At 44.4% G+C, this 144,179-nt stretch overlaps 5 protein-coding genes and 4 long non-coding RNA genes across 10 annotated transcripts in view; 6 read left to right on the top strand and 3 right to left on the bottom strand.

The window, feature by feature from the left end:
* The window catches only part of LOC138950294 (proline-serine-threonine phosphatase-interacting protein 2-like), a gene marked incomplete at its 3' end in the record, with an annotated part of 56,370 nt that extends 1,471 nt beyond the window's left edge, over nt 1-54,899 (bottom strand). Inside the window, 11 exon segments of the mRNA XM_070322041.1 lie at nt 1-34; nt 2,605-2,701; nt 10,587-10,685; nt 12,070-12,149; nt 13,779-13,824; nt 15,053-15,157; nt 16,715-16,777; nt 17,407-17,548; nt 18,458-18,535; nt 22,178-22,278; nt 54,451-54,899. The exon segment at nt 1-34 is cut by the window's left edge and continues 101 nt beyond it. Coding sequence (XP_070178142.1) covers nt 1-34; nt 2,605-2,701; nt 10,587-10,685; nt 12,070-12,149; nt 13,779-13,824; nt 15,053-15,157; nt 16,715-16,777; nt 17,407-17,548; nt 18,458-18,535; nt 22,178-22,278; nt 54,451-54,486 — 881 coding nt within the window.
* Nucleotides 54,900-57,663: 2,764 nt separating this feature from the next.
* LOC138950293 (uncharacterized) lies at nt 57,664-59,383 on the bottom strand. Its single transcript, XR_011450596.1, has 2 exons — nt 57,961-59,383; nt 57,664-57,928 (listed from the first exon to the last, which is right to left on the bottom strand). It is a non-coding gene; the product is annotated as an uncharacterized lncRNA (long non-coding RNA).
* Nucleotides 59,384-59,574: 191 nt separating this feature from the next.
* On the bottom strand, nt 59,575-66,465 carry LOC138949833 (uncharacterized). The gene is made up of 4 exons (XM_070321611.1): nt 65,227-66,465; nt 62,124-65,194; nt 59,948-60,764; nt 59,575-59,578 (listed from the first exon to the last, which is right to left on the bottom strand). The coding sequence occupies exons 2-4, from the start codon at nt 64,477-64,479 to the stop codon at nt 59,575-59,577; spliced, it is 3,177 nt and encodes a 1,058-aa protein (XP_070177712.1). The 5' UTR covers nt 64,480-65,194; nt 65,227-66,465.
* Nucleotides 66,466-76,779: 10,314 nt separating this feature from the next.
* Nucleotides 76,780-109,029, top strand: LOC138950291 (synaptic vesicle glycoprotein 2C-like). 2 transcript variants are annotated; one of them, XM_070322040.1, is made up of 12 exons: nt 76,780-76,891; nt 90,678-90,746; nt 90,981-91,142; nt 92,851-93,013; nt 93,950-94,071; nt 94,842-95,002; nt 96,981-97,055; nt 97,944-98,063; nt 100,596-100,684; nt 103,222-103,460; nt 104,663-104,822; nt 108,468-109,029. In XM_070322040.1, exons 1-12 carry the CDS (start codon nt 76,858-76,860, stop codon nt 108,649-108,651), a joined length of 1,578 nt encoding a protein of 525 aa, XP_070178141.1. In that variant the 5' UTR covers nt 76,780-76,857; the 3' UTR covers nt 108,652-109,029. The 2 variants fall into 2 exon arrangements, with proteins under 2 accessions (XP_070178141.1, XP_070178140.1); XM_070322039.1 differs by lacking the exon at nt 76,780-76,891 and adding an exon at nt 83,720-84,109.
* A 1,191-nt stretch (nt 109,030-110,220) lies between these two features.
* Nucleotides 110,221-115,301, top strand: LOC138950290 (uncharacterized). The gene has a single exon (XM_070322038.1). The coding sequence runs from the start codon at nt 111,005-111,007 to the stop codon at nt 114,293-114,295; it is 3,291 nt and encodes a 1,096-aa protein (XP_070178139.1). The 5' UTR covers nt 110,221-111,004; the 3' UTR covers nt 114,296-115,301.
* An 8,931-nt stretch (nt 115,302-124,232) lies between these two features.
* LOC138950289 (uncharacterized) lies at nt 124,233-124,868 on the top strand. Its single transcript, XR_011450595.1, has 2 exons — nt 124,233-124,662; nt 124,832-124,868. It is a non-coding gene; the product is annotated as an uncharacterized lncRNA (long non-coding RNA).
* Nucleotides 124,869-128,029: 3,161 nt separating this feature from the next.
* LOC138949832 (uncharacterized) lies at nt 128,030-132,903 on the top strand. Its single transcript, XM_070321610.1, has 2 exons — nt 128,030-131,146; nt 132,254-132,903. The coding sequence occupies exons 1-2, from the start codon at nt 128,078-128,080 to the stop codon at nt 132,677-132,679; spliced, it is 3,495 nt and encodes a 1,164-aa protein (XP_070177711.1). The 5' UTR covers nt 128,030-128,077; the 3' UTR covers nt 132,680-132,903.
* LOC138950288 (uncharacterized) lies at nt 131,198-131,993 on the top strand. The gene is made up of 2 exons (XR_011450594.1): nt 131,198-131,787; nt 131,957-131,993. It is a non-coding gene; the product is annotated as an uncharacterized lncRNA (long non-coding RNA).
* Nucleotides 132,904-133,205: 302 nt separating the features above from the next.
* On the top strand, nt 133,206-136,875 carry LOC138950287 (uncharacterized). Its single transcript, XR_011450593.1, has 4 exons — nt 133,206-133,616; nt 134,209-134,289; nt 136,131-136,220; nt 136,752-136,875. It is a non-coding gene; the product is annotated as an uncharacterized lncRNA (long non-coding RNA).
* The last annotated feature ends 7,304 nt before the right edge of the window (nt 136,876-144,179 follow it).

Raw genomic sequence — 144,179 nt, 5'->3', positions numbered from 1 at the left:
CCCGGATCATAGTAGTTCTGGTACGTCACCGCCTCTGAACACATAGACGTATGAAAAAAACATGATCAACTTTGGTATGTCACCGCCTCTGAACACACAGGCACATGAAAAACATATTACACTGTACTGACAATTCCATCTTCTCTAAACAAACAAGGACACGCAAAGCAGATAAGTAACCAATTCTACTGGCTCTGAACACACAGGCACAAGAAAAACACAGGGATAACTTTGGTACGTATTTGCCTCTGAACACACAGGCACGTGAATATAACATGATTTACTCCAGTACGTTACCGCCTCTGAACACACAGGCACATGAAAAACACATGACTAACTTTGGCTCTTTGTAACACACTGGTCTCACAGGGGGTCCGTGTCAATCTTGCTCTGTTTCCATTTCAATGTAAAACTGTGTGATGATAGATATGACACCCCCCCCCCCCCCCCCCCAAAAAAAGGAGTAAAAACAAATCATGCAAATGTTGGGGTAAATCTTATTACATGTACCAGACCTGTTTTGCACTTGGGGCATTCTCAAAGAAACTGGAACATGAATGTTACACTCTTCCCAGCATTGGAACATGAATGTTACACTCTTCCCAGCATTGGAACATGAATGTTACACTCTTCCCAGCATTGGAACATGAATGTTACACTCTTCCCAGCATTGGAACATGAATGTTACACTCTTCCCAGCATTGGAACATGAATGTTACACTCTTCCCAGCATTGGAACATGAATGTTACACTCTTCCCAGCATTGGAACATGAATGTTACACTCTTCCCAGCATTGGAACATGAATGTTACACTCTTCCCAGCATTGGAACATGAATGTTACACTCTTCCCAGCATTGGAACATGAATGTTACACTCTTCCCAGCATTGGAACATGAATGTTACACTCTTCCCAGCATTGGAACATGAATGTTACACTCTTCCCAGCATTGGAACATGAATGTTACACTCTTCCCAGCATTGGAACATGAATGTTACACTCTTCCCAGCATTGGAACATGAATGTTACACTCTTCCCAGCATTGGAACATGAATGTTACACTCTTCCCAGCATTGGAACATCCAAAATACTGGTAAGCTTGTGAGGAAAAGTAGTCTAGGAATTGTTTTGATCATACTTTTTTTTTCAAGGACCATGATACTGATACGTACAACATACGGTGAAATTATATGTACAACATACGGTGAAATTATATGTACAACATACGGTGAAATTATACGTACAACATACGGTGAAATTATACGTACAACATACGGTGAAATTATACGTACAACATACGGTGAAATTATACGTACAACATACGGTGAAATTATACGTACAACATACGGTGAAATTGTACGTACAACATACGGTGAAATTATACGTACAACATACGGTGAAATTGTCTGTATGACCTTGAATGGAAGTCTGTTCTCTTCATCTTAGCTCATGGGCTGCAACTCCCACGTTCACTCATGTTTCTGCATGATTGTTTTTTAACGTGTATGGCGGTTTTTACCCCGCCATCTAGGCAGCCGATTGCCACAACTGGTGTTGAAGACACAACTGACAGAGTTGTTTTCCCGCCCAAACACACAATGTTTCTGCCTGCATTGCTCAGATCAGAGGGCTTTACACAAGGGAGGAGGATCACTTACGCTGAAGGGGTCTATGTCGACCAAAAGAATGGATTCCCTGTGGGTGGAGTTCCTGTAGTGTTTATTTTTGCCTGTATACAGGGAATCCCACCGGGTGGAGTTCCTGAAGGAAAAAGTACGATATCGCTAAATCTCGCGTCAAGCGCGTGACTGCCATAAACCGATTTGAATTACCTTGGCGTTACTTCCCCTTCCACAATGGCGGTTCCACAGGGAAATCTGTTAGAATTCCTGAATTCGCGTGCGGCATTCAGCCAAGCAAACATGCTTCACTGAGAACGACGTATAATTCGAAAGGATTTGATTAAAGTAACTTCGCTCGTACTCTCCTCTGTTGAATTGCTTTCACTTTCATTCTTGTCAGCTTGAAGTAACTCCATGGTGTCAAATGGAAGTGAAATGATGATGGTGCGCTTTCCAGTATGTCCTTATTGCAAGTAATTTATTTTAGCTTTCATTTAGTTATCGATTCCAACTTTTTTTCAATACAAATTGAAAAACAGAATCAAATTTCTAAGAAATACCAAAAACGATTTTTTTCAAACATCAAATTCTACTGATGTCGCTAAGCATCGTGTGACTTTGAGCGACATCAGCGAATCACTACATGAACTGAATACAGGGAAAATGCCTGCAGGAACTCCTCCTACAGGGAATCCCCCTCTTTTGGTCGACATAGACCCCTTCAGCATCACCTACCTGGTCTCTGTGTGCCGGTAGCGTGCATAGCGATGAAGTTCTGAATGTCTTGGTCAACATAGACCCCTTCAGCATCACCTACCTGGTCTCTGTGTGCCGGTGGCGTGCATATGCGATGAAGTTCTGAATGTCTTGGTCAACATAGACCCCTTCAGCATCACCTACCTGGTCTCTGTGTGCCGGTGGCGTGCATAGCGATGAAGTTCTGAATGTCTTGGTCAACATAGACCCCTTCAGCATCACCTACCTGGTCTCTGTGTGCCGGTGGCGTGCATAGCGATGAAGTTCTGAATGTCTTGGTCCACGTTACACGTCTCCAGCACCTTGCGTACTCGCTCACAGCTCTGAAACCACACACAGTCAGCCGTTAACATGTGCAATTCTGAACAGAAAATACAAACAAATCGCGTTAAACAAATACACTGCATGTATCACACATCAAATTAACCTGTACGCCTTAAACTAATGATCGACTCTCAAAATCTCACAGCTCTGAATCCTCACACAGTCAACTTAAATATTTGGTATTCTCGACAGAAAATACAAACAAATCGCGTTAAACAGATACAGTATCACACATCAAACTAACTAGTAGTGTACGTCGCCTAAAACTAAAGATCGACTCTCAAAATCTCAAAGCTCTTTAAGTCACGTACAGTGTATATTAAATATTTTGTAATCTCGGCAGAAAATACAAACAAATTGCGTTAAAAAGATACAGTATCAAACATCAAGTTTACCTGTACGCCTAAAAATAAAGATTGACTCTGAAAACCTCACAGCTCTGAAACCACGCACAGTCTACGCTGTACATTAAACACTCGACGTTTTCAACACAACATTTGACAAAAGCAGGGTTTCCCAATGGGTGACCTCCCCTCCCCCCAAAATGCAAATAACGTCCAGTTCCAATGACCAAATGACTTGATATTGGTGTACATTAACTTGAGCCATGACCAGTCCACACACTGCTACGTTTATAGATCAAATGTGACCGGCTCCAACAAAAGGATAAAAAATTTTTATCCTACATACGTGAGAGAGACACTCGTGAGATAATAATCGTTCAAATCACACGTGTGTAAATCTTAATCATGTAAATGAGGTCATGCCAAGCAAGTCTGGCAGGGACCTGTTTTTCCACTACTTATGATGACAAAGTCACCGAGACAAACGTCATTATAGAAACAAAAATTGCACTCGTCAATTCCCCTTGATGAATTTTTAGAACTAACACGTCACGCCACACTCTCAGAGTGACTTTTCTTTGCTTTGACGTAATAGATTGCACGAGGCTTTAGAAGAGATCGAGGTTCCAAAACAAGCGTCTTCAATTTAGCTGCCTCGACTGCAGGACTTTGTTTAGTAAAATATACGTAAGTACAGTATGTAGGATAAACACATGCTGTTTCGTACCAGATTTACACTCGTTGCTTTTTCAAATAGTGAACAGCTCGCTTTCGCTCGCAGTTCAATATTTAAAAAAAAAACTTGTGTAAATCTCGTACGACACAGCAACAAAGCCATGTAGTATTCTCCATAAAGTCGCTGAGGCCGAACAGAGATAACAGCAATAAACATGAGCCATGGCCAACATTTTTGTTTCTGGGATTTTTGCAGCTCTGCACCCTACCAAACATGTTGTACAGGTATATCTATTCTGTAAATATCAATTTCAGATTCGCTTTGCAAACATAATAAAAATGAGGTTTTATTGCACTGCAGACGCGAAATATTAGCACCCTTTTAACCCCCAAATCATTGTTTCTTTCTTCACCTATTTTTGTACTTAAAACAAATTTCATTTTCATTTTTTGCGATGCATATTAAAAAAGAGTTTACATCTAACCATTATAGTCACTTTCAGCTTTAGAAGTTATAGTCACTTTCAGCTTTAGAAGTTATAGTCACTTTCAGCTTTAGAAGTTAAACTAAACACCCTTAAGCTAGGGATGTTTTGCAAATGTACTCCTGTCATCTTCACACCTGCTGTTCTCAAAATGACCCCTTGAGTTTGAGCAAACTTTAAATCGCTATATCTCATCAATGCTTAACGATATACACTTGCAGTAAAGACCATCTGAAAGCTGGTTATCTTCACTTCCAAGAGATACCATAAAGTCCAAATGTCAAAAATGACACTTTGTTATCCTTTTGTGTGAGTGGGTCACAAATGGTCTGACTTTTAGGCTCTTTCCTAACAAATATCCGATTCATCTATCTCTTTATCATCACCACTTCTGGTTGGTCCTCATAGGAAGGTTCCACTGCATCATTATCAGTATGAGTTATTTCTTAAGACGGGCGCTGCGGCAGAGTGGCAAGACATCGGCTTCTTAATCGGAAGGCCGAGGGTTCGAATCCCGGCCGCAGCCGCCTGGTGGGTTAAGTGTGGAGATTTTTCCGATCTCCCAGGTCAACTTATGTGCAGACCTGCTAGTGGCTTATCCCCCTTTGTGTGTACACGCAAGCACAAGACCAAGTGCGCACGGAAAAGATCCTGTAATCCGGCCCGCATGTCAGAGTTCGGTGGGTTATAGAAACACGAAAATACCCAGCATGCTTCCTAAAATTCCACTCGTCCAAAAACACGAGTGTACGTGGGAGTTTCAGCCCACAAACGCAGAAGAAGAAGAAGAAGATATTTCTTATATGCTGAATCTTAGCAAAGGATAAAAGACATGTCGAGAAAATGTATTTTCAGCATAAGCCAAATGTTGATATCAATCTTGAGACATGTCCCTTATCATTTGCTTGAAGGCAGCATATTAGAAATAACTGTTTTATTACCGACTATTTCAACCAACAGAAATTTCAAAGCAACCTCGCAAATTAGACGGAAAAGCCGCAATGGGAACTGGGTCTCTCTTACTTGATTATATGCCTGTCAGTCAAAGAATTCTCGTGACCTGGGTCAGCCAATCAGTCTGACGTGACGAAATATTCACAGGTCATATGTGTTTGACACACAAAAATCTCACAATTAGCGAAACCATTTTGAACATTATACATACGCTTCAATTGCTTCGATATGGCTTGTCAAGATGAGAGCGACAGATTTTGAAACAACGCCAAAAAGAAAGTAAATGACGTAAAGACATATGTGACCCTCCACCACGAAATGAGTCGCATGTCACCTCGCGCGGTTCTGCGCTAGGCTTAATGTAAGTCCAGGGAGTGTCTGGTAACAGTGTGAAGGTCACCTTAGTCACAGGCTTATAACTCAAACAGTTTTTGCTCTTTTCTAAAACGGGTTTCACCACCGGATAGAGCATAACAAACTCTTTATGAAAATGTAAAAACATGAAAATCATGCAAAGGTGACATGCGACTCATCCCGTGGTGGAGGGTCACATATTTGGCGTTAATTAAGTGATGCAATTTCACTTGAATCGTCAGAACTTTGAAAATGGCATTCTGAAGTGGGTGCATTGGCATTGCAAACGCAGAGGGTGGGTGGGCAGAGGGTGGGTGGGCAGAGGGTGGGTGGGCAGAGGGTGGGTGGGCAGAGGGTGGGTGGTGCTGTGCCGTTCTGTATTTCTTAGATAAAGAGTGGAGTATCTGAAAGCATTTGAAGTGTCTTTGTTTAGAATAAGTCACGCTGATATGTGACCCTCCACCACGATATGAGTCGCATGTCACCTCACGCGGTTCTGCGCTAGGCATAATTTAAGTCCGGGGGGTGTCTATAGTAACAGTGTGAGGGTCACCTTAGTCACAGGCTTATAACTCAAAAAGTGTTCACTCTTTTCTAAAACGGTTTTCACCACTGGATAGAGAATAAAAAACTCTTTAAGAAAATGTAAAAATATGAAAATCATGAAAAGGTGACATGCGACTCATTCCGTGGTGGAGGGTCACATAGTGTTAGTTCCAGTGTTCACTTTTTCTTGTTAATTTTTAGCGCGATAAACCTGGGACAGGCTGATCTTTCTTAACCCAGTGTGGGATTTTCAGTGGGGCGACCACCCCCAACCCAGCGCGTCCCCGGGTGGCGGATAGGGGAACGGTCTTCAGATATGGAGATCAGCCGCTTGCGGCCGCGGACCAAACTGGCTCCGGGTGGGATCCCGGCAAATCCTCCCCCCTGTGCTCTCAGGGTAGGACGTACGGGCCATGAGCTAAGGGTGAGGTAACCCCGACAGAAAACCCCGAATGCTGAAGACGGAGGACCCGGGCCGCACGGCGCATTCTAACAAACCACGGGTACACGCACTTACGCAAATGATGACACAATCAACCAGCACAGATGGAAATGGCGCTCGCCCATTGAGGACCCCCCAGGGTGGAGCAGCGTCGGGTCCCATGCCTCAAAGGGACCCAGCCCCAACTACTGGAGGTCCCTCCCGTCCGTCTTGTCACGCCAGGGGACGCGGGAGGAAAGTGACTGGCACCACCACAACCAGGAAGAAACCCAGTCAGCAGCGACCTTTTCAGGTCATGCACTGGAACGCAGAAAGTATCCTGAACAAGAAGACAGAGTTGGAGCATATCCTGCATGAGAAGAACATCAACATCTGCTGTATTCAGGAGACGCACCTGACACCACAAAAGTCCTTCAAAGTGAGAGGCTACCAATGCCTTAGGTCCGACAGAACAGACCGAAGCAAAGGAGGAATCCTGACCCTCATCAGGAACAACATCAATGCCTGTTTGATAGAAACGCACATGGAGGACTCCGAATATCAGGTGATTCGAATCCAGACGAAGACATCAGAATTCCATCTTGTCAACTTCTACTGCCCCAATGATAGACACCTCGCCCTTGACACGATCCCCGCAAAGGCCTCCAACTTCATCGTGGTGGGTGACTTCAACAGTCATTCACAGAGTTGGGGATATGACCACCTGGATCGGAGAGGAGAAGAGGTGGAGAACTGGCAGGACGACAAAGGTCTCATCCTTTTGAACAGTCCCTTTGACTGCCCTACATTCTACTCCAGAAGATGGCACACTACATCAACTCCTGACCTAGCCTTCTGCACGGAAGACATGCACCAGCTAACCAGCAGAGAGGTCGGAGAACAGCTAGGTGGAAGTGACCATCGGCCAGTCTTTTTGACCCTGGGCATGGAGTCCTGCACTGAAGCTTCCTTCCCACGGTGGAACTACAAAAGAGCGAACTGGTTCCTCTTTAGACACCGCACCAGCGAACTCACCAAAGACATCAGAGTCGAGGGTCGAGACATCAACATGGTGGCGAAGGACTTCAACATGAGCATCCTCAGAGCAGCGCGTGAGTCCATTCCCAGGGGTGCCAGGAGAGACTATAAGCCCTACTGGAGCAATGAATTGCAGGAACTGGATGATGATCTGGCAGACGCCAGAAGGGAAGCAGAAGTCAACCCGTCACAAAACAACAACATCCGCCTCCAGGAAGCCAAAGCCAAATTTCTCAAAAAGAAGCTACAGGCAAGACGGAGAAGCTGGCAAGAGAAAACAAGCTCTCTGAACCTTGAGAAGGATGGCAGAAAGCTCTGGAGGCTCACCAAGCAGTTGAATGATGAGAACACCAGCAGAGGAAAGATCACATTAGAAGAGAACGGGAAGGTGCTAACTGGAAAGCATGCTGCCAACCAATTTGCTGAAAGCTATGCAGCTGAGAGCAACCTCCATGTTAGCCCCGAGAAACAGAGAGAAGCAAGAAGAGAGAAAAGAGAGAGACCTGCCAGACAGTCGACAGTGGACGCCATGAGTCAACCACTCACACTCCACGAGCTGCACTCAGCTCTGAAAAAGTCAAAGGCAAAGAAGTCCCCTGGCCCAGACGGCATCACCAACGAGATGCTAACCCACCTTGGTAGTGCAGCAGAGAACAAGCTACTCGAGGTCTTCAACAGCAGCTGGCAAGAAGGATCGCTACCACAACTCTGGCGAGAAGCGATCATGATCCCCATCTTAAAAAAAGGGAAGGATCCAAAGAAGGCCACCAGCTATCGCCCAATCAGCCTCACCAGCTGTGTTGTGAAGACCTTGGAGAGAATTGTGAACGAGCGCCTCAGGTGGTACCTGGAATCCAGGAACCTCCTCGCCCCTGAACAAGCTGGATTCCGACAGTTCCGCAGCACTGAAGATCAGGTCACTTACCTAGCGCAAGAAGTTGAAGATGCCTTTCAGGAACAGAAGCTGGTCTTCGTCACCTGGATAGATCTTCAGAAGGCCTTTGACAAGGTCTGGAAAGATGGACTCCTTGTAAAACTGCTGAGGAAAGGCGTGTCCAGCAACATGTACCAGTGGATTCGCTCTTACCTCTATAACCGCAGGGCAAGAGTTAACGTCGACCAGACCAAAAGCAAGAAGTTCCTCCTTCGTCATGGCGTCCCTCAGGGCGGAGTCCTCTCCCCCACACTCTTCCTTCTCTTCATCGACGATCTGGTGTCTGAGATGCCCAAGGGGATCAAAGCTGCTCTCTACGCAGACGACCTTGTGATCTGGTGCAAGGAGGAGCACGCAAGTACTGCCACCTACAGAATGCAGCAAGCGGCAGATAGGCTGAACGCATGGGCAGAAGATTGGTGCGTCTCCATCAACAAGGAGAAATCCACACTGTCGCCAAAGCAGAAAGCCGGAACCATTAGGCTTGGTGGAACTCCTCTGAGAGAGGATGAAGAAGCAACGTACCTTGGTGTCACCTTTGATAGACGGCAGACCTGGAAACCACACATTGCACAGGCAGAGACGAAGGCCCGGCGCAAGCTAGCCATACTCAGGAAGCTGGCAGGTACCACCTGGGGAGCGAACGAGAAGATACTGAAGACAGTATACCAGGGAACAATCAGACCCCACCTCGAGTACGGCTCCACAGCGTGGTCAACCTCAGCCAAGACAAACCTGCAGACCCTTGACCGTGTGCAAAACCAGGCCCTCCGACTCATCACCGGTGCAATGAAATCCACGCCCATCAAGGAAATGGAGAAGCTTACCACCATCCAACCCCTCTGTCAGAGAAGAGAAGCCAAGACTATGGTACAGGCCGAGAAGCTCAAGTGCCTACCCGACCACCCCATGAAGCACAGACTGAGCAACCTCACCAAGAACCGGCTTAAACGGAGCAGTTTTGTACACGAGAGCAAGAGACTTTCTCGACAGTACAGGGAAGTCCTTCCACAGAACACTCTACCTCTGACTCAAGAAGAAGAGGAAACCCCCAAGGCAACAGAGAAACCAGGCATCCAGATCTGCACCAGTGTTCCACATGTTACCTCAGGAGAAGATCAGAATGACACAGCTCGACAGGCACTCACCTTAGCCCTGATCGACGAACAGTACCCAAAAGAGGCGTGGATCCATGTATACACCGATGGATCAGCAACTAACGCCGTGCTCAATGGAGGTGCAGGCATTCTCATCCAGTTCCCTGGGGGACATACAGCTACATCCAGCGTTGCCACTGGCAAACACTGCACAAACTATAAAGCAGAAGCAGAAGCTCTCATGCAGGCCGCCTCCTTCGTTCAGGACTCCGCAGACTCTTGCTACCAAGTTGTCTTCCTCTCGGACGCCCTTTCAGTCCTTCAGGCCCTAGAGAACGACAAACTCCCACAGCTGGCCAAAGCATTACAGATGGTCAGACAAACCAGAAGAGTTGTCCTCCAGTGGATACCAGCACACTGTGGGATACCAGGAAATGAAAGGGCAGATGAGCTGGCAAAAGAAGGAGCCGTGGAAGACCAACCTGAAAACAGTGTCAGCTTTAGTGAGCAGAAGACAATCATCAAGGCATTGATGAGGCCAAGGACAAACAGAGATGACTACCACACACTGTCCAGAGAGCAGCAAGTCAACCTCATCAGGCTGCGTACTGGCCACAACAGGCTCAATGCTCACATGAACCGAAAGTTCAAGCTGGCGCCATCACCAACCTGTGCCTGCGGTCAAGAGGACCAAACAGCGGAACACATCTTACAGCGATGTCCCTTACTAGATGAGGAACGAAAAGAAGTGTGGCCGTCACCAACTCCCTTGCAGACCAAACTATACGGCAGTCGACAGGAGTTGGAGAAAACGACAACATTTATCACCAGTGCTGGACTGATTGTGTAACCTCTGCGAACGCCAAGAAGAAGAAGAAGAAGCGCGATAAACAAAAAGGGTCTCTGTCTGAACGTTATAACATTTAGAGGGTCACCTAGGACCAGTCCTGATTGGTCAAAAAGCCATATGGTGCACTGGAATGGTAATAATATCACATTATGCTCATTATCATTATCACTAGATGTATGAACGTACGTCATCGACTTCCAAAGCGGTCTGAGACACCCGGTTGACACAGAGCCACATCTCCGACCTCAGGAACGTGATCTGCTCTTCGTCCGAACTCTGGAACTCCTGTACACACAGCGCTAACACCATTATAGTACTCTGTTACTTCACACACACACACACACACACACACACACACACACACACACACACACACACACACACACACACACACACACAAACCCATCTCTGACCTCATGAACGTGATCTGCTCTTCGTCGGAACTCTGAAACTCCTGTCCCACATTCCCACATACACCGTGACTCACCCCCCCCCCACACACACACACACACACACACACACACACACACACACACACACACACACACACACACACACACACAAACCCATCTCTGACCTCATGAACGTGATCTGCTCTTCGTCGGAACTCTGAAACTCCTGTCCCACATTCCCACATACACCGTGACTCACCCCCCCCCCCCCCACACACACACACACACACACACACACACACACACACACACACAAACCCATCTCTGACCTCATGAACGTGATCTGCTCTTCGTCGGAACTCTGAAACTCCTGTCCCACATACACCGTGACTCACCCCCCCCCACACACACACACACACACATACACACACAAACACACAGATACACACACACACCACACACACATACACACACACACATACACACACACACACTCATAATGATGTATGCATAGTATGACACTCACTCACACCATACACAACACAGTGAAGGCGTGTACAGTAATGATTACACTGTATTGTAGATAAGACAACAAGCTAAGGTGGAATAGAAAGTAGAGAGCACTGATAGTAATAGACTGGACGCTGTATTGTAGATAAGACAACAAGCTAAGGTGGAATAGAAAGTAGAGAGCACTGATAGTAATAGACTGGACACTGTATTGTAGATAAGACAACAAGCTAAGGTGGAATAGAAAGTAGAGAGCACTGATAGTAATAGACTGGACGCTGTATTGTAGATAAGACAACAAGCTAAGGTGGAATAGAAAGTAGAGAGCACTGATAGTAATAGACTGGACACTGTATTGTAGATAAGACAACAAGCTAAGGTGGAATAGAAAGTAGAGAGCACTGATAGTAATAGACTGGACGCTGTATTGTAGATAAGACAACAAGCTAAGGTGGAATAGAAAGTAGAGAGCACTGATAGTAATAGACTGGACACTGTATTGTAGATAAGACAACAAGCTAAGGTGGAATAGAAAGTAGAGAGCACTGATAGTAATAGACTGGACACTGTATTGTAGATAAGACTACAAGCTAAGGTGGAATAGAAAGTAGAGAGCACTGATAGTAATAGACTGGACGCTGTCAAATCTGAATGCAGACTGCTGCAGAGGCAGGGCTAAGCTGAGGCACCAAGCTGTGTGGCCAGGCACTATGAATATGCATGACCAGTGGGCAGATAACTCTACATTTGTGACCCAAGGATGTTACCTGGCAGGCCCCCTCCATCTCCTTCTCCCATTCCTGTCGCGTTTCCTCCAGCAATGTGACCGCCGTCTTGTAGGCGTTGTCTGCAAGTAGATGCTTGAGTATCAATATCAAAAGCAGAACAATGTGACCGCCGTCTTGTAGGCGTTGTCTGCAAGTAGATGCTTGAGTATCAATATCAAAAGCAGAACAATGTGACCGCCGTCATGTAGGCGTTGTCTGCAAGTAGACGCTTGAGTATCAATATCAAAAGCAGAACAATGTGACCGCCGTCATGTAGGCGTTGTCTGCAAGTAGATGCTAGAGTATCAATATCAAAAGCAGAACAGTGTGACCGCCATCTTGTAGGCGTTGTCTGCAAGTAGACGCTTGCGTATCAATATCAAAAGCAGAACAGTGTGACCGCCATCTTGTAGGCGTTGTCTGCAAGTAGACGCTTGAGTATCAATATCAAAAGCAGAACAATGTGACCGCCGTCTTGTAGGCGTTGTCTGCAAGTAGACGCTTGAGTATCAATATCAAAAGCAGAACAATGTGACCGCCGTCTTGTAGGCGTTGTCTGCAAGTAGACGCTTGAGTATCAATATCAAAAGCAGAACAATGTGACCGCCGTCTTGTAGGCGTTGTCTGCAAGTAGATGCTTGAGTATCAATATCAAAAGCAGAACAGTGTGACCGCCATCTTGTAGGCGTTGTCTGCAAGTAGACACTTGAGTATCAATATCTGCGGATCCAGACATGGCCTGACCCAACAAATCTGAGGACCAAAATGTGGGGAGCACTGGAGGACCTGGAAAGAACGTCCATGTTCATGGCATCCTCCGGATTCCGAGCCTGACACAACCGTCGTACGAAGAAGAAGAAGAAGAAGAAGAAGAAGAAGAAGAAGAAGAAGAAGAGTATCAATATCAAAACCAGAACAGTGGAACCCCCCTTTAAGACGGTAAACAAGTCTGAGAAAACATGGTCTTAAAAGGGAGGGAGTCTTACATTGGGGGTCTTAAAAGGGGGGTTAATTCCCCTGTATCAAAGTATGTTGGTCAATATGTAAGAATTAAACTGGGGGGGGGGGGGGGGGGGTGCGTGAGGTTTTAAATAGAGCCATGTACTTACACTAGTATGCTAGAGATGGGTAACAAATCTCAAATGCTTGTTGTAAGCATTTCGGTGCTACCGTTCGGCAGACTCCTGCAAGGAATTGTCATAATCACCTTATTTCTGACTGTTCTGTAAACAAATCACCTTCAATCTGCCGCACAGAAAGCCACACTTACCACAAGTATTATCTATCCCAGACTATACCAGATGGGGGGGGGGGGGGGGGGGAGGGGGGATGGGGGGGGATGGGGGGGGGGGGGTGATAGGCATTAACTGCCCAACTGAGTAGGGTCAAGGTACACGGTACATGCACCAGATGGCATGGTTGACACCTCAAACAAATCTCAATTTTAACCAGTCCTTAACTGATCAGCCCAGCGCCTAGGTCTAACCCAGTTGGACACTCAGTCGTGCACACCGCACCGCCCAGGGGAGCAGTGTAACGATACCAACAACAGTCGTGCATCACTCAGGGGAGACAACACGGTGCAGTGTAACGGTACTATCAACAGTCGTGCATCACTCAGGGGAGACAACACAGAGCAGTGTAACGGTACTATCAACAGTCGTGCATCACTCAGGGGAGACAACACAGAGCAGTGTAACGGTACCAACCTGCTTTACACGCTTCCTCCTCACTCTTCTCCATCTTGGACTTGCCCTGAAACATGGACACATTGTATAAAACATGGACACATTGCAGCATGAAACAATGACTTTCTTTCTTTCTTTATTTGGTGTTTAACGTCGTTTTCAACCATTCAAGGTTATATCGCGATGGGGAAAGGGGGGAGATGGGATAGGGGAAAGGGGGGAGATGGGATAGAGCCACTTGTTAATTGTTTCTTGTTCACAAAAGCACTAATCAAAAAATTGCTCCAGGGGCTTGCAACGTAGTACAATATATTACCTTACTGGGAGAATGCAAGTTTCCAGTACAAAGGACTCAACATTTCTTACATACTGCTTGACTAAAATCTTTACAAACATTGACTATATTCTATACAAGAAACATTTAACAAGGGTAAAAGGAGAAACAGAACCGTTAGTCGCCTCTTACGACATGCTGGGTAGCATCGGGTAAATTCTTTCTCGTCCCAACCAATATGGGACTCCCCCTAACCAGCGGGGGGTATGAAACAATGACACATGGCATGAACCATGGACACATTGCAGCATGAAACATGGACAATGGCATGAAACATGGACACATGGCATGAACCATGGACACATTGCAGCATGAAACATGGACACATTGCAGCATGAAACATGGACACATTGCCATGAAACATGGACACATTGCATGACACATAGAAACATGGCATGAAACATTGCATGAAACATTGCATGAAAGATAGAAACATTGCATGAAACATTGCATAAAACACTGCAAGAAACATGAAATACATAGCATAAGACATAGAAACAGCATAAAACACTGCATGAAACATTGCATGAAAAATAGCACACATGTACTGACATACAGCCACATCACACAGAAAGACACAGACAGACAGACCCACAGACAGACAGACCAACAGACAGACAGACAGACATACCCACAGACAGACAGACAGACCCACAGACAGACATACCCACAGACAGACAGACCGACAGACAGACATACCCACAGACAGACCCACAGACAGACAGACCCACAGACAGACAGACCCACAGACAGACAGACCCACAGACAGACCCACAGACAGACAGACAGCGACAGACAGATAGACAGCGACAGACAGACCCACAGACAGACAGACCCACAGACAGACAGCGACAGACAGATAGACAGCAACAGACAGACAGATCGCGATAGACAGACAGACCCACAGACAGACATACAGACAGCCAGCCAGCCAGCCAGCCAGCCAGCCAGCCAGACAGACCTTTTCCAGCTCCTTGATGGTAGAAGTGACTCCTCTCTTCAGACACTTGTAGGCCTCGCTGGTCTGGTCTTTCTCCCGGCACTTCTGACCGTACGTCTTGCTTAGCTGTGGACAGTCAACACAGTCAACACAGTCAACACAGTCAACACGGTCAACACAGTCAACACAGTCAACACAGTCAACACAGTCAACACGGTCAACACAGTCAACACAGTCAACACAGTCAACACAGTCAACACGGTCAACACGGTCAACACAGTCAACACAGTCAACACAGTCAACTCAGTCAACACGGTCAACACAGTCAACACAGTCAACACAGTCAACACAGTCAACACAGTCGACACGGTCGACACGGTCAACACGGTCAACACGGTCAACACGGTCAACACGGTCGACACGGTCGACACAGTCGACACAGTCGACACAGTCAACACAGTCAACACAGTCAACACAGTCAACACGGTCAACACGGTCAACACGGTCAACACGGTCAACACGGTCAACACAGTCAACACAGTCAACACAGTCAACACAGTCGACACAGTCGACACAGTCGACACAGTCGACACAGTCGACACAGTCGACACAGTCAACACAGTCAACACAGTCAACACAGTCAACACAGTCAACACAGTCAACACAGTCAACACGGTCAACACAGTCAACACAGTCAACACAGTCAACACAGTCAACACAGTCAACACAGTCAACACGGTCAACACAGACAACACGGTCACTTCTGACTGTACGTCTTGCTCAGCTGCAGACAGTCAACACGCACACTTGATGTGGTGAAATGGGGAATCTTAACCTTCACCGTGCATCCTGGGTCATCCGGGGCCCACAGCCTCACAAAAGTGTCTGTACAAAACGCCCATGTCAATCCGGATCAGTGACGGACCCGGACATGAACATAACAAAACAAATCCTCCATGTTACGACCCCTCCATATAACGACCGAATGTCAGTCATATTTTCAAAGTGGTTAGACTGTATCTCTCAACTATTGGGAGTTTTGGATTGAGACTTCATGTTATCCTCAAACACCATAGAGCCTTCCTATCGACCCAAAGGATTATCTTTTTAAACAAACAAAATAAACATTGACGCCATTTGAACTACACAGTCCGGATGTTGTGGGTGGTGGACGACCCATACTCTTCAAAGAGGCGGTAAAGAGGTTATCCCTAATTGGATGACGTGGGTCGTATACGACCCTTTACTTTTTTCGCCGAGTCCTTCTATAGAAAGGATGGGTCGTACACGACCTACCAGCTATCCATCTAAGAAGGACATTTCAGTGTTTTATGGACTTTAACATTTTCTACCCCACTTATGTTAACCAAGGTTTTTTTTAGCCGAGACCAGCTGAGCTGCAGCGCCTGTCACTCAGAATTGTGGTAACTGTGTAGTAACTGTGTATCAACATGTTGGAATGCAGGTGTTAGATCGACGTTACAGGAAGCGACTAAAGCTAACAGTCTGAGCGGATATATCTGTACCTGGTCAGATAGAGCCATATGAGTGGGTACGGATATATCTGTACCTGGGAGACAATTATTTAAAAACAGAAAGAAAAGTAGAGCAACGTCCCCCTATCGGGAAGGTCTCAAAATCAGAACCCAAAGAAAGACACGACACAAAAAAAAATTCACTTACTGAAACAGCACTTTTATGAAGAGACGCCTTTTGACTCTGAATCTTCTTCAGACGGTCTTCCATCTGAAAGCACACAGAAAATGACACAAAATAAAGTCATAATCATGCGTGAGGAACTCTACGTTCATGCACATGCATATCATCTTCAGGGGCGGTCTTCCACTGCACTTAACTTATATTCAAAAAGTCATCTTATAGTTATACAAAAGTGTCAGAAGGACAGACACACAGAAAGCTGACTGTAGCCACAAGACAAAGAAGACAGACAGACACACACAAAGCTGACTGTAGCCAGAAGACAAAGAAGACAGACAGACACACACAAAGCTGACTGTAGCCACAAGACAAAGAAGACAGACAGACACACACAAAGCTGACTGTAGCCACAAGACAAAGAAGAAAGACAGACACACACAAAGCTGACTGTAGCCACAAGACAAAGAAGACAGACAGACACACAGAAAGCTGACTGTAGCCACAAGACAAAGAAGAAGGACAGACACACACAAAGCTGACTGTAGCCACAAGACAAAGAAGAAGGACAGACACACACAAAGCTGACTGTAGCCACAAGACAAAGAAGAAAGACAGACACACACAAAGCTGACTGTAGCCACAAGACAAAGAAGAAAGACAGACACACACAAAGCTGACTGTAGCCACAAGACAAAGAAGAAAGACAGATAACTCACGTTGTCCCTCCTGGCAGTGACCTCCCTGCTGAATCGCTTGGTTTCCTCGGCATGCTGGGTAAAAAACATGCCCGCTTCATCGTGTGCCTGTTTGCAGTTCTCCAGCTCTCCGCGCAGTGTGTTCCACGCCACCTCTAGCACCCTGTAACCATGACAACAACATTAGTCACTGTTCTCTGGCAGTGTGTTCCACACCACCTCTAGCACCCTAAAACCATGGCAACAACATTAGTCACTGTTCCCCGCGCAGTGTGTTCCACGCCACCTCTAGCACCCTGTAACCATGACAACAACATTAGTCACTGTTCTCCGCGCAGTGTGTTCCACGCCACCTCTAGCACCCTGTAACCATGACAACAACATTAGTCACTGTTCTCCCCGCAGTGTGTTCCACGCCACCTCTAGCACCCTGTAACCATGACAACAACATTAGTCACTGTTCCCCGCGCAGTGTGTTCCACGCCACCTCTAGCACCCTGTAACCATGACAACAACATTAGTCACTGTTCTCTGCGCAGTGTGTTCCACGCCACCTCTAGCACCCTGTAACCATGACAACAACATTAGTCACTGTTCTCTGCGCAGTGTGTTCCACGCCACCTCTAGCACCCTGTAACCATGACAACAACATTAGTCACTGTTCTCTGCGCAGTGTGTTCCACGCCACCTCTAGCACCCTGTAACCATGACAACAACATTAATTAGTCACTGTTCTCCGCGCAGTGTGTTTAATGCCACCTTTAGTACCCTGAAACCATGGCAACAACATCATAAGATGGGTTGTTGACAGACCAGCTTTTTTGTCGGTCCGAGGGGGAGCATAATTATCCTCTTTTGTTTCATATTTGTTGACCAAGGCCGAAGGCCGCGGTCAATAAATATGAAACAAAAGTTGATATGCCCCCTGAGGCATCACATACACACACACACACACACACACACACACACACACACACACACACACACACACACACACACACACACACACACACACACACACACACACACACACACACACACACACACACACACACACACAGGTGACACTCACCCACAAGGGTTTGACCGTTCCTTCATGTTCTTTGTCAGACTGCCCAGCGCCTTGCCGTAGTCCATCTCGATCTTGGACCTGTCGGCACAACGCACTCGCATGTCACTCTCAACGTCTCTTCCACGTACATGTTACACTAACCATAGAACAACGTCAGTCAGCTGGCACAGCGTATGTCATCGTCGTTTACACCTACAGTGTATGTCATCGTCGTTTACACCTACAGTGTATGTCATCGTGGTTTACACCTACAGTGTATGTCATCGTGGTTTACACCTACAGTGTATGTCATCGTGGTTTACACCTACAGTGTATGTCATCGTGGTTTACACCTACAGTGTATGTCATCGTGGTTTACACCTACAGTGTATGTCATCGTGGTTTACACCTACAGTGTATGTCATCGTGGTTTACACCTACAGTGTATGTCATCGTGGTTTACACCTACAGTGTATGTCATCGTCGTTTACACCTACAGTGTATGTCATCGTGGTTTACACCTACAGTGCTGCCTCCCTTTAACCTTCTTCTTCTTCAGCGTTCCACGGTTGTGTCCCTCATAATGTTAGGCCTGCTGATCGTATCAACTCGCAAGTTCGGCGCAGGTCTTCCACAGTTCCCCAAAGTTTTGTGTCGGGAGTTGTCCTTTCTGGCCAGGCCAGGTGGCGCCGCCATTAATCACCTCCACAAATGTGAGAACATCAGGTCTTAACAAGGAGGGGGTCTTAACAAGGAGGGGGTCTTAACAAGGAGGGGGTCTTAACAAGGAGGGGGTCTTAACAAGGAGGGGGTCTTAACAAGGAGGGGGTCTTAACAAGGAGGGGGTCTTAACAAGGAGGGGGTCTTAACAAGGAGGGGGTCTTAAAATGCAGGTACATTTACAGAGGTTATATGAATCAAATATATAATGTGAAATGCAAGGTCATAAACGGGTGGCGGGTGGAGTCTTTAATTGAGGTGGGGTGGGGGGGGGGGGGGGGGGGACTTCTTAATAGGGTGCGCTCAGGTTCCACTGTAACAACTGAACAATCAATATCTTATTATATAGGGAAGATGGATGCTGAGATGTATGTTCTCCATTGAATGTACCCAAATGACCTATGACCTAGGCATTTTCAGCAGTGTTCAGACATTCTAGGCAGTCCACCGCTTTTGACCTTTTCCCTGCTGTGAAAAAGTGTGGTACACTGGGCACACCCCTTTGACAAAAAACACACACACACACAAACACACACAAACAAACACACACACAAACACACACACAAACACCCTTTAATGCCCTTGTTGATTCTTCTTCTTCTTCTTTGTTCATGGGCTGAAACTCCCACGTTCACTCATGTTTTTGCAAGAGTGGGTTTTTACGTGTATGACGGGTTTACCCCGCCATTCTAGCAGCATACGCCGATTTTGGGGGAAGCATGCTGGGTATTTTCGTGTTTCTATAACCCACCTAACTTAAGGGAGCACAACAAGATAAACTTATAACCTAACTCTGACATGGATTACAGGATCTGTTCCGTGCGCACTTGGTCTTGTGCTTGTGTGTATACACACAAAGGGGGATAAGCCACTATATAGCTATAGCAGGTCTGCACACAAGTTGACCTGGGAGATCTGAAAAATCTCCACCCTTAACCCACCAGGCAGTCGCGGCCGGGATTCGAACTCATGACCTTCCAATCAGGATGCCGATGTCTTACCACTGCGCCACTTGGCCCGTCTTACATCTCACTGATTCAACTGCTACAACAATGTGTATGCAAGTTAGCGTCCCAGCTTAGTGAATTCACGTTTAAACCCTCAAAGCTAGCTACCAACAAGTCGTTAACCTCTTGATACAGTTAGCTGTCGTTAACCTCTTGATACAGTTAGCTGTCGTTAACCTCTTGATACAGTTAGCTGTCGTTAACCTCTTGATACAGTTAGCTGTCGTTAACCTCTTGATACAGTAAGCTATTGTTTCTTATTGTTTCCTCATGAATTTACAGCAAGTTGTCTTGGTCATTTCCCAGAAAATGTTCACTGACAAAGCAATCTTTAGCTGCAGCTGACCTGTGTGTATGTGTGTGTGTGTGTGTGTGTGTGTGTGTGTGTGTGTGTGTGTGTGTGTGCGTGTGTGTGTGTAACAGTCACACAAAATCACTGTCCTAGCTTGTTCCTGATAGTGATAGTGATCTACACATTCAATGACTAACAATAGCTATCTTATGGCCATTCCAGTACACTCTGCACTCAACACACCAATCTGTGACCGATTGTGTTGCTATTGTGTTGCTATTGTGTTGCTATTGTGTTGCTATTGTTTGGGACAGTGGAACCTCCCTTTTAAGACCTCTACAAATCTAAAAAAAAATCAGGTCTCAAAAATGGAGTCTTAAAATGGGGGTATTACGGTATTCACAGAGGTTATGAACAGAAACTCTGAACAATCAGGGTCTAATGGCCCTGTCACACGACCGTTTTAACGCCTGCGTATGCCGACGTATGGGACATTTGAATAAGTATTTGAGTACGTCGAATACGTTATGGGTACGTTTTGTATACGTTAAGAGGACGCTGAAGCACGCTGGCATACGTCGCAGTACGCTGAGCACGCAGCAAAGTTTTGTGCATGCACAAAACTTTGCTGCGTGCTCAGCGTACTACGACGTATGCCAGCGTGCTTCAGCGTCCTCTTAACGTATACAAAACGTACCCATAACGTATTCGACGTACGCCAGCGTACTTATTCAAATACTTATTCAAATGTCCCATACGTCGGCATACACAGGCGTTAAAACGGTCGTGTGACAGGGCCATTACAAGACAGTCTTAAAAGGCGGTTCCACTGTACCCAGGTCGGACCTTGATACTGATATCTTGTCAATTTTCCAGTACTTTCACCAAGACTTCCCAGACCTTGAAAATATCGCTGACAAGAAACTCATTATTGTCCTAGTTCATTGTGTTAAAAGCATTAACGACAGAAGAATCTAGTGTCTCACACACAGCTATACAAATGAAAGTTAAAACTTTTTGAAATCAGGAAATCTTGTTTAGAGGCCACTTAGGGGCCTGAGATTTGTCACGAGGTTTCTCTGATTTTTACTGAGTGCATAATTGAACATCAGGAAATTGTTTCTTTCTTGAGGAAGCCCTGATTTCCTGATGTTAACTTTCATCCACACAGACAGAAATACACACTGTCACACACACACACACACACACACACACACACACACACATCACATCACACACACATCACACACACACACACTGCTCTCTCTCTCTCTCTCTCTCTGTAACTAATACATTGTTTTGCTGAGCAAATGTATTGTTGCAAAGTACGCTTACTTTGCGTTTATCTTTATTGCTTTACACCCAGTTTTGAACACTACCTTATGATCTACAATGCTTCTATATAATGCGCTTCATGTACATAAACTTATATATTCTACCATTAATGATGTTATTATGTAACCTTTTTTTCCCTAGTCATAGTTATAGTAAAATAGTTTAGTCCCTATTTAAGGCGAGGGCCAGATGCAAAAAAGCATATCAAAGCTTATTCTTCTCACCCTCCAACAATAAAGATTGGTCATTGTCTCACACACACACACACACACACACACACACACACACACACACACACACACACACACACACACACACACACACACACACACACACATACCTGGTCCCTATAAATCATATCAAAACTGAACTCAGTGGACTTCAAACCTTTTGCGCAGATATTCCTCACAGTCGTGCAGGAACTTCTTCTGCTCCGAGTTGTGCTTTGACAGTGCATCATAGCCTGCGGTGCTCGTGTACTCTAAACCCTGAAACCACACAAAGCACATGTCTTATAGAGCGATAGTGTACTCTGAACCCTGAAACCATACAAAGCACAATCTTATAGAGCCAGCGTTGCTCGTGTACTCTGAACCCTGAAACCATACAAAGCACATGTTGTCTTATAGACCTAGCGGTGCATGTGTACTCTGAACCCTGAAACTATACAAAGTACATATGTTGTCTTAATATAGCTAGCGGTGCTCGTGTACTCTGAACCCTGAAAGCACACAAAGCACATGTTGTCTTTTAGAGCTTGTATACTCTGAACCCTGAAACCACACAAAGCACATGTTGTCTTATAGTTGTTTATTCCCCCCTCTGCTTCTTTACCTCTGTAAACTTGTAGGGGTAGTTATTTTTCGATAATGACCCAGCAACCAAACAAATAACGACCCAGCAACAGCCTGAATCCTCAATAGTGCAATGGGTTGAGAGGTTGTTCTGTTTCGGAACTACTTTTTGCGACTGAAAAGTTCCGAACGCTCTAATGTACGAAGTATACATCTCTGGAGCAAACAATACAAACATACCGCATTTAAATTAACAACTACAGGCCTGAACACATGAATCTCCATATAAAATCCATGAGTTCGGTTGTTTTCTGAATCTCATCTGCCGGGCTCAAGCCGTTCATCACAAGCAATTTCCCAAGGCAAGTAACTCATACTTTGTCTAGCGACAAGAGTAGTTCCCCTTCTTTTCACTCAGTTCCTTCGACAACAGACTGCAATCCGACTGTCAGTTTTCAACAATATTTCATTTAATAAACAGATCACACGCAACCAAATGCACACATCTCATCAATTTAAACAACATAAAGGGGTTTCATACACTATTTTCCCCAGAAAACTGAACTTCATACAGTTTTTAACGTTGGAACACGGGTGCAAAAGTTCGTCTGCTAGTCCCATTTGACGAAAAAACATTATCCTTAGCGATACCAAAACATATACAGAACACACAATATCTGCCTTTGCCGCCACAGCAGAATAACAGCATATCTGTGTACTTGATTTTAGCCCAAAATAGGAAAACTGACAAGAAGTGTTAACAGAATGGAATGATTTGCACGGAACTATACAACCGCGCATTAATCGATCGCCTGCGCAGGTTGACTGGTTGAGAGAATAGGATTCGATCAAACTTTCGCAAAAAAACTCCTCTTTTCTTTAAATAACTGAAGAAAGGAGGAATAAAGAGGTTACACACCTCGTCTCAGTGATTATAAAAAATAATGGTCTCAGTTCGCGGTCATGAAAAAGCTCGCTAAAGCTCGCATTTTTCATGATCCGCTAACTTCGACCATTATTTTTAATAATCACTGAGACTCGGCGTGTAACCTCTACGTACTCTGAACCCTTAAATCACAGAAAGCACACTATGCCTGGAGTCTAAAGACCAGCAACATTCACCAATGGCAATACAGGATTACCCCCCATTTTAAAACCCTGTGTTATCAGACCCTGTGTTATCAGACCCTGTGTTATCAGACCCTGTGTTATCAGACCCTGTGTTATCAGACCCTGTGTTATCTGACCCTGTGTTATCAGACCCTGTGTTATCAGACCCTGTGTTATCAGACCCTGTGTTATCAGACCCTGTGTTATCTGACCCTGTGTTATCAGACCCTGTGTTATCTGACCCTGTGTTATCAGACCCGGTGTTATCAGACCCGGTGTTATCAGACCCTGTGTTATCAGACCCTGTGTTATCAGACCCTGTGTTATCAGACTTTCTCATCATATTTTCCATAATAATTTACTCCGCATTTTAAGACTCCCTTCTTTTCAAGACCTGTTTTACTGAGGGTTAAATCCAACACCACACAGGTCATGGCAATAATATATTGATTCAAACTGGAATAACTATACAACATACATCAACACAACACAGGTCATGGCAATAATATATTGATTCAAACTGGAATAACTATACAACATACATCAACACAACACAGGTCATGGCAATAATATATTGATTCAAACTGGAATAACTATACAACATACATCAACACAACACAGGTCATGGCAATAATATATTGATTCAAACTGGAATAACTATACAACATACATCAACACAACACAGGTCATGGCAATAATATATTGATTCAAACTGGAATAACTATACAACATACATCAACACAACACAGGTCATGGCAATAATATATTGATTCAAACTTGAATAACTATACAACATACATCAACACAACACAGGTCATGGCAATAATATATTGATTCAAACTGGAATAACTATACAACATACATCAACACAACACAGGTCATGGCAATAATGTATTGATTCAAACTGGAATAACTATACAACATACATCAACACAACACAGGTCATGGCAATAATGTATTGATTCAAACTGGAATAACTATACAACATACATCAACACAACACAGGTCATGGCAATAATATATTTGTTCTGCGCGAACTTAGAATCCGGTTTCATTCTAGAATGGACCGGGTCCAGGTTGGAATTCTAACCCTGCGCAAGTACAGGGGTGCCATTCTAGAATGAAACCCTTGAATAAAGGGGGCCGTAATGTTTGTAGGTAAGACAGAGTTGTCTTCCCTTGAATTATCTCCACCTGCACCTTCCCTTTGATAAAATGGGGCTGATTTGTCTACCCCTGAAAAAAATCCTTTGGCGATCTTGCGATGTCATGTCATGTCAAGAAAGTTGACACTCCTGAGTACGCAATAAACAAAGGCAGACTACCAGGGCGGTATTGTTTGCAGGGCAGTTGTTTTTGTGATGAGAGCCGGTTGCGGCCGCTTGCAATGTCAGCGCTGTCTCCCTCTCGGAAATGTCCGGTTTTTTGACAATGTTTTTGACAGACAGACAGACAGACGGTCAGACCGACTAACCGACAGACAGACCAACAGAAGGACAGAGTGAGTTATAGAGCTGTTGTCACATGTTTAAAAAAAAGTTGACATTATATCTTCACAATTCAGAAGACCAACTTCATGTATATGAATAAGATTAAAAGTTACAAGCGAGATCTGCAAAACACTGTCAGTCCGGAAATTTCCGTTCGTAGCGATCAGTGCTGAGTGTCTCTCAAAATCGTAATCACTTTCAGAACATCACAATCCCAATTCACGATGTCTTTGAGTAAAGTGTAAAAAACCCGAAAAAAACACCCAACCAAACACACAAAAAACAAAAACAAACAGAAAATCCACATTTGTGGCTTTGGCTGTGTGATAGTCTAACTGAAATGACTATTCCAACTTGGACCCATATTCCAACCTTGCGCACGGCCGATTCTAGAATGGACCAGCAACAAGGGTTTCATTCTAGAATGGCACCCCTGTACTTGCGCAGGGTTAGAATTCCAACCTGGACCCGGTCCATTCTAGAATGAAACCGGATTCTAAGTTCGCGCAGAACATATTGATTCAAACTGGAATAACTATACAACAACATACATCAACACAACCATCAGTCGCCCTGTTAGACACAACATTCACTCTCACACTTTCACCTTAATATAATACTAAGAAATAAACCATGACTAGAGTTTAAAAGTTGCCCGCAGGCACTGTCCGTAGCTAGGCACGCACATCATGTACGAGCTGACAGATAGCGTCTGTCGGATGATGTGAGAGTGTGGGTGCGCGCGCGACCACATCTGACGCAACATCCGGGGGAGCGAGCCAGGCTGACGAAAGCAATCGTCTGCTACACACGATGCCACAACCTCTGTGCTGCGCCGATTTAAAAACAGCTTTAATAAAAGCTGAGTCTTTAGGTCTTAACAGGGGGTCCCACTGCAGTCAGACCCCTTGCATGTAAAGGTTGATAGATATCAGGGGCGGACGAGGGGGGGGGGGGGGGGGGGGGTTCTGGGGTTTCCGGAACCCCCAGCCAAAAAATAGGGGGGGGGGGGGGGGTCCGGAAACCGGGGGGCTTCGTGCGTCGGCTCGGCGATCTTCACAATATACTTTTGAACCCCCGCCCCCCCCCCCCCCCCCCCCCCCCCCCATAAAATGAACTGATCCGCCCCTGGATATTAATCAAGCCATTTGGTTTCAATTGATGTACAGTGACTCAGTGTTTGGATGCAAAGGTTGATATAGATATTAAGCCATTTCAGGTTTCAATTGATGTACAGTGACAGTCAGTGTATGCATGCAAAGGTTGATAGATATTAAACCATTTGGTTTCAATCGATGTGCAGTGGTACAGACACCCCGTTAGGACCAACCAAAAGTGTCCCTACAGTGCAAGTGGCAGTGTCCTGACAGCTATAAGTGGCAGTGTCCTGACAGCTATAAGTGGCAGTGTCCTGACAGCTATAAGTGGCAGTGTCATGACAGCTATAAGTGGCAGTGTCATGACAGCTATAAGTGGCAGTGTCATGACAGCTATAAGTGGCAGTGGCATGACAGCTATAAGTGGCAGTGTCATGACAGCTATAAGTGACAGTGTCATGACAGCTATAAGTGGCAGTGTCATGACAGCTATAAGTGGCAGTGTCATGACAGCTATAAGTGGCAGTGTCATGACAGCTATAAGTGGCAGTGTCATGACAGCTATAAGTGGTAGTGTCATTACAGCTATAAGTGGCAGTGTCATGACAGCTATAAGTGGCAGTGTCATGACAGCTATAAGTGGTAGTGTCATTACAGCTATAAGTGGCAGTGTCATGACAGCTATAAGTGGCAGTGTCATGACAGCTATAGGTATATTAAGGTCTGGATAATACAGAAAGGGACCACAGAAAGGGTACAAAAGAAAAGCGGCTGCTTTGGTTGACATAACAAAGATATGCAGTAGCAATTTGCAAGGGCAGTGTGTGTTTGGCGTTGCAATTCAAGGTGTGGTTTATTGCGGAGTTGCCCGAGTTGCCCACAATAGTTGAATTAAAGGAGACCCTAAATCAGCCATTTTGTATCACGCTGTGGCGGCAAAGTTGTACAGCGCTTTTCTCCATGTCCTTATTACCGTCAATTCCATTGAACTAAATTGAAAAGGTTTAAAGTGCGTCCTACAAAAAAGACCTGCAGGATATCAATGATTGCGAAAGCTCGCTGATCGTTCTAACCAGGATTTCCTTAGTTAAAGTACAAATCCCGGCTAGCTCTCACCTCAAAACTGAGTGACTGACTGAATAAAAAACAAGTCGCGTAAGGCGAAAATACAATATTTAGTCAAGTAGCTGTCGAACTCACAGAATGAAACTGAACGCAATGCCATTTTACTCGTAGCATCGTCAGGCCACCGCTCATGGCAAAGGCAGTGAAATTGACAAGAAGAGCGGGGTAGTAGTTGCGCTAAGAAGGATAGCACGCTTTTCTGTACCTCTCTTTGTTTTAACTTTCTGAGCGTGTTTTTAATCCAAACATATCATATCTATATGTTTTTGGAATCAGGAACCGACAAGGAATAAGATGAAAGTGTTTTTAAATTGATTTGGACAATTTAATTTTGATAATAATTTTTATATATTTAATTTTCAGAGCTTGTTTTTAATCCGAATATAACATATTTATATGTTTTTGGAATCAGCAAATGATGGAGAATAAGATAAACGTAAATTTGGATCGTTTTATAAATCTTTATTTTTTTTTACAATTTTCCGATTTTTAATGACCAAAGTCATTAATTAATTTTTAAGCCACCACGCTGAAATGCAATACCGAAGTCCGGGCTTCGTCGAAGATTACTTGATCAAAATTTGAACCAATTTGGTAGAAAAATGAGGGCGTGACAGTGCCGCCTCAACTTTCACAAAAAGCCGGATATGACGTCATCAAAGACATTTATCAAAAAAATGAAAAAAACGTTCGGGGATTTCATACCCAGGAACTCTCATGTCAAATTTCATAAAGATCGGTCCAGTAGTTTAGTCTGAATCGCTCTACACACACACACACGCACACACGCACATACACCACGACCCTCGTTTCGATTCCCCCTCGATGTTAAAATATTTAGTCAAAACTTGACTAAATATTTTTAATCCGAATATAACATATTTATATGTTTTTGGAATCAGCAAATGATGGAGAATAAGATAAACGTAAATTTGGATCGTTTTATAAATTTTTATTTTTTTTTACAATTTTCCGATTTTTAATGACCAAAGTCATTAATTAATTTTTAAGCCACCACGCTGAAATGCAATACCGAAGTCCGGGCTTCGTCGAAGATTACTTGACCAAAATTTCAACCAATTTGGTTGAAAAATGAGGGCGTGACAGTGCCGCCTCAACTTTCACGAAAAGCCGGATATGACGTCATCAAAGACATTTATCAAAAAAATGAAAAAAACGTTCGGGGATTTCATACCCAGGAACTCTCATGTCAAATTTCATAAAGATCGGTCCAGTAGTTTAGTCTGAATCGCTCTACACACACACACAGACACACACACACACACGCACACACACACGCACGCACATACACCACGACCCTCGTCTCGATTCCCCCTCGATGTTAAAATATTTAGTCAAAACTTGACTAAATAAAAAAAACAAGAAAGGTAGGTTGTTGGAACGTTTGTTATTGACAAAACAATACATTCACAAATATATCGACCCAACGGTCTTTTAAGTGCACAGACAAACAATAACGAAAACTTATCTGGCTGATTTTTTCTTTCCCCTGTCACCAAGCCAATGAATGATTATACAGTATGACGAAATGAGTCATATTTGTGAATATATTTGTGAATGTATATGAGATATATTTGTGATTGTTTTGTCAATAACAAACGTTCCAACAACCTATCTTTCTTGTTTTTTTATTCTGAATTTTGGAGCGTTGGCAGTCTCTTTGTTTTTGTTATTCTGAATTTTGGAGCGTTGGCAGTCTCTTTGTTTTTGTTATTCTGAATTTTGGAGCGTTGGCAGTCTCTTTGTTTTTGTTATTCTGAATTTTGGAGCGTTGGCAGTCTCTTTGTTTTTGTTATTCTGAATTTTGGAGCGTTGGCGGTCTCTTTGTTTTTGTTATTCTGAATTTTGGAGCGTTGGCAGTCTCTTGGTTTTTTTATTCTGAATTTTGGAGCGTTGGCAGTCTCTTTGTTTTTGGATTTGAGTGACTGACTGTTAGTGTATTACACCAATCAGCAAAACCAATGAGTCAAAAACATAATTTAACTACATAATATAAGCATAGCTTGTTGAGCTTCATTTATTTAATTCATTGTATGCGGAAGTTGTTTTGTAATTATCTGAATACAGTTGTTAAAACCAACTACATGATACTATTATTTTGTCATGAGAAGAGGCAGATCAAATATCAAACAGCATAACAAACCAACTGCCAGTTTCGTTTTGGGTATTTCAGTTATAATTTACCAGCAAAATGACGGAAATTTCTAGCTATTAAACGGCGCCATTCATTCAGGCAACAGGAAAGGCATCAGCTGGCACTTCTTCATTCAAACAAACCCCTTCAGCCGCAAAGGAAGTGATGTACGTTAAAGCTCGCCGCCCACCGGCTGGCAGAGGGATGGACACTTTATTTGGTTTAAGCAATTTATTCAGAAAAATACAGATAACAAAGCCACACACAATCACAATAACGAGTGGAGCACAACAAGCCAAGCTTATACAACGTGCAGCTCTCACAATAACGAGTGGAGCACAACAAGCCAAGCTTATACAACGTGCAGCTCTCACAATAACGAGTGGAGCACAACAAGCCAAGCTTATACAACGTGCAGCTCTCACAATAACGAGTGGAGCACAACAAGCCAAGCTTATACAACGTGCAGCTCTCACAATAACGAGTGGAGCACAACAAGCCAAGCTTATACAACGTGCAGCTCTCACAATAACGAGTGGAGCACAACAAGCAGGGCTTATACAACGTGCAGCTCTCACAATAACGAGTGGAGCACAACAAGCCAAGCTTATACAACGTGCAGCTCTCACAATAACGAGTGGAGCACAACAAGCAGGGCTTATACACACGTGCAGCTCTCACAATAACGAGTGGAGCACAACAAGCCAAGCTTATACACACGTGCAGCTCTCACAATAGCGAGTGGAGCACAACAAGCCAAGCTTATACACACGTGCAGCTCTCACAATAGCGAGTGGAGCACAACAAGCCAAGCTAATACAACGTGCAGCTCTCACAATAACGAGTGGAGCACAACAAGCCAAGCTTATACAACGTGCAGCTCTCACAATAACGAGTGGAGCACAACAAGCCAAGCTTATACAACGTGCAGCTCTCACAATAACGAGTGGAGCACAACAAGCCAAGCTTATACACACGTGCAGCTCTCACAATAGCGAGTGGAGCACAACAAGCCAAGCTTATACAACGTGCAGCTCTCACAATAACGAGTGGAGCACAACAAGCCAAGCTTATACAACGTGCAGCTCTCACAATAACGAGTGGAGCACAACAAGCCAAGCTTATACAACGTGCAGCTCTCACAATAACGAGTGGAGCACAACAAGCCAAGCTTATACAACGTGCAGCTCTCACAATAACGAGTGGAGCACAACAAGCCAAGCTTATACAACGTGCAGCTCTCACAATAACGAGTGGAGCACAACAAGCCAAGCTTATACACACGTGCAGCTCTCACAATAGCGAGTGGAGCACAACAAGCCAAGCTTATACAACGTGCAGCTCTCACAATAACGAGTGGAGCACAACAAGCCAAGCTTATACAACGTGCAGCTCTCACAATAACGAGTGGAGCACAACAAGCCAAGCTTATACAACGTGCAGCTCTCACAATAACGAGTGGAGCACAACAAGCCAAGCTTATACAACGTGCAGCTCTCACAATAACGAGTGGAGCACAACAAGCCAAGCTTATACAACGTGCAGCTCTCACAATAACGAGTGGAGCACAACAAGCAGGGCTTATACAACGTGCAGCTCTCACAATAACGAGTGGAGCACAACAAGCAGGGCTTATACAACGTGCAGCTCTCTCAATAACGAGTGGAGCACAACAAGCAGGGCTAATACAACGTGCAGCTCTCACAAGCAATATGATATTTGATTAGGCGGACAATACGAGTATCTGTAGAAGGGGAAAGGAAGGAAGACATGGGTTTTCTTTACAGACACAGCGAGGTCAACTCATATTATGCACCTCAAACCCTGTTCACTAGCTGCCCGTGTGTGCATGGAGGGGCGGAGGGGGGGGGGGACGTTGGGGGGAGATACAAACAGTAGGTCACATGTACACTAAGCGGTACTTTTGGCAATTGATACAGAACTCGGATAACTCACAACTTGGAGGAGGCGCAGGTGGGGGTGGGAGACGGGCGCTGTGGCGGGGTGGTAAGAGGGGGAGGGAGAGAGAGGGAGAGAGAGAGAAAGAGAGTGAAGGAGAGAGAGGGAGGGAGAGAGAGAGAGGGAGGGAGAGAGGGATGGGGAGAGAGAGAGGGTGAGAGGGAACTGAAACTGAAACTGAAACTGAACTTCATTGCCAAAGGATAGAGGTTTTAGGCAAAGCCTAATCTTACAACCTGTCTCTTATACAAACACTGGGAGAGAGAGAGAAAGGGAGGGAGAGCGAGAGAGATACACTGACATGTGCAAATAAGATGCGATGCAGGTAAACAATAAATGTAAAAAGACTCAAACATCTCCCGTCGCCTGAGTGCTGAAGTCCAGAGCTGAGCAAACACTCGACTCCTCTCTCGGCTCAACGTACGCCCCATGAAAGTGTGTGTGTCTTGGTCAACAAACTGTAGCATGCCATTCAACTTGCAAACACACACACTGAGCTTCCTCGGCTCAGACTATTACTGACAAAAAGAAAAAGAAATTCTATGGTTAAACTGTAGCTTTTTCCTGTTCCGAAATCGCACGGTTTGCATTCACTTGATCTACGATCCTCTTCAGTAGATGAGTAGAAAGGAAGCAGTGTGTGCTTTCAGTAGATGAGTAGACAGGAAGCAGTGTGTGCTTTCAGTAGATGAGTAGACAGGAAGCAGTGTGTGCTTTCAGTAGATGAGTAGACAGGAAGCAGTGTGTGCTTTCAGTAGATGAGTAGACAGGAAGCAGTGTGTGCTTTCAGTAGATGAGTAGACAGGAAGCAGTGTGTGCTTTCAGGTAGATGAGTAGACAGGAAGCAGTGTGTGCTTTCAGGTAGATGAGTAGACAGGAAGCAGTGTGTGCTTTCAGTAGATGAGTAGACAGGAAGCAGTGTGTGCTTTCGGTAGATGAGTAGACAGGAAGCAGTGTGTGCTTTCAGTAGATGAGTAGACAGGAAGCAGTGTGTGCTTTCAGTAGATGAGTAGACAGGAAGCAGTGTGTGCTTTCAGTAGATGAGTAGACAGGAAGCAGTGTGTGCTTTCAGTAGACAGGAAGCAGTGTGTGCTTTCAGTAGACAGGAAGCAGTGTGTGCTTTCAGTAGACAGGAAGCAGTGTGTGCTTTCAGTAGACAGGAAGCAGTGTGTGCTTTCAGTAGACAGGAAGCAGTGTGTGCTTTCAGTAGACAGGAAGCAGTGTGTGCTTTCAGTAGACAGGAAGCAGTGTGTGCTTTCAGTAGACAGGAAGCAGTGTGTGCTTTCAGTAGACAGGAAGCAGTGTGTGCTTTCAGTAGACAGGAAGCAGTGTGTGCTTTCAGTAGACAGGAAGCAGTGTGTGCTTTCAGTAGACAGGAAGCAGTGTGTGCTTTCAGTAGACAGGAAGCAGTGTGTGCTTTCAGTAGACAGGAAGCAGTGTGTGCTTTCAGTAGACAGGAAGCAGTGTGTGCTTTCAGTAGACAGGAAGCAGTGTGTGCTTTCAGTAGACAGGAAGCAGTGTGTGCTTTCAGTAGACAGGAAGCAGTGTGTGCTTTCAGTAGACAGGAAGCAGTGTGTGCTTTCAGTAGACAGGAAGCAGTGTGTGCTTTCAGTAGATGAGTAGACAGGAAGCAGTGTGTGCTTTCAGAACAGGGGAACCCCTGTGTTTTTAAGACCTCCACAAATCTAAGAAAATCCGGTCTTAAAAAAGGAGGAAGTCTTAAAATGGGGTAGTCTTACAGAGGGGGTAGTCTTACAGAGGGGGGTAGTCTTACAGAGGGGGTAGTCTTACAGAGGGGGTAGTCTTACAGAGGGGGTAGTCTTACAGAGGGGGGTAGTCTTAAGACTACCGAGGGGGTAGTCTTACAGAGGGAGGGGGGTAGTTTTACAGAGGGGGGTAGTCTTACAGAGGGGGGTAGTCTTACAGAGGGGGGTAGTCTTACAGAGGGGGGTAGTCTTACAGAGGGGGTAGTCTTACAGAGGGGGGTAGTCTTACAGAGGGGGGTAGTCTTACAGAGGGGGCGGTAGCTCAGGGGGTAAAGCACTCGACTTGTGATCCTGGGATTGCAGGTTGAAATCTGGGCCAAGAAGGACACGGGTCAACTAGTCACCACTGTGGCACGTAGAAGCCCTCGGTCATTGTGCCATGTTTAGTGCAGGTACACCTAAACACGCAGACACCTGGGTGGCCCGATCACTCCGTTGCTGCTAGCTTTCCACTAGGAGGAAGCAACCCAAATTTCCCAGCGATGGGGGGACAATAAAGTCATGAACGTGAGGTTAAGAACAAATATGGTCTGAGAAAACAGGGTCTCTACAAGGAGGGTTCTTAAAATGGGGGTCATCTTACAGAGGTGAAGAACAGATAGGCTGTAACAACAGGGTCTCCACAAAGAGGAGTCTTACAATGGGGGTCATCTTACAGAGGTTTAGAATAGATTGTAACAACAGGGTCTCCACAAGGAGGAGTCTTACAATGGGGGTCATCTTACAGAGGTAAGAACAGATAGTCTGTCACAACAGGGTCTCTACAAAGAGGAGTCTTACAATGGGGTTCATCTTACAGAGGTAAGAACAGACAGTCTGTAACAACAGGGTCTCCACAAAGAGGAGTCTTACAATGGGGGTCATCTTACAGAGGTTTAGAACAGATTGTCTGTACAAACAGGGTCTCCACAAAGAGGAGTCTTAAAATGGGGGTCATCTTACAGAGGTAAGAACAGATAGTCTGTAACAACAGGGTCTCTACAAGGAGGAGTCTTACAATGGGGGTCATCTTACAGAGGTGAAGAACAGATAGTCTGTAACAACAGGGTCTCCACAAGGAGGAGTCTTACAATGGGGGTCATCTTACAGAGGTAAGAACAGATAGTCTGTAACAACAGGGTCTCCACAAGGAGGAGTCTTACAATGGGGGTCATCTTACAGAGGTAAGAACACATAGTCTGTAACAACAGGATCTCCACAAGGAGGAGTCTTACAATGGGGGTCATCTTACAGAGGTGAAGAACAGATAGTCTGTCACAACAGGGTCTCTACAAGGAGGAGTCTTACAATGGGGGTCATCTTACAGAGGTGAAGAACAGATAGTCTGTAACAACAGGGTCTCTACAAGGAGGGTTCTTAAAATGGGGGTCATCTTACAGAGGTAAGAACAGATAGTCTGTAACAACAGGGTCTCCACAAAGAGGAGTCTTACAATGGGGGTCATCTTACAGAGGTAAGAACAGATAGTCTGTAACAACAGGGTCTCCACAAAGAGGAGTCTTACAATGGGGGTCATCTTACAGAGGTAAGAACAGATAGTCTGTAACAACAGGGTCTCCACAAAGAGGAGTCTTACAATGGGGGTCATCTTACAGAGGTAAGAACAGATAGTCTGTAACAACAGGGTCTCCACAAGGAGGAGTCTTACAATGGGGGTCATCTTACAGAGGTAAGAACAGATAGTCTATACAAACAGGGTCTCTACAAGGAGGAGTCTTCCAATGGGGGTCATCTTACAGAGGTGAAGAACAGATAGTCTGTAACAACAGGGTCTCTACAAGGAGGAGTCTTACAATGGGGGTCATCTTACAGAGGTAAGAACAGATAGTCTGTAACAACAGGGTCTCCACAAGGAGGAGTCTTACAATGGGGGTCATCTTACAGAGGTAAGAACAGATAGTCTGTAACAACAGGGTCTCCACAAAGAGGAGTCTTACAATGGGGGTCATCTTACAGAGGTAAGAACAGATAGTCTGTAACAACAGGGTCTCCACAAAGAGGAGTCTTACAATGGGGGTCATCTTACAGAGGTAAGAACAGATAGTCTGTAACAACAGGGTCTCTACAAGGAGGAGTCTTCCAATGGGGGTCATCTTACAAAGGTAGAACAGATAGTCTGTAACAACAGTGTCTCTACAAGGAGGAGTCTTACAATGGGGGTCATCTTACAGAGGTAAGAACAGATAGTCTGTAACAACAGGGTCTCCACAAAGAGGAGTCTTACAATGGGGGTCATCTTACAGAGGTAAGAACAGATAGTCTATACAAACAGGGTCTCTACAAGGAGGAGTCTTCCAATGGGGGTCATCTTACAGAGGTAAGAACAGATAGTCTGTAACAACAGGGTCTCTACAAGGAGGAGTCTTAAAATGGGGATCATCTTACAGAGGTAAGAACAGATAGTCTGTAACAACAGGGTCTCCACAAGGAGGAGTCTTACAATGGGGGTCATCTTACAGAGGTAAGAACAGATAGTCTGTAACAACAGGGTCTCCACAAAGAGGAGTCTTACAATGGGGGTCATCTTACAGAGGTAAGAACAGATAGTCTGTAACAACAGGGTCTCCACAAAGAGGAGTCTTACAATGGGGGTCATCTTACAGAGGTAAGAACAGATAGTCTGTAACAACAGGGTCTCCACAAGGAGGAGTCTTACAATGGGGGTCATCTTACAGAGGTGAAGAACAGATAGTCTGTAACAACAGGGTCTCTACAAGGAGGAGTCTTACAATGGGGGTCATCTTACAGAGGTAAGAACAGATAGTCTGTAACAACAGGGTCTCCACAAGGAGGAGTCTTACAATGGGGGTCATCTTACAGAGGTAAGAACAGATAGTCTGTAACAACAGTGTCTCTACAAGGAGGAGTCTTAAAATGGGGATCATCTTACAGAGGTAAGAACAGATAGTCTGTAACAACAGGGTCTCCACAAGGAGGAGTCTTACAATGGGGGTCATCTTACAGAGGTAAGAACAGATAGTCTGTAACAACAGGGTCTCTACAAGGAGTCTTAAAACGGGGTTCCACTGTCCAGGTGTTGGGTATGTCCATTAGGAGGAAACCATGCAGGTAAATGACCCTAATTAAGGTGCGTGTGTCATCTACTGGTGTTATCCCTGTCAACACAATTATTTCATCTCACATTATCTACTGGTGTTATCCCTGTCAACACAATTATTTCATCTCACATTATCTACTGGTGTTATCCCTGTCAACACAATTATTTCATCTCACATTATCTACTACCTCAATTGCCTGCAGGGATCTGTCTTTCTTTATTTGGTGTTTAACGTCGTTTTCAACCGTTCAAGGTTATATCGCGACGGGCCTGCAGGGGTGATCATCTTTTTTTAATTAAAAAATAAAACCCCACAAAATAGATTCTCCAGAAAGCTTCTGTGACTGCGTGTGGTAGAGTGTGTGTGTGTGTGTGTGTGTGTGTGACATGGTGCATCAACGTGAGTGTCACTGTGTGTGAGTGTGTGTGAGTGTTTGTGAGTGTGCGTGTGGGCGTGCGTGTGTGCACATGAGAGTGCCACAGTGTGTGATATGGTGTCCTGTATGCACAAAGTGTCACTGTGTGTGTGATATGGTGTACTGTGTGCATCAAAGTGTCACTGTGTGTGTGATATGGTGTCCTGTATGCACAAAGTGTCACTGTGTGTGTGATATGGTGTACTGTGTGCATCAAAGTGTCACTGTGTGTGCGTGCACATGAATAACAAATGTAACCTGTTTCAGTCTGTTTATTTGGCTAGCATGACTGGGGCAGGAAAGGAAGTAAGTGTACTGGAGTAGTGACACGGATCTTCATCCCTCAGGAAACTGTGTATCAAGCACCAAGGCCTTGCAGTTACAGTGGGACCCCCCCCCCCCCCCCCCCCAACCACACCCAAATTTAGACTCTTTTTTGAGACCTTGCTTTTTCGGATTTTCTGTTCATAACCCCTGTCATTTTACCTCCATTTTAAGACTCCTCCATTTTAAGACTCCTTGTTAAGACTCCTCCTTGTTAAGACCTGACTTTCTCAGACTTATAGTAGGTCTGTAAAAGAGGATTCAGTCTGCAGGTACTGTGACTGACTGTTAGGGTTTAACATCCTCTTAGACCAACTGGTCTATATTGGGACAGGTATTGGTAATACGTTGAAGATATGGTGTGATACTTTGATTCGAACAAGCCCGCTGTGGCTGTCTTCTTCGACACACCAGCATTGGGTTTGTCTCGTCAAAGTATCGATCATGATAATCGGAGACGAGAGATGATGCATGCGTGTCTTCGTGTTTTCCAAGCCCTGAGACTTTCGCTGTGAACGTGGGATCTTTTTCGTGCGCATGTGTGCACACGGGGGTGTTCGGACACCGAAGACAGTCTGCACAAAGTGGGGATCGAACCCACGCTGATAGCGACCAACTGGCTACAAAGCCAGCGCGCTACCAACTGAGCTACGTCCCCGCCCCAAAAATACCAGGTACTGTGTTAACATGAACGGATATGGGGTGAACAAGGGGGTGGGTGGGGGGAGGGGGGGAGTTGTCATCAAAGCTGCCTCACCTGACAGGTACAGTGGAACCCTCCTCTTCAGACCTCCCAGAAAGGTGAGAATATCAGGTATCAGAAGGTGAACAAGTCTTCTTCCTCTCGGCGTTCGCTGCTGCTACACATTCAGTCCGCTGTCACCCACTGAACACTCTGCCTCAACAATGCGCATGCGCTAACATGGGGAGATTAATCAGGTCGTGAACAACCTAATCCTAACCCTAATCCTAACCCAACCCTAACCCATGGTTCGTTCGGTCAAAGGGTCGCATTTTTTAAGTCCAAGATTGGCGCATGCGCATTGACCGCAATGAGAAGGATTGTTCAGCAGAGGTTTCTGTTCGTGACACCGGCTCAAGAGATGAAGGCGGAAGAAGTCTGGGTGAAACTAGAGACCCATTTCTGTTTGTCTGTTTGTCAGGAACGTCGTTGGCAGTCTCTTTGTTTAGGGTTAGTTGAATTTATTTTCTACATTCAGATAATAACGTTAGATTAGGGTTAGGGTTAGGGTTAGATTGAATTGAATTGAGGTTGATGAGCATCTGAGGAGACAGGGTCTTAACAAGTCAAGGAGCTCTACGGTTACACAAGATGTTTTTTTCTTCTTCAACATTTTCCCCACACACGCAAAGGCACTCAGACAGCCTGTCATGTCCGGTTGATTGTGTAGTACATTACAGGCCATTTCTGGTTAATGACAGCTCAGGCCCACTTCACTGTGTCTTCTGAGAAAAGCCTGAGAAAAGCCTGACGAGCTTTCATAAACAGTGGATCCACCCCTTCAACACCTCCACACATCTGAGAAAATCAAATTTCAGAAAGGAGGGGGCCTGAAAGAAGGTAACTTATGAAGGTAACGAACAGAACATCTGAAAATGTAATGTCTTAAAAGGGGAAGGCCTTAAATTGGGGGGGGGGGGTGTCTCAATAGGGGGTTCCACTGTAACACTAACAGTGCTAATTCCCTTGTGTCTGACACAGCAACATTGGATTTGGAATGTCAACATTTCTTCTTCTTCTTCTTCTGCTACCCGTGGGCTGAAACTCCCACGTACACTCGTGTTTTTGCACGAATGGATTTGTACGTGTATGACCGTTTTTACCCTGCCATTTAGGCAGCCATACGTCGTTTTTAGAGGTAGCATGCTGGATATAGGTCTGCACATAAGTTGACATGGGAGATCGGAAAAATATCCACCCTTAGCCCACTAGGCGGCCGCAGCCAGGATTTGAACTCACGACCTTCCGATTATGATTTGTCTTGTCCACGAGTGCACCTGTCTGTCAACATGTCAACGCTGCGTCGAGCCTCATCAAGCCACGTTTCCTTGTTTCACACTCAATGACTGCAATTCTCAAACAATCGAGTTGGAGTGAGAGTCCTTGTGAAATGTCCGTGTAGAGAGAAGCGAGTCATCATCTCAGCGTTAGAGAATTGTAACGGGATATAAACACTACCATGCAACCCTCCTCAGAGATGGTCAAATCCATCGCCCTGTCGCCAGGTTTGTTTGTTTGTTTGTTTGTTTGCTTAACGCCCAGCCGACCACGAAGGGCCATATCAGGGCGATGCTGCTTTGACATATAACGTGCGCCACACACAAGACAGAAGTCGCAGCACAGGCTTCATGTCTCACCCAGTCACATTATTCTGACACCGGACCAACCAGTCCTAGTACTAACCCCATAATGCCAGACGCCAGGCAGAGCAGCCACTAGATTGCCAATTTTAAAGTCTTAGATATGACCCGGCCGGGGTTCGAACCCACGACCTCCCGATCACGGGGCGGACGCCTTACCACTAGGCCAACCGTGCCGGTTGTCGCCAGGTCAAACAAAAACCAGGCTCCTGTGCATGTCACCGCTGTTTTTATTGTGTAAAGAAATATAACACCCATAATTTGTTGAGCTGTGATGTGTTAACTGGGCCAGTGAAATGTCTGGCGGGCTAGAGACTTTCCTGAAGTTACTGGCCCGGCTGGTCAGTTAACATTGTCAGATTTGGCCATCCCTGCTCCGTTACAAGTCACAGCCAACATTTTAGAAAAAAGCAAGTCTTAAACAGGAGAGAGTCTTAATGAAGCTATTTATCTAGAGAGGTCGTGAAGAAGAAGAGAGCCTGAAAAAGCCAGATGTTAGAAGTAGGGAAGTGTTAACCGTGGGTCTTACAACAGGGGTTCCACTGTGTCGGTAAAGGCAGGAAATATTCTGGTTTTGTGAAGCATCAGCTCTTGCCCACAAGTAGACTAGGAAAACTATGATGACGGATTTACCCCACAGATTGGCAACTATCCTTCAAAGTTTAATAATTTGATAAGGAATAGGTTACACCTGAATGGCAAACCCCCACCTGGGTCACCTTGTTGGCCTGCTTAACATACTGCATTTGAAGAAGTTGAGGGAACTGCAAGTGCTACTAAGGAGGATTAAAATATAAGCAACCCAGATTTGCCAGCTAAAGGATAGTACATGTAGAGTACTGAAATATAACACACTGAGCAAAAGCAGTTCAATTCGTTTGAGACATTCTGTCTTGAATTGTTCGATCTTGGGTCTCAGGGTTGACTAACATTGTGTCTGCCATGAACAGAGTGTGTCAGTTTTTCAACTCAAACACTTGGTTTTAAAACACAATTCTGCACAAAAATTACGCCTCTGTACCCAAAACCCTCTTTCCTAAACAACCCCCCCCCCCTCCCTCACCCCCCCCCCTCACCCCCCCCCCTCACCCCCTGATTAAAATCATTGCCTCTTGCATGGCTGTGGAGTCTCAGTGCACTCACATTGTTTGCGATGTACAGTGTAAGTCAGTTTGTTTCGCACTCAAACATTTTGATAAAAATCAACACACAAAAAATACACACCCACTTCTGCTGAAAGGCTTACATTTTGTTTGTTTGCTTAACGCCCAGCCGACCACGAAGGGCCATATTAGGGCGGTGCTGCTTTGACATATATATTACGTGCGCCACACACAAGACAGAAGTCGCTGAAAGGCTTAAAGTAAATAAGGAAGGGTCCACGGCCACAGGGCCAAGGTGGAAGGCGAGGTGGGGTTCAGGGTGGAAGGCGAGGTGGGGTTCAGGGTGGAAGGCGAGGTGGGGTTCAGGGTGGAAGGCGAGGTGGGGTTCAGGGTGGAAGGCGAGGTGGGGTTCAGGGTGGAAGGCGAGGTGGGGTTCAGGGTGGAAGGCGAGGTGGGGTTCAGGGTGGAAGGCGAGGTGGGGTTCAGGGTGGAAGGCGAGGTGGGGTTCAGGGTGGAAGGCGAGGTGGGGTTCAGGGTGGAAGGCGAGGTGGGGTTCAGGGTGGAAGGCGAGGTGGGGTTCAGGGTGGAAGGCGAGGTGGGGTTCAGGGTGGAAGGCGAGGTGGGGTTCAGGGTGGAAGGCGAGGTGGGGTTCAGGGTGGAAGGCGAGGTGGGGTTCAGGGTGGAAGGCGAGGTGGGGTTCAGGGTGGAAGGCGAGGTGGGGTTCAGGGTGGAAGGCGAGGTGGGGTTCAGGGTGGAAGGTGAGGTGGGGTTCAGGGTGGAAGGCGAGGTGGGGTTCAGGGTGGAAGGCGAGGTGGGGTTCAGGGTGGAAGGCGAGGTGGGGTTCAGGGTGGAAGGCGAGGTGGGGTTCAGGGTGGAAGGCGAGGTGGGGTTCAGGGTGGAAGGCGAGGTGGGGTTCAGGGTGGAAGGCGAGGTGGGGTTCAGGGTGGAAGGCGAGGTGGGGTTCAGGGTGGAAGGTGAGGTGGGGTTCAGGGTGGAAGGCGAGGTGGGGTTCAGGGTGGAAGGCGAGGTGGGGTTCAGGGTGGAAGGCGAGGTGGGGTTCAGGGTGGAAGGCGAGGTGGGGTTCAGGGTGGAAGGCGAGGTGGGGTTCAGGGTGGAAGGCGAGGTGGGGTTCAGGGTGGAAGGCGAGGTGGGGTTCAGGGTGGAAGGCGAGGTGGGGTTCAGGGTGGAAGGCGAGGTGGGGTTCAGGGTGGAAGGCGAGGTGGGGTTCAGGGTGGAAGGCGAGGTGGGGTTCAGGGTGGAAGGCGAGGTGGGGTTCAGGGTGGAAGGCGAGGTGGGGTTCAGGGTGGAAGGCGAGGTGGGGTTCAGGGTGGAAGGCGAGGTGGGGTTCAGGGTGGAAGGCGAGGTGGGGTTCAGGGTGGAAGGCGAGGTGGGGTTTTGTTTATCTGGTAGGGACAAAGAACAGCCTTTTGTGCATGATACCAAAATGTATGTCCATAAATTATAAAATATTATATACACATGGTGCCTCCATCCACCGTCCAAACTAAAACATATACATCATACATGTACCTTTTATTGGTTAAAGCTTTACTTCAAGAAACCAGATTTTCCGGTTTACAAAATGTTCAAAAACCGAATTTCCGGCAAGGTCCGGAAAGGTGTTGACGCCCTGCTTCTGTACAAAAATGAGATCTGTGTACAGTACCTCGATCTGTCTGTGAACTTTGATTTCAAAATGTCCTTTTCTCCAGAGGAGCGATTCACTCAACCGCGAAGTCGAGCCATGTGAAGATCCCTTCAATAAATTCACATCAAAACACAATTGACAATCACAGCTTCATTACTTTTCAGCTCATTTTTCAACGTCCCAACAGAGTTTGTTGTGTGCCTGCAGGAAAATTAAAATTGTGGTTGAGTATTCTTATCAATAAATTGTGTAGTTTTTGTAGTTGAGTGTAAAGAAATCGTGTGTAGTTGCTGAGAAGAAACAGCACACAGGGAAAAGTGAACAAAGGCTGAAACTGATCCCCTTTGTGTCGGAGCAAGGCATCCTGTAGTATTGTGGTCACGAGCACATCTCAGCTTTCCGTCATCCCGGTTCAGTGGAGCCTCCATTTTAACACCTTCAAAAAATCTGAGAAAATCAGGTCTTAAACCGGAGGGAGTCTTAAAATGGAGGTAATTTTCACAAAGGTTATGAACAGAAAGTCTGAGAAGCAAGGTCTTAAAAAGGAGGGAGTCTTAAAAAGGGGGGAGTCTTAAAAAGGGGGGAGTCTTAAAAAGGGGGGTTCCACGGTAGCCTCTTCTTCACCTTCATGGGCTGGAACTCATGCTTAATTTATACTCATGTTTTTGAACATGTGGGTTTTTACGAGTACAGGTACATGTATGACCGTTTTTACCTCGCAATTTAGGCGGCCATGCAAACGCTGATTTCGGGGGAAGCATATTTGGTATTTTTTGTGTTTCTAATATAACTCACTGAACTTTGGCATGGATTACAGGATCTTTTCCGTGCACGCTTGGAATTGTGCTTCATGCGTGTTCACACAAAGGGGGATAATTGCACTAGCAGGTCTGCACATAAGTTGACCTTGGAGATCAGACAAATCTACACCCTTAACCCACCAGGCGATTGCGGCTGGAATTTGAATTCACCACCTTCCCATTAGGAGGCCGATGCCTTATCCACAAGGCCACTGCGCCCGTCTTTTTCTTTCTTTCTTTCTTTATTTGGTGTTTAACGTCGTTTTCAACCACGAAGGTTATATCGCGACGAGGCCCGTCTTTTTTCTCGTCTAAAGCCGGCATAACATCCGAGAGTATGCCCCTACTCCATGGTACATTTAGCGTGAGGGCGTAAAACAACATTAAGATACTAAAGAAAGAAAGTCGTCTTGACCTTCACGTCTCACCAAACTGAAATCTCTCGCATCAAACTGAAATCTCTCGCATCAAACTGAAATCTCTCGCATCAAACTGAAATCTCTCGCATCAAACTGAAATCTCTCGCATCAAACTGAAATCTCTCGCATCAAACTGAAATCTCTCGCATCAAACTGAATCAAAGTTCTACAGACCTCACAACACAAATAATGGCGTCGCTTAACATTTCTCTCACTTTGATATGGTACACTTCTCAAAAGTCTGGTCCGATCTCTCACTTTAATATGGTACACTTCTCAAAAGTCTGGTCCGATCTCTCACTTTGATATGGTACACTTCTCAAAAGTCTGGTCCGATCTCTCACTTTAATATGGTGCACTTCTCAAAAGCCAGATCTGAGAGGGTGATCAGCTGGACTGATCTACACAAAGACTGTGCCTTTAAGGGTTCATGTGTCGGACTGTTCCGCGTCAAGTAGTCTACCTCCATCTCCCCCATCTCCCCCATCTCCTGTCTTCCCAGTGCTGACTTGCCGATGATAGGAAACCCATTAGACTGTACAGGGAAACCGTACTGCATCACTATGTCCGATACGCCCTAGCCGGGAACAAAATGTGCTAGAAATTCTCGAAGGGGTTCGAGTTACGCACTAAACTTGAACAGAGCGGGTCTGGGTACAAACCACATTGGTGTTATCAACTTGAACAGAGCGGGTCTGGGTACAAACCACATTGGTGTTATCAACTTGAACAGAGCGGGTCTCTGTACAAACCACATTGGTGTTATCAACTTGAACAGAGTGGGTCTCAGTACAAACCACATTGGTGTTATCAACTTGAACAGAGCGGGTCTGGGTACAAACCACATTGGTGGTATCAACTTGAACAGAGTGGGTCTCAGTACAAACCACATTGGTGTTATCAACTTGAACAGAGTGGGTCTCAGTACAAACCACATTGGTGTTATCAACTTGAACAGAGCGGGTCTCTGTACAAACCACATTGGTGTTATCAACTTGAACAGAGTGGGTCTCAGTACAAACCACATTGGTGTTATCAACTTGAACAGAGCGGGTCTCTGTACAAACCACATTGGTGTTATCAACTTGAACAGAGCGGGTCTCTGTACAAACCACATTGGTGTTATCAACTTGAACAGAGTGGGTCTCAGTACAAACCACATTGGTGTTATCAACTTGAACAGAGCGGGTCTCTGTACAAACCACATTGGTGTTATCAACTTGAACAGAGCGGGTCTCTGTACAAACCACATTGGTGTTATCAACTTGAACAGAGCGGGTGTCGGTACAAACCACATTGGTGTTATCAACTTGAACAGAGCGGGTCTGGGTACAAACCCCATTGGTGTTATCAACTTGAACAGAGCGGGTCTCTGTACAAACCACATTGGTGTTATCAACTTGAACAGAGTGGGTCTCAGTACAAACCACATTGGTGTTATCAACTTGAACAGAGCGGGTCTCAGTACAAACCACATTGGTGTTATCAACTTGAACAGAGCGGGTCTCTGTACAAACCACATTGGTGTTATCAACTTGAACAGAGTGGGTCTCAGTACAAACCACATTGGTGTTATCAACTTGAACAGAGCGGGTCTCTGTACAAACCACATTGGTGTTATCAACTTGAACAGAGTGGGTCTCAGTACAAACCACATTGGTGTTATCAACTTGAACAGAGTGGGTCTCAGTACAAACCACATTGGTGTTATCAACTTGAACAGAGCGGGTCTCTGTACAAACCACATTGGTGTTATCAACTTGAACAGAGTGGGTCTCAGTACAAACCACATTGGTGGTATCAACTTGAACAGAGCGGGTCTGAGTACAAACCACATTGGTGGTATCAACTTGAACAGAGCGGGTCTGAGTACAAACCACATTGGTGTTATCAACTTGAACAGAGTGGGTCTCAGTACAAACCACATTGGTGTTATCAACTTGAACAGAGCGGGTCTCTGTACAAACCACATTGGTGTTATCAACTTGAACAGAGCGGGTCTCAGTACAAACCACATTGGTGTTATCAACTTGAACAGAGCGGGTCTCAATACAAACCACATTGGTGTTATCAACTTGAACAGAGCGGGTCTCAGTACAAACCACATTGGTGTTATCAACTTGAACAGAGTGGGTCTCTGTACAAACCACATTGGTGTTATCAACTTGAAGAGAGCGGGTCAGGGTACAAACCACATTGGTGTTATCAACTTGAACAGAGCGGGTCTGGGTACAAACCACATTGGTGTTATCAACTTGAACAGAGCGGGTCTCTGTACAAACCACATTGGTGTTATCAACTTGAACAGAGCGGGTCTCTGTACAAACCACATTGGTGTTATCAACTTGAACAGAGCGGGTCTGGGTACAAACCACATTGGTGGTATCAACTTGAACAGAGTGGGTCTCAGTACAAACCACATTGGTGTTATCAACTTGAACAGAGCGGGTCTCAGTACAAACCACATTGGTGTTATCAACTTGAACAAACGGGTCTCAGTACAAACCACATTGGTGTTATCAACTTGAACAGAGCGGATCTGGGTACAAACCACATTGGTGTTATCAACTTGAACAGAGTGAGTCTCTGTACAAACCACATTGGTGTTATCAACTTGAACAGAGCGGGTCTGGGTACAAACCACATTGGTGTTATCAACTTGAACAGAGCGGGTCTCTGTACAAACCACATTGGTGTTATCAACTTGAACAGAGCGGGTCTCTGTACAAACCACATTGGTGTTATCAACTTGAACAGAGTGGGTCTCAGTACAAACCACATTGGTGTTATCAACTTGAACAGAGCGGGTCTCTGTACAAACCACATTGGTGTTATCAACTTGAACAGAGCGGGTCTCTGTACAAACCACATTGGTGGTATCAACTTGAACAGAGTGGGTCTCAGTACAAACCACATTGGTGTTATCAACTTGAACAGAGCGGGTCTCAGTACAAACCACATTGGTGTTATCAACTTGAACAAATGGGTCTCAGTACAAACCACATTGGTGTTATCAACTTGAACAGAGCGGATCTGGGTACAAACCACATTGGTGTTATCAACTTGAACAGAGCGGGTCTGGGTACAAACCACATTGGTGTTATCAACTTGAACAGAGCGGGTCTGGGTACAAACCACATTGGTGTTATCAACTTGAACAGAGCGGGTCTGGGTACAAACCACATTGGTGTTATCAACTTGAACAGAGTGGGTCTCAGTACAAACCACATTGGTGTTATCAACTTGAACAGAGTGGGTCTCAGTACAAACCACATTGGTGTTATCAACTTGAACAGAGCGGGTCTGGGTACAAACCACATTGGTGTTATCAACTTGAACAGAGCGGGTCTCTGTACAAACCACATTGGTGTTATCAACTTGAACAGAGCGGGTCTGGGTACAAACCACATTGGTGTTATCAACTTGAACAGAGCGGGTGTCGGTACAAACCACATTGGTGTTATCAACTTGAACAGAGAGGGTCTGGGTACAAACCACATTGGTGTAATCAACTTGAACAGAGCGGGTCTGGGTACAAACCACATTGGTGTTATCAACTTGAACAGAGCGGGTGTCAGTACAAACCACATTGGTGTTATCGACTTGAACAGAGCGGGTCTGGGTACAAACCACATTGGTGTTATCAACTTGAACAGAGTGGGTCTCAGTACAAACCACATTGGTGTTATCAACTTGAACAGAGCGGGTCTCTGTACAAACCACATTGGTGGTATCAACTTGAACAGAGCGGGTCTGGGTACAAACCACATTGGTGTTATCAACTTGAACAGAGCGGGTCTGGGTACAAACCACATTGGTGTTATCAACTTGAACAGAGCGGGTCTGGGTACAAACCACATTGGTGTTATCAACTTGAACAGAGCGGGTGTCGGTACAAACCACATTGGTGTTATCAACTTGAACAGAGCATGTCTCGGTACAAACCACATTGGTGTTATCAACTTGAACAGAGAGGGTCTGGGTACAAACCACATTGGTGTTATCAACTTGAACAGAGCGGGTCTGGGTACAAACCACATTGGTGTTATCAACTTGAACAGAGCGGGTCTGGGTACAAACCACATTGGTGTTATCAACTTGAACAGAGCGGGTCTGGGTACAAACCACATTGGTGTTATCAACTTGAACAGAGCGGGTCTGGGTACAAACCACATTGGTGTTATCAACTTGAACAGAGCGGGTCTCAGTACAAACCACATTGGTGGTATCAACTTGAACAGAGCGGGTCTCAGTACAAACCACATTGGTGTACTTGAACAGAGTGGGTCTCAGTACAAACCACATTGGTGTTATCAACTTGAACAGAGTGGGTCTGGGTACAAACCACATTGGTGTAATCAACTTAAACAGAGCGGGTCTGGGTACAAACCACATTGGTGTTATCAACTTGAACAGAGCGGGTCTCTGTACAAACCACATTGGTGTTATCAACTTGAACAGAGCGGGTCTGGGTACAAACCACATTGGTGTTATCAACTTGAACAGAGCGGGTGTCGGTACAAACCACATTGGTGTTATCAACTTGAACAGAGCGGGTCTGGGTACAAACCACATTGGTGTTATCAACTTGAACAGAGTGGGTCTCAGTACAAACCACATTGGTGTTATCAACTTGAACAGAGCGGGTCTCTGTACAAACCACATTGGTGTTATCAACTTGAACAGAGCGGGTCTGGGTACAATTACAAACCACATTGGTGTTATCAACTTGAACAGAGCGGGTCTGGGTACAAACCACATTGGTGTTATCAACTTGAACAGAGCGGGTCTGGGTACAAACCACATTGGTGGTATCAACTTGAACAGAGCGGGTGTCGGTACAAACCACATTGGTGGTATCAACTTGAACAGAGCAAGTCTGGGTACAAACCACATTGGTGTTATCAACTTGAACAGAGTGGGTCTGGGTACAAACCACATTGGTGTTATCAACTTGAACAGAGCGGGTCTGGGTACAAACCACATTGGTGTTATCAACTTGAACAGAGCGGGTCTCTGTACAAACCACATTGGTGTTATCAACTTGAAGAGAGCGGGTCAGGGTACAAACCACATTGGTGTTATCAACTTGAACAGAGCGGGTCTGGGTACAAACCACATTGGTGTTATCAACTTGAACAGAGCGGGTCTCAGTACAAACCACATTGGTGGTATCAACTTGAACAGAGCGGGTCTCAGTACAAACCACATTGGTGTACTTGAACAGAGTGGGTCTCAGTACAAACCACATTGGTGTTATCAACTTGAACAGAGTGGGTCTGGGTACAAACCACATTGGTGTAATCAACTTGAACAGAGCGGGTCTGGGTACAAACCACATTGGTGTAATCAACTTAAACAGAGCGGGTCTGGGTACAAACCACATTGGTGTTATCAACTTGAACAGAGCGGGTCTGAGTACAAACCACATTGGTGGTATCAACTTGAACAGAGCGGGTCTGAGTACAAACCACATTGGTGTTATCAACTTGAACAGAGTGGGTCTCAGTACAAACCACATTGGTGTTATCAACTTGAACAGAGTGGGTCTCAGTACAAACCACATTGGTGTTATCAACTTGAACAGAGCGGGTCTGGGTACAAACCACATTGGTGTTATCAACTTGAACAGAGCGGGTCTCTGTACAAACCACATTGATGATTGGTGGTATCAACTTGAACAGAGCGGATCTGGGTACAAACCACATTGGTGGTATCAACTTGAACAGAGCGGGTGTCGGTACAAACCACATTGGTGTTATCAACTTGAACAGAGCGGGTCTAGTCTGGGTACAAACCACATTGGTGTAATCAACTTGAACAGAGCGGGTCTGGGTACAAACCACATTGGTGTTATCAACTTGAACAGAGCGGGTGTCAGTACAAACCACATTGGTGTTATCAACTTGAACAGAGAGGGTCTGGGTACAAACCACATTGGTGTTATCAACTTGAACAGAGCGGGTCTGGGTACAAACCACATTGGTGGTATCAACTTGAACAGAGCGGGTCTCTGTACAAACCACATTGGTGTTATCAACTTGAACAGAGCGGGTCTCTGTACAAACCACATTGGTGGTATCAACTTGAACAGAGCGGGTCTGGGTACAAACCACATTGGTGTTATCAACTTGAACAGAGCGGGTCTCTGTACAAACCACATTGATGGGTTAGGGTTAGGGTTAGGGTTAGGGTTCAACTTGAACAGAGCGGGTGTCGGTACAAACCACATTGGTGTTATCAACTTGAACAGAGCGGGTGTCAGTACAAACCACATTGGTGTTATCAACTTGAACAGAGCGGGTCTGGGTACAAACCACATTGGTGTTATCAACTTGAACAGAGCGGGTCTCTGTACAAACCACATTGGTGGTATCAACTTGAACAGAGCGGATCTGGGTACAAACCACATTGGTGGTATCATAATGCACACCGTGCGTAATGAAGTAATCGTCTGTTGGTTTCCATACAGAATACACAAGTACATACACTTGGCTGTAAGATGAGGAAATATCCTGCTGGATCTCTAACAACCCAAGTTTGAGGAGTAAATCCAGCGATATGATAAAGAGAACTTTTGTGAAGAGCTTACAGAGCTGCCAAAAGTTGTGCCAGTTTTGGAACTCCCTAACATTTTGCTGAGGTGGTTTAAAAATTAAAACTGGGGAAAAACATATATTCTCAGTGTGTAATTGTTTTGTAAACAAGTCACCAGGACCACAGGAGCTTGTAGTTGTATCAAAGCGCCGGTCGATCATAACTTACTCCTTAATCCTAACTGTACCTTACTACTACTATTCACTGCACTAAGAGTAGTGAGACCAGGTCTAAGAGTAGTAAGACCAGGTCTAAGAGTAGTGAGACCAGGTCTAAGAGTAGTAAGACCAGGTCTAAGAGTAGTGAGACCAGGTCTAAGAGTAGTAAGACCAGGTCTAAGAGTAGTAAGACCAGGTCTAAGAGTAGTGAGACCAGGTCTAAGAGTAGTAAGACCAGGTCTAAGAGTAGTGAGACCAGGTCTAAGAGTAGTGAGACCAGGTCAAAGAGTAGTAAGACCAGGTTTAAGAGTAGTAAGACCAGGTCAAAGAGTAGTAAGACCAGGTCAAAGAGTAGTAAGACCAGGTTTAAGAGTAGTAAGACCAGGTCTAAGAGTAGTAAGACCAGGTCTAAGAGTAACAAGTCGCGTAAGGCGAAAATACAATATTTAGTCAAGTAGCTGTCGAACTCACAGAATGAAACTGAACGCAATGCCATTTTTCAGCAAGACCGTATACTCGTAGCATCGTCAGTCCACCGCTCATGGCAAAGGCAGTGAAATTGACAAGAAGAGCGGTGTAGTAGTTGCGGTAAGAAGGATAGCACGCTTTTCTGTACCTCTCTTTGTTTTAACTTTCTGAGCGTGTTTTTAATCCAAACATATCATATCTATATGTTTTTGGAATCAGGAACCGACAAGGAATAAGATGAAAGTGTTTTTAAATTGATTTGGACAATTTAATTTTGATAATAATTTTTATATATTTAATTTTCAGAGCTTGTTTTTAATCCGAATATAACATATTTATATGTTTTTGGAATCAGCAAATGATGGAGAATAAGATAAACGTAAATTTGGATCATTTTATAAATTTTTATTTTTTTTTACAATTTTCAGATTTTTAATGACCAAAGTCATTAATTAATTTTTAAGCCACCAAGCTGAAATGCAATACCGAAGTCCGGGCTTCGTCGAAGATTACTTGACCAAAATTTGAACCAATTTGGTTGAAAAATGAGGGCGTGACAGTGCCGCCTCAACTTTCACGAAAAGCCGGATATGACGTCATCAAAGACATTTATCAAAAAAAGGAAAAAAACGTTCGGGGATTTCATACCCAGGAACTCTCATGTCAAATTTCATAAAGATCGGTCCAGTAGTTTAGTCTGAATCGCTCTACACACACACACACACACAGACAGACACACACACACACACACACACACACACACACGCACATACACCACGACCCTCTTTTCGATTCCCCCTCGATGTTAAAATATTTAGTCAAAACTTGACTAAATATAAAAAGAAAGCCCTCAGCTAACAAGCATAATTCATTTCCTTCTCTTAGTTCATATTCCTGGGAAAAAAAGATTGGTTTAATTACATTACGGATGAATGTTAATCAGCACTTAAAGCACTAATCTAATGAATCCCCGGTCTCAAGTACACTTAATTCCAGTGCAGACCATAGCACTTTGTCGGGCCTAACTGAAGCCACGCTCACTGTAACATCACTGTAACATCTTTGTAACATCACTGTAACATGTAGAGTGAAGGGTACCATTCTTTTTGTCAAGTAATGCACAATGCCATCGACCTGTCATGATGCGTGTTTCTTTCAGGCGAGACATGCTTGCGCCTAGCCGCTCACGGAGCTAGGAAGCGAGAGTGTATATGAAACGGTTTGATGGCTAGCTACGCAAGAATTAAACAGCATCTTTCCACTTGATCACAAACCTCAACTCTACACACTGGCTGACTTCTGTGCAGACTGGGGCCAGTGGGGGTATATATACTTTTGCTCAATGTTTTTCTGAATCAGACCCATACAATTGTACACTTATCTGAGATACAGTGGAACACCTTTTAACTTTTAAGACCTCCAAAAATCTGACAAAAATGAGGTCTTAAAAAGGAGGGAGTCTTAAAATGGGGGTACATTTACACGGGTTGTGAACAGAAAGTCTGAAAAAATGAGGTCTTGAAATGGAGGGTCTTAAAAAGGGGGTACCGGGTGCTAGTGTAATCAATAACAAGGGGGGCCCGGGTAGCTCAGGTGGTAGAGCACTGGACTTGTGATTGAAAGGTCGCTGGTTCGAATCCGGGCCGGGATGGACACAGGTCAACCTTATGTGCAGACCCAGAGACGGTATCCATGTCCCACCCCCGTGTCACCACAGTGGCACGTAAAAGACCTCGGTCATTCTGCCAAAAGTGCAGATGGCTGATACCACCTAAACACGCATACACTTGTGTATCTCATCTAAAGTCGGGTTAAAACCCGGGAACATGCCCCTAATGGCTTTGCCGTGAGGGCGTCAAACTTGAATTTCTCTCAATCAATAACACTCCTCCTCTACACAGCCAGAGGCCAGGCGCTGAGTCCTGGTATGTGTCCAAGGGGAGATGTGCTCTTATCCCCTTCTTCTTCTTCTTCTTCTTCTGCGTTCATGGGCTGAAACTCCCACGCACACTTGTGTTTTTTGCACGAGTGGGGGTTTACGTGTATGACCGTTTTTACCCCGCCATACGCCACTTTCGGGGAAGCATGCTGGGTATTTTCGTGTTTCTATAACCCACCGAACTCTGACAAGTGACATGGATTACAGGATCTTTTCCGTGCGCACTTGACTTGGTCTTGTGCTTGCGTGTACACACGAAGGGGGATAAGGCACTAGCAGGTCAGCACATAAGTTGGTTTAAGCGTGTTTTTATTAATTTCTTGTATACATGTTATAAATGTCAGTAACAACATTAAGAACGTTAACAAGCAGACTGCTTATGGACACGTTCTAAAACTGATAGTGATAATCAATACACATTCTGATAACAAGACATGGCGAACAAGTGATAACTTCAACCCTTTTCTTTCAAAATATTTCATAAGTTGGCCTGGGAGATCGGAAAAATCTCCACCCTTAACCCACCAGGCAGCCGCGGCCGGGATTCGAACTCACGACCTTCCGATTAGGAGGCCACTGCGCCACTTCGCCCGTCAATTATCCCGTGTCAAAAACAACAACACCCTGAACATGAAGGAACTGGTGTCCTTCCACGTAAGGCAAAAAAATAAAATAGTTTGTTTACGGTAACATAGGCCCAAAAAATAGGGTCGGTAGGTCGGGATTTTTTTTTTTTTTCCAAAAAACCATATTTTTACGTTATTTTGCAAGAAAAACAAAAGATTTTTTTTTTTTTTCCCAAATGCCAAAAAAAAGTCTAGGGTCGCGCGAAAAAAATAGGGTCGGTCGGGTTACCGTAAACAGACCTATTTTTTGTTTGGCCTAAACAATGACAGTTTACAAAAAGTTATGACATGGGCACAGTGTAAAATCAGCATTGCACTTAGCATCCTTCATTGATTAAATCAAATCTACAGTATGCCTATAACTTGTAACCCGCATAACGTCATAATATGCCTAACTTGTAACCCGCATAACGTCATAATATTGAATCTAATTATGATTTTCTCAGACAACTATAGGGAACAAAGTGACTTAAACTACATGTACTAGGTATGTTACATGTCAAAATACTGAACAAAAATTTAATAAAGATTTATTTTTGTTTTAAAGATTGGGCCTAAAAAAAAATAGGTGTGGTTACGGTAACCCGACCTACCCTATTTTTAAGGGCCGACCCTATAACTTTTTATTACATTTGTCAAAAAAACCAAAAAAAACCCAAGAAAACGAGTGCAGAAAACGCAATGAAAGCGAAAACGACCGAGTCGCACACTTATTTCCCTGTCAAGTAGGTTTAATTTGTACACATCAGAAAAAAAGTTTAAAAAAAAAAAAGTGATTGCCTATCTACCTACCCTATTTTTTTGGGCTATGTTACCTTAACCACACCTATTTTTTGTTTTGGCCTTGGGAAAAAAATGTGATATATATATATATATGTACAGTGTCATGAAAATCTGTTGGACAGTTTTGTCAGAATCGCTGTACACCCACACACCACACACATATATATACACACACATCACACACACACACACATATTCCACTTCATAATAATATTAATATAATAATAATTATAATACGAGAATACGCGCACATATCTCCCCATAAGGTGACTCATATTACACGGATACACAAACACACACACATTGCACACACAAATACAAACACACACACGGACACACACACACACACTGACACAGCCATGACTGATAAGTTCATGTCAAAATGTCAATAGATGTCAATGGATGTCAAAATGTCAATGGATGTCAATATTCAAAACTCTCACCCAAAAAGCCTCTGAGTAGTGAGTCAGGCGTGTCATGGTGTCAGTTGGCCGATAACAACACCATCAACAAGTCAACACAGTGACACAACGCTCGCCTCCTAGCACAGCTGTACACGTTTTCCTCTCTTTTCTCTTCTTCTGTTGACACGGGAGTCGACCAACACACAGAGGCACCACCACCACTTGTCAAGCAGATATAACGGGACGGACAAAGTTAGTCTACGGTCGTGCACTGCTCGACTTGCGCAAAGTGAGGAATAGAGTCAGAGAGGCGGATCTGTCTTCAACGCTGGTCACGCGTAATGTGCGTACAACTTCCCTGTTCTCTCGTATACCACTACAAATAACTCATCACAATATTACGAGGGTCTCTCGGGTACTGACTGAGAACTACACGGAAGTTTGTTCAGCACATCGCAAGTCAAACACATTTTTCGTCGTGGGTGATGTCCCTTGTCATGTTTGGATTTGTTCAGCCTTCGGTGCTAGACTCGGCTTTCTTTCTGCCTTCTTTCGCTTCCACTTCGTATACATGGTGAAAGTAATCACATTAATTTTCATCCGCAGGCTGAACTTATTAATTCGCTCGAAAAGAACGGTCTACGAATAGGTGGGGTAATTAAATTCAGTAGTTTGCTTTTTGTCTTTCTTAATCAAAAAACAAGAAAGGCCGGTAAATTTTTGGATTTTTTTGGTTTTTCTTTTTAGTAATTTACATTATTTTAGTAAAATTGTGACTAAATGTTTTAACATAGTTTTCTTTTCCGATGTTTCAGCTCGCTCCACTCACACCGGCAGTCTGGCCAATCAAATAGTGACGATGTTCGAACGCAACTGTTCGGTTTGTGTAGGTCAGTTGTGAAAGAGCCAATTCCACTGGCCTGTGGATTGTTTGTGTCACAACAAGCAAGGCTATTCAATCGTTCACAACCCTCTCACACCTGGCACAGTTATTTGTGAAATGTGTATAATTACTGCAGCATATAAAGAAGGGTCACGGGTGAGAGACCATATATGATATATAATTGTAAACGTGCTCGGGGTGAATATGTACCATTTCACTTGTATTAACTTGAAAAGGCCGGTGTCACGAACTGAAACCTCTGCAGAACAATCCTTCTCATTGCGGTCAATGCTCATGCGCCAATCTTGGACTTAGAAAATGCGACCCTTTGACCGAACGAATGCATGAGTTAGGGTTAGGGTTAGGATAGTACCATTGTTTTACTGCTGACACAACTATTAACTTACTGCATCTGGAACTATGGAACACAAGTTGTTTTACTGCTGACACAACTATTAACTTACTGCATCTGGAACTATGGAACACAAGTTGTTTTACTGCTGACATAACTATTAACTTCAGTACTGCATCTGGAACTATGGAACACAAGTTGTTTTACTGTTGACACAACTATTAACTTACTGCATCTGGAACTATGGAACACAAGTTGTTTTACTGTTGACACAACTATTAACTTACTGCATCTGGAACTATGGAACACAAGTTGTTTTACTGTTGACACAACTATTAACTTACTGCATCTGGAACTATGGAACACAAGTTGTTTTACTGCTGACACAACTATTAACTTACTGCATCTGGAACTATGGAACACAAGACGAAAACACACACTCACATGAGACAAGTAAGTAGTGTTCTTGGAAATGCTCTGCGCACGGTCGGTATGACGTACACACACACACACACACACACACACACACACACACACACACACACACACACACACACACACACAAACACACACACACTGGACACACATACACACACACACAAACTCACACTGACCGTGACACACACCGCACATACGCGCACACACACCACACACACCCTCGCACACACACACATTCACTCACACACAAACACAAACACACACTAACACACAAATACACACAGCCACACACACATACACACACAATCTCTCTCTCTCTCTCTCTCTCTCTCTCTCTCTCTCTCTCTCTCACTCTCACACACGCACACACACACACCGTGCACACACACACATACTCACACACACACACTCACACACACACACACACCGTGCACACACACACACACACACACACACACACACACGGCACACACACACACACACACACACTGGCACGCACACACATGTACACACACCTCCCTCTCTATTCCCAGTCTCACACAAGGAACTTAGTCGATAAATATCGACAGGGGGCCGACAAATGGTTTAAATGGGAAATGTGTGTATATGGGTGTGGGTTTGAAACAAACAAACAAACCAACCCTTGTGAACCCCGGGCCGCAGGCCTTCGATGTAGTGATTGAAAAAAAAGGATGTTCTCAAATGGTTCAATTCTCATTTGGTCTGATTCTCAAATGGTACCGGTATACTCCCCCCCCCCCCCCCTGGCCGCAGGCCTAGGAGTAAAATTTTATAGACACTGACCTTCTTCCCAGGGGTCATTGACCCAGTTTTAGCTATGAGAGGTGGTTCGCCCAGAGGCTGTAGAGTATACTGGGGCGGTCTCTTTGATGTCTTGAGAGGAAACTTGGCCAGGGTAGTACATGCACCAGAACTGGTGGACACCAAGGACAAACATGAAATCGAAGCAGTTTGCTTTCAGAGAGAACGGTTGTCAGCAACTCAAACTTCTCTGTTTTCTTTTTTTTTTTAAATCTGACTTTCTTTGTGGCCCCCTGACTCCGCCCCCTCCCTCTGTAAGGACCCCCCTCCACAAGGACCGATTTTTGTCAACATTTTAAAGGTCGCTAGAGAGGGGTTCCACTGTATGACCTAACCGCTGCTGGCAGACGGCCTCAATCTTCACGCGCAAAGACGAGATTAATAGGTGCTCGGTTTTGGTATTTTGAATTACATTACATTAAACCTTTGTTGGGTTTCATGGTCATGGCAACAGCCATAATAATATTACATGATGTATAATATCATATTTCAGCATATGTGAATTACATGTCATCATACTAAACTGTCATACATTTTTATTCCTACATTATTCTGATTGATCACAACCAAACCTACTATCATTGGACACATCCAAATGCAAGCGCCTGTTCTTGACAATTTCTCTCTGATCTAAATATAAAATCAGTGCAATTTCCTGGGTCGGGCTTTGCCACAGACACTCACTGTGCGCGCCTTCGTGAGCGAGGCTGGTACTACATATTGTTCATACGAAATGACAAACACAGGTTACAAGCGATAACGCGCAAAAGTACTGGTTTATTATTTTACATCTGACACTAGGGATCAGTAATGTATATATATCGTTACAGTACCACGTATTGCGGTAAAAAACTTATGAACAGAAAGAAAAAGAGAAAAGAAAACAAATTATTAGACATGGCAAAAGTATCAAATGCATTAACAAGACACGAGAAGTAAATACAAGAAAAATAAACAATCACAAGACAGGCGAAGACAAACAGACAAGAAAGTTACAAATACCAAACACTCGTTGGTTAGTCCTTCAACAACAATAAAGAATTACGTTCCATACGTTCAACAACAATAAAGAATTACGTTCCGTACGTTCAACAATACCATAAGCACTAAGAATACTCAAGAAACTTAGCATACATACGTTTAAAACCAAAATGGCTACTTTCAGAAAAATACAAAACGTTGACTCATCAGGCCAGGAATACAAAGCAAACTGTCAGTGTCATACCAAAAAGTCTCCTAACGACAATGTTCCTGCGTTAATCAAAGTCACAAACAAGATATTTACTCATCCACTTTCCCTCAATAACGTTACAAGAAATAAGCCCGTTTACAAACGATCACCACAGACCGCAAGCTTCTTTTACCTAAATTCTTTTAACGTAAGGCTGAAAAAGTCGGAGAAAACGTTTCACTTCGAACTTCGTTAACCACAGAAAACACAAGTTATCATTATAAACATTAGCGACTTTCTAGCGTCTACAAAACATTGCTGTACGTTCACAACACTAGAACAGTTGAACACACAATAAAGAAACACTACAACAAGTCAGACTTTCAACTCACGTTATACATAAACAACTCACAAAGTCATTACAAAATGGCGACCAAAACACAACACAAACAAGTAACAACAAAATTACCTTATGCGCTGTGTGGGTTGACCAGCAGTACCAAAAACGTGTTGCCTCACAAACGAAGGGCACAAAACGATTCACACTTGAGAAACAACTGTCTCCAAGAACATTACGTTGACGTTAAAACATAAGAAACACTCCGTTGGTTCACTTGATAACCTTCATACGTTTACATCAAAACCAAACGCTTCCTAAAACCCTCAGATCGACTGACGAGACAGGAGTCAAGCAGCGGTATTTATGGAAACAAAAACCTAACATGGAATAGTTATTCAAAAGTCAAAGGTCACCGGATTGACCAACCAACAACATTCCTAAGACAGAATCGGGTGAAACTACTATTTTACAACCAATCAGTAACCGATCACGCACTCCGTGCATGCTCAAAACTTAAAACGGTATATTTAACAGAAAGAACATCAAGGAACTAGCTGACATCACAAAGCTAAAAACACGTGAGTCACACGTATTCTAAAACTTGCAACGCAGATTCGCAGGGCTCACCTCAAAATCAAAACACGGAAAATAGCACGTGAATCTCACGGTGTTCTAAGACTAAACGACGCAGTTTGTGACGCTCCGACCAAAACCAGGTCACAACAACTGAACAAGGAGCACGTGAATTTCACGTAAAAATATTAACGCTCCACAAAACGGGTCACAACAAGGTGCCACGATAAAAACACGGTTTACTTCTTTTTACATCGTGCAATGACTTGAGCAAACGTAATTACAACAAAAAGTAGGTGAATGCATGCCACATCGGCATGCACACTCCCACCGGAAATTATATTAATATAATTTACTTCAAAAACCTTTGTACAAACATGTTCCTTATATCAAAAGAAGAATAACACAGATTTAGACATTTCAAATTTACAACTCAAAATCATTGTGTTACAAGACATTTACACAACAATATTATGGTTCAATCACTTTCAGTGTCTCAACACATCTCGTTTCAACTAAAAGCCACTAGTCATTTACTCGACGGCATAAAAAACGCACCACTTAAATCATAAATGTCCGTTACATCATCTGGTATAAAAACAAACCGCAACTGTCAAATTGGAAAAACACTCCAAAGTTCATTGTTCTTTCAAGTTTGCTTACACAGCTTTGTCTTTGTGATTTTCACAATCTACTAACACAGTCATTTTGTGAATCGGTCGCTCTAATATGCGACTATCACCAGTGGGACGGCCGTGATTGTCTAGAGCCTTTGTTCCAACATGCACTTTCACTCGTCTGACCAGTCCATCAGATCCAGGCATCACTTCGACTACACGAGCCATGCACCACTCTGATCTGCACGAGTTCTGGTCATGCAAGACAACAACATCTCCCACCTGTACGTTTGCCTGGGGACGTTGCCAGACACGACGTTTCTGCAAAAGTGAAAGGTACTGGCTCTTCCATAGCAGCCAGAATTCGTCTGCCATCCGCTGGACACAGCGCCAACGTTTCCTGGCGTACAAGTCTGGTACTTCAAACACACCAGGGGGCGGAAGGATGGCACCTGACTTCATGGTAAGGACGTGGTTGGGGGTCAAAGGGCGTGGTCCATCTGCCGATTCCAATGACTCGACAGACAGTGGTCGACTGTTCACGATGGCCATCACCTCGTATAGGAACGTACGAAGTGATGAGGTAGTGAGACGCTGGCCTGATCTTCTGAGAAGACCATTCAGGATGCTGCGTATCGTTCGGATCTGACGCTCCCAAACGCCACCCATGTGACTAGCTGCAGGGGGGTTGAACCTGAACTCACATTTGCTTTCCAGCATCTTTGATGTCAGTCGTTCAGAGTCCATCTCTTTCCATGCCAGTTTGAACTCATTGCATGCACCTACAAAGTTCGTTCCTTTGTCACACCGAATGCGTGATATGTTTCCTCGCATGGAGACAACAATGCGTAGGGCGTTGATGAAGGAATCACTTGACATGTCATCCAGGGTTTCAATGTGGATTGCCCTAGAGGCAAAATACGTCACGATCAGCCCGTACAAGATTAATGTCATGAACTTGACGCAGTCATCACGGTACCCTTGTTTTTTCTGGCGTTTCAGGCCCTTCAGATGCTTGACTGCGGCACCTCTGTTGTCGGGGAGGGACGGTTTCTCTGGTCGAAATGGTAAGGGCATCTCGTAGTGACCAGCTTCGTTGATCTTCACGTTTTCCTTCACGATCTTCGCAAACTTTACATCGTCCTGGGACATGGATCCTGAGTCACTTGCAAAGTCTCTTTCCATAACATGTAATGGGTCAGTACACGAGACTTCGTCCACCTGTACCTTGTAGACGTGAGCTACACGTTCTTCTTCCCTCGATCCTGGCTTGACGATGACGCGCATGGACGAGGCTATGCCATCAAAGGCGACGGAATGCGGTGCCTTGCCGACGATGCTCCAACCTAACTTAGTCTCTACTGCGAATGGCAGTCCTTGGACAACGTTTAGGGGCATGAGGGCTTCAGCGCAGTCGTAGCCAATGAGGAGGCCTGCTTCGCAGTCAGGGTACAAGGGGGGCAGTTTAGGAGACAGGTGTTGGAGATGTGGGTAAGCTTTGACAGTCTCTGAGGTGGGGATATGAGTGGGGTCAACGGTCAGATAAGGTCGTGAGATGGCAGAAGGGAGCCTGACAAACTCACAGGAGGTAGGAGAGCGGACACGCAATCCAGAGTACTTCCTGCCGGAGACCACAGCATTGTCCTCAGTCAGTGTGGAGACCCTGAGTGTAGTCGGCTGCGATTTGGCTTTAACTTCTTCAGCCACTGACTGCACTACAAAAGTGGCGTTGGACATAGTGTCCAGTAGTGCGTACGTCAGCACTTCTACGTTGGGGTTAGAGTCACTGGAAACGAGAACGGGAACGATCATAGACGTGAAACCGATGCTGTTTTCCTCGCTGGCCTTAAGAGCAGACACCGTAGGGGTCGACGATGACAGTGGCTCTTGAACGTCAGCAGCAGAGGTACGGTAATTGTTCTTGTGTTCACTCGCCCCTTTGTTTTCACTCATACTGTTCTGATACTTGAAATTGTCATCATGAAGACAAGTGGGATGAGCCTTCTTGCACTTCTTGCACGTCTGTTTCTGCATACATTGACGGCTCTGGTGATCCTTACTTCTGAGACATCCGTAGCAGATACGGTTCTTGAACAGAAAATCTCGTATCTCAACCAGAGGCTTCACTATGAGTTCCTTACATGTCCCAGCGTCATGGTCCGGAAGTTGACAGTGCAGACATGCGGTGACATCCTCTGTCAGGGTTGACAGGTTCGTTGTGAACTTTCTTGGTGTCCCCGATGCACTTGTCAAGCCGAAAACAGGGTCGTTAGAAATGTCTGCTTCGAGAGTAACGAACGACACGAGTTCATTGAACAGAGGATACCTCTTCTTTTCAACCTTAGTTCGAGCAACTGTTCTAGACCATCTGTGACTCATCCAGTCTGGGAGCTTTCCGACGATCTTCCGTAGGTACTGGGCATCATCCAGGATGCTCAGTCCACCAACTTCCTGGGCAGCAACGGAACATTGCTGCAAGAAATCGGCCAGACTTCTGAGTCCCTTGGGATCCTTGCTTTTGACTGGGGTCCATTCGTCCAGCTTGGTCCGGAAAGCTTGCGAAACGACGTATGAGTTGCCGAACCGATTTTCCAGCACTTCCATGGCTCTCTCGTAGGCATCACCTTCTCTCAGCAGAAAGAAGCCGGTCACGGCCTCCTTTGCTTGACCTCCGATGTACCGTTGCAGATACAATAACTTCTCACTGCTGGTTATGTTCTGTCTCTCGATGAGGAACGAAAACGACGACCTCCAAATTGGATATTGGAGAGGGTCACCAACAAAAATGCACGGCTCCTGCATCGGCAAACGGTTGATCATCAGAGCGTCTGATAGGGTTTTGGCGAGAGAGTCCATAGGAGTGTCCTGCTTGGCAGGAGTAGCAAGTGGACGTTGGTAGTACGCAGACGGGGGGTAGGAGACAAATGGACGATCTGCATGACATTCCTTGTCAAAGTTCATGTACGCAGGGGGCCTTGCGTTTTCGTTTCCCCAAATAACTTTGGGGGTGGTCTGATGTGGGTCCAGGAATGTGGGCACGAAAGGCTCTGGTTTGGGATGTAGGTGGGTATCATAGGGGAAACAGGGTGGGGTAACTTGAAAACGTCTGTGGTCCATGCGTTGGTGACGTTCTTCTGGGAAGTAGGTGTGTCGTTCTTGCGTCTCATCACCTTCCCTTGTCTCTGGTAGGTGATAGGACCAACCTGTGTGGTCGAGATCAGGCGGGCGAGAGCCTGTGACGCTTGTCGTTGAGTGTCCAACGTTGTGCAGAGGCGGCTGACCAGCGTACGCACCGAGAGGGTGCTGCAGTGTGGTCAGCAGCGCTGTAGGCCGCATGGAGGATGTAGTTGCAGCCGTCGTGTAGTTGGGTGTGAAGGGCTCCTGACGGACGAAAGGAGCGCTCGTTCCGGCGTGATGGGGGGCGTTGACATCCTCTCTACGTTGAGGTCCGTACGCCTCATAGGTGGCGTTGTTGGTAGTAGCGGCGCTTGTAGAGGCGCTGACTCCAACGACGAGGTCCACGACAGGTAACGCGTGCTGTCGTGGCTCAGTCGTTGTGGTTCCTGCGACGAAGTTGGTGACAGCAGCGTTGACAGTAGAGATGTCACGGGTGCTGGCGGCGTTGCAGACAGGAACAGACGTGACGTCCAAGGCTGGCTGGTGTGTCCCTTGATCAGCAATGGAGGCAGCTTGGCAGACAGGAACAGACGCGGCGTCCAAGGCTGGCTGGTGTGTCCCTTGGTCAGCAATGACGGCAGCACCTGTCCCTATTCCTATCGCTGTTTGTTCATTGTTTAGAGGAGGGGCTACAAGACTATACAAGGGAACGAAAGGACGAGGGTGGAACCTAGTGTTCAACAAATCAACTGACGGTAGATCAGGGAGATCCTGCTGAACGGATTCACCTTGTTCCAATACTTGTAACATAGCTTGTTGTTCTCTTAAGCTAATTTTCAATTCGGTGGACTGAATTTGTCTCAAAGCCTTTTTCTGTTTAATATCTTCAAGAGCTGCTTCAGCTGCGTCTTCGGCCTGTCTAGCTGCTGTTCTCTCAGCTTCCTTAGCCTGCCTAGCTGCTTCTTCGGCCTGCCTAGCTGCGTCCTCAGTCTGCCTAGCTGCTGTTCTCTCAGCATATTGTTGTTGTAAGAGATCCAGTTCACTAAACTGAGCTTCCTTTATTGCGTCACCTTCCACTTTTATGGCCAGGGATGCAGCCTCTAGTTTAAGAGCCAATTTAGTGTCTTCAGAGCTAACACTTTTAGAGCGGAGAGACTCGGCGCGAGAAGCTACTTGGCTACCTGATCTCCTGATACCTGACTTGTGGCTAGCTGACTTGTGGATGGCTGACGTAATGCTAGCTGCTTTATGGCTGGCAGTCTTAACACTGGCTGACTTGTGGGTGGATGACCCAACGCTAGGTGTAACACTGCTATGCCTGGAAGTAGGCTTCTTAGTCACCTGCACGCTAGTCGATTGTCTGTCAAGAGCTCGATCAATGTCAAACATAATGTTCTGAACTGTTCTCTGAACATCATCCCAACTTTCCTGAATGGTTTCACCGCTACCAATACTACGAAGACCTTTCTCTATGTCACCAAGATCCTTGTACATGCTCAAAACAATTTGTTTCTGACTGGTTAACGACTCTTGATTAGGAGTTTCTTGGTTAAGCTCTGTTACTACCTCACCGATTGCTCGTTCCAAGAATGTTCGTTGTCTTGCAAAGTTTCTAGTTTTGATCTCAATCTGGTAATCTCTACCTTTTTCAGTAGGCTTAATGTCACGCCTAGGCCTTTGAGAATGTTCATCTTCATCGCCGTTAATGTCATAACCTGAAGCTTCCAATGGTTTATCTGCTGGAATCTCCTCCATTACAATGTTCGCTTATTCAAAAGCACTAAAAACCTACATAAGGTTTATCTGTTTAAAAAGTAAAATGAATCGATCTGAGGGTCGTTTGGGATAATACACAAAAGTCACAAAAAATGCGCCGGATACGGAGTAGGAAGATCTCTAACCGACAAGTTGATCTATGTCGAACTATGGTTCACTAACACAGTGACAGGTAACAATAAAGTCTTTTGCTGGTTATCAACAGCTACGTTTACGTTCATTGAGCATCAATAACAACAGTTCTTTACATTCACTTGGCTGGACTTCAGCTAAGTTTGTTTACTTTAGCTAAAGTTCTTTCACTGGGCGTCAGCAGCTAAGTTTTTTACTGGACGACAGCAACTAAAGTTTTTTACTGTGCGCGCCTTCGTGAGCGAGGCTGGTACTACATATTGTTCATACGAAATGACAAACACAGGTTACAAGCGATAACGCGCAAAAGTACTGGTTTATTATTTTACATCTGACACTAGGGATCAGTAATGTATATATATCGTTACAGTACCACGTATTGCGGTAAAAAACTTATGAACAGAAAGAAAAAGAGAAAAGAAAACAAATTATTAGACATGGCAAAAGTATCAAATGCATTAACAAGACACGAGAAGTAAATACAAGAAAAATAAACAATCACAAGACAGGCGAAGACAAACAGACAAGAAAGTTACAAATACCAAACACTCGTTGGTTAGTCCTTCAACAACAATAAAGAATTACGTTCCATACGTTCAACAACAATAAAGAATTACGTTCCGTACGTTCAACAATACCATAAGCACTAAGAATACTCAAGAAACTTAGCATACATACGTTTAAAACCAAAATGGCTACTTTCAGAAAAATACAAAACGTTGACTCATCAGGCCAGGAATACAAAGCAAACTGTCAGTGTCATACCAAAAAGTCTCCTAACGACAATGTTCCTGCGTTAATCAAAGTCACAAACAAGATATTTACTCATCCACTTTCCCTCAATAACGTTACAAGAAATAAGCCCGTTTACAAACGATCACCACAGACCGCAAGCTTCTTTTACCTAAATTCTTTTAACGTAAGGCTGAAAAAGTCGGAGAAAACGTTTCACTTCGAACTTCGTTAACCACAGAAAACACAAGTTATCATTATAAACATTAGCGACTTTCTAGCGTCTACAAAACATTGCTGTACGTTCACAACACTAGAACAGTTGAACACACAATAAAGAAACACTACAACAAGTCAGACTTTCAACTCACGTTATACATAAACAACTCACAAAGTCATTACAAAATGGCGACCAAAACACAACACAAACAAGTAACAACAAAATTACCTTATGCGCTGTGTGGGTTGACCAGCAGTACCAAAAACGTGTTGCCTCACAAACGAAGGGCACAAAACGATTCACACTTGAGAAACAACTGTCTCCAAGAACATTACGTTGACGTTAAAACATAAGAAACACTCCGTTGGTTCACTTGATAACCTTCATACGTTTACATCAAAACCAAACGCTTCCTAAAACCCTCAGATCGACTGACGAGACAGGAGTCAAGCAGCGGTATTTATGGAAACAAAAACCTAACATGGAATAGTTATTCAAAAGTCAAAGGTCACCGGATTGACCAACCAACAACATTCCTAAGACAGAATCGGGTGAAACTACTATTTTACAACCAATCAGTAACCGATCACGCACTCCGTGCATGCTCAAAACTTAAAACGGTATATTTAACAGAAAGAACATCAAGGAACTAGCTGACATCACAAAGCTAAAAACACGTGAGTCACACGTATTCTAAAACTTGCAACGCAGATTCGCAGGGCTCACCTCAAAATCAAAACACGGAAAATAGCACGTGAATCTCACGGTGTTCTAAGACTAAACGACGCAGTTTGTGACGCTCCGACCAAAACCAGGTCACAACAACTGAACAAGGAGCACGTGAATTTCACGTAAAAATATTAACGCTCCACAAAACGGGTCACAACAGAGGTGCCACGATAAAAACACGGTTTACTTCTTTTTACATCGTGCAATGACTTGAGCAAGCGTAATTACAACAAAAAGTAGGTGAATGCATGCCACATCGGCATGCACACTCACGGTTTGGCCTGTAGGTAAAATGTACAATGTATTTTCTGATTTGTGCACAAAAGCTTTTTTTCTTTTTTCTTTTTTTTAACATAACAATGTTTAATGTCACTGTATGTTTAAAAGACCATGGTCATATTTGTAAAAAAAATGTTAAATTAGAAAATAAATAACATTTTGGTTCATGATTTTTCCTACACCTGTGCTAAAAATAAGAAATAAAAATGTCGGGTATATAAGTCACTCAAATACAGCTAGGTATGAATGGCTCGGTTTGAGTTTGTTGCAGTTGACCCTGCACAATGCGACATATCATGTTTTTGTTGAACAATTTTGACGTCACCCCTCCCATAGGGTGACGTATTTCACAACTTCCTGTGTTACACAAACTCTGTGATGACCAATTTTGACGTCACCCCTCCCATAGGGTGACGGATTTCACAACTTTCTACAGATGAACAATTTTGACGTCACCCCTCCCATAGGGTGACGGATGTCACAACTTCCTGTGTACACAAACTGATGACGTATTTCACAACAAAATGGCGCTGCCCATGGTCAACCTCGAAACTATCCGTATAGAATGGGGGCGTCCTCGCCCCCATAAATATTGACTAAATGTTCAACAACAGAACTCCTGGCCTGGTCGCCGACACGACTTTTTACATTCACTCACGACTTGCCAGCCTGGATGACGTCACCAAACAAACCCCACGTGCCCCTGAGGAGAGGCAGAACTAGACACAGCACACAGCGTACAGCACAGCAGGAACCTCCAGCCCCTGAGGAGAGGCAGAACTAGACACAGCACACAGCGTACGAGGAGAGGCAGAACAAGACACATCACACAGCGTACAGCACAGCAGGAACCTCCAGCCCCTGAGGAGAGGCAGAACTAGACACAGCACACAGCGTACAGCATAGCAGGAACCTCCAGCCCCTAAGGAGAGGCAGAACTAGACACATCACACAGCGTACAGCATAGCAGGAACCTCCAGCCCCTGAGGAGAGGCAGAACTAGACACAGCACACAGCGTACAGCACAGCAGGAACCTCCAGCCCCTGAGGAGAGGCAGAACTAGACACAGCACACAGCGTACAGCACAGCAGGAACCTCCAGCCCCTGAGGAGAGGCAGAACTAGACACAGCACACAGCGTACAGCATAGCAGGAACCTCCAGCCCCTGAGGAGAGGCAGAACTAGACACATCACACAGCGTACAGCATAGCAGGAACCTCCAGCCCCTGAGGAGAGGCAGAACAAGACACAGCTAGCACACAGCGGACAGCATAGCAGGAACCTTCAGCCCCTGAGGAGAGGCAGAACTAGACATCACACAACGTACAGCACAGCAGGAACCTCCAGCCCCTGCTGAGGAGAGGCAGAACTAGACATCACACAACGTACAGCACAGCAGGAACCTCCAGCCCCTGAGGAGAGAGACTTGGCCCAGGCCGACGACCCTCCAGGACAAGCTGCACGGGCTGTGGAGGCTGGATCCACAGACATCCACCAGCTTCATCTCCGTCACAGACATCCACCAGCTTCATCTCCGTCACAGACAACCACCAGCTTCATCTCCATCACAGACAACCACCAGCTTCATCTCCGTCACAGACAACCACCAGCTTTATCTCCATCACAGACAACCACCAGCTTCATCTCCGTCACAGACAACCACCAGCTTCATCTCCATCACAGACAACCACCAGCTTCATCTCCATCACAGACAACCACCAGCTTTATCTCCATCACAGACAACCACCAGCTTCATCTCCGTCACAGACAACCACCAGCTTCATCTCCGTCACAGACAACCACCAGCTTCATCTCCGTCACAGACAACCACCAGCTTCATCTCCGTCACAGACAACCACCAGCTTCATCTCCGTCACAGACAACCACCAGCTTCATCTCCGTCACAGACAACCACCAGCTTCATCTCCATCACAGACAACCACCAGCTTCATCTCCATCACAGACAACCACCAGCTTCATCTCCGTCACAGACAACCACCAGCTTTATCTCCATCACAGACAACCACCAGCTTCATCTCCATCACAGACAACCACCAGCTTCATCTCCGTCACAGACAACCACCAGCTTTATCTCCATCACAGACAACCACCAGCTTCATCTCCGTCACAGACAACCACCAGCTTCATCTCCATCACAGACAACCACCAGCTTCATCTCCATCACAGACAACCACCAGCTTTATCTCCATCACAGACAACCACCAGCTTCATCTCCGTCACAGACAACCACCAGCTTTATCTCCGTCACAGACAACCACCAGCTTCATCTCCGTCACAGCTGAGCTCTGTGTGTAACAGACGATCATGATGGACTGAAATGGAGAAGAGGAAGAAGACCTCACAAGACTGACGTCACTGAACACGGCTTCACCATCAGGTTGTCAGGACACCCGGGTTGTGTCTTGTTACTGGTTGGTGTTGATGACACCTTTATTGTGTCTTATGTCTTATATTTGTTACAGGTTGGTGACAATGTGTGTCACACGGCACACACCACTGCAACACCTCCCAGCTGCTCAAGAACAAGCTGGAGCGTGTGGTGCGCACTGCTAGCAGGATCGTTGGCTGTGAGCTGCCCTCCCTAGCATCCCTCTATGCCAAGCGCATGCTGTCCAGAGCCCAGAAAATTGTGGCTGACGAGTCCCACCCTGGCCATCCCCTCTTCGAGCGCCTGCCCTCAGGTCGTCGATTCCGATCCCTGGGGGCATGCACTCGACGTCTCCAGACCTCTTTCTTCCCCCAAGCTGTTTCCTCCCTTAACGCATCCCATCCCTCAGTTGGGCAGCTTCGCAGTCGGTGATCCTGCTGGCGGTGAGCTCACCACATCCTGTGACTCAGTGTTAGGTAGTGGTGGTGGTGGTGGTGGGGAGGGTTGAGTGGGACTTTGATGTGTGATTCCTGATTTCCAAATGTTCAACATTTTCTTTAGCTGCATTATTTTAGTTATTCATGAGTGGGTGGGTGGAGGGGATGGGCTAGTTCTAACTATGCATTAGATTATAAAATTGTATTCTGAGTAGACCCTTCCACCAGCATCTCAGAGCACTCTTTGTACATTTTCTTTTAATAGATGATTGTCATTTGTTTTACCTCATTTGAGGGCCCCAAAGGGGGGGTATCATCACGATCACGGGAAGAGAAATTTTAGCTTTCACGATCACAGTTACCTTGATTTTTGTTTTCACGATCACGAACACCAGTGGCAAATCACGGTCACGGTAAAAGTTGCATGTACAACGAGTCGCGTAAGGCGAAAATACAATATTTAGTCAAGTAGCTGCCATTTTTCAGCAAGACCGTATACTCGTAGCATCGTCAGTCCACCGCTCATGGCAGCCAAAGGCAGTGAAATTGACAAGAAGAGCGGGGTAGTAGTTGCGCTAAGAAGGATAGCACGCTTTTCTGTACCTCTCTTTGTTTTAACTTTCTGAGCGTGTTTTTAATCCAAACATATCATATCTATATGTTTTTGGAATCAGGAACCGACAAGGAATAAGATGAAAGTGTTTTTAAATTGATTTGGACAATTTAATTTTGATAATAATTTTTATATATTTAATTTTCAGAGCTTGTTTTTAATCCGAATATAACATATTTATATGTTTTTGGAATCAGCAAATGATGGAGAATAAGATAAACGTAAATTTGGATCGTTTTATAAATTTTTATTTTTTTTTACAATTTTCAGATTTTTAATGACCAAAGTCATTAATTAATTTTTAAGCCACCAAGCTGAAATGCAATACCGAACCCCGGGCTTCGTCGAAGATTACTTGACCAAAATTTCAACCAATTTGGTTGAAAAATGAGGGCGTGACAGTGCCGCCTCAACTTTCACGAAAAGCCGGATATGACGTCATCAAAGACATTTATCAAAAAAATGAAAAAAACGTATGGGGATTTCATACCCAGGAACTCTCATGTCAAATTTCATAAAGATCGGTCCAGTAGTTTAGTCTGAATCGCTCTACACACACACACACACACACACACGCACAGACAGACAGACAGACAGACACACATACACCACGACCCTCGTTTCGATTCCCCCTCGATGTTAAAATATTTAGTCAAAACTTGACTAAATATAAAAAGCACGTGTCAAAGTAAACACAACCACACAGTAATTCGCTCCTCTGGATCTATTGTTTTTGGCAAAGTGAGAACTGGGCGGGGATGTAGCTCAGTCGGTAGCGCGCTGGATTTGTATCCAGTTGGCCGCTGTCAGCGTGAGTTCGTCCCCACGTTCGGCGAGAGATTTATTTCTCAGAGTCAACTTTGTGTGCAGACTCTCTTCGGTGTCCGAACACCCCCGTGTGTACACGCAAGCACAAGACCAAGTGCGCACGAAAAAGATCCTGTAATCCATGTCAGAGTTCGGTGGGTTATAGAAACACGAAAATACCCAGCATGCTTCCTCCGAAAACGGCGTATGGCTGCCTAAATGGCGGGGTAAAAAACGGTCATACACGTAAAATTCCACTCGTGCAAAAAACACGAGTGTACGAGGGAGTTTCAGCCCACGAACGCAGAAGAAGAAGAAGAAAGTGAGAACTGTTGCACTTTTTTTATTATTATTTTTTTAATTCTCTTTCATACACACATAGAAATTCATATCATGGTTTGTAATCAGTAACAAGAATGTTGTTTTCATTGGTTTTTTCTCTTTCTCTCTCTCTCTCTCTCTCCCTCTCTCTCTCTTTCTCTCTCTCTCTCTCTATCTCTCTATCTCTCTCTCTCTCTCTCTCTCTCTCTCTCTCTCTCTCTCTCTCTCTCTCTCTCTCTCTCTCTCTCTCTCTCTACACTCATACACATTCAACTCCCACACCCTCACTCACACACATGAATATATACTAACACAATTTCACATTTCAAGAGCTAAATCTTGTAAACCCATTTTTTCAAAAACTATTGAGTGGATTGAAATTAAAGTACATGTATGTGTGATGGGTTCTTTAGTTTCAACTTTGCCATACAATTTGAGGTACACCATCGCCTGGTTTCATGGGCTTGAAAAACAAACAGGAATGCTACAGGCCAAAAATGGTTTTACCTGAAAGAAGCGCGCAGTGCCAGTGGCGAATTCACAAGCCTGAGCCTGCGAAGCAGGCGAGCCAACTAGGGGGGTCCGGGGGCATGCCCCCCGGATTTTTTTCCAAAAACGGTTAAAATCTGTGCAATCTGGTGCATCCTGGGCATCATTTTCAGGGCTGTAATAGTGTTGTGATCTTGTTAATAATCCCATTTTAGCCTCCCCCCACCACCATTCAACACACCTCCAAACTGGTGAAAACAACACTCCTGTGCGCTGGCTTCATTGAGACCGGCGCCCGCGTTGCGCGATATTCACACTGATCGTTTTTGTGGAAATGTTTCAACTTCACCGGAATAAATTTGACTTTACCGGATTTTGGAAACGGCTTTATCGGATTTCCGGCAATTACCGGAAAAGTAGCATGCCTGACAAAATCCCCAACGAACATGACTTTGATCGTCTTTGACATGAGGATCAAGTGACCCAAACTGGCACGTCTCCCCGCCATTGTTTCTGAATTTAACCCATTGTTGATATTAAAGTTTACAGGCGCTAAAATAAATCCAAGCTTAATGCAAAGAAGCGACAATTAGAATCTATGCCAAGCGTGTCCACGTTGCTGGGATGAAAAACACATTTCTAGTTTCGGTTTTGGCTACACGCAGACTCGATCTCGAGCCAGTCGAGGTCACACTGAGCGAGTGACAGCCGGACGTGGCAATGTCGACAATGTCAATGATCTCACTCAAACTCAAAGATCTTGAACAAATTTCAAGATCTTTGCCTACATTCAGAACAGTCATAGAGCAACATAGATCAACATATCTTGATATTTCGTCTTCGGAAAGACCTTTCCACCAAGGAAGGCATTCTCGCCGCCTGCTTTGGTCTGGCTTGAATCCACAAAATATAACAGAAGTTCGATGACAGTACTGCTGCACGCCATTTTTATATTTAGTCAAGTTTTGACTAAATATTTTAACATCGAGGGGGAATCGAAACGAGGGTCGTGGTGTATGTGCGTGTGTGTGTGTGTGTGTGTGTGTGTGTGTGTGTGTGTGTGTGTGTCTGTCTGTGTGTGTGTGTGTGTAGAGCGATTCAGACTAAACTACTGGACCGATCTTTATGAAATTTGACATGAGAGTTCCTGGGTATGAAATCCCCATACGTTTTTTTCATTTTTTTGATAAATGTCTTTGATGACGTCATATCCGGCTTTTCGTGAAAGTTGAGGCGGCACTGTCACGCCCTCATTTTTCAACCAAATTGGTTGAAATTTTGGTCAGGTAATCTTCGACGAAGCCCGGACTTCGGTATTGCATTTCAGCTTGGTGGCTTAAAAATTAATTAATGACTTTGGTCATTAAAAATCTGAAAATTGTAAAAAAAAATAAAAATTTATAAAACGATCCAAATTTACGTTTATCTTATTCTCCATCATTTGCTGATTCCAAAAACATATAAATATGTTATATTCGGATTAAAAACAAGCTCTGAAAATTAAATATATAAAAATTATTATCAAAATTAAATTGTCCAAATCAATTTAAAAACACTTTCATCTTATTCCTTGTCGGTTCCTGATTCCAAAAACATATAGATATGATATGTTTGGATTAAAAACACGCTCAGAAAGTTAAAACAAAGAGAGGTACAGAAAAGCGTGCTATCCTTCTTAGCGCAACTACTACCCCGCTCTTCTTGTCAATTTCACTGCCTTTGCCATGAGCGGTGGACTGACGATGCTACGAGTATACGGTCTTGCTGAAAAATGGCATTGCGTTCAGTTTCATTCTGTGAGTTCGACAGCTACTTGACTAAATATTGTATTTTCGCCTTACGCGACTTGTTGATCTTCGAATTCGAATTTGACTGAATGCACTCAAAACTTTTGCACGAAGCCCTTCCATTGGATGAAGTTTGGCAGACTTTAGCAATTTGCCTTCGGATTGGATCTCTTTTTTTGTGTGATTGGTTCTCTTAAAGGGAAGAAATCGCTGTCAAAATCATATTTCTGAATGTGTTGTTGCTTCCCTTCAATCGGGATTGGTTCCTTGACGAATAGAGGATCATAGAGTGATACAGCTGTGAAAAATGTACGTTGAAAATAAAATGCTTTGCAATAATGCCCATCACGATCACGAAAGCAAATGACGATCACGATCACGAGACTTGATTTTGTTGTCATCACGGATCACGGGCAAAGTCCCATCACGATCACAGAAATGGAAATTTCGGCAATCACGGTCACAGAAAGGTCAAAAAACGCCAATCACGATCACGATTTTAAACCCTTTGGGGCCCTCTCATGTCTGCCCTGCGTGTGATGGTGTGATCGTGACTGCTGTAGTGTGGGCGTGTGTGTGCTGGTGTGTATGTCAGTGTATGTGTGGGCGTGTGTGTGTGTGTCAGTGTGTGTGTGGGTGTGTGTGTGTGCGTGATTTTACCAACACTACGCGAAATTCCTTATGCTTTAAATGTTTTTTAATGTCACTTGGATCAATAAATACTGTATTCTGTATTCTGTATTCTGGTCTGGTTGGTAAGGTTTAGAGCTTCTTCACCATGAACATCTTCTACACCATCTTTTAGATTGTGTGTGCGGGGTACCCCCCCACCCCTACACCGATCGCTGTATACCTAGCAGAACCAATCATGGTGCTGACTTTTGGACAGTGAAACTGACGTAGAATGCTGTGGATTGTTCACGGGTAAACGGCTTTGTCCACCACTCTTCTTTGTCAGTTCTGCTCGGCTGGTCTTTATACGTCCTGTATGTATCCAGCCTGCGTGACGTTGACACCAGACACAGTTACTGACCAGTTCTTTGTTCTGCTCTGATCTTCAGTTATACGTGTTGTATATATCCAGCAGGACATTGACGCCCGTCACAGTTACTGACCAGTTCTTTGTTCTGCTCTGATCTTCAGTTATACGTGTTGTATATATCCAGCGGGACCTTGACCCCAGACAAAGTTGCTGACCAGGACAGAGATGTGGTGCTGACAATCTTATGTCGGTCAAGTTCCGCGCGCTTTCTCAGCCTAGCGACACAGTCCCTCAATCGGCTGATGCGGGTGTCAACTCCCCCCCCGCCCACCGCCGGCTGTACCTGATTTATGGGACCGTCACACAAACCGATTTTCGCATACGATCGAGCTAAGATCGAGTCCCCACCAAGACGCGTCCGACGTGAATGTCTCCACGTTATTGCTTCTTTGTTTGATTTGACCTTGACCAAGGACATGCTACATTTGGACACATACCAACGATCAACATTATGGTTACTTGACCAAGGACATGCTACATTTGGACACATACCAACGATCAACATTATGGTTACTTGACCAAGGACATGCTACATTTGGACACATACCAACGATCAACATTATGGTTACTTGACCAAGGACATGCTACATTTGGACACATACCAACGATCAACATTATGGTTACTTGACCAAGGACATGCTACATTTGGACACATACCAACGATCAACATTGTGGTTATTTTTTGTGCAGAGTGAGAACTGTGTAATTAATCAAGAATGCGTTCAAGCCACTGGTAATGGTATAGATCTGTCAAACAAACATCATGAACACGTTCTACTCTGCACAGAGAGCGTTACACAGAGCGTTACACAGAGCGTTACACAGACCGTTACACAGTGCGTTGATTGTCGGTATGTGTTCAAGTGGAGGGTCTTATCCCATGTCATGTGGCCAGATCTGTGATGGTGACTGAGTCCATTTTTATTTATTTTTTTATTTTTACTACAGCAAGACTGCATTTAAATTATGTTTGCTGCAAAGTCCTGCAGCAATACTGAACTCAACACACATGTTGAGATTGGTCGACGGTATTAAATGATCTTCACGCAAAAAGTGAACACAATTTATTTATTATACGTGTCAATGTGACCTACTTTAAGTTATGGCCCTCCGATGGCACTCCCAGTTGACCGTCATCGACTTTTCGTCAATTTTTGGAGTTATCATGGCTACACGAGGCATGCACCGAATTGTCATATTTCTGTCCGTCGCGATATAACCTTCAACGGTTGAAAACGACGTTAAACACCAAATAAAGAAAAGAAATGTCCGCACTTGCAGAGTTGTCACCACATGTGACGCTAACAGAGCCGGCTGTGTGGACCGAACAGTGACAGCAACCTCAATTAGCTTGCACGCGCCTTCTGCGTGCCTTCTGCGTGCCTTCACTTCTGTGATAACACAGCATGCTGCATATACATACACATACACATGCACATACTTGTACAGCGGGACCCCCCCCCCCCCCTTTCAAGACAAACACAAATCTCAGAAAAACAGGTCTCAAAAAGGTGCGAGTTTTGAAAAGGATGTAAATTTATAGAGGTAACGAAAAAAAAAGTCTGAAAATGTTAAAGGTCCTTGTGGGGAGTCCCTAATTGTTTGTATATATATATATATATATATATATTTCTTAAAGAGAGGTTCTATTGTATTGAACATGACAGTGTCTGAAACCTGCGGTGGGACACACGCGCCCTGTGCATGTCTTCATCATGCTGATAAGAGGACGGGGTGGACGGACGGTGGAGGACGGGGTGGACGGGGTGGACGGGGAGGACGGGGTGGACGGGCGCGGTGGCCTAGTGGATAAGACATCGGTCTGCCAAACAGAAGGTCGAGCTTCCTGGTGGGTTAAGGGTGGAGATTTGTCCGATCTCCCAGGTCAATTAATATGCAGACCTGCTAGTGCCTTATATCCCCCTTCGTGTGTACACGCAAGCACAAGACCAAGTGCGCACGGAAAAGATCCTGTAATCCATGTCAGAGTTCGGTGGGTTAGAGAAACACGAACATACCCAGCATGTTTCCCTCGAAAGCAGCGTATGGCTGCTTAAAAACGGTCATACACGTAAAAGCCGTGGGAGTTTCAGCCCATTAACGAAACAAACAAACTGAAAAGAAGCATGGTTTTAAGCCTAGCAAACTGACCGCCTTTAGGCACTTGGCGTCACAACGATATTACTGTGTGACAGTTATTCTAAAAACTTGCAGTCACACTAAATTCTCCGTGTATTGTGGTGCTACTCTGCTCCACTCGCACTTGCAGTCACGACTGTTACTTTGTGACAGTTACCGTGTGCACATGCAGTCACACCAATCACTGTGTACATTGTGGTCAGTTGCGGTCAAGAGGTGCTCTGCTACCGAGCCTTCATCATGGAGTTGCAGAACGATTCTTCTTCTAAAGATGGTACGATATTCTTCATGTTTCATTGACAAACACATTGTCTCAAATGTCTGGTGCGATATTCTTTATGTTTCATTGACAAACATTGTCTCACACTTCTGGTAGGATACTATTTATTTTTCATTGATGACAAACACATTGTCCCACACGTCTGGTGCGATATTCTTTATGTTTCATTGACAAACATTGTATCACACGTTTGGTGCGATATTCGTTATATTTCATTGACACACACATTGTCTCAACGTCTGGTGCGATATTCGTTATATTTCATTGACACACACATTGTCTCACACGTCTGGTGCGATATTATTTATGTTTCATTGACGAACACATTGCATAAAACGTCTGGTTTGATAATCATGTAAACACACACACACACACACACACACACACACACACGCGCGCGCGCGCACGCACGCACACTGACACACCACACACTAACACACACACACACACACACACACACACGCACGCACACACACACTGACACGCACACACACACTGAAAAAAAACCACATACACACACACACACATAAACACACACACACAAACACACACGCACATGCGCACACACACACGAAACAAAAAAGCCACACACAAAAAATGACCAACCAACAAACAAGAAAACATAATAAACACACGAAAACACAACAAAGTTGAGTAATTGAGCAGGGACTGAACCAAAAGTTGGTGAGCCTTGCATGCATGGTATTCTAGCGTCACATCCCATGACGTAGATTTGCTTTATGTCTGTCATATGATTATAGAATGTATACTGTTTGTTGTAGTATGTCTCATTGGTTTTACTGAATAATCGCACAACAGCCACAATCGACCCCAATATCGCTCTTTCTTTGCCGAGAAAATTGTTAAAGATGTTAATGTGGGCGGGGATATATATTATATAGCTCAGTTGGTAGCGCGCTGGATTTGTATTCAGTTGGCCGCTGTCAGCGTGAGTTCGATCCCAGGTTCGGCGGAAATTTATTTCACAGAGTCAACTTTGTGTGCAGACTCTCTTCGGTGTCCGAACCTCCCCCCGTGTACACTACATTGGGTGTGCACGTTAAATGTAGCCAAGTGCTAAGATCCCACGATTGACAAAAGGGTCTTTCCTGGCAAAATTGCTTGGGCACAGTTAATAATTGTCTACCTATACCCGTGTGACTTGGAATAATAGGCCGTGAAAGGTAAATATGCGCCGAAATGGCTGCAATCTACTGACCGTATAAAATTTCATCTCACACGGCATCACTGCAGAGCGCCTAGAACTGTACCCACGGAATATGCGCGATATAAGACTCATTGATTGATTGATGTGTGCGCCATTAGTCCGTTTCGCGACGTTCGTCAGTGTGTTTAAGTTGAGAGAGCGCAGCTCAGCCTGAATAACAATGTTTCCTATGTTAGTTTGGTTGCAAGAACTGAAATCTTATCAGTGCCGCTGTTTCTCAGTTCAGTGTTGCGAGTCAATGGCATATATATACACCGACTTCGAAGCATTTGATGTTTCAACTTTTATACCATCGCTATCATCATTGACATAATTATATCAGACCCCTGATACCATGAACGATCAGTATGTTAGTGTGTCAAGTCTCCCGGCCTTGACCTTGAGTTCAGCTGACAGTGGATGAGAAGATACACAGCCTCGGTGTTCTCATCAGTATGACCGTGACACATAGTTCTTATTATGTAATTCAGTCTCGGTGTTCTCATCAGTCGACATAGTTCTTATTACGTAATTCAGTCTCGGTGTTCTCATCAGTATGACTGACATAGTTATTATTACGTAATTCAGTCTCGGCGTTCTCATCAGTATGTCTGACATAGTTCTTATTACGTAATTCAGTCTCGGTGTTCTCATCAGTATGTCTGACATAGTTCTTATGACGTAATTCAGTCTCGGTGTTCTCATCAGTATGTCTGACATAGTTCTTATGACGTAATTCAGTCTCGGTGTTCTCATCAGTATGTCTGACATAGTTCTTATGACGTAATTCAGTCTCGGTGTTCTCATCGGTATGTCTGACATAGTTCTTATTACGTAATTCAGTCTCGGTGTTCTCATCATTATGTCTGACATAGTTCTTATGACGTAATTCAGTCTCGGTGTTCTCATCAGTATGTCTGACATAGTTCTTATTACGTAATTCAGTCTCGGTGTTCTCATCAGTATGTCTGACATAGTTCTTATGACGTAATTCAGTCTCGGTGTTCTCATCAGTATGTCAGTCTGACATAGTTCTTATGACGTAATTCAGTCTCGGTGTTCTCATCAGTATGACTGACATAGTTATTATTACGTAATTCAGTCTCGGTGTTCTCATCAGTATGTCTGACATAGTTCTTATTACGTAATTCAGTCTCGGTGTTCTCATCAGTATGTCAGTCTGACATAGTTCTTATCACGTAATTGAGTCTCGGTGTTCTCATCAGTATGTCTGACATAGTTCTTATGACGTAATTCAGTCTCGGTGTTCTCATCAGTATGTCTGACATAGTTCTTATGACGTAATTCAGTCTCGGTGTTCTCATCAGTATGACTGACATAGTTCTTATGACGTCGGAGTTCAGTCTGACGGCAAAAGGAGGACACTAGTATGATAGGACCACTGCAGCCGGAGGTTTGTTTCAAGTATGTTTTCAGACCAGCTGCCTGTATCTTAAAACATGACTAGCATATTTTAACTCATTGTCTCCCAGGTACGGATATGGGATATATCTTTATTTACACACAATATGGCTCTATCTGACCACGTACGGATTTATCAGCTCAGACTGTTAGCTTCAGTCCGCTTCCTGTAACGTCGATATAACGCCTGCCGGCATTCCAGCGTGTTGATACACAGTTGCAACACAGTTACTACTATTCTGACCGACCTGCGGCAGCACAGCTAGTCTCGGCTAAAAAAAAAAATTAAAAAAAACTTGGTCAAAATAGGTGGGGTAGAAAGTGACCGTCTTGCTAAAAGTAAAAAAAATGTTTGCGTTTGTCGTTTGACGTCACAATTCAATCGTACCCGCCCGTATGACTGTTCACCTACTCAGAACGTAGTAGTAATAGTACAGGACGGATAAAGGAGTAGATCGACCGGCGCTTCTTGATACAAGCCCCTGTGCCGCACACGACACTGATCGAAGTGAATGTCCACGGCCTGAAGCGTGTGCCTTTCTTTTTATATTTAGTCAAGTTTTGACTAAATATTTTAACGTAGAGGGGGGAATCGAGACGAGGGTCGTGGTGTATGTGTGTGTGTGTGTGTGTGTGTGTGTGTGTGTGTGTGTGTGTGTCTGTGTGTGTGTGTAGAGCGATTCAGACTAAACTACTGGACCGATCTTTATGAAATTTGACATGAGAGTTCCTGGGTATGAAATCCCCGAACGTTTTTTTCATTTTTTTGATAAATGTCTTTGATGACGTCATATCCGGCTTTTCATGAAAGTTGAGGCGGCACTGTCACGCCCTCATTTTTCAACCAAATTGGTTGAAATTTTGGTCAAGTAATCTTCGACGAAGCCCGGGGTTCGGTATTGCATTTCAGCTTGGTGGCTTAAAAATTAATTAATGACTTTGGTCATTAAAAATCTGAAAATTGTAAAAAAAAAATAAAAATTTATAAAACGATCCAAATTTACGTTTATCTTATTCTCCATCATTTGCTGATTCCAAAAACATATTCGGATTAAAAACAAGCTCTGAAAATTAAATATATAAAAATTATTATCAAAATTAAATTGTCCAAATCAATTTAAAAACACTTTCATCTTATTCCTTGTCGGTTCCTGATTCCAAAAACATATAGATATGATATGTTTGGATTAAAAACACGCTCAGAAAGTTAAAACAAAGAGAGGTACAGAAAAGCGTGCTATCCTTCTTAGCGCAACTACTACCCCGCTCTTCTTGTCAATTTCACTGCCTTTGCCATGAGCGGTGGACTGACGATGCTACGAGTATACGGTCTTGCTGAAAAATGGCATTGCGTTCACTTTCATTCTGTGAGTTCGACAGCTACTTGACTAAATATTGTATTTTCGCCTTACGCGACTTGTTTTTCTTTACACCTGTTCCTTTGTCCCGTTGTGCTCTCACACCGCCCCGTCCCTGCACTCGCTGCTCCAACCGCCTCTGAATTTTGTTCCGCTGCCAGACTTGTCGATTTTACAGACGCTCCAGGGGGGGATGTCGGGTCGCTGCGGTAAGCTACCCTCGGAAGATGACACTGCACTTCTGCTGAGTCACTTCGACGGTGTTCAGTAGTGGGTCTGTCCCAAGCTAACGGACGCAGCCCACTACCTACTATGCCCCCTACTAACGACATTGACTGCTAAGTCGCGGAGCCAGACTGAGTGAGGGTCCCCTCCAGAGAGCAGACCGCCACCACGTCCCTCCGTCGACTTCCCAGAACGTCACACGTTGAAGACTGACAGCAGAAGTACTATTCAGGGAAGGAAGGAACAGGAACACTGAGACCAAGGTCACCATGAGAGCTCCGGGCATGAAGGGCCACAAGAGCAAGGACAATTTATAATTTTGGATGATAAATGAGATGAGGATGATTATAATGATGATGCTATGGATTTCCAATTTGGTTTGAGACTACGTGACAGGGCAGCCTCTCTACGCTTACTGTCATAATATATCCTGGCCCGAGAACTGCCGCACCTGCGGTGTTGGTCAGGTATACAGAACCTGAGCACCCTCAAAGTCAGTCGCATTCGTTAAGTGAATGACACTCGGCTGTGTGATCCCAGCCTTCCCATAGGAACCATAGCACTTCCACTCTGGGTAGGAGCCGACCGTAGCCCGAAAAACCCACATGACCCTCAGTGATGGGATTCGAACCCACGACCTCCCGGCCCACAGCCCGATGCGCTAACCACTGCGCTACGGGGGCCGGTTGCGTGTGCCTTTATGCTCCACGTGACAAGAGCACGTTCTTCACAATCTAGGCACTAAAAGTTCAAGCGACAAAGGCTTTTGATATCATAAAGCGGTGCGGAACATTTTCCCCCGTGGTCGAATAAAGACTAATATATAATACGCTTCACTTGAACTGTGAACTAGCTGTACAAAGTAAATCGAGGTGTTTCGTTTGCAAACCTGAGCGGCTGTTCACAGCCTCGAGTGTCACATAAGCATAAAAAGTCATTTCAGTTAACCAATTACGGATGCGTTTCATTTACACGAGGATTTGAAGCCAAAGTCGGCGCAACCAGGAAGGGAGACAACAATGTCGATCTTACTGTATGCGACGACGGTACGCCAAGGGAGACAACCATAGCAGCTATTTTTTTGGATTAACTTGAATATCAACACTGTGGAGCCGAGTTTCCTTGTTGGCCCTAGCATTAGGATTCAGCAAGCTGTATATATATACAATATGAATGGACACAAATAATTGAGTAGGCGTAACTTTGAGACTTAATCCGTCAATTAGTTTCACAAGAATTATTCTTTGCTTAGGTGTAAGAAACTTGTGTAAAAAACTAGTTTAAAAAACAAAGAAAGTAAAGAACAAGTCGCGTAAGGCGAAATTACTACATTTAGTCAAGCTGTGGAACTCACAGAATGAAACTGAACGCACTGCATTTTTTCACAATGACCGTAGTCCGCCGCTTGTGCATAACGGAGTGAAACTGACGAGCCTGTTCAGCGCGGTAGTGGTTTCGCTGTGCTGCATAGCACGCTTTTCTGTACCTCTCTTCGTTTTAACTTTCTGAGCGTCACTGTTTTTAATCCAAACATATCATATATATATATGTTTTTGGAATCAGGAACCGACAAGGAATAAGATGAAATTGTTTTTAAATCGATTTCGGAAATTTAATTTTGATCATAATTTTTATATTTTTAATTTTCAGAGCTTGTTTTTAATCCAAATATCAGGGGCTCACATCCATGAGAGATGGCATAGGACAAATGTCCTGGACAATGTAAAAGCGATAGGACATTTGTCCCGGAAAAAAATTAATAGGACCTTGTCTCGCAACAAAACGGACACTAACAGCATGGTTTTGTCTGCTTGGAGAGACACATCGTAGCAAATCAAACTACTGTAAATTGGAAAGTACTGACAATTTCCAGATCAAATGAAAGCATAATCGGACAATAACCCCTTTGTGACAAAAACAATAGGACATATATATGTCCTCTTGCATGAAAAATGTATAGGACATTTGGAAAAAATATCCGTGTATGTCCGATGTCCGACGTGGATGTGAGCCCCTGAAATATAACATATTTATATGTTTTTGGAATCAGGAAATGATGTAGAATAAGATGAACGTAAATTTGGATCGTTTTATATAAAAAAAAATATTACAATTTTCAGATTTTTAATGACCAAAGTCATTAATTAATCTTTAAGCCACCAAGCTGAAATGCAATACCGAAGTCCGGCCTTCGTCGAAGATGGCTTGGCCAAAATTTCAATCAATTTGATTGAAAAATGAGGGTGTGACAGTGCCGCCTCAACTTTTACAAAAAGCCGGATATGACGTCATCAAAAGTATTTATCGAAAAAAAGAAAAAAAACATCCGGGGATATCATTCCCAGGAACTCTCATTTAAAATTTCATAAAGATCGGTCCAGTAGTTTGGTCTGAATCGCTCTACACACACATGCACAGTTAGTCAAAACTTGACTAAATGTAAAAATAGAAGAAGAAAGAAAGGCCACTGGATTGTGAACTGTGAATTTACAACGCGAAAGTTCAACACTACCCAAACATGATATTGTCATAATGTGCTTCCCTTTAATATGATAAGTAACTTTCAGCATTTAAATTGCGTCAAGGCTCCGCCCAATGCATAACGTTAGTAAATCTGGTGCTACGTGCGCCTGTGGTTGCCCGTGACATAATCGAGTGCATCTGCACCGGAAGAGACCGTAAAGGGGTCAAATATGGCGACGTACATCGAATCTCATGACTTGTGAAACCAAAACATTACATAAACGGCCTGCTGAGGGCAGCGTTCCTAGATTCCTGCAGGGTCACCGGGTAGTTCTTATAATCTTCATGAATATTCATAGAGTGATCGTCGAGGCAGCATGAATGATTCAGCAGAAGACGGGATTTCTAACCGGGCTTACGATGAGGCATTTCTGAGAGACTCGCACTTTACTGGCGACAACGATGATGAAAATGACGGCCTGATGGAGGACGAAGAGACAAAACTGTTGGCAGACGACAGGGATCCTTACACAAGAGGTACTTCATTTTCGGTGCTTGTGTTAACAAGGTTTTTGTGTTTGTCGGGAAACAAGATAGTAAATATCAGGAAGCCAAATTGTTACATGGCAAGACTGGTCGTCAGCGGAGTAGGGTACTTGCGGGTACTTTATTCACTGCACACATACATGAAAAATTCCACACACATAGTTATGGCTATTCGTGTATATCTGTGTGTGTGTGTGTGTGTGTGTGTGTGTGTGTGTGTGTGTGTGTGTGTGTGTGTGTGTACGTACGTGTGTGTGTGTGTGAGTGTGTTTGAGAGACAGAGAGAGGGAGCTCGGAGAGTCCTAACCTAGTTGAGAAGTGAGAGTGATAGCGATACCGAGGGATTGAATCATTATTTGTTTATTTATACGCGTTGTGTACATACTGCATGTGCGGAAGTTTGGAGAGCGACTTTTTAAGTTGAGTTTACTAAATATTTGAAGATTTACTCATTGAGGGACGTGCTGATCCAAGTGAACAACATTCTAAACGGATTGGATGATTAGATTTAAAACCCTTCGCAGCGGGGATATAGCTCAGTTGGTAGCGCGCTGGATTTGTATTCAGTTGGCCGCTGTCAGCGTGAGTTCGATCCCAGGTTCGGCGGAAATTTATTTCAGAGTCAACTTTGTGTGCAGACTCTCTTCGGTGTCCGAACCCTCCCCCCGTGTACACTACATTGGGTGTGCACGTTAAAGATCCCACGATTGACAAAAGGGTCTTTCCTGGCAAAATTGCTTAGGCACAGTTGATAATTGTCTGCAGAATCTTCACCTTGATGAAGGCGGCAGTCTAAAGAAAGAAGAAGAAGCTCTTTGTAATACTAATAGGCAAATTTGTATTAGGCCAAAAATAATCAGTTATGGCGCTAGTATTTTTTTAAACCGGTACGCAAACTTTTATGATGTAAACAGTCCAGAAAAAACTCAGAGTACTGGTTTTATTGTTCTTCCAGCAAAACAAACCCCGGTAGGACTAAAACACAACTGGTAGGTCAAACCGGCAGCCAATTTTGCTCCGGTAATTTCTCGTTTCAATTGGTAAAATACCGGTAATTACCGGTTAACGTCAATACTGATAATGATATGTTTGTTGCTGGTGTTAAGGCCGACAAATAATATATTAGCCAAGGGAAGTATTCACTGTGAGTGTGACTGTGACCCCCCCCCCCCCCCCCCCCCCCCGGTCCACTTCAGTTATGTTTCATTCTAACTTCTAGTTCTATTTTCCAAGATTCCTTCCCTTTGTTTGTTTACTTTTTCGCATCCTTAATTAGGCACACACACAAAAAAAGTCTGTTTACGGTATCCCGACCGACCCTATTTTTTCGCGCGACCCTGGACTTTTTTTGGCATTTGAGAAAAAAAAGGTCTTTGTTTTTTGGCAAAATAACTTAAAAATGTGTTTTTTTGGAAAAAATAAATTTAAAAAATCCCGACCTACCGACCCTTTTTTGTGTGTCTATGTTACCGTAAACAGACTATTTTTTTTTTGGGGGGGGGGGGGGCCTAAGCCTCCCTTACTCATCTATTTGTTTGTTTTTGTTAATGAATCGTTTCATCTGTAGTTTTTGACTCACATGCGAAGCAAAAGTGAGTCTATGTACTCACCCGAGTCGTCCGTCCGTCCGGCCGGCCGTCCGGAAAACTTTAACGTTGAATATTTCTTGGACACTATTCAGTCTATCAGTACCAAATTTGGCAAGATGGTGTATGATGACAAGGCCCCAAAAAACATACATAGCATCTTGACCTTGCTTCAAGGTCAAGGTCGCAGGGGCCATAAATGTTGTCTAAAAAACAGCTATTTTTCACATTTTTCCCATTTTCTCTGAAGTTTTTGAGATTGAATATCTCACCTATATATGATATATAGGGCAAAGTAAGCCCCATCTTTTGATACCAGTTTGATTTACCTTGCTTCAAGGTCAAGGTCACAGGAGCTCTTCAAAGTTGGATTGTATACATATTTTGAAGTGACCTTGACCCTGAACTATGGAAGATAACTGTTTCAAACTTAAAAATTATGTGGGGCACATGTTATGCTTTCATCATGAGACACATTTGGTCCCATATGATCAAGGTCAAGGTCACTTTGACCCTTATGAAATGTGACCAAAATAAGGTAGTGAACCACTAAAAGTGACCATATCTCATGGTAGAAAGAGCCAATAAGCACCATTGTACTTCCTATGTCTTGAATTAACAGCTTTGTGTTGCATGACCTTGGATGACCTTGACCTTGGGTCAAGGTCACATGTATTTTGGTAGGAAAAATGTGTAAAGCAGAAGGTCAAGCATGTGAGTCGTATGGGCTTTGCCCTTCTTGTTTGTTTCTGTTCTATTGTCTGTCTTCTTCTTTTCCTACTTGGTTTATAAAATATTAATATGCCTGTAGAAGACCCTGGCCTAGCGCAGGGATGGCCTGAAGAAGACCCCTGAGGGCAGGGATGGCCACATCATCCGCCTGGTCGCCAGGGGCGAGTACAAAATCCGCCGGGCTAGAAGAAACCGCCTGACAACTCGCCCGGCTGGCCAATGAACATTCTGGTCGAATGCAACCCTTTTGGTTGTAATATTGGGGTTTAAAACCATATAAACACTGGAAATTTCTGCCAGGCTAGTGACTTTCTTGAAGTTACTCGCCCGGCTGGCGAGTTTAACCTTCGCCGGTGGTCGTGGGTCCTTGTGGACTCAGAAGAAGGGTGTTTAATTGCAAATATCTCAAACTAGTAATAGGAATTTTTTAATGAGCTTTTAAGAATGCCTCAGGCACCTAAAAAGCTCTTATGTCCGAAAAGATCATTACATTTCAGCGAGAAGTAATTTTTTTTAAAAAGGTCATGACTCATATTTAGACTACAAACATCTTGGGGCCGTGCGGACCCATGTTTCTCAAAGAAGGAAACAAGAAGCATGGGTCCGCACGGCCCCACGATAACTTCCGCGTGCAGTCGATAACCCGGCTGGCGAGTTAAACTTTCGAGATTAGGCCATCCCTGGGTTCAAAGGTTGCTGTTATTTGTTTCGTATTCTTTGTTCACACATTCTGCTGCCATATTTCAAATTAGAATGTTTGTAAGTGGCAGAAAAAAGAGACTACATTTTGACATTTCTGTGCTACTGCTAGAAGAGAACTTTGTTTAAATTTGACTTCCCTTACTTTGAAAGCAAGGGTTGAAGCTTATTTTTACTTGTTCATATACATACAAGGATGCATTCACTGTGTTAAAGTCAAACAGATGGCTTCTCTTCAGCATTACAATATTAAAATAAGGTTTGGTCGCACCTCCCGTGGTGTCCACCTCCCCAATTAAACCTGAACCACCTGAATTTTGTTTGGGGAGATTTATATAGCGCTTAACGTTCTCTAAGCGCTTTACATATTAATTTCTGCCGTGTGAGATGGAATTTTTTACACAATAATTATATCACGCATTCACATCAGCCAGCAAACCTCCAGCCTATTAGGGCGAGCATTCACCTTTCACGGCCTTTATTCCAAGTCACACGGGTATTTGATGGACATTTTTATCTAGGCCCATACAATTTTGCCAGGAAAGACCCTTTTGTCAATTGTGGGATCTTTAACGTGCACACCCCAATGTAGTGTACACGAAGGGACCTCGCTTTTTCGTCTCATCCGAAAGACTAGCACTTGAACCCACCACTTAGGTTAGGAAAGGGGGGAGAAACTTGCTAACGCCCTGACCCAGGGTCGAACTCGCAACCTCTCGCTTCCGAGGCAAGTGCGTTTACCACTCGGCCACCCAGACCTGCTGGTTATAAATATATATGATCCCTCCACCCAGGCTAGGCCAAAGGATCCCTAATGAGGTTTTTTTTCCTCTCCAGTATATTACCTTTCCATAGCAACAGCCCATATTAACTTATTACAGAGTTCTAGATGGTCGAACGTGTAGCAAAGACCTGCACGTGTAGATATTGCGTCTCCAGTGACTCACTTTTTTCTCCAATGTTCAAAATGCATATATATGTTGTTTTGCTCCCACCAAGACTGCAGAGCTTGGCAAACGTGTGACTTAAAAACTAGATTTGATGATCGACGTTACCCGTACACGTTCCCGTACACGTCCTGAAAAGTGCTGATCTGGATCTTGCTATTAAGCCTGTCCTTCACTCGTCGACTGCGTTAAGTTATACTTTGCGAGTGAACGAAGCTTTAGCACCGAGTTTTCTGGAGAAAAACGTTGCAAAATCTTCGCTTGGTCGACTTCTGATTCAATGAGGGACCGCCTTAAATCAATCACGTGTTGTTGGTCCTGTGTGTCGTGTAGTCAGGTTGACATGTATACATCAATCACTTGTTGTTGGTCCTGTGTGTCGTGTAGTCAGGTTGACATGTATACATCAATCACTTGTTGTTGGTCCTGTGTGTTGTGTAGTCAGGTTCACATCTACACATCAAGCGTACCTTCCAAGTTGAGAAGTATTGATGCCTAAAGTACAACACAGTTAAGGCACAAAAAAAAAAATTGTTTGTTTCTGGTCACCTGACCAACCCTAAATTTCGGCGCCGACCCAAAACTTTTTTTTTCCAAACTCAAAAATTGTTGTTTTTTTTGGTGGTAAAGGACAGGGTGAGAAAATGAACAACAAAAACGTGTGAAAACGAAAGTCCACTGACGATTTGTAAATGTGTTGAGTGTCTTGTCTCTATGTATAGTGAATCCAGTCTCTTTGCGCGATTTTTAAAGTTAGTTTTATTGGTCTACATTCGGGGTAAAAAAAAATTAAAAAAAAATTTAAAAAAAAACCCTACCTACCGACCCTATTTTTTTTTAGCCATGTTACCAGAAACAGACAATTTTTTTTTGTTGGCCTAAACACAGTTAATGTGCACACAACACAATTAAACACAGTTAATGTGCACACAACACACCCAAACATTCCATGCCTTTCATTCCACACCAACTGTTGAACAATGTGCCTTTCATTCCACACCAACTGTTGAACAATGTGCCTTTCATTCCACACCTGCTGTTGAACAATGTGCCTTTCATTCCACACCAACTGTTGAACGATGTGCCTTTCATTCCACACCAACTGTTGAACAATGTGCCTTTCATTCCACACCTGCTGTTGAACAATGTGCCTTTCATTCCACACCAACTGTTGAACAATGTGCCTTTCATTCCACACCAACTGTTGAACGATGTGTTTATGGAAGGCATCAATGTATATATATATATATATCATATATAATAATTATATCATTATGGACATAACAACAGTGGAGCACTTTGTGCTATTGTTTCACTCTCTGTTGCGGTTGGCACACGTACACAAGTACATGAAGTGCAAATTGTGTTGACAGTTGTAGCTTGTAGTTGTACTGTTGTATTCAGTGGAAAAAATGGCTGTGCTATAATGGCCAAGGTGACTGGAGGAATGTATGAAACGCTACTTGATCTCGCTACTGACAGAATCTTGGAGGGTGAGGCATGCATTGTGCTTTGCATCCTTCACTGCTTGGTTGAGTTTGGTCAAGGGCTGGTAGTGTTATACTGACATAATCTTGGAGGGTGAGGCATGCATCGTGCTTTGCATCCTTCACTGCTTGCTTGAGTTTGGTCAAGGGCTGGTAGTGTTATACAGGAGTCAAGGGCTGGTAGTGTTATACTGACAGAATCTTGGAGGGTGAGGCATGCATCATGCTTTGCATCCTTCACTGCTTGCTTGAGTTTGGTCAAGGGCTGGTAGTGTTATACAGGAGTCAAGGGCTGGTAGTGTTATACTGACAGAATCTTGGAGGGTGAGGCATGCATCATGCTTTGCATCCTTCACTGCTTGCTTGAGTTTGGTCAAGGGCTGGTAGTGTTGTACAGGAGTCAAGGGTTGGTAATGTTATACAGGAGTCAAGGGCTGGTAATGTTATACAGGAGTCAAGGGCTGGTAATGTTATACAGGAGTCAAGGGCTGGTAATGTTATACAGGAGTCAAGGGCTGGTAATGTTACACAGGAGTCAAGGGCTGGTAATGTTACACAGGAGTCAAGGGCTGGTAATGTTATACTGACAGAATCTTGGAGGGTAAGGCATGCATCATGCTTTGCATCCTTCACTGCGTGCTTGAGTTTGGTCAAGGGCTGGTAATGTTATACAGGAGTCGAGTCCAGAGATTTTACTCGTGGAGACATTGCACTGAGAGTAGAGCCATTATCCCCAACTGTCAGTTTCAAGGTCTCCAATCTCGGCTCTTGCATACTGGCCCTGCTTCTTTCCAGCTCCTGAGCTTTCAGTTTGACTCTTATGGTTTTTCTCTTCTGGCAAGCGTTATGTTCTGGACGTGGTATATTGTTTTATTTGAGCGCCTTGAAGACTTTGTTTCAGGGGGTATAACTGTGTCATGTGAATTAACTTGAAGACTTTGTTTCAGGGGGGATAACTGTGTCATGTGAATTAACTTGAAGACTGTATGTTTTAGGGGGGGTAACTGTGTGATGTGAATTAACTTGAAGACTCATGTATGTTTCAGGGCGGCAAGGCAATGGGGGGTAACTGTGTGATGTGAATTAACTTGAAGACTGTATGTTTCAGGGCGGCAAGGCAATGGGGGGGTCAACAATGGCGCAGTGTTCACGTATGAGGAGAGTCTGGCGGCTGTGGGTGAGTTGTGGTTGTTGTTGTGGTTGTTGCTGTGGGTGAGTTGTGGTTGTTGTTGTGGTTATTCATTTTTCAATGAGGTCATGTGCATCAGTGAAAAGAAGTTGAGGTCGCACTGTGGTGACCATATTCTCAAGTTCAAGCAAATTCATTTAACATTTTGTCAAACTGGTTCAGACTAAATGGGAAACTGGAAACTTAAAACTCAATAAATACTGTATGTTTATAATCCAACAGGTACAGGCAAGTTCCACCTGTTGTTGTTGTTGCTGTGTGGCTGGGCCGTGTCCAGCGATGCCGTGGAGGTTCTCTCCGTCTCCTTCCTCCTGCCCTCCGCCACCTGTGACCTTCACCTTGACTCGCAGGACAAGGGCTGGCTCAACGCCATCGTCTTTGTCGGTAGGTTGCTTGTCCAGAGGACCTCACTTCTAACACCCCCCAATGTTAGAGTAAGACTCCCTCCCTTCTAACACCCTGTTCTCTCACACTTTCTGTTCATAACACCCTGTTCTCTCAGACTTTCTGGTCATAACACCCTGTTCTCTCAGACTTTCTGGTCATAACACCCTGTTCTCTCAGACTTTCTGGTCATAACACCCTGTTCTCTCAGACTTTCTGTTCATAACACCCTGTTCTCTCAGACTTTCTGTTCATAACACCCTGTTCTCTCAGACTTTCTGTTCATAACACCCTGTTCTCTCAGACTTTCTGTTCATAACCTGTGTAAACCTACCTCCTTTTTAAGACCTGATTTTCTCAGATTTGTGGAGGTCTTACAAGGGCGGTTCCACTGTAGCTGTCTTAAAGTGGGGATACAGTCAGCTGTCTTAAAGTGGGGATACAGTCAGCTGTCTTAAAGTGGGGATAAAGTCAGCTGCCTTAACGTGGGGATACAGTCAGCTGTCTTAAAGTGGGGATACAGTCAGCTGTCTTAAAGTGGGGATACAGTCAGCTGTCTTAAAGTGGGGATACAGTCAGCTGTCTTAAAGTGGGGATACAGTCAGCTGTCTTAAAAGTGGGGATACAGTCAGCTGTCTTAAAGTGGGGATACAGTCAGCTGTCTTAAAGTGGGGATACAGTCAGCTGTCTTAAAGTGGGGATACAGTCAGCTGTCTTAAAGTGGGGATACAGTCAGCTGTCTTAAAGTGGGGATACAGTCAGCTGTCTTAAAAGTGGGGATACAGTCAGCTGTCTTAAAAGTGGGGATACAGTCAGCTGTCTTAAAAGTGGGGATACAGTCAGCTGTCTTAAAGTGGGGATAAAGTCAGCTGTCTTAAAGTGGGGATAAAGTCAGCTGTCTTAAAGTGGGGATACAGTCAGCTGTCTTAAAGTGGGGATAAAGTCAGCTGTCTTAAAGTGGGGATAAAGTCAGCTGTCTTAAAGTGGGGATACAGTCAGCACACAGACACTAAAAGTTGTGCCTTGCATGCACCCAAAGTGAGGAACTGGCTCATAACAGCTTGTGTGTGTGTTTCATGCCTGTCGAGGAACTGGCTCATAACAGCTTGTGTGTGTGTTTCATGCCTGTCGATAGGTTGCTTGCTGTGGTAGCTGTCTCAAAGTGGGAATAAAGTCAGCACACACACACACACACACTAAAGGAATGATGGTGAGGGAGGGGGGGGGGGGGGCGGTATTTCTGGGGGTCACTGTCAGTGTTGATTTGTGTGTGTTGCACCATATCCAAAGTCATGTCAAACAACTCTGGGTCTCTCTCAGTATCCATGTGTGTCACTTGCTCCATGTCGGCAGGAATGCTGGCTGGGGGGAGGGGGGGGATGCTATAACCAGAGAGGGGGGGGGGGCGGCAATATTTCTGGGTCTCTCTCAGTATTCATGTGTGTGACTTGCTCCATGTCGGCAGGAATGGTGGCTGGAGGGAGGGTGGGGGGGGGGGGATGCCATATCCAGAGAGGGGGGGAGGCAATTTATTATTTGGGGTCACTGTCAGACTGGACCTCGGTCAGTGTTGATGTGTGTTACTGCTCACATGTTCACAGGGATGAAAGAAAGGGATGATGGGGGGGGGGGGGGGGGGGGGGTATTGCTGGGCGTCAGACAAGTCAGGACGTTGGTCAGTGTTGATGTATGTGTTCCATGTTGACAGGGATGATGGTGGGGGGCTATGTCTGGGGGTCGCTGGCTGACAAGTCCGGACGGCGGTCGGTGTTGATGTGGTCGCTGACAGTGAACGGACTGGGGGGACTGCTGTCGTCCGTCTCTCAGGTCTTCTGGTTGTTCCTCGTCTTCAGGTTCATCAGCGGCATTGGGTGAGTGACAACTCCACCACTATGCTTCACTGTCTGTCTGTCTGTCTGTCTGTCTGTCTGTCACTGAAGGCTTCTGTCTGTCTGTCTGTATGTCAATTTGCCTGTCTGTCTGTCTGTCTGTCTGGCTGTAAGTCAATCTGCCTGTCTGTCTGTCAGTCTTCCTGTCTGTCTGTCTGTATGGCTGTATGTCAATCTGCCTGGCTGTCTGGCTGTCTGTATGTCAATCTGCCTGTCTGTCTGGCTTTCTGTCTGGCTGTTTGTCAATCTGCCTGTCTGTCTGGCTGTCTGTCTGTCAGTCTTCCTGTCTGGCTGTATGGCTGTATGTCATTCATTCTACCTGTCTGTCTGGCTTTCTGGCTGGCTGTCTGGCTGTATGTCAATCTGCCTGTCTGTCTGGCTTTCTGGCTGTCTATCTGGCTGTCTGGCTGTATATATCAATCTGCCTATATGTCTGGCTTTCTGTCTGTCTGCAATCTGTCTGTCTGTCTGTCTGGCTTTCTGTCTGTCTGACTGTATGTCAATCTGCCTGTCTGTCTGGCTTTCTGGCTGGCTGGCTGGCTGGCTGTTTGTCTGTCTCTGAAGTCGTCTGGCCATTTTTCTGCTTGTCTGTCAGTGTGCGTATCTGTTGTTTGTGTGCCAGCCTGCTTGTCTGTCTGTCTATCTGTCAGTTTTCTTGCCTGTGGTTCTGTCTTTGTGTGTACAGGTTGTGTTTGTGTGTGTGTACAGGTTGTGTTTGTGTGTGTGTACAGGGTTGGGGGAAGCATACCTGTCATTGTGTTTGTGTGTGTGTATAAGGTTGGGGGAAGCATACCTGTCATTGTGTTTGTGTGTGTGTACAGTGTTTGTGTGTGTACAGTGTTTGTGTGTGTGTACAGGGTTGTGTTTGTGTGTGTGTACAGGTTGTGTTTGCATACCTGTCATTGTGTGTGTGTACAGGGTTGGGGGCAGCATACCTGTCATCTTCACCTATTTCACGGAGTTCCAGGCGAGAAGTCGTCGCGGTTCAATGATTTCTGTCCTGGCTACGTTCTGGATGGCTGGGAACATTCTGGCTGCTGGTGGGTGCTGGAGGCAGGTTGTCCTCACTACTTTTAGTCAACAAAAAGCCAAAATTTAAATCTCTCAAGTTGAGATAATTGTATTGTATTGTATTGTATTGTATTGTATTGTATTGTATAACACACTGTATGTAACGTATTGATTGAACCAGGGCTACTTTGTAAAAATGACAGATGGGGCAGAAAGGCAGGTTTTGAAAATGTTACAGCTGTTTTACAATGAAAACACACCACAGACTGCACTGTACAAGCATGTAGTTTAACTGTAAGTAATACGGGGATTTGAACCTGGCACATTTCAGGTAGGTTTTGGAGACAGGTTCTCACTGGTTACATTTCAAATACAACTGTGTGTGTGTGTGTGTGTGTGTGTGTGTGTGTGTGTGTGTGTGTGTGTGTGTGACAGGGGCGGATCAGTTCATTTTATGGGGGGGTTTCCAAAAGTATATTGTGAAGATATGGGTGTGAAGGCGCGAAGCGCCGAGCCGACTGCGCAAAGCACCTAGCTTGAAAAAAAAGGTGCAAAATGGTGCAATCTGGTGCATTCTGAGGATGATCATTACCAGTTTCAGGCAGCAGATTTTGTCACTGATTAATACCCCAAACAACAACAACCCAAAAAAACACAAATTTTTATTATTTTTTTGGCGGGGGGGGGGGGTCCGGAAACCCCAACCCCCCCCCCCCCCCCTCGTCCGCCCCTGTGTGAGTGTGTGTGGGTGTGTGTGTGTGGCATTGTAACGTGGGGATTTGAACCTGGCGACTTTCAGGGCTGGCGTGGCTGGTGATCCCGCACACGTCGCTGGGCTACTTCTCCTCCGAGTTCAAGTACAACAGCTGGCGTATCTTCATCGCGCTGTGCACCGTGCCGAGTCTCACCTCCGCCGCCATCTTCGTCCTCATGCCCGAGAGCCCCAAGTTCCTGCTCAAGGTGAAGGTCAACGACCTCACTGTGTGACCGCCTGTTAAGACCCCCCATTAAACACATAAATGGAATAATTAAAAATGGATGAAATGGGCAAAACGTGGCTATTTTTACATACAAACATTCCAATCAATCAATCAATCAATGAGGCTTATATCACGCATATTCCATGGGTACAGTTCTAGGCGCTCTGCAGTGATGCCGTGTGAGATGAAATTTTATACGGCCAGTAATTGATATTTAACACTATTGTGACTAGCACTGCCACGGCGTTTACGTCCTGCCTGCCCAAGCTTGCCACCAAGAAACTTCCCAAAAATCAGTAACTGTAAAGAAATCTGTCTAGCAAGCTTGAATTAAGTCCAATCACCACCAAATTTTGTGTACTAATTCAAAAATGGATGCCCAGTTCAGTCGTGCTATTTATAAGTTTGTCACGCGATTTGTTTTAGCAAAGGGGGGTGAAAGGGGGATAATTTGTGTTTTTTTGTGTGTGTTTTATTTTCTACTGCTTTTTTTAAAAGTTATTTTTTAACAGAAAGTATTATAAATAATGTTATAACCAAACAAGGTGTAAAACCTATGAATTAGCTAAAATATTGTTAACATTGTACACAGAAATATGGAGACAGTACATAGAAAAAAACAAGCAAATCACGCATTCACTCACAGCATCCTGACTCAAATGAAACAAAACTGTAGATCTAACACTCACCAAATGATGTCTAGGTAATCCATATTGAATATAAGTCACATTTTCACAACAAAGTACCAACTGTACACCTATGAACAATTCCAAAAGGATTTGAAGGCTCCAGCCATCCATTGTTATCAGTGCTGCCACGCCCCCATAGCTCCTGTACGATTCCGAGATACATGTTCGTCTAGCAGTATCACCGCCAACCACGTGTAGTTTGCCGACTCGTACTAGCAACAACGGGACTGTTTCTTCCTCACTTTCACTGCTTGTATCGCTTTCGTGAGGCGAAAACGATACGTCCGAATCATGCTCTACGGGATCCTCTAGGTCCAACATCCGGAGAATCTCCTCCCGAGACAAGGCTCGCCTTTGATTCATTTTTTTTTCCTCAAAAACGCACACAAATCAGGCGGATTTGCAAATGGCAGAAGGGGACGCCAAGTGTATCAAGGGAAACAACTCAATTTATTTGCAAGCTTCAAAAACCGGGAAGCAATCACGAGTCGTGTACCCTCTATGGCTGGTACTGAAAAATGCGCTTCCCGTCCATGGGCGTGTCAGCGCTGGTACTGATTTATCAGTGTCCCGTCGCGAAAGTGTTAAACATTGACACGTTAACATTGCCACATTCTCACTGACATGTAAACATGACACATACACATTTATGCAATATGGCATGAAAATCTTTTAAAATTTGTCCAAGCCTGACACAACTGTCGTACGAAGAAGAAGAAGAAGTTGTTAACAATTACAGCTTTGTATTCCATGTTTATTATCTTTTACGAAGTAATTATTGTGAAATAGTCTTATGTTTCTTATTTGTTTGACCCTCTTAGGATTATGGAGTTTTGCACTGCCTTTTATAGTTAACTAACCTTTTGTATTTTAAATAGCCCATTGCAGTTGGTGTAGGCCTTAAGCTTATTTTAATCGTTTGTCCAGTATTTAATTTAATTCTCTATTTTTGTATGAACTCAAATGTTTAGTGTTCTTAGTATGTCTTGCTAGACTAAGTTCTATTTAATCAGAGTATGTCTGCGTGTGCTTATATCTAGTGATATTGTAAAGCGCATAGTGCTTTTCGTTATGCGCTATAGAAATCTCCTTAATAAATAAATGAATAAATTTAGATGTAATCATTGACATGTAAACTTTGACACGTAAACAAGACACATACAGATTGACACGTTAATATAAGCACACTACACATTGAAACGTACACATTTTAAGTGTGTTGTTCTCTTGCACGTTGAGGTTGACACGGCTAGTGTGCTTGTGTTACAGTACGGGAGGGAAGACGAAGCAATCAAAGTGCTGAAAAAGATCCATCGCTCCAACAAGTCGACCGCCCCGTTCAACGTGAGTTGTTTCCCTCTCCTTGTCCTGACACTGATCTAAAAGTAGATGGACAGCGCGTCCCTTCTTATTGGCTATCAAAACATTGACGCCACCGGATCCGCCATCTTGGTACACCGTTCGATACAGCGAAAGAAGACTGCTGTCAACTCTCGAAACTACGATTATTTCCCTTTGACCTGTTTGTCAGTGTGGTACGGTGCAGTAAGATGGCGGCACTCTGGTTATGCTGTTCCATTGGCTGTGTGCTATCCATTATTTTCAGATCAGTGTCTCCCGCCCTGTTTAAAGTGAGTTGTTTCCCTTCTCCACTCACAGCACTGGTTAACGTGAGTTGTTTCCCTTCTCCACTCACAGCACTGACGCAATCTTGGCTGAGAAAAAACAAATGTCTCTCGAGAACTGTGTTGGCTACTTGCTCCAATCAGCAGCAGGGAATTACATGTAAGGTCCTGCCAGACTGCATGTCTCAGAGAAAAACAGAATTTGGGGCTCAACGTCCTCACAGGGAATTTCCTGTTAGGGACATGTATGTGGTGATATGTTAGAGGCATGTATCATATGGTATCATTTATCAGTAATGGGGGTAATGACGTCACTATAACTGAGTTGTGTGTGTGTTCAGATTTCAGGCCTTGTGTTGTCGCTGGACGAGACGGGCAAGAAGGGGGGGTGGGGGGGGGGGGGAGGGTAATGACGTCACTGTAACAGAGTTGTGTGTGTGTTCAGATTTCAGGCCTGGTGTTGTCGCTGGACGAGACGGGCAAGAAGGGGGGGTGGGGGGGGGGTGGGGGGGTGGGGGTGGGGGGTGGGGGGTGGGGGGTGGGGGTGGGGTGGGGTGGGGGGGGGAGGGTAATGACGTCACTGTAACAGAGTTGTGTGTGTGTTCAGATTTCAGGCCTGGTGTTGTCGCTGGACGAGACGGGCAAGAAGGACGGTGGGACGGTGGGGGTGGAGGAGAGTGTGGACGTCAAGAAAGGTGGTGGCGGTTGTTGTGGCGCCCTGTGCTCGGTGAGTCTCTGCTGTTATATCACTACATGGGAACCGTCATGTTAAGGCCCAACACTTCACACTTCACACTTCACACTATTTAAAAAAATTTTTTTATCAGATTTACTCGTTGATAAGCTATGTCAATTATCCTTCATTTTAAGGCCCTCCAGACTTCAGACCTTGATCTTTCAGATTTACTAGTTGATAACCTCTGTCAATTAACTGTCATTTTAAGACCTTCAGAGTTTAGACCTTGTTACATTTAGTCAAGTTTTGACTAAATGTTTTAACATAGAGGGGGAATCGAGACAAGGGTCGTGGTGTATGTGTGTGTGTGTGTGTCTGTGTGTCAGTGCGTGTGTGTGTGTAGAGCGATTCAGAGTAAACTACTGGACCGATCTTTATGATATTTCACATGAGAGTTCCTGGGTATGATATCTTCAGATGTTTTTTTTCATTTTTTCGATAAATGTCTTATGACGTCATATCCGGCTTTTTGTAAAAGTTGAGGCGGCACTGTCACACCTTCATTTTTCATTCAAATTGATTGAAATTTTGGTCAAGCAATCTTTGACGAAGGCCGGACTTCGGTATTGCATTTCAGCATGGAGGCTTAAAAATTAATTCATGACTTTGGTCATTAAAAATCTGAAAATTGTAAATAAAATTATTTATTTATAAAACCATCCAAAATTACTTTTACTTTAGTCTTCATCATGTTCTGATTCCAAAAACATATAAATATGTTATATTCGGATTAAAAACAAGCTCTGAAAATTAAAAATATAACAAGAAGGGCAAAGCCCATACGACTCACATGCTTTACACATTTTTCCTACCAAAATACATGTGACCTTGACAGGTCATCCAAGGTCATGCAACACAAAGCTGTTAATTCAAGACATAGGAAGTACAATGGTGCTTATTGGCTCTTTCTACCATGAGATATGGTCACTTTTAGTGGTTCACTACCTTATTTTGGTCACATTTCATAAGGGTCAAAATGACCTTGACCTTGATCATATGTGACCAAATGTGTCTCGTGATGAAAGCATAACATGTGCCCCACATAATTTTTAAGTTTGAAACAGTTATCTTCCATAGTTCAGGGTCAAGGTCACTTCAAAATATGTATACAATCCAACTTTGAAGAGCTCCTGTGACCTTGACCTTGAAGCAAGGTAAACCAAACTGGTATCAAAAGATGGGGCTTACTTTGCCCTATATATCATATATAGGTGAGGTATTGAATCTCAAAAACTTCAGAGAAAATGTGAAAAATGTGAAAAATAGCTGTTTTTTAGGCAACATTTATGGCCCCTGCGACCTTGACCTTGAAGCAAGGTCAAGATGCTATGTATGTTTTTTGGGGCCTTGTCATCATACACCATCTTGCCAAATTTGGTACTGATAGACTGAATAGTGTCCAAGAAATATCCAACGTTAAAGTTTTCCGGACGGACGGACGTCCGGACGGACGTCCGGACGGACGGACGGACGGACGACTCGGGTGAGTACATAGACTCACTTTTGCTTCGCATGTGAGTCAAAAATTATGATTAAAATTAAATTTCCGAAATCGTTTTAAAAACAATTTCATCTTATTCCTTGTCGGTTCCTGATTCCAAAAACATATAGATATGATATGTTTGGATTAAAAACACGCTCAGAAAGTTAAAACAAAGAGAGGTACAGTAAAGCGTGCTATGCAGCACAGCGCAGCCCTTACCGCGCTAATAAGGCTCGTCACTTTAACTGCCTTTTGCACTAGCGGCGGACTACAGTCATTGTGAAAAATTGCAGTGCGTTCAGTTTCATTCTGTGAGTTCCACAGCTTGACTAAATGTAGTAATTTCGCCTTACGCGACTTGTTTTTTTTCTTCAGATGTATGAGTTTACCTCTGTAAATTTATCGTCATTTTTATCCCTTTGCTGTTGTATGTTTTACATCTGTGGTGTTGTTGTATTCTTTTTCTGTGCACATAGTCCTCAGTGCCTTACGTAGTCCTCAGTGCCTTACATACGTAGTCCTCAGTGCCTTACATACGTAGTCCTCAGTGCCTTACATAGTCCTCAGTGCCTTACATACGTAGTCCTCAGTGCCATACGTAGTCCTCAGTGCCTTACATAGTCCTCAGTGCCTTACGTAGTCCTCAGTGCCTTACATAGTCCTCAGTGCCTTACGTAGTCCTCAGTGCCTTACGTAGTCCTCAGTGCCTTACGTAGTCCTCAGTGCCTTACATAGTCCTCAGTGCCTTACGTAGTCCTCAGTGCCTTACGTAGTCCTCAGTGCCTTACATAGTCCTCAGTGCCTTACGTAGTCCTCAGTGCCTTACATAGTCCTCAGTGCCATACAACAATAAGGAAAGAATTGATACATTGCCAAATACAAAGTCATGTACAATATGAACATTTACATTTGTGTTTTATGCCTGTTGTTCATACCTGTGTTTCATACCGGTTGTTCATACCTGTTGTTCATACCTGTGGTTCATACCTGTTGTTCATACCTGTGGTTCAAGTCTTTGGTGTTGATGTCTGTTGTTTCAGATGTGGGAGAACACATTGACGCTGTTTCGTCCGCGGTTACGCTCCGTGACGTGTCTGCTTCTCATCGTCAACTTCACCATTGCCTTTGGGTAAGATGCAGCTCTCGTTCCACATCAACTTTCATTCGACTTCAACTTGCACAAAAAGCAACACAAAGTATAAAGTGGTGCCATACATCCAGACTGGAACACAGTTTCAAAGAAATATTGTCAGACTGTTGATGCCATGATAAGGTTAAATTAAGTGTGTCATTTGAATGTGTCATTGCCAGGGCCAACCAGTGGGCGTTGAATTGGGGAGACACATCTTTGTAATGCTCAAAGCAAAACAAAACCTGTGCAGTGAAATTCACAGCGCTGCCCACAGTACTTTTTTCATCAGTGAAAATCACTTCACAGCGCTGTCCACAGTACTTTTTTCATCAGTGAAAATCACTACACAGCGCTGCCCACAGTACTTTTTTCATCAGTGAAAATCACTACACAGCGCTGCCCACAGTACTTTTTTCATTAGTGAAAATCACTACACAGCGCTGCCCACAGTACTTTTTTCATCAGTGAAAATCACTACACAGCGCTGCCCACAGTACTTTTTTCATCAGTGAAAATCACTACACAGCGCTGCCCACAGTACTTTTTTCATCAGTGAAAATCACTACACAGCGCTGCCCACAGTACTTTTTGACTCACATGCGAAGCAAAAGTGAGTCTATGTACTCACCCGAGTCGTCCGTCCGTCCGTCCGTCCGGACGTCCGTCCGGAAAACTTTAACGTTGGATATTTCTTGGACACTATTCAGTCTATCAGTACCAAATTTGGCAAGATGGTGTATGATGACAAGGCCCCAAAAAACATACATAGCATCTTGACCTTGCTTCAAGGTCAAGGTCGCAGGGGCCATAAATGTTGCCTAAAAAACAGCTATTTTTCACATTTTTCCCATTTTCTCTGAAGTTATTTAGATTGAATACCTCACCTACATATGATATATAGGGCAAAGTAAGCCCCATCTTTTGATACCAGTTTGGTTTACCTTGCTTCAAGGTCAAGGTCACAGGAGCTCTTCAAAGTTGGATTGTATACATATTTTGAAGTGACCTTGACCCTGAACTATGGAAGATAACTGTTTCAAACTTAAAAATTATGTGGGGCACATGTTATGCTTTCATCATGAGACACATTTGGTCAAATATGATCAAGGTCAAGGTCACTTTGACCCTTATGAAATGTGACCAAAATAAGGTAGTGAACCACTAAAAGTGACCATATCTCATGGTAGAAAGAGCCAATAAGCACCATTGTACTTCCTATGTCTTGAATTAACAGCTTTGTGTTGCATGACCTTGGATGACCTTGACCTTGGGTCAAGGTCACATGTATTTTGGTAGGAAAAATGTGTAAAGCAGTTCTTAGTGTATGATGTCATTGCTAGGTTTCGTTACCCTAAAGGTCGAGGTCAAGCATGTGAGTCGTATGGGCTTTGCCCTTCTTGTTTCATCAGTGAAAATCACTACACAGCGCTGCCCACAGTACTTTTTTCATCAGTGAAAATCACTACACAGTTCTGCCCATAGTACTTTTTTCATCAGTGAAAGTCTACACAGCCCTGCCCATAGTACTTTTTTCATCAGTGAAAATCACTACACAGCGCTGCCCACAGTACTTTTTTCATCAGTGAAAATCACTACACAGCGCTGCCCACAGTACTTTTTTCATCAGTGAAAATCACTACACAGCACTGCCCATAGTACTTTTTTCATCAGTGAAAATCACTACACAGCGCTGCCCACAGTACTTTTTTCATCAGTGAAAATCACTACACAGCACTGCCCACAGTACTTTTTTCATCAGTGAAAATCACTACACAGCGCTGCCCACAGTACTTTTTTCATCAGTGAAAATCACTATACAGCGCTGCCCACAGTACTTTTTTCATCAGTGAAAATCACGCAGTGTGTATTAGAAACAGGCCTACGCTAGCAGATTTAAGTCTTGTGGAAAGGATCAATTTACGATACTGCCGGAGGGCCGGCTAACCCAGGTAGTAGACCACTGTATTTGTGATCCTAGGGTCACGGATTCGAATCCAGGCAGGGACAAGCACGGCTCAACTCTATGTGAAGACTTAGAGACAGTATCCATGTCCCACCCCTGTGTTAGCACAGTGGCACCTCGGTCACTCTGCCATAAGTGCAGGTGGCTGATTACACCTAAACACGCCCACACCTGGGTAGCGCCACTCGTGTTGCTGCTAGCTTTCCACTGGGATGAAGCGCCACTCTGTTGCTGCTAGCTTTCCACTGGGAGGAAGCGCCACTCTGTTGCTGCTAGCTTTCCACTGGGATGAAGCGCCACTCTGTTGCTGCTAGCTTTCCACTGGGAGGAAGCGCCACTCTGTTGCTGCTAGCTTTCTACTGGGAGGAAGCGCCACTCTGTTGCTGCTAGCTTTCCACTGGGAGGTAGCGCCACTCTGTTGCTGCTAGCTTTCCACTGAGAGGAAGCGACCCAAGTTTCCCAGCTTTGGGATGATAGTGTAAATGAAATAAATGAAATAAATAAAATCAAATGGAATTAAATGGAATGAAATAGAATAAGTGAATGCTAATATTTTTTTTTTCTTTGTCAGCTACTACGGACTGTTCATGTGGTTTCCCGAGATCTTCAACCGTATCGACAAGAACGGGGGGACGATGTGCGAGCCTGGCAACAAGAACGACAACTCCACCAGCAGCAACGGCACCGCGGTGTGTGAACCGGTGGGCGACATCGTGTACTTGGAGGGCTTTCTGACAGCCGTCTCCAACTTGCCCGGAAACCTGCTCACCATCGCCCTCATGGACAGGATCGGCCGCAAAATACTGCTGGGTAAGGCCGTGTGTTTGTGATCGGCCGCAAAATACTGCTGGGTAAGGGCGTGTGTTTGTGATCGGCCGCAAAATACTGCTGGGTAAGGGCGTGTGTTTGTGATCGGCCGCAAAATACTGCTGGGTAAGGCCGTGTGTTTGTGATCGGCCGCAAAATACTGCTGGGTAAGGGCGTGTGTTTGTGATCGGCCGCAAAATACTGCTGGGTAAGGGCGTGTGTTTGTGATCGGCCGCAAAATACTGCTGGGTAAGGCCGTGTGTTTGTCATCAAATTACTATCCAAGAATGGTATGTGTTTATGTTGGGGTGACAATTATACTGGATGAAAGGTGTGATAGGACATCCTGATATCCTGTATCTGATGTCCTGTATCTGATGTGGTGTATCTGATGTCATGTATCTGATGTGGTGTATCTGATGTCATGTATCTGATGTGGTGTATCTGATGTCCCATACGCTCATCTTGACACAGTCTGTGTTCTTTCTGTGATTTGTTCACAAACGATTGCTTAACATCCTGATGTGGTGTATCTGATGTGGTGTATCTGTTGTGGTGTATCTGATGTGGTGTATCTGATGTGGTGTATCTGATGTCATGTATCTGATGTCATGTATCTGATGTGGTGTATCTGATGTCATGTATCTGATGTGGTGTATCTGATGTCATGTATCTGATGTGGTGTATCTGATGTGGTGTATCTGATGTCATGTATCTGATGTGGTGTATCTGATGTCATGTATCTGATGTGGTGTATCTGATGTCATGTATCTGATGTGGTGTATCTGATGTCATGTATCTGATGTGGTGTATCTGATGTCATGTATCTGATGTGGTGTATCTGATGTCATGTATCTGATGTGATGTATCTGATGTCATGTATCTGATGTCATGTATCTGATGTCATGTATCTGATGTCATGTATCTGATGTGGTGTATCTGATGTGGTGTATCTGATGTCATGTATCTGATGTGGTGTATCTGATGTCATGTATCTGATTCCTGTATCTGATGTCATGTATCTGATGTCATGTATCTGATGTGGTGTATCTGATGTCATGTATCTGATGTGGTGTATCTGATGTCATGTATCTGATGTGGTGTATATGATCTCATGTATCTGATGTGGTGTATCTGATGTCATGTATCTGATGTCGTGTATCTGATGTCCTGTATCTGATGTCATGTATCTTGTCTTGTTACAGCTAGCAGCATGGTTATCTCGGGACTGTCGGTGTTCTTCCTGTGGTTTGTTCACGAGCGCTGGCAGAACATCCTGATGTCGTGTATCTTCGGCGCGGTGTCCACCATCGGGTTCAACGCCCTGGACGTCCTGCAGACAGAGCTCTTCCCCACTGACGTCAGGTCAGTCCCGGCACCCTTGACCGCTCTGTCTTAACTCTTGATGTCCTTGTTCTACCCCACTGACGTCAGGACAGTCCCGGCACCCTTGACCGCTCTGTCTTAACTCTTGATGTCCTTGTCCTTCGATCCCCACTGACGTCAGGTCAGTCCCGCCACCCTTGACCGCTCTGTCTTTACTCTTGATGTCCTTGTTCTACCCCACTGACGTCAGGTCAGTCCCGGCACCCTTGACCGCTCTGTCTTTACTCTTGATGTCCTTGTTCTACCCCACTGACGTCAGGTCAGTCCCGCCACCCTTGACCGCTCTGTCTTAATGCTTGATGTCCTTGTTCTACCCCACTGACGTCAGGTCAGTCCCGCCACCCTTGACCGCTCTGTCTTTACTCTTGATTTCCTTGTTCTACCCCACTGACGTCAGGTCAGTCCCGGCACCCTTGACCGCTCTGTCTTAACTCTTGATGTCCTTGTTCTACCCCACTGACGTCAGGTCAGTCCCGGCACCCTTGACCGCGCTGATGACTTTTTCGCTCTCACAATTTTCTTTAGGACAAGTGGCTGTGCTTTTGTCTTACATATCAACGTCTTCTTGTCATCTGACTGTGCCAGTTTCACCCTAACTAAGCCAGTTAAATACTCTTCCTCTTTTTTTGTCAAAGGTGCTTGCAACTGTTCTATTGGGCGGAGTAGGGTTTGTGGTTTGTTTTTTGACAAAACAGTGTTAGTATCTGTTGCTTTCTGTGACTGAGATACAGACTTTGCTACAGGTGTGTTATCGTTTGATTCTGCTGGGGCTTGGGTTTGAAATGATGTTGAAGCAGCTGACACGAGTGTGTCATTGTTAGTACTTGCATCACTCTGACTCTGAGTCGTACCCTTGCGAGATGTCAGCAGGTCAAACAGACGTTTTTTGACCACACGGCTTGCGGTTTTTGTTTCAGGTGTTGAAGAACACTGTGGCTGAAAAGTTTCAACAATAGAAGTGCTTGTACAGGCATCAGTACTGTCAACACATGAGCTTTTCCTTTGCGGGCTAGCAGCTTTTTCACTGGCTTTTCTTGGTTTCTTACGACTACCAGCCATTTGTTCGGCAAACGTTCTACACACACTACAGTTAGCTACTTCCACTTTGGAGTTGTATTGTGTCCACAACACCTTTGTTTTTTCAAGGTTATTATTCATTGCTTTTGACACACCTTGGGTTGGAATGTTAGTTTTTTTTAGTTGGCTGAGACGAGCAGAGCATGATGTACATACTGTACTTGAGAAAGTGGTGCCATTGGCTTCTTCAGAAACGTGAATACCGTGAAACTGAAACAACACTGATGCGTAGCTTTTGCAATGCCTAATGGTATGATGTTTGTCCTTCGCTGCCTTTGATCTTCTGCCACACGTTCTGCACATAGCATTTAGCCTAAATATGTGGAGATCTTCCGTATGTTGCACTGCCGCCATTCTTAACTGAGACACCTTAAATCAATAAATAGAGTGACTACAAATTAAAAGAAAATGACACAAATAAACAAGCAAAACCATGTACACACATACAGACAGGCAAGAACATAAGCACAACTACAGTCACAACATTAATTTAAGAATAAACACGTCACATGCTTAAGAACAAAAAAGAAGGGGGAAAACACAAAACAAAACAAACAAGATGAAATGCACGACAGTCAACAGAGCTGCATATAATAGCGTACTGTAGCGAGTGCCTGTTCCGAGAACCTGCGCGTGGGTTAATTCACAAAACTTACCACACAAAACTGCTCCAGAAATCATACACAAACACCTGGAGCGAAACTTGTTTTCACTCTATCACACAGTTAAGACTAAGTACTTACGGACGGCAAAATAAAAACACAGTCGGTGGCTGTTATCAGTATTCAGTGTGATTATAAACTGATATACAACGCGCAAATTCTGTTTCTTTTAACAGGAACAAAGAACAAGAGCTGAGTGCCAGTGATATTAGTATTCCACAAAATCAAACAAAACGAGTCGAATGGCTGAACTCTAGTTTGCACCAACACAATGCCTGTATATTCAAGTAACAAAATATACAAGATGAACATAATCCCAAGCGTAAGTCACTGAAACGATCCCTTTTTCACACCAAGAATCACGTATTTTTTCAAACTGGCGCCATGCCACACAGCTCCAGAGAAGCCTTTGTCTGCTAGAGACAGCACGCGAAAGGGAATAGGTCACGGGGCGCGCGCGCGGCACGCTATAGTAAGCCGAGCCAGCTCTAAGAACAGTTCAGCTGAAAGTGCAAATCCCGCGACCAAATGGAACAGTGTGGACTGGCTTCTTGCCAACGTCTCAGAGTCCTGCGGTTGAGTCACTGTTACCGAGAGTGGCGAGCTCCGGCAAACAGGGAGATTAACAAATGTCCTTGTTTTTTGACTCATATGCGAAGCAAAAGTGAGTCTATGTACTCACCCGAGTCGTCCGTCCGTCCGTCCCCCCCGTCCATCCGTCCGTCCGTCCGGAAAACTTTAACGTTGGATATTTCTTGGACACTATTCAGTCTATCAGTACCAAATTTGGCAAGATGGTGTATGATGACAAGGCCCCAAAAAACATACATAGCATCTTGACCTTGCTTCAAGGTCAAGGTCGCAGGGGCCATAAATGTTGTCTAAAAAACAGCTATTTTTCCCATTTTCTCTGAAGTTTTTGAGATTTAATACCTCACCTATATATGATATATAGGGCAAAGTAAGCCCCATCTTTTGATACCAGTTTGGTTTACCTTGCTTCAAGGTCAAGGTCACAGGAGCTCTTCAAAGTTGGATTGTGTACATATTTTGAAGTGACCTTGACCCTGAACTATGGAAGATAACTGTTTCAAACTTAAAAATTATGTGGGGCACATGTTATGCTTTCATCATGAGACACATTTGGTCACATATGATCAAGGTCAAGGTCACTTTGACCCTTATGAAATGTGACCAAAATAAGGTAGTGAACCACTAAAAGTGACCATATCTCATGGTAGAAAGAGCCAATAAGCACCATTGTACTTCCTATGTCTTGAATTAACAGCTTTGTGTTGCATGACCTTGGATGACCTTGACCTTGGGTCAAGGTCACATGTATTTTGGTAGGACAAATGTGTAAAGCAGTTCTTAGTGTATGATGTCATTGCTAGGTTTAGCTGAAGGTCAAGGTCATGTAAAGGTCAAGGTCAAGCATGTGAGTCGTATGGGCTTTGCCCTACTTGTTTGTTGTTGACTGTAGTTTACGTGGGAAAATTTGGAAGTGGTTTAGTTATTATTACAGTACATGTACTCATGAACGATGATGGAATCAGTCTTATTTTTGAGAAGTCTCTTAACTCCTTTTGAAACGGTCTCGCGGAATAGTCAACTCGCCTGACCTGAATAGGTCAAATCAGTTGTTTAGTTTTAGGGGGGGGATGGAACTGCTGTATGGTGTGTGGTATGCTGTGACCCCTCTGTCAATGGAGTGGTCGAGCTTGATCTTGTATATGGACACTTGACAACGACTTAAACTCCACTTGGATAATAAACTAAATGAAATGTGTTGCCATGTCGACAGCGTTCGGCGTACAGACGGGAATCATGCGGATAGCGGCCATCTTGGAGCAGATAACTCAGTTCTGTATTTCTGTGTTGCCAGGTCAACAGCGTTCGGCGTACAGACGGGAATCATGCGGATAGCGGCCATCTTGGGCAACGTGATCTTCGGTCTACTGGTGGACGTGCACTGCGCCATTCCCATGATCCTCGTGGCGGCCCTCATGGCGTTCGGCGGTCTCGTCTCCCTGCGTCTGCCCAACACCATGGGACTCGACATCCACTGACCAACGTGTTTTGTTTTTTTGTTTTTTTTTGTTTTTACATTTTCATAACTTTAAAGTCCCCCTTGCTGGGAAGATCCTACTGTGCTGGGCTGGAGATCCACAGAACTGTCTTTTTACATTTTCATAACTTTATAGTCTCCCTTGCTGGGCTGGAGATCCACAGAACTGTCTTTTTACATTTTCATAACTTTATAGTCTCCCTTGCTGGGCAGATCCCAGGGTGTGTGGCACTGGATATCCACGATACATTTTTGTCTGATTTCATTTGTTAATTGTCTCCCTTGCTGGTAAGATCCAACAGTGCTGGGCTGGATATCCACGATACATTTGTTTCTGTTTCATTACTTTATTATCTCCCTTGCTGGGAAGATGCCACAGTGGGGGGTGGGGGGGGGGGGGGGGGGGGATATCCACAGAGAAAAAATTTCCGTTTACATTTCTTAATTGTTCCATCCCTGGAAAATTCTTACAGTGGGAGGGAGGGAGGGGGGGTCTGGAAATCCAGTGACCATCTCACATCGGTCAAAGCAAATGGAAGAGAAAGAGAGAGAGAGAGAGAGAGAGAGGGAGAGAGAGAGAGAGAGAGACAGAGATCAAATCAAATTTTATTTTACAAGGGGTGTGGCATAAGCAATATAAACGAGCTTCTTTTCAACCAGCCCTCGCCCAGAGAGGGAGAGACAGAGAGAGAAGAAAAGTGTCGCGGACAGTTGTATGTAGTTATAAGGTTCCTTGGTCGGGCGTTGCTGACAGGTACCTGTGTCAAGGTGGGAAGACCGGTAGCTGGGCTTAGCTCAGTGATTCGCGCCTTGCACGCTTTGCACGCATTGCACGGGACGTTCACGGTAAGCTGCGCGCTATTTGTAGGGTTCACCGTTTACCTGGTTGCTGACTGAGAAATTCATAGGCATTCTTTTTTCTGTCTCGGCCGAGACCAGATGTTTGTTCGAACGGCTTCGAAATTCGTGTGTGAATTGTCGTTTGAGTTCGAAGTTATTTTCAGTAGTAATGTACGTCTACTGTGGACTTTGTTAAAGTCGGTTGCGTAAAGTGCGCGATGTTTTTCATTAGCCTGTGTGAGGTAAGTCAAATTTCTTGGTCTAATTGGATAGACTTTTGTCAGTTTTTGCTGAAGGTGAATTAGCGGCCGGTGGCAGGGGACAGGGAACCTACATTAGTTACCAGTTGTACTGTTTTGTCTCGTCTTTGTGTTGTTGTAAATAGTGTTCATCATAGGGTTTAAAAGGAAATCATTATAATGGTAAATTATATCGTAGAAGGAAACCAAAGTTTAGTCATTGTGCTTCCTCCTCATCCCTAATAATGATGTCTATTGGAGGAAGTCACGTGTCTTATATTTTTGGGGAGAATATTGACTTTGGCCTTCTAGGCTTTCAGTGTTTACTGTCGAAGACAGACCGGACGGGAAGGTGCGAACCCTAGCTTCACAGCATGGAGGAGGCACCACCACGCTGCTGCTTGAGCAGCCAGTTTGGACTCTCGCATCGTCACCCCCACGCTGCTGAGTGAGCAGCCCCTCTGGACCATCTCCGAGGCTTCATTACGCTGTTTTGAGCAGCTATCTTGTAACGTCACAGCGGCGCAACCACGCTGCTGTTGGGCAGCAACATCGAACCGGCGCCGTCGCTGCAGAGTGTGTGCCGTGTGACAGCTCTTAACTGGGCTGATTCTCTCACCCCCGCGACAGAGACGCAGGTGTCGACCCGAGGGCGCACCCCCCCCCCCTGAATTCGTCGAACGTGTAGATAAGTACTTTCTTACGATAGATATCATTTATGGAATGAGGAGGGCCTTTATGACGTACGTGCTTTGTGTTTGACTGTCCTGATTGTCTCGTATGTCGTTTGTTGACATTATTTTGACTGTTGTGTACTTTCTCATGTTCATTATGTTCATCCTCATGCATTCGTGGTAACCCTTTCATTGTTCCATCCATCGTCACCCCCATATTTCACCCAACTGGGAACTATTAAATACTTTCATTTATTTGCATCGGTGTTCTGTGAGTGCTGTGTGGTGTGGCCAAAGTTTTTGTGTGAAAAACTAAACATGCAAACGTGCATGCACGCGACAATGGCGAGCTTGCCAGGATAAATCCTCTTAGAATTCAAGGAATTCACTTCATTTTTGTCGTTGGCCACACTTCCCATACACTGGACACTGATGTACTGTAGTTAATTAGCTTTTGTTGTTGTCTGGTAACTGTGGGTGGTTGGAGGGGCCCGAGGGTTATCATCAGGCCTTGTGGGTTGCCTGTCCTTGTTGCCAGTCAGCTGTGCCTTGTTTTGATTTTTCATGTTTTGGCTAACCGTTTGCTAGTTGGTTCTTGTTTATGGAACTTCGTTCTGGTCGTGTTCTTGATGATAGTGCTATCATGGCGTCTAGGACAGAAAGTAGTTCGGATAGGATTGCTAGGTGGCGTTCATTTGCTGAGGAGCTAGGTGTTAAATCTACCAGTATTCCTGAGTTTATTGCCGAGCGAATGACCCGTGAAGATGCGGAACAGGCTAGACTAGAGCTGGAAGGGAAAGCTTATCAGGACAAGCTAGAAGTAGCGCGTCGAGAGACTGATGAGAGAGTTAAGTATGTTCAAGCTCAGCGGGAGACTGATGAGAAAGCCGCGGAAGAAAAACTAAGGCAGGAAAGAGAAGAGCATGACCTTCGCATGCAACTCCTGCAGAGAGAGTCGGAAAGTAAGAGGGTGAAGAGAGGAAGTAGGGATGGAGCTGATAATGATGGAGATTCATCAGGTGAAGAAGAGTCTAGTGACCTTCGTGGTTTTCGGCCTTCCATACCGATGTTTGATGAGAGCAAAGAAAACATAGCTACTTGGTTGAAAAGGTTTGAGAGAGTCGCTACCTTGTACAAGTGGAAGAGAAATACGTGGGCAACTAGGGTCTCGACTAGGTTGTCGGGTAGGGCTGTAGAAGTGTACAACACTCTGGATGATGATAGCGCAGACGACTATGACGGTTTGAAGGTCGCGTTGTTAGGCCGCTATCAGCTCACAGCCGAAACCTACCGCCGTCGTCTCAGAACCTGCAAGAGAAAAGAACATGAAACGTTCAGACAGTTCGGTGCTCGCATTGAAGAGAATTTGACTAAGTGGCATGAGCTTTCCGAGATCACAGAACTGAAACAGTTGGTTTTGCTTGAACAGTTCTTGCAGACCCTGAGCGCGGACATGGCCGCGTACGTTAAGGAGAAAAAACCTCAGACGTTAGCCGAAGCAGTTAAATCCGCTGAGATTCATTTTGAAGCACACCGTGACAGTAAGAAGTTTTTTCAGCATGATCGTGATCAGGGGGGAAAGGCTGGCGTTGGTGAAAAGCAGAAAAGTGGAGATAACTCAGTTGGTACATCCGGTAGGAAGTGTTTCATCTGTGAGTCCCCCAAACATTTGGCTAGAGATTGCCCCAAGAAGAGCAAGTCGACGGGAGCGGTGAATAGTGGTCCTGAGAAGTCTTTACCGCCCGTCAGTGTACCCACTTTGTGTACTCCCTGTAGCCAGCAAGACTACGACCCGAGATGCCTGGTTGTAGTGGATGGTGTTGCAGTGGAGGGGTTGCGTGATACTGGATCTCAGGTTTGTGTCGTGAAGAGTTCATTAGTTTCAAGGTCTCAGTTCACAGGACAGGATCTTGAGGTTTCTATGGCTGAGAAAGACATCAAGAGGCGCTATCCAGTGATTAAGGTTCAGGTTGAATGTCCTTTCTACACTGGTGAGGTTGAGGCTATCGTCATGGATACACCTGTTGCTGATTTCATTGTAGGTAATCACGCCCGGCTGGGTGACTCGATTGTTCTTCCAGTGTACGCTGTGTCCAAGGTTGTGTCAGTTGTCACTCGTGCTCAGGCTGCCGCTGAAGGGAAGAAGTCGACTTTGTTACATGTTGCTGCTCCAGGGCTAGAAACAGTCACCCCTGAGCAGTTGCATGACCTTCAGCGGAATGATTCGACTTTGAAGAGTTGTCGTGAGGCGGCAGATCGCCGAGACGTCAGAACGTCTGGTCACTCCGGTGAAGTTGGGTTTGTTTGGAAGAAGAAGATTCTGTACCGTGAGTATCGCGGTGGTGGTAGCGTCTATACTCAGGTTGTTGTTCCCCAGCAGTTGAGGTTAGGTGTTATCAAGTTGGCCCATGAACCGCCTATGGGAGGTCACATGGGTGTCCAGAGGACACGTGATCGAGTTTGGCAGCAGTTCTTTTGGCCAGGTATGTGCGCAGACATACGTCGCTTTGTGTTGTCTTGCGATCAGTGTCAGAAGGTTTCTCATAAGCCACAGAAGGTACCGTTAGGTAAGATGCCTCTCATCGATACGCCGTTTGAGCGGGTGGCGATCGATCTGGTGGGTCCCATCATCCCTGCTTCTGAGTCTGGTAACCGGTACATTTTGGTGTTTGTGGACTACGCTACTCGGTACCCGGAAGCCATTCCCTTGAAGTCGATTGAGGCTGTGAAGGTTGCAGAAGCGATGTGGGCAGTCTGGACTCGAGTAGGAATTCCCTCAGAGATTTTGACAGACCGTGGTACTCAGTTCATGTCCGAGGTGATGAAAGAGGTGGAGCGTTTGCTGGCCATCAAGGGTTTAGCGACTACTCCGTACCATGCGCAAGGAAACGGATTGGTGGAACGGTACAACGGAACACTCAAGACCATGCTACGCAAGCTTGCTCAAGAGAAACCGAAGCAGTGGGATCGCTACATTCCTGCACTCCTCTTCGCTTATCGTGAAGTTCCACAGGAGAGTCTGGGATTCTCTCCCTTTGAGCTTCTATACGGCAGGACAGTGCGAGGACCCATGTCTGTTCTTCGCAACCTATGGACGGAGGAGCAAGTCGATGAACAAGTTCGTACGACTTCTGAGTATGTGGTTGACTTGAGGAACCGGATTGAGGAAACCTGCAAACTGGCGCGTCAGAATCTGTCAGCTGCTGCACAGAAACACGCGGAGGTGTTCAACCGGAAGACAGTGCGAAGACAGTTCCAGCCTGGAGACAAGGTTTTGTTGCTGCTGCCGCAGAAGAAGAACAAGCTGCAGTTGTGTTGGCAGGGACCGTTCGACGTTTTGGAGAAGAAAGGCGAGTCAGACTACAGGATTCGGATCTACGGGCGTGAGAAGCTGTACCACGCCAATCTTCTCAAGTTGTACAGAGACAGACAAGGGCGACAGGGTCAACCTGTTGTGGGGTTTGAGCTAACAGAGATCAGAGGCGACCTTTTCAGCTGTGAACCTGATGATGCTATGGCCCACTGCGTCAGTGAAGATCTTGAGATGGGAAAAGGCATTGCCGTTCGCTTCAAGCAATCGTTTGGAAAAGTTGATCAACTTAGAGCACAAAACAAGAAGGTGGGAGAGGTAGCTGTACTACAGGTAGGTGCTTCCTACGTTTACTACATGATCACCAAGAAACGCTACTTTCACAAACCCTCCTACAAAACGCTGCGGTCCTCCATGGAAGCTATGAGGGACCACTGCAAGCAGAACAATGTCGCTTCCCTGGCCATGCCGCAGATCGGATGTGGATTGGACGAGCTGAACTGGAGCGTCGTCCGTGAGATGATCAAGGAAGTCTTCAAGAACACAGGCATAACTGTTAAAATCTACATCTTCGGTGGCTAAGAAACACAGTATTTTGTACATTTTTGACGTGCATGCTACAGGAATAATGCATATCTTTTTGTTTGCTTGTTTTGTCATGTGCGGGTGATTCCCGGTAGTCGCAACGTGGGAGCCGACTACCTCAGTCGGGCATGCGTTGAATAGGGATCTTTTGCCGTGTAGACAGATGTCTATGCTTAACTTGGGGGGCATTGTCGCGGACAGTTGTATGTAGTTATAAGGTTCCTTGGTCGGGCGTTGCTGACAGGTACCTGTGTCAAGGTGGGAAGACCGGTAGCTGGGCTTAGCTCAGTGATTCGCGCCTTGCACGCTTTGCACGCATTGCACGGGACGTTCACGGTAAGCTGCGCGCTATTTGTAGGGTTCACCGTTTACCTGGTTGCTGACTGAGAAATTCATAGGCATTCTTTTTTCTGTCTCGGCCGAGACCAGATGTTTGTTCGAACGGCTTCGAAATTCGTGTGTGAATTGTCGTTTGAGTTCGAAGTTATTTTCAGTAGTAATGTACGTCTACTGTGGACTTTGTTAAAGTCGGTTGCGTAAAGTGCGCGATGTTTTTCATTAGCCTGTGTGAGGTAAGTCAAATTTCTTGGTCTAATTGGATAGACTTTTGTCAGTTTTTGCTGAAGGTGAATTAGCGGCCGGTGGCAGGGGACAGGGAACCTACATTAGTTACCAGTTGTACTGTTTTGTCTCGTCTTTGTGTTGTTGTAAATAGTGTTCATCATAGGGTTTAAAAGGAAATCATTATAATGGTAAATTATATCGTAGAAGGAAACCAAAGTTTAGTCATTGTGCTTCCTCCTCATCCCTAATAATGATGTCTATTGGAGGAAGTCACGTGTCTTATATTTTTGGGGAGAATATTGACTTTGGCCTTCTAGGCTTTCAGTGTTTACTGTCGAAGACAGACCGGACGGGAAGGTGCGAACCCTAGCTTCACAGCATGGAGGAGGCACCACCACGCTGCTGCTTGAGCAGCCAGTTTGGACTCTCGCATCGTCACCCCCACGCTGCTGAGTGAGCAGCCCCTCTGGACCATCTCCGAGGCTTCATTACGCTGTTTTGAGCAGCTATCTTGTAACGTCACAGCGGCGCAACCACGCTGCTGTTGGGCAGCAACATCGAACCGGCGCCGTCGCTGCAGAGTGTGTGCCGTGTGACAGCTCTTAACTGGGCTGATTCTCTCACCCCCGCGACAGAGACGCAGGTGTCGACCCGAGGGCGCACCCCCCCCCCCTGAATTCGTCGAACGTGTAGATAAGTACTTTCTTACGATAGATATCATTTATGGAATGAGGAGGGCCTTTATGACGTACGTGCTTTGTGTTTGACTGTCCTGATTGTCTCGTATGTCGTTTGTTGACATTATTTTGACTGTTGTGTACTTTCTCATGTTCATTATGTTCATCCTCATGCATTCGTGGTAACCCTTTCATTGTTCCATCCATCGTCACCCCCATATTTCACCCAACTGGGAACTATTAAATACTTTCATTTATTTGCATCGGTGTTCTGTGAGTGCTGTGTGGTGTGGCCAAAGTTTTTGTGTGAAAAACTAAACATGCAAACGTGCATGCACGCGACAAAAAGTAACAGCAAATCTCTAATTTTTCAAGGTGTTATGTTTTGTTTTGTTTCTCTAATGCACAACATACCCCAGATTTGTACCCAGATGCATGTAAAGTGTCGTGGCTTGCTGTAGATCTGTCCTCACTCAAACACACTTGCCCCATTCATCCAGCCCTACTCGCCTCTTTGTTGATCAATGGACTGACAAGCCAAACCGTTATGTTCATTGATGTGTCTTGTGTTGATATGTCAAGTATCACCATTCAAAACGGTCTGTATCGTGCAAACATTCAAAAAGGAATGAAGCTGTCAAAACTGTGTGGTAGCGCACCGCCGCATCATCTGGATCGATATAAAATTGCCTCCGCGCGTTGGAAACCCTCACAGCATCAACACAGCCAAGCCGACAATCGCTTGGCGGTACCGTATGGCGGCGCACTCTCGATATAACATGGAATATACGGGGTGACCTTGTGGTGATTGTGAATGGGTCTCTTATCTCCCCCTGGCTTCTCCAGACAGGAAACAACGACAAACAAACTACATTTCTCTCTGGTGTTTTCAGCAGATTCTCACAAGCTAGAGGCTGTCTGGATGACTGGCAACCGTTTTTCTGTTGTTGTTGTCTGGTTGTTTGTCAGGGTGCTTTGAGAGAAGAACAGTGTTGTGCTTGGGACCATGTTGGCTGTTTTGTTCTGATGTATTTCATAGCCGGCTGGCGTTCTGGGGATCAGTAATCATGACAGCGGTTGCAACTGTAAGGGTGTGATACTGTTCTCATTCTGTGTGTGTGTGTGTGTGCGCGCTCGCGTGTGTGTGTTTGTGTTTGTGTGTACATGTGTGTGTGTGTGCGCATGCGTGCATGCTTGTGTGTGTGTGTTATTTCATTAATTTAAAAAAGTCTGTCTACATAAGTTTTCAAGGTCTGTGATTTTGTTCTTGAACTGTTGGTAAATGAAATGTCATTAATTACATGATTATGCAGAGAAATTAAGATATGCTGAAAATTGCACAAATAAAGAAATATATTTGGGACGAAGAAGATGTGGATATTATGTGTGTGTCACCTGGGTCAGGGTGTGAATGACGTGAATACAATACCTAGATTGCGACATTGATTAGTCAAGTTATTGACATTGTGCAGTGACGTGAATACAATCCCTACATTGCAACATTGATTTGTTATTGACATTGTGCAGTGACGTGAATACAATCCCTACATTGCGACATTGATTTGTTATTGACATTGTGCAGTGACGTGAATACAATCCCTACATTGCGACATTGATTTGTTATTGACATTGTTCAGTGACGTGAATACAATACCTACATTGCGACATTGATTTGTTATTGACATTGTTCAGTGACGTGAATACAATACCTAGATTGCGACATTGATTAGTCAAGTTATTGACATTGTGCAGTGACGTGAATACAATCCCTACATTGCAACATTGATTTGTTATTGACATTGTGCAGTGACGTGAATATAATACCTACATTGCGACATTGATTTGTTATTGACATTGTGCAGTGACGTGAATATAATACCTACATTGCGACATTGATTTGTTATTGACATTGTGCAGTGACGTGAATACAATCCCTACATTGCGACATTGATTTGTTATTGACATTGTGCAGTGACGTGAATACAATACCTACATTGCGACATTGATTTGTTATTGACATTGTTCAGTGACGTGAATACAATACCTACATTGAGACATTGATTTGTTATTGACATTGTGCAGTGACGTGAATACAATCCCTACATTGCGACATTGATTTGTTATTGACATTGTTCAGTGACGTGAATACAATCCCTACATTGCGACATTGATTTGTTATTGACATTGTGCAGTGACGTGAATACAATACCTACATTGCGACATTGATTTGTTATTGACATTGTGCAGTGACGTGAATACAATACCTACATTGCGACATTGATTTGTTATTGACATTGTGCAGTGACGTGAATACAATCCCTACATTGCGACATTGATTTGTTATTGACATTGTTCAGTGACGAGAATACAATACCTACATTGCGACATTGATTTGTTATTGACATTGTGCAGTGACGTGAATACAATCCCTACATTGCGACATTGATTTGTTATTGACATTGTGCAGTGACGTGAATACAATCCCTACATTGCGACATTGATTTGTTATTGACATTGTTCAGTGACGTGAATACAATCCCTACATTGCGACATTGATTTGTTATTGACATTGTGCAGTGACGTGAATACAATCCCTACATTGCGACATTGATTTGTTATTGACATTGTTCAGTGACGTGAATACAATACCTACATTGAGACATTGATTTGTTATTGACATTGTGCAGTGACGTGAATACAATCCCTACATTGCGACATTGATTTGTTATTGACATTGTGCAGTGACGTGAATACAATACCTACATTGCGACATTGATTTGTTATTGACATTGTGCTGTGACGTGAATACAATACCTACATTGAGACATTGATTTGTTATTGACATTGTTCAGTGACGTGAATACAATCCCTACATTGCGACATTGATTTGTTATTGACATTGTTCAGTGACGTGAATACAATACCTACATTGCGACATTGATTTGTTATTGACATTGTTCAGTGACGTGAATACAATACCTACATTGAGACATTGATTTGTTATTGACATTGTGCAGTGACGTGAATACAATCCCTACATTGCGACATTGATTTGTTATTGACATTGTTCAGTGACGAGAATACAATCCCTACATTGCGACATTGATTTGTTATTGACATTGTGCAGTGACGTGAATACAATCCCTACATTGCGACATTGATTTGTTATTGACATTGTGCAGTGACGTGAATACAATCCCTACATTGCGACATTGATTTGTTATTGACATTGTGCAGTGACGTGAATACAATCCCTACATTGCGACATTGATTTGTTATTGACATTGTGCAGTGACGTGAATACAATCCCTACATTGCGACATTGATTTGTTATTGACATTGTTCAGTGACGAGAATACAATCCCTACATTGCGACATTGATTTGTTATTGACATTGTGCAGTGACGTGAATACAATCCCTACATTGCGACATTGATTTGTTATTGACATTGTGCAGTGACGTGAATACAATACCTACATTGCGACATTGATTTGTTATTGACATTGTGCAGTGACGTGAATACAATCCCTACATTGCGACATTGATTTGTTATTGACATTGTGCAGTGACGTGAATACAATCCCTACATTGCGACATTGATTTGTTATTGACATTGTTCAGTGACGTGAATACAATACCTACATTGAGACATTGATTTGTTATTGACATTGTTCAGTGACGTGAATACAATCCCTACATTGCGACATTGATTTGTTATTGACATTGTGCAGTGACGTGAATACAATCCCTACATTGCGACATTGATTTGTTATTGACATTGTTCAGTGACGTGAATACAATACCTACATTGCGACATTGATTTGTTATTGACATTGTGCAGTGACGTGAATACAATACCTACATTGCGACATTGATTTGTTATTGACATTGTGCAGTGACGTGAATACAATACCTACATTGCGACATTGATTTGTTATTGACATTGTGCAGTGACGTGAATACAATACCTACATTGCGACATTGATTTGTTATTGACATTGTTCAGACAGTCAAAACAAAAAGTTGAACTCTGAACACACGCATGCACACACTCGCCCAGACACACAAATGCATGCATGCACACTGATGCACACACATTTGCATAAACACACACTGATACGTAAACATGCACACCCACACAAGCACGCACGCACACACACAAACGAATACGAATACTTTATTATCTCATACAGAGAAATTTCAGTGTGGTGCACATTAAAAGACAAAACAAATAATAAGACAACAGATAAAAATACCATACGAAGCATACTACACTCGCGCACGCATATGTACACTAACAGGGATAGTAACATGATTCCAAATAGGTTAATTGCCGTCAGCTTTAGCTAAAAGTTTAACGCTAAAAACTATCATTATCACAGGACTAGATATGTCATTGAACAATATTTATCACAGGACAGCATCAAACACAGTCACACAAACACATTCACAAAGTAAAAACACAGACGCACAAACACGTACGCACTCATACACACATAAATGTACATATATTCGTATATTGAGGTCTAACGAATGACGTCTCACAACGTGCGTGGTCGTCCTTGGCGGTCAAGAAAGCCGCCGCGATCATTGCGCAGACGACACTTCTAGACCGCCAATATTTTTTGTGCGCATCACGTGCTCCACATAAATCGGCCGGAAACGAAGCAATTGGGAAACCTGCATATGCACACACACATACATACTCATACACAGACGCATACATATACTAACGTGTGTGATTATTGTTGGACACACACACCAACGTATGCCTTCACACCACACACACACACACACACACACACACAGACAGGAATAATAGTGTGTGTGACGCGTGGTTCTTCACACAGATACGACACATCAACACGCTGTTCAGCTGGGGACAATAATAACACTGTGTGTAGTCAGTGTGACGTGTGGTCCTTCTTACAGATGTGACAGGGCGACCAGTCACCAATCATAGAGTAGGCCTATAGGCCTACAGTTTGTGTTATTGTCCAGTCTGGTGTTAGTAGTTCATGTTGCCGGTCGCTTTATGTTTTGTGTAATGCATGTTATCTGTTTTAAGGTAAATTTTGAGATGCACATGTCCAGTCACCGGTAGATCCTAAGCGCGCTTAGCCGTCTGTGTCCATGTGCTGACTAGTCTTTGAGCCTTTCAACTTAACTGAGCCGCTCTCCTGGGAAGAGACGGGTCGTCGGGGAGCGTGCAGGTGTTGTGACGTCATATGGCGGCCTGTCTGTCTCTGTGTTCCTAGCGGCATGTAGCAGTGCTTTTCAAGTAGGGCTGATGGGGTCTATGTCGACCAAAAGAGTGGGATTCCCTGTAGGTGGAGTTCCTGGAGGGGGATTCCCTGTATACAGGGAATACCACAGGATTTAGTTCCTGTAGCGTGTCGCTGATATCGCTGAAAGTCACGTGATGCTTGGCGACATCGGTAGAATTTGATGTTTTTCAATCTTTTTTTGATATTTCTTAGAAATTCGAGTATGGTTTGCAAGTTTTATTCACCCTGTGGGATCCCCCTCCAACTCCACCTACAGGGAATCCCACTCTTTTGGTCGACATATAGACCCCATCAGCTCAAGTAGGTGTTAATCTTTGTTCGGATCGGGTGGATCGACGGTTGAAAGTGAATCATGCCGTCAAAAACCAGATCCAAGAAGCACATTTTTGAGCAAAAGAAAGACTGATCTTCAAATACACGTATGACTGACCCCAAAACTGCTGTTTAACATCTGAAAAAAATCCTTAACTTGTTGTGCTCAGTGTTCCTGCAAGTGTCACGTGACCATCTGCACGCTTTCTTCTCGCTCTTTTCGTGGACGTCAAGCCTTTCTATTTGAGTCAGATCGCGTGATAACAAAAAGCAGCGAACCTGACCTTGACCTTGCAGCAAGTACACCCTGTCCCTACCCCCCACCCCAGCCTGTGAATCTCCTTTTTTTCTCCAATCCCCCCCCCCCCCCCCCCCCTCTCTGCACCCATCACACAACACAACACATCAATCATACAACACCGTGATGAACAGTGGGGGTAACTTGTGAACCTCCTTTTCATCCCCCCCTCCCTCCACTCTGCACACAGACATATTGACAGAGTAATTAACATTTTGCCAAAAAGACAGTCCCGTACACATCAGTCAACCCTCCCGTCAACCTCCTACCTGTCCTTATACCCTCCCCCGAGCCGGGATATCTTGTCAATCTCCTTTTCTTTCCCCTCCCCCCCTCTGCACACATCACACAACACAAGACATCAATCATACAACACAGTAATAAACTGTGGGGGTAACGTGCCTGTATGCCTCCTCTTCTTCCCCCCCCCCCCCCCCACACATTGCACGCAACACAACACAAGACATCAATCATACGACACAGTGATGAACAGCAAGGGTAACTTGTGTACCTCCTCTTCTTCACTCACACACACCGCCCCCCACCCCCCCTCACTCTGCACACATCACACAACAAAACACGCCAATAATACGACACAGTGATAAACAGTGGAGGTAACTTGTGTAGCCTACCTTCTTTTTTTTCTCGCCCTCGCCCCCCCCCCCCCCCCCCTCTCCAAAACTATGCACACTTCTTACAACACGTACAATACATCAAACATGCGACATCCTTCTCCCCCCCTCCCCCCCCCCCCCCACTCTGCACACATCACACAACACAACACATGAACCATACAATACAGCGGTGAACAGGGGGGGGGGGGGGGTAACTTGTGTACTTCTCTTCCTCCTACCCCCCTCCCCCTCCCTCAGTGATTAACATTTCGCCAAAAAGACAGTCACGTACACACCAATCGTCCCTCGCCCCTCCACCCAAGCCGGGGTAACTTGTGAATCTCCTTTTCTCTCCCCCCCCCCTCCCCCCCTCCAAAACTATGCACACTTCTTACAACACAATACATCAAACATGCGACATCCTTCTCCCCCTTCCTCCCCACTATGCAAACATCACACAACACAACACATCAATCATACGACACGGGGATCAACATTTAATTGGAGTAGCTTGGGTACCTCCTCTTCCTCCCCCCCCCCCCCCCCCCTACACTGCACACATCACACAACACAGCACAGCGGGGGTAACTTGTGTATTTCCTCTTCTTCCTCCCCCCCCCCCCTACACTGCACACATCACACAACACAGCACAGCGGGGGTAACTCGTGCATTTCCTCTTCTTCCTCCCCGCCCCCCACCACTCTGCACACGTGACACAAAATAACACATAAATCATTCGACACAGTGATAAACAGTGGAAGTACTTTGTGTACCTACTCTTCTAGAGAAAGGGAGAATGTACGTTCTGGCTCACCGATTCCGACAGACCCTAAATATTAACGCAAAATAGGCTTCTGGACTAAACTTTTACTAAAATGAAACATGCGACAAAATCAGAAAAATACTGCATAAATCCATACAAAAAAAATACAGTAAAGTAAGGTTGTTTTGAACCAATCCCGGGTCTGTCGGAATCAGTAACCCAGAACGTACATTCTCCCTTTCTCTCATACAACGCTAAATTTAGTTTCCATTGAAATATTAATCCAATCTGCCCGTCGTCGGCAACACTACCGTATTGATCTGGTAAAGACAAACACTGAGCCAGCGTGTGTTTTGCGAGGCCTGCAAGCTAGTCTTCTATATTCCTCCAATGGCAAGACAAGATTAAATTATGTGATAGCAACAGTTACGTCACGTCCGCCCACCACTTGGTGTTGATAGTAACATAGCCTGGTGATTTTGTCATTTCATTCCGGAGTCGCCAACCGCGCAGTTGTGTTTTCTGTGAGAGAAGTGTTTTTACTGTCACTATATTTGCTAAATATTTATGTCTCAAGATAGCATTTCTGAAGAATTAGAGAGAGAACTTCTTCCTCAAGATATGGATCAACAAAGCAGATGGAGTGTAGAACAACTTGGTATCATTGAGGAGCATATATTTCATCATAATAATTATGTTGATGTATTGAATAGAATGAAAAGAGAAGGGCCATCAGAAAGTAGGAAACTACCTAGATTTCTCTCCCAACCAAAAAGAAAACTGACATCTCTGTATGGGGAGCAGGTGAAAAAACGAAAGGTTATGTCACCAGAAGAACTCCATCAATACTTGCAGTCAAAAGAGGTTGATGTGAGTAAGACAGTTAGGAAAGAAGTTTTCTTTTTTTCCTCAGAGAAAATAGGGTCATCAGATGCTGCTATTGAAAAGCTGAAGGAAGGATACAGGCAGATTCAAAGACAGGAGGCCACCAGTATGTGTTTTAACCTTCAGTATGGTTCTCTTCTGGATGCATCTTTCAAATTCTTTCAGGAAGAAAAGGAACGAGGAATTCACAAAAACAAGTGGGAAGAGTGGTTGCAGGCAAACATTGGCATCTCACCAGCTTATTCACGCAAACTGAGAGAGATTGCTCGTTTGCTGAAACCATACTTTAGCAGGTTTTCTACAGTTGGTCTGTCTTTCATTGAAATCTACTCTCTGAGAAAAGATTTGAAGACAATGTTTGAAAGTAATGAGGAGATCAGAAAATATTGGACTTCTCCCATGCAAGAACCACTACAACTCCAAACACGATCCTCTCAGGTAGAAAACACTCAGTTGTGAGAAGTCAGTCACGGTTGAGTAGAGCGCTCCAGCCTGGAGCGCCTGGGGTGGGTTGCATGAGAGAACTCTGTAACTGCCATGCAGTTAAAGGGAAGCGACCCCTTAAGTGTAACTAACTTTTTATAACTTTGCATGGATTCTTTCCCCTTGACCACTTTCGGGAAACCCTTGTTTACTCCTAAGTTATAACGCGATATAGTTCCATCTTTCCGGGTTCCTTCTCTTAATTTGCCACCTTTTATGGACATTTTTTACTGATGTGTGTACCTGCCCTTTGATGGATGAGTAGCTGTGGTTCGGGATTTTTCGATGGTTTTTCGGTGGATTGTTTCAAGTAACAGTTTTCTGTATTCATGCGCGGTTTTCCGGCTGAGCGGTAAATGTAAGCCATTTTGGGTTCTTTCGCTCAAGAGAACCTCATGAAAGCGACACTGGGTCGCTCCCACTGAAAGCCACTGAACTCATGGAACTCTCTCTGCCTCTAGATTCCTTGGACAACGAGGTATGAGTAATTATGTAATAGCGCTTCGATGTTTCTTTTATTTTCTCATGGTTTTAGCATTATAAATGATTGTCTTGTCGGAAGATTTGTGACCATGCTTCTTGTTCCTCTAACTTTTATCATTGGTGAACATGGGTCTTGTATTGATGACCTTTTTATTCTCTTGCAGTTTTACGGTGCTATTGACAAATAAAAGTACACCAGTCCCAGCGTTGTTTTGAATCATTTGACGAGAGGCAGTGACAGTAAAACTCGTTCCCAGAGTAAAACGAACTCGCTACCAGAGTAAAGGAAAACGCGCCTGAAGAGAAAGGCGACCTTTCAACCATTGACCTTCGACATAGGTCAACAACCGGCCAGAACTTGGAAGACATCGACTGGCAAAATTATGGAAAAGGAAAATCTGAACCCTCTTGAAATGAACGAAGGACAAGAGAACTCAGAAAGCGTCAGACGTTCTGCAAGGGAACAAAAACTGACAGAAAAGGGCAGAAGCTACAAGAAAGAACTACTTTTACAAGCCTTTCACTCTGAACATTGTGGGTTGCTGGACTTTCTTACTGACACTGACAGTCTGCTACAACAGAGCACTGTGGACTGTGAAGATATGATTTCAAGGCGCCAAGCGATTACATCCCGAATCAGCCTACTGAGAGAAACTGCTGAGAAGATAAATGAATTGGATGATGGTGAAGAAAGCACTGATGGTTTGCTCAACGACGTGGCAAATATGGCAGTCTCAACCATGAACAAGATTGTTACTGCAACAAAGCACATGAATAATCCTGTACGCTCAGTAGTTTCTCATGCGTCAAAGCGATCTAAGGCCTCTTCTACTTCATCACAGAGACTTCTGGCCGCAGCTGAAGCTGCCGCTCTACAAGCCAAGCTACAGTCACAGCGTCTTGAGAAAGAAAGACAAGAAAAATTGGAACAGCTTGAATTTGAAGAAAATCTACGCAGAATGAAAACAGAAAGAACGATGGCAAAGATGAAAAGAGAAATAGAAGAAGAAAAAATTGTGGCTCAGTTGAAAATGGAGGAAGCAAGACTGAAAGTGCTTGACGAGCCTAACAGTGGTTCACAATCAAGCCAAGGGAGCCACACTGCACCACAGAGACAAGACATTATGCCACACAGACGGGCCTTGCATCAAATTGATGATTGGAACAACATCATGCCGCATAGACAGGCCTCTCATCAGACTTATGATTGTGCTCAAAAGACAAACCTGCGCCATGACACTCAGGATTTGCATCAGTTTGATGGCCGATCGCAAAAGACAAACCTGCGCCACGACGCTCAGGCTTTGCGTCAGATTGGTGATCGCTCACAAGGAACGAACCTGCGTCATGAAGCTCAGGCCTTGCATCAGTCTGATACTCACGCACAAAGAACAAACCTGAACTACGATGCTCCAGTGTTTACTCCTTGGAGCCAAACTACCGAACAATTTGCAGATGCGCTAGCAAGGGCAATAACCACAAGTCGATTGCCTATTCCAGAGCCACCCATCTTCACTGGCGATCCACTTCACTATCCTGACTGGATTTTCTCATTCACCTCACTGATTGAGAATAGAGGTATCGCACCGTCAGACAAAATCCACTACTTGAAACGCTACCTAGGTGGGCCGGCCAGGGAGGCCGTCAGTGGCTTTTTCATGCTCAGAAGTGACGATGCATACAGGCAAGCACGGGATATTCTGGAAAAGAGGTTTGGCAACCCCTTTGCCGTTTCTGAAGCTTTCCGCACTAAACTGGACGCCTGGCCTAAGGTGGCTAACAAGGATAAAGCGGGCCTTCGCAACTTGTCTGACTTCCTTCTCCAGTGTCAAGCTGCAGCTGCCGAAGTACTTGACCTGAAAATTCTCGACGACGTGCGTGAGATCAGAAAGATCACAGCCAAGCTTCCAGATTGGATAGCCCACAGATGGAATCGGACAACGGCAACAACCAAGCGAGACAAGGCCAGATACCCGACGTTCCAGGAATTCACGCAATTTGTTGTCGAAGAATCTGAGATTGTGAATGACCCAGTCCTCTCCGCTGAGCCTCTACCAGCGGGTCCAAGGCCACAAAGCCAAAGGCATCATGAACAACCTCGGCCTCCGAAGACAGTCTTGAATACGAACGGCAACATGGTTTCCAACAACCACAATGAGAACACCCAGACGTCTGCATCCTCGACAAGTTGCCTGTTTTGTAAAAGGCAACATCACTCAATGAATGAGTGCAGAGACTTTATGAGAAAGCAGATGTCAGAAAGAAAGGATTTCGTCAGAAAGGAAGGCCTGTGCTTTGGGTGCCTAAGACCAGGGCACACGTCAAAGGACTGCACGAAACGGTGTGACTGCAAGAAGTGCAGCAAGAAACATCCTACGAGCCTTCATGACGACAACTGGTCGTCAAATCACCAGCGTCCTCCAAAGGAAATGAAAAGGGATGATCAGAAGGATACTCAACAAACTGATCTAAAGAATGGATCATGCAGGAAGGTTCTCTCAAATACAGAGAGCAGCTTGACGTCAATGGCCGTCCCAGTGTTTCTGTCGACAGACGAAAACCCACACCAGGAGATACTGGTCTACGCACTCCTAGATACGATGTCTGATTCTACATTTGTTCTGGAGTCCGTGGCAAGGGACTTGCAGGCTTCCTCCACACCAGCTGCTTTGAAGCTGACAACGATGACAGACACTAGCGTCACAGTGGCATGTCAGAAGTACTCAAACTTGAGGGTCAGAGGCTTCAACTCGGAGAAGACGATACACCTGCCTGTCACCTACTCAAGAGATCACATCCCGCTTGACGATGAGCACATTCCATCACCAGAAACGGCAGGCAGATGGCCACATTTGAGCAGATTGGAGAACGTCTTGGTTCCCAAACAAGACTGCGCCGTTGGGCTGTTGATTGGATATAACTGCCCGAGAGCACTGGCACCATTGAACTGTGTCACTGGAGACGATGATCAGCCATATGCAGTTGAGACAGAGCTTGGTTGGAGCATCGTCGGCGGCATCACAGAAAGCTTCGATGCTATCGGAACCTCACATAGAGTGATCACAGGGGAAGTTGCTCACTCAGCTTACCACCCAGAGAGATCAGTGACCTATGTGCAGAAGACTCACATTAAAGAGGTCACGACGGCAGATCTCGTGAAAATTATGGAGCAAGACTTCCAGGAACTGAGCCCACCTGACCAAACGATGTCCCAAGAAGACAAACAATTTCTGAAGACACTTGAAGAAGGCATTCATCAAACAGAGGATGGACATTATGAAATGCCACTTCCCTTCAGAAATGGCGAGCCAAAGCTGCCCAACAATCGACAAGCAGCCTATCATCGAGTCATGGCTCTAAAACGGCAGTTTGAAAGAAAACCTCAGTACCTACAACACTACACAGCCTTTATGAAGGAAATCATTGACAGAGGGGATGCGGAGAAGGTCCCAAGTGATGAAATGAACGACACTCAGTGGTATATCCCCCATCATGGAGTATACCACCCCAAAAAGCCAGAAAAGGTCAGAGTAGTCTTCGACTGCAGCGCTCGATACCAAGGGACTTGTATCAACGATCATCTGCTTCAGGGCCCTGACCTCGTCAACTCACTGGTGGGAGTCCTTTGCAGATTCAGACAAGGCCCCATCGCCTTCACATGCGATGTGGAGAAAATGTACCACCAGTTCCGGGTGGAAAGACGACACCAAGACTATCTACGGTTTCTGTGGTGGGAGGATGGAGACCTCTCCAAGGCTCCAGTCGATTATCGCATGAAAGTCCACTTGTTTGGTGCATCGTCCTCACCTGGATGCGCCAATTTCGCACTGAAGCGACTTGCCAAAGACCACGAACACCTGGGAGAAAGGGCTGCAAATTTTCTCATGAACGATTTCTACGTGGACGATGGCCTGAAGGGAGAGTCCACAGCTGAAGCAGCCATTGATCTGCTCGAAAAGGCCAGGCTCATCTGTTCAAAAGGCGGTCTGAGGCTACACAAGATTGTTTCAAACAGCAATGAGGTCGTGAACAGCGTTCCAGAGTCTGAGCGCGGGGGTGCTGCTCAAGCCAACAAAAACACGGACCTTGGTACCACCGCACTTGAGAGCGTCCTGGGGCTGCAGTGGTGTATGGAATCAGACAGCTTCTGCTTCAAGCTGAACCCAAAAGACAACCCACTGACACGACGTGGAATTTTGGCCACTGTAGCATCAATCTACGACCCCTTGGGCCTCATTGCACCTGTAGTCCTAGTGGGAAGGATGATTCTCCAAGAAATGTGTGGAGGCGGAGCTGGTTGGGACCACCCTATCCCTGAAGACCTCCGCCCACAATGGGAGAAATGGATGAGTGACCTGCAAAAGCTCACAGACTTCAAAGTCCCAAGATGTTACCTGGGGAACATCAGCTCGCCAGTCGGAGTTGAACTTCACCACTTCTCCGATGCCTCGCTGCAAGGTTACGGGCAGTGCTCATACTTGCGCCTGAGAAGTGACGACGGCCAAGCACACTGCACTCTTGTCATGGCAAAGGCCCGAGTAGCTCCACTGAAGGCAACAACAGTTCCAAGATTGGAACTTCAGGCAGCTGTACTATCAGCGAAGACGGCAGCTTTTCTGGATGCTGAACTTGACTACCCAAACATCACTAACTTCTTCTGGACTGATTCAAAGGTGGTTTTGGGATACATCAAAAACAAGACAACAAGATTCCACATGTATGTCGCGAACAGAGTGGAACAGATTTGCCAAAGGTCCAATCCTGACCAGTGGCACTACATTGCAACATCAGAGAATCCAGCAGACCATGCCTCTCGTGGATTGTCAGTGGATGAGTTGTCCACATCAAACTGGCTAAAAGGACCAGATTTTCTCTGGCAAAGGGAAATCACAATGAATGACGCAGACATTGAAGTGGACCCTCAGGACAAAGAAATCAAGAGCGCAACAGTCCACACTACACAAGGGGCAAAGTTCACTACCTTTGAAGAGAGAATCAGGAGATTCTCCAGCCTCAGACGCGCAGTCACAGCTGTTGCCAGAATCGTCATGTGCTGTGCACGCAAACGGGGAAAGGAGATCTCGGATGTCGAAGCCAAGAAGAGAGCTGAACAGAACATTGTCAAATGTATCCAAAGAGAGAGCTTTGACGTCAGTGATCTGAAGTCGAAGTCGAGCCCGCTCAGCCAGCTTGACCCATCTCTTGACGAAGACGGCCTGCTGCGAGTTGGAGGCAGAATCAAGAAGACTTCAGAACTCTATGGCGTAAAACACCCCTTGATCCTGCCGAAAAACAGCCACGTGTCTCACCTCATCACTGCACATCAACATGAAAAGACAGCCCACCAAGGTCGGAGCCTGACAATAAACGCAATCCGCTCTGCCGGATATTGGATCCTGGGATGCAGAAGAGTTGTCTCGTCACTTATCAACAAGTGCACAGCCTGCATCAGACATCGTGGAAAGGCGAAAGGCCAAAAGATGGCTGACCTCCCAAAGGAAAGAGTAGAGCCATCTCCGCCATTCACCTACTGTGGAATAGACTGTTTTGGACCCTTCACTGTGAAGGAAGGCCGTAAGGAAGTCAAGCGATACGGACTTTTGATCACATGTTTGGCCATGAGAGCAGTACACATTGAGGTACTCGATGACATGACAACCGATGCATTTCTGAATGGCCTCAGATGTTTCATCGCTCTCAGAGGCAAGGTCCGAATGATACGCTGTGACCAAGGCTCAAACTTCATTGGGGCGAAACATGAGCTAAAAGAAGAACTGAAGAAGCTGGACCACAAAACAGTCGCACTTCGATTGCTTGAGCTGGACTGCGAATTCAAGTTCAACCCCCCATCATCCAGCCACATGGGTGGAATTTGGGAGAGACAGATACGCAACATCCGCAACGTCCTTACAGGCATTCTGGACAACTGTGCTGCTAGACTCGACACATCCTGCCTAAGAACACTGATGTACGAGGCGATGGCTATCGTCAATAGCAGACCATTGACTGTGGAAAACCTTGAAAGAGCAGACGGCCCACTGCCCTTGACGCCTAACCATGTCCTAACCATGAAGCCTGGCATTGTCATGCCTCCTCCTCCTGGAGTCTTCGAGAAGGAAGACCTGTACCTGAAGAAGCGATGGCGGCGAGTGCAGTACCTTGCAGACACTTTCTGGACCAGATGGAAGAAGGAATACCTGCAAACTCTGCAAACCAGAAGCATCTGGCAACAAACGCAGGACAACATCCGGGAAGGTGACATTGTCCTACTCCAAGAAGATGGGATCTGCAGGACAGACTGGAAAACAGCCAGGGTTGTGAAAACCTTTCCCGGCGATGACGGACGTGTCAGAAGGGTGAAACTACTCATGGCAACCTCTGAACTTGATAAACATGGAAAACCTCTGCGCCAGAGGTCCTACCTGGAAAGACCAGTTCACAAACTTATTGTTCTTCTCCCAAAGAACATTTCGAACAATGATTAGCCAAACCGCTGGACTTGTATATCCTTTTTGAGCTTTCTACGGACAGCTTTTTTGCTTGAACATTCAGTAGTTAACCCAGTGAACGTGAATAGCCTTTTTTAAGTTCTCTAGCGATAGTTCTAACTCGAACTTTTATTACCTGTTTGATATTCCTGGACTTTTAAATCATCTTAAAGTTAAAGTAGATGATTCAGGTGGGAGTGTAACTGCCATGCAGTTAAAGGGAAGCGACCCCTTAAGTGTAACTAACTTTTTATAACTTTGCATGGATTCTTTCCCCTTGACCACTTTCGGGAAACCCTTGTTTACTCCTAAGTTATAACGCGATATAGTTCCATCTTTCCGGGTTCTTTCTCTTAATTTGCCACCTTTTATGGACATTTTTTACTGATGTGTGTACCTGCCCTTTGATGGATGAGTAGCTGTGGTTCGGGATTTTTCGATGGTTTTTCGGTGGATTGTTTCAAGTAACAGTTTTCTGTATTCATGCGCGGTTTTCCGGCTGAGCGGTAAATGTAAGCCATTTTGGGTTCTTTCGCTCAAGAGAACCTCATGAAAGCGACACTGGGTCGCTCCCACTGAAAGCCACTGAACTCATGGAACTCTCTCTGCCTCTAGATTCCTTGGACAACGAGGTATGAGTAATTATGTAATAGCGCTTCGATGTTTCTTTTATTTTCTCATGGTTTTAGCATTATAAATGATTGTCTTGTCGGAAGATTTGTGACCATGCTTCTTGTTCCTCTAACTTTTATCATTGGTGAACATGGGTCTTGTATTGATGACCTTTTTATTCTCTTGCAGTTTTACGGTGCTATTGACAAATAAAAGTACACCAGTCCCAGCGTTGTTTTGAATCATTTGACGAGAGGCAGTGACAAACTCAAATTCCAAGCTCAAACGGTTCGACTTAACTCTAAAGCTTGCTCAGTTAAGAATCCGCAAAGCACGAAACGAAGTCGGGGTGCATGGGCTGTCTGGCGCCGACTCAACTGAGAATGGTGTCAAGTCTGTGGTTTCGATCTATTTTTGGCCCTAGAGAGGAATTCCCTGACGTCACAATAATTGCGGTCTCTGTCAGCCAATGAAAAATCTTTTTAGCCCAATACGCGGGAGAAAGGAACAATCATGGCTGCTTCCACAAAACAAGAAATGGACAAGAAGGAGCGGTCTGTGAACTGGCGCGACTGCGAAATTCGCACTTTGCTCGACCAGGTGGACATGCACAAAGATTACATGTTTGCTTCGTTCACCAACTCTTGGACCTCAAAGAAGAAGGACGCACTGTGGAAAGAGATTACAGGCGCTATCAATGCTCGAGGCGAAGCGGCAAGGAGGACAACTTCGCAAGTAAAAAAGAAGTGGTCCAACATTCGGTCAAGGGCCATTCAGGCGAAAAATGAACTAAAAAAAGTGCCTACTGGCGGAGGACCAATGACACCGACCGAATGGTGGGTGGATGTTGTCCTCAACATTGTTGGAGTCGACAACGAGGTGGTGACCGGAATTGACCCGAACGGTGAGTGACTTTTCAACATTATCGTCCCTTTGTTCATTTCTGATATTTGCCTAGGTTTTGCAGTTTTAGTCGTATGCAAGGGCAGTCGCACGTTGCTGAAAAGTGAACACTGTTAGAAATTTAGCATGACTGCTAGGTTAAAATCTAATAGTGCAATTAGTGTTATTTTGATTGGTTATGTTGCCAGTGCTCTGCTGTACCTTACACTTACCGTTATTATTCCATTTTTTTTAATATTGGTTGTTTGTTGTTCATTGTTCACAACACAGGTGGTGGAGAATCCGGTGTGGTACCTCACATAGAGGAACTCGCAGAAGATTCTTTGGATCAACATAATCCCTGGGATAACGAAGGTAACACTAACAACTGCGGAAGACAAAAAAGTTTATTTTGGTAATGACATTATTGTTCAGGGATGGACTGCCTGTGCTTTGTTATTGTTGTGTTCCAACACGTTTGCATGTCAAGATGTTTTACAGATCAGTAGTGATCAGCCTACATACTACATGTACTGCGGTAAAGTAATAACTGATGGTATGTAACTGTAATCTGTGGTGTAATTTTTGTTTTATTTGTTCATTTCAGTTCTTATTTTTGGTCTTAGGAGGGGAAACTTCTTAATTACACAGAGGTGTATGTCGACCAAATTAGGTGCATGTTACCTGTATACAGCTTGGCGGGAGATTGTTCATTCCCTTTATACAGGAAAAACGCCTACAGTGAATGCGCCCACTTTGTGTCACTTAAATCCCCTCTGCCTTAATTACTTGTGCAGGTATAATACTGCCTATGAATTATACCTCATTTCACTTTCAGTTCATTACACACATCTTGTGACTACACCATTAAGTGATGAACTCTGATTTCTTGCAGATGCAGATAGCGAGCTGGATGAGCTGACAATTGTTTATCAGCAAGTGGATGGAATTGTCAGCAATACAGATGGTAGGCTGTGGTTTTTTTTTATATTTGTGATATCATATGACCCTGTTAAGTTACAGAGACAGTCCCTCTCATTCAAATAGTGTGGATCAGGATTACTGACCTGCCAAGGGTTTACCATGATAAATCCTTTCCTCCACTTAAGATACACATATAAATCCGCAATCAACAACCAAGGTTTTGTGAAAAGTGGGAATATTTGGATGAATTAATGTTATTTAAAGGTACACATCATGTGAAAATAGTTTGGCTCACCATCTCAGATCTGGCTTGGGTTGTTGATGGGATACGAGCATCCCTCCACTTGTAGTTGTACACATAGTGGTAGCAAAAGTTAAAGACTGCAGGCGCGCTTGATGTTTTTTTAATTTATTTAAACAGTACTGTTTGTTAGTACTGTCTTTAACGAACATAATTCATCGAACCATGTTCACCGTGCAAAGAGAGCACCCTCTTAGTTCCTTTTTTTCTTATATACACAACACTTCAAGCATCTCTTTGAACAATTTTATTTGACAAAAGTTCCACACGTGAATTAATGTATGTTTTATTTTACAAACGCTTGTGCTTTCACTTTCACTTTTATTGTTGACAGCTCTGCTGCAAGTGATTCCCATAGCAGTGGACGAGGAAAATGAGAATGCAAGTTCTGTCGTTGAGTCGTAATCTCTGCTTGGTAGGTACCATTCGATTCACTACAACGCTCAACGTCTTAAATTGTCTAACTATTACAGGGATGTCGGACATCGGACATAGACCGATTAAAAGGCTCAAATGTCCGATTCACATAACCGCATGGCGGTCAGATGTCCTATCGTTTTTAACTGAGCACGGTCATTTTCCGATAAGAACTCCATTCCTTTGGACAGCGCGTTATTTAAATATTTTCCTTCAAAAAGCGACCGAGTGCTCTCGCGTACAGGTGCACTGAAGTTGTGCAGTGCAGATCTTGCGTTTTCCGAACCGTTTGCGGTATGATCCGTTTGCGTACATCCGTCTACAGCACACTAAAGTTAGGAGTACGGGAGACAACTCCAACTGACCAAGGCTCGCGTCAGCTTTAATTTGCTTTCGGTTAGAGATGAAACGCACGGCACTGAATGTATGCCACAGGAAAAAAACTAAAAAGCCTGCCAAAGAACAGCAAAAGCTGAACATGTTTGGCGTTTCAACGGCATCGTGTGCTACATTAGGGCCAAGAACATGGGAAAACACGGCTAGCAATAGCATCATTCTGGAAAATGACAGTTCCAATGACCGTGTCGCCGCTGAAACCTCCACTATCACGGAAAGTAAAGTTTTGTCACTTGAAGACGGTGTCGGTACAGCAGGAAATCCACACAGTCTTTTAATAAGGTTAACGGGCGGGGATGTAGCTCAGTCGGTAGCGCGCTGGATTTGTATTCAGTTGGCCGCTGTCAGCGTGAGTTCGATCCCAGGTTCGGCGGAAATTTATTTCAGAGTCAACTTTGTGTGCAGACTCTCTTCGGTGTCCGAACCCTCCCCCCGTGTACACTACATTGGGTGTGCACGTTAAAGATCCCACGATTGACAAAAGGGTCTTTCCTGGCAAAATTGCTTAGGCACAGTTAATAATTGTCTACCTATACCTGTGTGACTTGGAATAATAGGCCGTGAAAGGTAAATATGCGCCGAAATGGCTGCAATCTACTGGCCGTATAAAATTTCATCTCACACGGCATCACTGCAGAGCGCCTAGAACTGTACCCACGGAATATGCGCGATATAAGCGTCATTGATTGATTGATTGACTATTCATGGTTGACTCTGTTTAGTTGGTTAGAATTTGACAGAAAATAGACCATTTATATAGGCAAACTGTTTCTTCGAATCTGTCAAGAAAAAGCTCTGTCAGGAAAGCACGCAGTGTGTGTGCCAATCAAAGTAAGAGTGCTGAAGTTTTGGTTGCTTTTTAGTTTGGTTCTTTTTCCTGTGTTTCCTGTTTAATAAACAAACGTAATAAAACAATATACGCACACAATGTTGGTGCATATAATCATATGTGTGTGTGCACATGATTTTGTATTTGGATGACTGAAAACCAGCTTGTAGAACCACCGTGAGAGTGAATTAACACACATCATAAAGAACACAAAATGAAAAGGCACTGTACATGTAGTCAGTCATTTTTTATCATCCGAGCCAGCTGGTAGATGTTCTCAAGTAAGGTGAACATTTTCAACCATCCCAAATGAGCAATCTCTTTTCCCTGGGCTATCCAGATAATCCAATAAAGAGAGAGTATATAAAATGAAAATAATAAAGTAAAACACATTTTGACATTAATTATCCAAATGTTGGGAGTAGGCGTAAATCGGGCGTTACACTCTATGCGCAGTTTGGTCCAAAGTAGGGGGTGGGCGTTTACTTATTCTGGACACTTACAATTACAAGGCAGTTTACTTTACATGTAAACACATACATATCCTTCAACATTTTAGCTTAGACTAGTATGCATACATATGAACTAATACTGTCTATGATTGGTTAATACAGCATCTACACCTAAAGAAAAACATCAGGTGAAGAAACCAAGACTGGACACAGGAGCAGTGGTCAACATCAACACCTCATCCTCCTCCCAAGGTAGAGTGCAGAGTGTGTCTTGATTTGCACATAATTCTGCCCAGTTTTAAATGTGGCAGTATTCTTTGTTTTGAACATAATATATGGGGTGTAGTCCGTAAGTATTGAGCCCTCACCACAAGCAATGTTTCTGTACATTCAGTGCCGAGTCCAGAGAAACAGTCCAACAACACTTCAGCTGGACGGATAGAAAAATATGGATAGGTCCAAATGTCCTTTTTATGAAAAATTCTTCAACCAGAAGAGCTACTACATGCCAGAGCTATCCAATAGGGTACAGCCAGGGGCAAGAACAAGGAGTTAAATTTAAAAAGGTATGCACGGATGTGGGGCCTGAGAGCAAAATGATGCATTCTGATTTTAGTGTGGCATGCATATGGTATGTACAAGTTAACATTCTAATTGAACCATGAGTAACAGTTTTGTTACATTTTGTTTGTGGTAAGTTAGCTTTTGGCCACTCCAAGTTAATCTTCACAGCAGTAAAGGTTTAAATGTCAGTGACAATATGCATTTTGGTTTTCTGTTCAGGCAGGTGCCGACATTTCTCCTTGGAAAAGGGGGGTGCTGCCCAGGCAAGTGCCGGACGCTCTGGGCGACCCTCAAGTGCACCGGCAGGACCTTCCAATCCACCGGCAGGACCTTCCAATGCACCGGCAGGACCCTCGGGCAGGTCGACAGCAACAAACAACCCAGCAACTGCCCCAGCAACTCTGATCAACCGCCTTGATCAACTGAAAAACAAAAGAAAACGACAACTCAGTGATGAGGCCAAGCAAGAAACAACCAAAATCGCTAAAGACAGAAAAACAGTAGGACTCGTTGATGCTGAGCTGGACAAAATTAAGAAACAGTCCGCACTGTATGACACAGAACAGACTCTTCGCAAATTGCAGCAGACAAATGCGAAGCTAGAACAAGTTAAATTGTATTACGAAATTGAAAAGCTAGAACTTGAACTGCGGATCCCTCCAGATCAGCATGTTGGACACTTCATTCAATTGGATGTTGACCTCTCAAGAGACAATGATGAATCCAGTGATTCAATTTGAACTTTAGGTGTTTTTCTTCTTCCAAATTTTTGCGATTAAGGCAATTTGAGGCACTAAAATGACCAAAATGAAACCCGGAAAATACATGGAGTAACTTAGTTTTCTGGGTAGTTATTGAAGTGACTGTCGTTGCTATGGAAACTGGCATGTGTACCTTTGTCTCAAATATCATGCATTTCTGATGTATGTCACTGTAAAACCATTTCCTAGAAATCCAATATGGCGGCTGTTTTCATACCAACAGCAATCTGTGTCCATTAATATTCAGTGTTTTCATTCATTTTTATAAGTCACTTCAATTAACTACCAAGAAAACTAGATTCTTCCATGTATTCTCTAAGTTTAATTTTAGTGCCGCACATTGCCTTAAGGCATGTCTAGCTTGGATTCAAAGATGTACAGTTTGGTTAAATACTTAAAACAATAGACAAAATCTTTTGCTGAATTGCTGCAATAGTTGCATTCTACTCTAGTCATTTGCCACCAGTTGCCAAGTTCTTTTTTTCTATCTACTCTAGTCATTTGCCACCAGTTGCCAAGTTGTTTTTTTTCTAGTCTATATATATATATATATATTTTTTCTTGTCTCAGTTTCCTGTCTACTGTTTTTCTGTCTTTAGCGATTGTCTCTTGCTTGGCCTCATCACTGCATTGAAAAAAAAAATGTAAATTGGGCTATTGTGCAAAATGTTTTAGTTCTAATTGTCTCGCATGTATATTATCTCCTGTCTGAGGAATGTAAATTGAGGTTTATTGCTCAAAGGTTTTATAGGCTGACATAGTCCTATTTAATTAGTTTAATTTTAATTACTTACAGGGCTTTTCCTATTGTTGCGGGGATGTATAAATTAAGCTTCCTGCAAAGTTTTAGGTTTGAAGTCCTTACCAATTAAGAGAAATAATTAATTCTTTATTGCTATGTTTAGCAACAGTTCTCCAGGACTTGGGCTATTTTTAGACCGTCAACACAGACAGTACAGCTTCATCAATCCCCGCGTGAAGGAAATCGCTCAGCTTCCACGTGCAAAACTTAGTGATATTGACACGACAGATTAGCGCGGTAGCGTATTGTGCTAAGCAGGACAGCGCGCTTTTCTGTATTCTTGTTAACTTCGCAATTTCCGGAAAACAAAACCACTTTGCAATACTGAAATATTATTTTCTGTGTTCGAAAGCTACAGCCAATCGTTATTATATCCCCTTAGGTACAGTTTTATAACATTATTGGCACATGTAAACAATACGAATTAATTAATGAACGCTACGAATCGGGCAGCCTTTAAATAATATTTTTTCACCACTAACTCTGAAAGGCCAAATTTGAAATGACAAAGCACCTTGTCAAGTTTGTGGTTCGGTTGACTGTACTTGACAGACCGGCAAATGTATTGTTTCAGCACATTTTCCTCATTGTGTGATTTGAAAGCTATCATTTTTGAGCTTTAGTACATTTTCCTCACCAAGGAACAGTCAGTAGTTATGGTAGTGTCTGTGTGCATTTCTGGTTTTCATTATGTTTTTGTTTTTTAATTATTGCCACTATTGTTTGAAATTATTGTTTAGTAGAGGGATAGCAATGCATTAATTACAAGTCTGCTTGTTTGATTTACTGCGTCATCTATGGCGGGTGCCAGGGACACTTGTGCCATGCACAGAAATGGCTGTTTTGAGTGTCTTTTGATACTTTTGTTAATAATGGGTAACTGATATATTGAAGGATTGTTTTCAAACAACATTTGCCATCTTCAAAACTCTATTTTCTGATCCTGTGTAGGCCTATATATATATCAATCAGTATGTGCTAGTCATTCACCGCTTTTCAGCATGAGGGCATCAATTATGATAAAGGAACAGGCAGGTGTTGTGTGTTTTATGCATGATAAACACAGTGTATTTTGTTTGTTGGCTCAACCGTGAAAACGGCATAAAATATATATCTGAACTGTGTTGTTGTGTTTGTTGTTGGAGCATGTTCTTTACTTCATATGAAAATTGGATCTTGTTTGGAGATGTGTTTGTTGTTTTCCCTGCAGATGTGAACACATACCTATTTAGATAGGTCCGTGTATTATCTGCATGCTATAGCTAGCTAAAAACCTTAACACCAAGTAGAATCATTGTCTTTACATCATGAAAGTAATTTTATTAACAGGACATGACACAGTGAGCTACAGTGGAGCCCTCCTTTTAAAGCCCCCCAATATAAGACCCGTGGTTCTTCACATTTCTTTTACATAACCTCTATAAATTTACCTCCATTTAAGACTTCCTCCCGTTTTAAGATTTGAACTCAGACTTGTGCGATTTCCAAAAATAGGGGTTATACTGTTGCCACATATCCAGTAAAATTAGATGTAAAGTACTTCTATCAAATATCACCCTTCCCCCTGAAGAAAAAAAATCTCCAGTGCAATGGGGAAACAAAATGGGGTTGAGCAGTATTCTAACTATCAGCTGAAGACAAGACTCACTTATGAAAATATCGTGCGACAATTCTCTCCCTTGCTAGACGACCAGATACAGCACCATTTCTGTCTCCATTCTCAATCTCATCATCGCTGCCATCTTCAGGATCTGAATTGTCCGAGTCATCTGGGTCTGGCAGGCCTAGTGTCATCGCAACATTGTGCAAAACAATGCAGGCCATGATGATTCTACAGGCTCGGGGTGGGTCGTACCTGTAATTACAAGACAGTTTGATACAAAGACATATCTTATAGTTTGTAAATAAAAGAAACGCTGCTCCTGCACATCCAAATCCAACTCTGAGATTAACTTCAAATATTTTACATTAAATTTAAAACAAAGTGGTTATACAAATGGAATCTGTATCAGTGTATGGCATTAACAAAATAGTCTGGGCCTGTTCATTTACATTTAATTTTCGCTAAGTTTCTTTCTTTCTAATCTGAAGGAACTAATAAACTGTGTTTACAGCTTACCGTTAATAGTAATAATGCTAAAAGTAAAACTAGAGATTGTACCGTGGTGTATGTTAGTTAACATAAGCCACACTTTCTTTTCATCAAACCACTAGTTAATCAACATGGTCTTTAAACTTTTTGAAGTGCCACTGCACAAAAATAACATTACATATATATATTTATGCGATATGTTTCATTATGTATAAACGTACCGCAGTTGTGAATGCAAACAGTGCCATCGTTTCTTGAGGACACCATTTGTTCTTTCAATGGTGCTCCTCGTTGAACAGTGGGAACCATTGAATCGTTCCTTTTCCCTGGTCTGTGGGTCTGTGAAGGGTGTCATTAACCATTCTTTCAGGGGATAACCAGCGTCTCCGAGCAGAATACCAGGAATTGGTCTTGGGAGGGTCTCAAACAATTGGAAAATGTTGCTTTCCCTCAAAATGCGCGAGTCATGAACAGACCCTGGCCAGTTCACGACACAGTTAATAATGATGAGGTCAGCGTCACACACAAGCTGGACGTTGATGGAATGTCGTCCTTTCCTGTTGACGTACACATGCTCATTCTCTGTGGGAGCAAGGATCTGCACATGTGTGCAGTCAATGCAACCGACAACATTCGGGAAGTCCGCCTTCTGATAGAATTTGGCGATCGTTTGGTCAGCCTCTTGCAGTGGTGTCGGCAGCCGCACAAATTCATTCAGCCTCACTGAAAAGGCCCTCGACACTTTTTCAATGATTCTACTCACAGTAGTTTTGTCAATACCGAAGATGTCACCTACAACCTGTTGAAAACACCCTGTGGCATAAAAGCGAAGTGCCACCATCAGTTGCATGATTGGTGGCATGGCACCCTTTCAGTTTAGCGGATGATCGATGTCATCTTTGATGATGTTGCACAATTCCACGATGTCTGGACGCCGAAAACGAAATCTGCAGTACAAATCCACATCATCGTAAACGTCAAACGGGTTCTGTCGATCCCGAAACACTCGCTCCCTCCTCAAAGCCCTTCGCAAAACTAATCGGAAAACAAGTCGGTCAGCCATTTTTGTTTTGAAACCTCGTTGTGGAAGCGAGTTCTCACCGCTTGAGTCGGCGGTCTACGCTGAGACCGACTTTGAGACTGGAGGGGGGCAGGCTCAAAGTTAAGCAGGAAACGCTGTGCTCAACGAACGTAAGTCCGCTCATGCACCCCGGTTTTTGTGCTCTCGGCGCTAAGTCAACCATCTCAACTTTAAGCTCATTTCCGGCTAGCTTAAGTCGTCTCATGCAACCCACCCCAGGTCTTTGTATTGCCTGCTATTGATGTTTCTTCCAACCCGTCACTACACTCAGTTGTGAGAAGTCAGTCACGGTTGAGCAGAGCGCTCCAGCCTGGAGCGCCAGGTCTTTGTATTGCCTGCTATTGATGTTTCTTCCAACCCGTCAAACAACTTCTAAAGGCTGCCTTTTCAGGCGGCCGCCGAGTGCACTTTATGCAAATGACTTGTTTATTGATTCAAGCTTTGACAAGTGTACTTGGTGGCTGCTTTGAAACTCAACAAAGCCTAGTACTCCCCTTTCACAAACACTTCCCAAACGCAAGCAACTTCCTTTTCCCCGCTGCAGTCAGAACAAAGCTGTCATAGCGGGTTTTCCCGATTGACAAAAATTCTTATTACACACTCAGACTATTTGGAGCCGCGTTTATTCTCCAGTGCCCAATTGCATAAGAATATTCTGGTGATGAATAAACGCGCTTTGTGTCATTAGCATCTAAAGATTTCTTGTTTACAATAGTTGTGTTGATCTGATGAAGCGCGGAACTGATCTTAGGGTTGTCATGGTGAAACACTCGCTTCTGAAACAGTGCTTCCTTGTAGTTATCATGCGATATGCTCGACTTTACAACCTGTTTGCTTACACCCTTTGCTTTTTTAACCACCCCTTTCTCACTTGCAACACTGTACATCTTTGCACGCAATCCAACATACTCCTTAATTATCTTCCCATTCATTTCATCTTTCATCTTTCCAATAACCTTCTTGTTAACATTTGAGTGCAATGGTGATTCTTTAGGGTAGTCGCAAGTGTCATAAAAAGAATCTTTTCCTTTTACTGCAGGACTTTCAGCTTCTAGATCTTTGTAAATGTCATCCGCTGGAATGTCAAGTAAGAATGAATCTGTGTCTGTGTAAAGTACTCTCGATTTGGGATATCTTGGTTTCAAATAATCATACAAAAACTCAAGCATCAACAGTTTTGACAACTCTAGCACAGTAAAGCCTATGAATACTGGTTTGTCAAGCTTGACTACAAGTTTTTTCATTAAGATACCATACAGCTGTTCATGAAAGTATTTAAAGTCTTGATACTGTGGTTTGGATGTCAGCTTGATGGCCTCATTTTCTCTTGTAACAAGTCTAACATCCTTTCTCTTGTGTGGGTTTTCCATTGTCTTACCAAAGCAACTGTTGTTCATCAGTTTAAAAAAGTCTTTCTCTGATGCATCAGCGGCTTTGGTTCTCAGTTCTGTGTTTTTCATGATGTAAGGTTTCATAAACTGTTCTTGATCAAATAAAATTATACGATGAACAGCCTTCAAAATTAATCCATGTCTAATGTAAAACTGTAACAGTCTGTAGTGACACACATACTTCTTTTTGTGAAACAGATTGGGCACCAGCTTTGGAGGTTCTCTTGGGTTTACTTTTAACCTCTCAGCCGCTAAAGGATAATCATTATGTAGATCATGAAGTGATAGTGGATAGTCTAAGTCAACTTCTAGTATCCATCCCTTTCGACTGTCTGGGCCTGCTTTTAATATTGCCAGCACAACACATTGTGAAAATGGTCCTGAATAGATCTTAAAGTTCCGAAGTGGAAGCGTCTGACACATTGCCCAACCATACAAATTGTTTGCATCTAGATACATGATGTAATTAGAAGGTTTCATAGGATCAAAGTCGTCCAAGTATTTGTTGTTGGCTTTGCAGTAATTGTGTGAAGCCATACTGATTCCTCCACGTAGTCCATTTTCAATCATCTGAAGTGTAGGTAGATCTGATAGCAAGTCAATCTTTACTCCTGTAAATCTAAGAAATGCATCCCAGCTCATGCCTGGTGCAGATATGTAATGTGAAGGATCTAGATTGTAGTGCTTCATACATGTTCTTCTGTAATTCTCAAATATATCTGCAAGTAAACAAACATCAGCCAACAAATATTGATCATGATAATCACCCATTGTATTACATCCTAATTTATTCCATGCAGTCTTAGCGTGTTCATAGTCTTCGTCACTTATACCTTTACCCTTCAGCCGTGAGAAGTAAGCATCCTTTGGTGGTAACTCATCTTCATCAAACCTCTCCCACGAATCCATGTATTCATATGGATAGACTCCCTTTCTAACTAAGTCACTGTCAAAGTACTTACATGTGATTGGGAAAGCAGTTAGTGATGAAGATAAAGACTCAAGTGTTCCCATCAGATGTTGAGCAGAATCGTAGAAGTATAAACTATTCAGAGTAAAGGCCATGTACTTTTCTGAAGACTGCGCAATGCATCTTGCTTTGTATTCATCAGTTACTGCCTGCATGATCAGATGTGAATCATAACCGCGCAAGTTATGGAAGAAGATTGGAAGCTTCCAAGTCTTAGGATCAAACTTTAATTGTAGATTACATTTGCTGTGTGCTGCTCCTCGGAACTGCCCACTTACATGATCATGATCTCTTACTATTGGATTGTCTGTGTTTGGTGTTAGACTTTGTTCGCATATCCAACACTGTGTGGTAGAGTTAAACTGTTCTTGGTCTTCAGGTTTCATAACAATGTCTGAAAGATTCAGTTGTTTGGAGCAGTCATTTCGCACTTGGTTCATTTGCTGTAAGAAGTTCTTTGCTGCATTAGGTCCTCTGTACAATTGCGGTTTAGAATGTTTACCATCTGAACTAACAACAATAAATGCATATGAACAGACTTGATGATTAC

Source organism: Littorina saxatilis, linkage group LG16, assembly GCF_037325665.1.
Source record: "Littorina saxatilis isolate snail1 linkage group LG16, US_GU_Lsax_2.0, whole genome shotgun sequence".
Lineage (NCBI taxonomy): Eukaryota > Metazoa > Mollusca > Gastropoda > Littorinimorpha > Littorinidae > Littorina > Littorina saxatilis.
Note: the sequence above shows the minus strand (reverse complement) of the source record. Positions and strands in the feature narration are given on the sequence as shown.

What these genes read in the sequence shown, in the direction of transcription:
- LOC138949832 (XM_070321610.1), top strand. Translation starts at nt 128,078, where the DNA reads ATGAAGGAAATCATTGACAGAGGGGATGCGGAGAAGGTCCCAAGTGAT. An exon ending in CAAAGAACATTTCGAACAAT is followed by an intron (nt 131,147 to 132,253) that starts GATTAGCCAAAC and finishes AAATCTTTTTAG; the next exon opens with CCCAATACGCGGGAGAAAGG.
- LOC138950291 (XM_070322039.1), top strand. Translation starts at nt 83,950, where the DNA reads ATGAATGATTCAGCAGAAGACGGGATTTCTAACCGGGCTTACGATGAG. An exon ending in AACTTCACCATTGCCTTTGG is followed by an intron (nt 100,685 to 103,221) that starts GTAAGATGCAGC and finishes TTTCTTTGTCAG; the next exon opens with CTACTACGGACTGTTCATGT. An exon ending in CTCTTCCCCACTGACGTCAG is followed by an intron (nt 104,823 to 108,467) that starts GTCAGTCCCGGC and finishes CTGTGTTGCCAG; the next exon opens with GTCAACAGCGTTCGGCGTAC.
- LOC138950290 (XM_070322038.1), top strand. Translation starts at nt 111,005, where the DNA reads ATGGAACTTCGTTCTGGTCGTGTTCTTGATGATAGTGCTATCATGGCG.
- LOC138949833 (XM_070321611.1), bottom strand. Translation starts at nt 64,479, where the DNA reads ATGGAGGAGATTCCAGCAGATAAACCATTGGAAGCTTCAGGTTATGAC. An exon ending in CGAATGGACCCCAGTCAAAA is followed by an intron (nt 60,765 to 62,123) that starts GCAAGGATCCCA and finishes CAAGTGACTCAG; the next exon opens with GATCCATGTCCCAGGACGAT.